The 144,179-nt window shown below is 39.4% G+C and overlaps 2 protein-coding genes across 5 annotated transcripts; one reads left to right on the top strand and one right to left on the bottom strand.

Annotated features, from left to right (window-relative positions):
- Positions 1–27,743: 27,743 nt before the first annotated feature.
- Positions 27,744–102,333, top strand: iffo1b (intermediate filament family orphan 1b). 4 transcript variants are annotated; one of them, XM_028809998.2, is made up of 9 exons: positions 27,744–28,717; positions 77,325–77,385; positions 77,830–77,925; positions 78,058–78,198; positions 78,856–79,052; positions 80,262–80,382; positions 80,654–80,746; positions 96,077–96,207; positions 96,522–102,333. In XM_028809998.2, exons 1-9 carry the CDS (start codon positions 27,900–27,902, stop codon positions 96,625–96,627), a joined length of 1,764 nt encoding a protein of 587 aa, XP_028665831.1. In that variant the 5' UTR covers positions 27,744–27,899; the 3' UTR covers positions 96,628–102,333. The 4 variants fall into 4 exon arrangements, with proteins under 4 accessions (XP_028665831.1, XP_028665829.1, XP_028665832.1 ...); XM_028809996.2 differs by having other exon boundaries at positions 78,832–79,052; XM_028809999.2 differs by lacking the exon at positions 96,522–102,333 and having other exon boundaries at positions 96,077–96,211.
- A 3,936-nt stretch (positions 102,334–106,269) lies between these two features.
- On the bottom strand, positions 106,270–117,245 carry opn9 (opsin 9). Its single transcript, XM_028809469.2, has 6 exons — positions 117,080–117,245; positions 111,778–111,928; positions 109,376–109,515; positions 109,138–109,276; positions 108,766–108,961; positions 106,270–106,701 (listed from the first exon to the last, which is right to left on the bottom strand). The coding sequence occupies exons 1-6, from the start codon at positions 117,234–117,236 to the stop codon at positions 106,270–106,272; spliced, it is 1,215 nt and encodes a 404-aa protein (XP_028665302.1). The 5' UTR covers positions 117,237–117,245.
- Positions 117,246–144,179: the final 26,934 nt, after the last annotated feature.

Raw genomic sequence — 144,179 nt, 5'->3', positions numbered from 1 at the left:
GTCTGGTGGAGGAACCGGTCAGAAAAATCTTTAACTGCCACCTCCGGCAGAACTTCAACCACATTCCGAGGGAGGCGAAGGACATTGAGTCTGAATGGGCCATGTTCTGAGCCTCCATCGTCGAAGCAGCAGAACGGAGCTGTGGCCGCAAGGTTGTTGGTGCCTCTCGTGGTGGCAATCCACGAACCCTGTGGTGGACACCTAAGGTTTGAGAGGCCGTCAAGCTGAAGAAAGAGTCCTATCAGGTCTGGTTGACCATTGGGACTCCAGAGGAAGCTGAGGGGTACCGGCGGGCCAAGCGTGTGGCGATATCGGCTGTTGCAGAGGCAAAAACTCGGGCATGGGAGGAGTTTGGGAAGCCATGGAAAATGACTTTCAGTCGGCACTGAGAAAGTTCTGGCAAACCGTCAGGCGCCTCAGGAGGGGAAAGCAGTGCTCCACCAACACTGTGTACAGTGGAGATGGGACCCTGCTGACTTCAACTGTAGATGTTATTGACCGGTGGAAGGAATACTTCGAGGATCTTCTCAATCCCACCAGCATGTCTTCCTTAGAGGAAGCAGAGCTGAAGGACTCCGGGGCTGAGGTCGCCGAGGTAGTTAAAAAGCTCCGAGGTGGCAGGGCCCCTGGAGAGGACGAGGTTCACCCTAGGTTCCTCAAGGCTCTGGATGTTGTGGGGCTGTCCTGGTTGAGACGTCTCTGCAACATCGCATGGACATTGGGGGCAGTGCCTCTGGATTGACAAACCGGGGTGGTGGTTCCCCTTTTTAAGAAGGGTGACCGGAGGATGTGCTCCAACTATAGGGGGATCACACTCCTCAGCCTCCCCGGTAAGGTCTATTCAGGGGTGCTGGAGAAGAGAGTTCGGTTGATGGTCGAATCTCGGATTCAAGAGGAACACTGGACCAGCTCTACACCCTGGCCAGGATCCTGGAGGGGGCATGGGAGTTTGCCCAACCAGTCCACATGTGTTTTGTGGATTTGGAGAAGGCATTCGACCATGTCCCTCAAAGCATCCTGTGGGGTGTGCTCCAAGAGTACGGGGTACAAGGCTCGTTGTTACGCGCCATCCAGTCCCTGTACAGGAGGAGCAGGAGCTTAGTCCGCATTGCCGGTAATAAGTCGGACTTGTTTCCTGTTGAGGTTGGACTCCGCCAGGGCTGCCCTTTGTCACCGATTCTGTTCATAAGTTATTTGGACAGAATTTCTAGGCGCAGCCAAGGAAGGGAGGGAGTCTTGTTCGGTGACCTCAGAATCTCGTCTCTGCTATTTGTGGATGACGTGGTTTTGTTGGCTTCATCGGACAGTGACCTCCAGCTCTCACTGGAGCAGTTCACAGCCGAGTGCGAAGCAGCGGGACGAGAGTCAGCACCTCTAAATCCGAGGCTATGGTTCTCAGCCGGAAAAGGGTGGAACTGCCTCAAGTGGAGGAGTTCAAGTATTTCGAGGTCTTGTTCACAAGTGAGGGAAGAGTGAGGGAAGAATGGAGCGGGAGGTTGACGGACGGATCGGTGTGGCATCCGCAGTAATGAGGGCTCTGCAACGGTCTGTCATGGTGAAGAGAAAGCTGAGCCAAAAGGAGAGGCTGTCGATTTACCAGTCAATTTACGTTCCTACCCTCACCTATGGCCACAAACTTTGAGTAGTGACCGAAAGAGCAAGATTGCGGATACAAGCGGCCGAAATGAGTTTTCTCCGCAGGGTGGCTGGACTTTCCCTTAGAGATAGGGTGAGGAGTTCAGTTATCCGGGAGAGACTTGGAGTAGAGTCGCTGCTCCTCCGCATTGAGAGGAGTCAGTTGAGGTGGTTCGGGCATCTAGTTAGGATGCTCCCTGGACGCCTCCCTGGGGGGGTGTTCCGGGCATGCCCCACTGGGAGAAGGCCACGGGGCAGACCCAGGACATGTTGGAGGGATTATATCTCCCGGCTGGCCCTGGAACGCCTCAGGGTCCTCCCAGAGGAGCTGGAGGAGGTGGCCGGGGAGAGGGAGGTCTGGGCTTCCCTTCTTAGGCTGCTGCCCCCGCGACCCGACCTCGGATAAGCAGTGGATAATGGATGGATGGATCACTGAACAACACCTGCCAGAAGTGACTATATCCCTTCTTTCTCCCATCTAAACTCATCCTGCTTCCCAATAGCAGAGGAATATTAACCCTTTAGTAGTGAGCATTTACCACACTGCCACCCCACCCACAATCAAATTCACCCCGAATTAATTTTAGTTTACCCAGTAACTATAAATCACACAATTTTAATTTCTACAGTGCAAAATAATGCTGAATCAGAATATGAAATTCTATATAGTTTCTGTAATTCTCTGGTGCACCGGGACAAATCATCCCGCCCCCTTTTCAACGTCTATCTTGTTCTAAACTGCAATTGTGCAATGGCTCCTTTCTTCGACTCTATATTGTACCACAAGCTCCTCATACAGACTTAAGGAATCACATTAATGCTGTTTAGGCACCAAGCAAAGCATGTCTGCTGCCTCTCCTCTCATAGACATTGCCAAGACAGCACCTTTCTCATTCACTGCCCAGTTATTGTTTTTTCCCACAATTTCAAAATGAGCAAGAAAGGTTTTCCAACTTGACTTATCCAACACCAGGAGCTTCACTTTAATCAGGCTTGTGAGCAAAGGCACTAACCTAGTATTAATCTCACACTGTGTATAGTAAAATGTCGTTTATCATCACTCAATTATCTGTCAGTCTCCATTAATTGTCAGGGCAAAAAAAAAAAACAAAAAAAAAACTGATGTCTGGTACGCTGCAAGCTGTTCACATTGAAACAGCTCTCCCCTGTGCTACAGCGTAGTGTTCTTTCCCAGCACCACGATTCATGCTGCATTTTGAAATCACAGTGTCAGTTATTTATCTTCAGTTTCAATAGCATTTTGTAGTTTTTCTCTTTTGTTATAATTAATCTACTATACATTGTTAGACCAATAAACATATGCGTGTTGTTTTGGAACTGTCACAAAAAATTGAAATTATTAAACATTTACAAAATGGTGAAACTTCTTCAAGTACTGCTTCAGTTTACAGAGTAGAAAGAATAATGGTGAACAATATAAAGCATAATCCCAACAAAATTTAAAAACATGTTGAAAATGGAAACCACTGATGGTAATGTTATTCTGTATTAATGTTAATGTTCTTCTGTATTGTAATTTTCTTTTTAAATTCTGTTATATGTTTTATTAATATATTGTGACATGCAGACAGCTTGTGATGCACTGCACAAGGGGGGGAATGAATGATGTAAGTGATGGGACTGTCAATAATATCCAACTGCAGAGCCAGAGCACCATATATCACCACAGGTCTATCCCAGCAGTTCTAGACCAGCAGTTATTGGATGGAAGTTAAGGTTAGGTGTTAGGTGTCAGTATGGTTAGTGTGTCGGATAAATGGGTAAGGTTAGGGGTAAGTTTTGTTAAGGTTAGGGTCTGGTGTGGTTAGCATGTCAATCAACTTAATTTGTGATTACCTGTAAATGTTTATTACCAAACTGTTGGTATAGACATGCGGTGATGTCACTTCTGCCCTGAAACTGTTGCCGTAGACCTGCGGTGATGTATGGTGCTGTGGCTCTGCAGGTCTGTTTTGTCTCTTTGGTAGAGTAATATGTTGCTCTACTTTCCCCTATTGTATTATTAATAAGTAGCCTTTTTCAAAATGCCTAATCTCACAGATTTACCACTGTTTATAAGGTATTATAGTATATAACTTATCCCCACCTTCCCTTCTATATCTATAACTTCAGGCAATTAGGTGTAGTAAAAAGACAAGCAGGAGTTAAGTTACACATAAAATAATGTATTATTGATAATAATCATAAATAATAACAACATGCAAAGTACATTTGAATATTGGCAGCCATACAACCTGATTAAATGGTGATGTGTAGCTTCAGGCAGCACGCAGACTTGTTAGTTACGTAAAAATGTCTCTAGTTAAAGCTTCATTCAGCTTTCTTCAGAACAGGCTGCATTGCCTGCCTCAATATGGCTGCCATGTTCATCCATCCATCCATTATCCAACCCGCTGAATCCGAACACAGGGTCACGGGGGTCCGCTGGAACCAATCCCAGCCAACACAGGGCACAAGGCAGGAACCAATCCCGGGCAGGGTGCCAACCCACCGCAGGACACACACAAACACACCCACACACCAAGCACACACTAGGTCCAATTTAGAATCGCCAATCACCTAACCTGCATGTCTTTGGACTGTGGGAGGAAACCGGAGCGCCCGGAGGAAACCGGAGCGCCCGAGGAAACCCACGCAGACACGAGGAGAACATGCAAACTCCACACAGGGAGGATCCGGGAAGCGAACCCAAGTCTCCCAACTGTGAGGCAGCAGCACTACCCACTGCGCCACCGTGCTGCGGCTGCCATGTTGTGCTCTCCATTGTGTTGTCTTCTTCAGTTCATGGTGTGTCATCAGTTTGGTAAGAGATATACTTCTTCATCATATGTTGGTTAGTAAGAGAGAGAGAATGTGGTTGAACAAGCAGATTTATAGATTCTTATAGGTACTTAAAAGCTTCTGATAGAAGCCAATTCCAAACAGCCATGCTTCAGACCAAAAGGGCAAAGACAATCTTAGCACCTGCCTTCCCCCAAAACCATATGTTAAGGTGCAGTTTGACTTCCTTGCGGGGGTTGAAAGACTTTAGCAGAGAAACACTCCCAAACTGGTTTAAGGCACATCCTCCCCCATCTCTGTTGTAAAATTCAAAGAGACCCATTCCTAAAGTGGTGGGGGGGGGGGGGAGGGGGGGGGGGACACTCACTAATGTAACACAAAATTACATTGCTTTGCCTAAATTACAAATAAAAACATACAAAATATTTATCAAGTTATATGCAAACTCTTACATCACAACAAGGTCTATGCATTTCTAGAACTGGGTGAAGGGCTTCTGTTCTGTAAGGGACAGACATGCCTCTTAGAAGATGAATGACAGGAGAATTTAGGAGAGAAAGGAAGGTGCGGAGGGAGCAAGTTTTGAGTAGTGAGTCAGGAGACAGTAAGCATGAGTGTCTGCAGTAAACAGAAAAAAGAACATAAGTGGCAGGAGATAAACTGATAAGTAGGGAAAGCTTTCTTTTATTCTTGGAGGTGTGCTTTGTAACCCAGATAATGGAGTATAAGTCAGGGCACCATTTGCTATGGAATGAACACTCCAAGCAAAACATATAAAAGTACCTCTGAGTTGTATTATGCTGGTCATTAAAATATCATGTGAATGAATTCATTTTGTTAGTATTATATCAAATTTTGTTAATGCAGTTTTGTAAATAAATATTGTAACAATTCGTCTCGAGCGCTAACATGAGACAATTGGTACCACTAATCTGTCCTAGGTGACGGCAGATGATAAAAAGATAGGCCAATATCACACCCCAATAAATTTCCCGTGTAAAAACATAAAATGATGTAATTGAACAAAATGTATGTGTGTAAGTACAGAAAATAGAACAGAATGATCAAACTTGTTTGTGTTTTGCGTACGTGACAAAAAGCATGTATACTTTCTGGAAGTTTTCTTTTAATGATGTGTGTGACAAGAAAATATACCTTTAGGGTAAGGACTTACAAATTGGAATAATACAAAATGAGTCAGGACGCTATTTTTTATTGCTTACGTGGTCAACGATCAGGAGACTAGAAAGGTATAAAAAGAGCAAGGATATCTGTGCTCGAGGCAGATGAAGTGCGGTGTCCTAGGACTGTGTTTCTCTGTCATTTTACCCTTGCCTGGTATGTATCAATAAAAGGTTTTTTACTAATTTTAATTTTCTTCTCTGTCTTCAGTCACAAAAAGTGTCCACAGTTTTTTGGCGCCCAACGTGGGCAAGAGACGGCCGGTCGACTCCTCCAGCGAGACCATTTCAGTGATCCGTCTTACCAGCGGACTGCCGTCACTTGAGCTCCGGCAGCAGAGCATGCAGCTCCGGCAAAAGTTAGGATTGCCCTGTCCTGAAACAGTTCTTGCATGAGGAGCCCCTGGTCTCCTCTTTGCTACATCCACGGTGACTGAACGGATTTCCAGACAGAGCTTGCACACTTCCAGGCTGGGGTAAGCACCGGGGGATTTCCGAACATTTTTTATTTTCTAAATAACGGGAGGGCGAGTTTCCTGTTGACCGTCTAGTCATACTCATATCTCAACGGGTTGCTTAAGGTGATGGAGACTTGACCCAAGCAGTTTGACGCATACGAAAGGTCTGACGAAAGGATACTGGCCTCACCCATATCCTAGACTCGGCTGGACGTATTGATGTAGTATTCTGCTGAACCGAATCGGACACGAAGTCACCTGAGCTGGAATCCGGGGATGTGAGCGGACAGGCTAACGGGACGAGTAACGGGGTGGTATATATATGTATGGAAATATAAAACCGAAAAAGAGCACAGATTGCAGGATTGCTGTTAGGACGGAATAAATAAATCTACATACGGAATAAGCAACAATACCGTGTTCTCCTGGGAACTGGGACAGGACCGATAGTTAGGTGTCTCCCCTTGGGAAAAAAGAAGGGAACAGTAAGGGAACAGTGAGTGGCACACTTAATACCTCGCTGATTCATACGGACAAGGGATTAGGCGAATCAGTATATAGTTGGAAAATTAAATACATAACCCGGGAGAGCAAGGGGACATAATGGGAACTTATAACAGTAAGCCTGTTAATCGCCGCACAGGGGGATCAAAATCATTAATGCTGGAAGAATTATTTTCGGAGGATCAACAGACGCCCCGTAAAAATGGGTCTCCTAGGAAATTTATAGAAAAGAAGACAGGTTTAGATTTCAAGAAGGCATGTAAGAAATGGAATAGACAGAGTGGTGGGCGTTGGCCGATCGAGGGGACAGGAGATGTAAGTGAAATACAGGAAGTCAGGAAGATCCTGTGTAGGAATAAGCAGGGGTTGTTATAATAGTGGACCGTATCGAATGGATATGTTCGATAGATGGGAAATAGTAATAAAAGACAGAAATTTAGAAGCAGTACAGAAACAGAATGAATTGTTGCGGGCAAATGAGGGAAAGGCTAAAAAGGAGAAAGAGGAATTACTAATTACATTACAGAAAGTTCAGATAGGCACTGAACCACAGGCAGATGGGAGGAAAAGGAAGAATAATCCAAATAAAGACCCCCTTTATCCTATTATTTTTTCCCCTCCTCAGTACCATTGGGATTAATAAAGTATCTATCTATCTATCTAATCTATCATCTATCTATCTATCTATCTATCTATCATATCTCTATCTATCTATCTATCTATCTATCTATCTATCTATCTATCTATCTATCTATCTATCTATCTACCAACCTCAGGCACCTCCATTATCCCCTCCTCTATCCCCCATTCCGACTGCCCCCCCTGCACTACAACCAGCAGAAGTTTCCCCTGATGATCCCCCAGGCACAGATCACTATGACCCCTCTACCCATCGTGATGACCCACCCTGTACTAGACAAACCCCCGTCTCCAAATGCACTCGAAGTCAAACCTCCACTCACAAACCAGCTCCAACTTTTTTCTCTTCTGATCCTTCACCTTTACTTACTTGCCCTTTAATAGAAGTTCCCAATCCCCATTATAACCCTGCCCATCCAGCTGGACCCCAAAATCCCACAACAGTTATGATAAATCGGAACTGGGACATCCAAGAACTAAAAGATGTCGTGAATGCACTTCCAGATCCAAAGGAAGTAGGAGGACTAAAATTTGTTGAACAACTTGATCAGTTAGATAGCATGTATAAGCCTAACGCTGCTGAATGGACCCAGGTACTTCGTCGAAAGCTTGGGACCACATGGGCCACTGTTAGCAGGGGTGTCCGCAATGACGTTCATGGGTATGGAACCCAGCTTTAACTCGAGGACAGGGATAGGTGGAAAAGGCGAATTTAACCCACAATGGGAGGCGTTGAGACAAAATATTGCAGAAAAATATAAAAAAGGAACGGACTGGTCCCTTATTATTGTTAACTAATGTTGTCTTATTTTAATTTCTTATTTGTCTTTTATTCTTCTTTTCTTCATTATGTAAAGCACTTTGAGCTACTTTTTGTATGAAAAATGTGCTATATAAATAAATGTTGTTGTTGTTGTTGTTATTTCTGCTGCAAAAACAAAAGGGAGACGAGACGGTTGATGAATGGGCACATAGGATTCAAGACCTTATGGCTAATCACTCGGGCTTGGAAAATGTTGATGACCGCACTCGAGCTGCAGTTCCACCTTTTGTTTCCGGTTTGCGCCTTGATATACAAAACAAGGTCCGCACTTCCTGTATTGAGTGGGAAAGTGCCACGTTTGATGAAGTCAAACGACATGCTGAACATGCCGAAAAACAAACTAAGCAGAAGGAATCGGACTCTCATGCCAAATTATTGGCAGCACAGATGAACTATTATACCAGGAATGCTCCTGACCAAGGTCGAGGATATGGCTTTAGAGGAAGGGGACGAGGACGAGGAAGAGGACGAGGTGGTTTTAGAGCTCCTCCTGTTGACCACAATAAGAATCCTTTTATTCCCTCTCCCTTAAATTCCAATGCTAATTCCTTCTCTTGCTACGCCTGTGGTGAAACTGGACATTTTCGTCGGGAGTGCCCTCACAGACAGCAACAGCCCCCACCTCCCCTTATTCCACCTGTTTTTTCTGACACCCCTGACCAACAATACTGGCCATAGGAAAACGCAGGGACCTCCAGCCACTCTTTTTCAACTACCTTTGCTCACCCATAATTCAGAGACTGATCCTTTACTGACATTGTTCGTTGATGGCACTGAGACTATTTTCTTAATCGACACTGGTGCCACTCGATCTACCCTCTCGCTGGCAAAGGTCCCTGCTTCGAACGAAACTGTTACTGTGCTTACTGCTTCTGGACAACCTCACCTTCTTCAAGTATCAAAACCTCTTCAAGTCCAGTCACGTCCTGGCGGACATACCTTACTGCATCGTTTTCTTTTGAATCAGCTTTGTCCAGTTAACCTTTTAGGAAGAGATCTCATGACAAAACTTTCTCTTTCTATTTCTATGACTGACAAAGGTTTTTTTCTGTTCAACCCCCAAGTTGTTGTGTCAAATTACCCCTTACCCCAAACCCTCTTTTGCAGCATGGACTTTAGATATTTCCCCACACACCATTCTCCTCAAAGCCCTACACTCTTTTTCCCCTTGTCTCTTTCCCAATTTACAGGCCCCTGACATTTTACACTGTACTGCCCAATACTTCCCTATAGAAGTAGACACCCCCTGGCTAGAATCTTTCCTTACTTCTGGTACTTGCCCCGAAACCCTTCACATCTCCTGTGTTTTTATTTCATCCACAAAGGCAGCTGCTTCTGTTCATCTTACATACTCACAGCATATATATTATCTTGGCGGCTCAGTGCCTCATATTTCCTTAGCTAAATCACGCACTGTTAAATGGGGGGAAATAGGACCATGGGTAGAAAAATGCCTTGAAAGAACAGACTGGTTACAAGTTACTCCGGGTATTTTTGATACTCCTGACCGTTTAATAACTAAAGTGGTGTTTCAAACTGATTTTTTAGTACATCGCGCTTTGTGCCGTCCTTCCTCTTTTGCTTGTTCATTGCAAACCACTTTCCCTTCTTGGCTCTCTATGCTCCCTGATTCACTATGGTCCCAGGGAAAGAATGATTATGGAAGGATAGCCCATTGTGAGCCTCTGGTGATCCACCCGAAATCCTCCTTCCGCCCGCACCGTGCCCAATATCCTCTGTCTCCCGAAGCAGAGGCTGGCATCTCCGCCGTACATTCCGATCTCGTCAAACGCGGTGCCATTATTCCAATCGAATACTCTCCAGTCAATTCCCCCATTCTACCTGTAAAAAAGGCTGACGGCTCATGGCGTTTCGTACAAGACTTGCGACAAGTAAATTCTGCCATCTTCCCTAGGGCCCCTATCGTCCCTAATCCTTCCACTATCCTCTCTACTATCCCTCCTTCCGCTCGGTACTTCTCCGTTATTGACCTAGCTAATGCTTTCTTTTCTATCCCTGTTCACCCTGATTCTCAATTTTGGTTTGCTTTTACATTCCAAAACCGCCGTTGGACATGGACCGTCATGCCTCAGGGATACACTGAAGCCCCTTGTGTTTATGGACAAGCTCTTGCCCAAAATTTAGAAGGCTTTTGGCCGGAAAGAGGTAGTACATTGATACAGTATGTAGATGACATAATGATATGTAGCGCTACGGAAGAAGATTGTACAAAAGATACCCAGAAATTGTTGCTGTTTCTGGGGGAAAATGGCCATAAAGTTTCTAAAGTTAAGCTGCAGCTAATCAAAACAACTGTAAAATATCTAGGTCATGACATTACGTATGGAACAAGAGCTCTCTCTAGCGATCGCATTACAGCCATCCAAAATCTTCCTAGACCCGGTCACAAAACAACAGGTTATGTCTGTTTTAGGTATTCTGGGCTACTGCAGACAGTGGGTTCTAAATTTTACTGAAAGAGCACAGCCGTTGCAACAATTGGCTAATACTCCTGGCATCCCCCTTTCTGGCCAGGTCCAATGGAATGAACAGGCTGAGAAGGCTCTCTGTAACCTCAAAACTGCTCTTCTATCTGCGGCCCGCGCTAGGTTTGCCTGATCATTCTCGTCCATTCACTTTGTTCGTGGACGAAAAGCAGGGATTTATGAATGCAGTAGTGACGCAACAACATGGAGATAAACAAAGACCGGTGGCTTATTTTTCTAAAAAACTGGATCCAGTGGCCGCAGCACTTCCACCGTGTCTTCGTGCTGTGGCTGCAACAACAGAAGCTGTATTAGCAAGCACGGATGTAGTTCTCATGAGCCCCCTAACAGTTAAAGTGCCTCACGCTGTACATTCTATCCTAGTACAAGCCAAAACTTCACATCTCACTACTGCTAGGGCAATACACTATCAGAATGTACTCTGTACTTTGTCAAATGTTACAATTGAAAGATGCTCCACTTTAAATCCAGCCACTCTTCTCCCAACTAACAACGAAGGAGAACCACATAATTGCCATGACGAAATAGCAAAGGTTGTAAAACCTAGAGTAGATCTACAGGAAACACCTTTAGAAACTGGAGAAATGATTTTTGTGGATGGATGTTCCTTGCGATTGAAAAAATGGAGCACCCTCAACCAGTTACGCAGTGGTCCAAGGGGACCGCCTGCTGGAAGCAAATCGAATTTCATCAAGCTTGAGTGCACAGGCAGCTGAACTCGTAGCACTCACTCGAGCATGTCAGCTGTCCGAAGGGAAGATCGTAACAATTTATACGGATTCCAGGTATGCTTTTGGAGTCTGCCATGATCATGGAGCACTATGGAAACTAAGGGATTTAAGACCAGTACTGGCAAACCCACCCAACATCAGAAATTGATCGAATCCCTTTTAGAAGCTATAACCAAACCATCGAAGCTAGCGATTGTTAAATGTCAAGCTCACACAGGAATACAGGATCCTGTTAGCAAAGGAAATGAATTAGCTGACCTCTTTGCTAAAGAGGCTGCATATAATAACACACCAATTTCTTTATTCCAACAGAGAAATGACCAGGACCCTGATAATCAAATTATTTCTTTACAGAGTGCAGCCACGGATATCGAAAGGAGAAAATGGTCCAAAGAAGGGTCCCTCTCTGATGGAGTCTGGACTCATAAACACACTAACAAACCTTTTCTCCAAAAGCCTCTTTCCCAGGAATGGCAAAATTCACCCATGGCCTCGATCACGCAGGTAGAGATGCCATGGTTCGAGATGTGAAAAACATTGGGAAGCTGTAGGTTTCTCTACATATGCAGAGCAATTTTGCAGACGCTGTACAATATGTCAAAAGTTTAATGTGGGAAAAGGTACCCAGGTAAGTCCCGCCGTTACCCCCTAATCCAATGGGTCCGTTTGAACACCTCCAAATGGATTTCATTGAACTAACCCCGTCTAAAGGGTACCGATATTGTCTTGTGATTGTCGATGTGTTCTCCCGATGGGTAGAGGCTTTCCCTTCAAAACACAATGATGCCAAAACAGTAGCTAAAGCACTAATTAAAGAGATTATTCCAAGATGGGGTATCCCTCAAAAGTTACAAACAGATAATGGTACTCATTTTGTGAACTCCGTTATAAATGAATTAACCACCTGGCTCCAAATTAATGTGCACCATTATTGTAAATACCATCCCCAAAGCGGAGGCATCGTAGAACGATGCAATGGCACTTTAAAAGCTAAACTCGCAAAAATTTGTGAACAAACTAATTTATCATGGCCGGATGCACTACCCTTAGCTTTAATGGGACTAAGGGGACGGACACACCGACAACTGGGACTTTCGCCGTTTTGAGATTCTGACCGGACGTCCCATTCCCATTGGCATGGTTGTAGGAAATGTGAATTTGCATACTGTGGACAATGATCTTCTCTCTAGTCTTGCAGGTTTGCGAACCTCGTTGAAGGAAATCCACCAGCAGGTTAATCAAGCCTGGAGGACCAGGCCCCCTTTCCAAGGATTTACCAATTCCCTTGGGCACCTGGATCCTGGTTCGAGATACTCGGAGGAAACACTGGCATCAGCCTAGGTGGAGAGGACCATTCCAAATTCTTCTATCCACACCACATGCCGTGAAAGTTGAAGGACTGCCTGCCTGGATCCACGCATCGCATTGCAAGAAATGGCTATCTTAAAAATACTTTTTCTGTTGACTGTTACCCGCACCCTCTCAGGCTACCCAAGGATGGGTGGTGATCTCTACCTAAGTACTTTACCGCCTCTATGGAAAGGGCATATATGCTACATGAGGAGCACATGTCTCGTATAGCTTCTTCCATTTTCTCCTCCCCATCCCCTTTTCCCCCCCCTTCCCCTCATCAACCATTTCAATTTAATTATATATTGCCCACATCATTTTGTTCAAAAAGGGAGGAGTGTAAAAACATAAAATGATGTAATTGAACAAAATGTATGTGTGTAAGTACAGAAAATAGAACAGAATGATCAAACTTGTTTGTGTTTTGCGTACGTGACAAAAAGCATGTATACTTTCTGGAAGTTTTCTTTTAATGATGTGTGTGACAAGAAAATATACCTTTAGGGTAAGGACTTTACAAATTGGAATAATACAAAATGAGTCAGGATGCTATTTTTATTGCTTACGTGGTCAACGATCAGGAGACTAGAAAGGTATAAAAGAGCAAGGATATCTGTGCTCGAGGCAGATGAAGTGCGGTGTCCTAGGACTGTGTTTCTCTGTCATTTTACCCTTGCCTGGTATGTATCAATAAAAGGTTTTTTACTAATTTTAATTTTCTTCTCTGTCTTCAGTCACAAAAAGTGTCCACACCCGTATACCATTTATTCTACACAAAACAGTCCCTTAATACCAATGCATTTATAGCCCACAAAAACTATAGTCAATATCTATCATCACATTACATAAAATAAACAACAAAAAAATTACAATCCCTTACACATGCACCCCCCCCCCCCCCCAAACCTAAGTAACCCTTATATTGCAGCGCCACACATTTATGCATACTGTATATATACACAATAACAATATTCATTCCCCTGTTCCCCTTCCAGAGATGATAAATAGATCCACAGTTGTCCACTGTTCTGCCCCCCCAAACGAGGAGTCCTGAAAATTGCGGACTACTAGCACAATCACCTCTTCGTCATAAAAGACATACAGTCAGTCTTGCGCCATGATACAACATAGTAAGTCCTTTGAAATAGCTCACCCGAGTCCATAGGAATTAGCGGAATGTTCGATTCCCAGATCAAAAGAAGACCTTCCACCTTCTGAGAGGACTGTAGGAGCTCCTAGACTTCTTACATGGCCAGTGCAGTAGCTGATCTGTTTTTTAATTATCCGATGCTCTTTTTTTTCTCCTCCTTCTCCTCTTCTGTCTTTAAAACGGCGCGCTTTATGCAAATCACTCCCCAAAAAAAAACAGTAAAACCGGAAGTTCCACCTCTGGGGCACCGCTGTCAATCTCTGGATGTAAGAATGTTCCCCACAACACCCGATCGACATCAGAAAACATATTATCTTTATGTGGCAGCGCTACAATATGACTATTCACTAAACTAATCTAATGTATATCATTTTTAAAGTAGCTGTTCTGTTAACCATCTTTTCTCTAATCCGACCCCTGATGGATAATCAAGGTTTTACTGCACTTGATGAATTATCGGAGCCCTGCTCCACCTTCATGGCATCCAGTTTAAATTCTCTGAAAAATGTTGAGTATCCCACTGCTAACACCATTTGCAATGTGTACAGATTCTCCAATGACTGACCACAATGCATATTTTTGGGTAAATTCTTCCTTTTTTATTTTTAGCTCAGTTTGGTCTCAATAAACACTTAGCAGCACAACTCCTGCCAGAACTGACTGTATGCCTCCTTCCCCCATCTGGTCTTCCTGCTTCACAATAACAGAGTACTCACTACTGTATTTACCTGCATTGAGGTTGCTGTTTTATTTTATTTTATTGTCGCTTTAGTATAGTGTCTTAGTAAAGGACTCTTATTATACTTTGTTTGATATACTTTTAGCAACATTCACTCTGAACTTTCAAAGATTAAGTTTTTATAAAAGTAGGTTTAAAGAGCTTGTGTAAATTTAGATATTCTGATTAATTTTGATATTCACTTATTCATTTGGCTGTGACATAATAATATTTGGACTTATTAGTACAGTATTAGTTTAAAGCAGCTATCTATATTTCAGTTAAAGGACGAAACTGTAAGTGAGTAAATTTAGTATGTGCACATGGTCAGATAAGTTGGGTAGTCCACAGTGAATATCATTCTTAATAAACTCCATGTTGAAATCTTCCAAAGCCAATTTGTTGTTACCTTGAAGTAAAATCCAACTCCCATGTCATTTTAACTTTGAATTGTATATTTTGTGTAAAGTGAAATATTAGGCTTTCTAAATTTCACTTCAAACCACACCACATTAAAAATTATTAATTAAAAAAAATCAATCCAATGAAAAATGAAAAGGCATACAAAAGGAAAACGATCTGTAATACCTTGTTAAAATACACCAAATAATATTTCTGAGGGGATAAAGAAATATCATCTTTAGATTTACTTTTAATTTTACTTACCAATTCAGTACTTAACCGTTTTAAGAGAAAAAAATGCACTGCTCGAAACATTTAAATTCCGATGGTTGATATGCCAAGGTAAAAGATTGAGAACCCCGGGCCTAAGCTAATTACTAAGGGATAATTCTATGAAGAAGAAAACATTCGCCATGCCGCCCGTCATTAATAGCACTGCAAAATTTACGCTAAAGTTCTATAAAGTAGAAGTAAAAAAGTGAAGTGCTGAGAATTAGAAATCTGTTAAGCGACACGGATCATCCGAATGATACGGTATAATCGGAATGGGCAAAATGTGCGTTTTAAGAATGAGATGACGTGCAAGCATGCAAACACTTAATAAATCATAAAACACAACAAGATTTTTTATCTACAACGACTGGCTTCCAATAAAGCAATTGAAGTTCACCAAAAGCGTGCAGTCACAAGGCCTTCCAGCGCTGGGGACACTTGAACAGGCTCGGTGTAAGAATTGCGTAATAACCTTCATAAAGTTTACGGACAAAATATCCTACTTTGATAACATAGATGAAGAAAAACAATGCCATGGAAAAATAAGCAGAAAACTGAAAAAGACCTCCCATAGCTGTGTGTCTGCTAATTGCTATACCTAGCGAATGGACAGGGTTTTTTTTTTTTTATTTGAATAAACGTTATTTAAAATACGCTTTAAAATAAAAGCGTGTAAACGATCACATTGTCTTATAATTTAATGCAAATCCACGTTGTAATGTTTTCCACCTTTTTTTCTCTTTCTCTCCTTAGATCTATCATCATCAGTTTGTCACGTTAGAGATGCACATGTTCCAGATTGGAAAAGATCTCACGGTTCCTCTGTGGATCCTTTGTAGGTCGATTGCACGACTTTAATATACAGAGGCTTTGTGACGCTAGGCTGGAACGTACAGTAGACTCGGAGGTGCGAGCTGCCACGTAGGGCACGTAGGCCTGCCACTTGGACGGATTGCATGGCATTTTCTGTCTATTAAATTACTTGATGACCAACATGTGCTCTTTACGCTACAATGTGTTATAAATAGGCCTACAAAGAAGCAAAGCATCTGTACCCACGCGTACCAGCATGTGAAGAAACGCATCATTTGGCTGATGCGCTCCGCCCTCGTGTTATTCATAACTGGGAGACCCACTGAACCCAGTGCACGGTCGCGAGGACCCCGAAAAATCATTAGCAGTTTACAGATACTATTATTATTAAACGGTACTCTAAATTAATCTTATTACTTTAGTATTGTTAGTTCTGCAGCCTCGCGAATTCAGCGATGTGGACTCGAATTCAGAGCTCCGTTAAATACACCATATGGGCTGTTTGCACATTTACCTCATGTAGATGTGAGCTTTTCTCTCACATCCCCAAAGACCACGGGTGGAGTTTAACATTAAGGCTTATGAGAGACGGACGAACCATAAGAACGTAATTGCAAGGTCTAAACCGTAGATATACGTACCGTAAATTTACATCATATCCCATGCCACATATGATAAATTGTTCATAACGTAAAATTGCAATTTAATGTAAATTTCACTTACAAAAATGTTTAACTGTAACATGAAAAACATGGGAGGCACGGTGGCGCAGTGGGTAGCGCTTTGGAGAGTGGGTAGTTAGGAGACCTGGGTTCGCTTGCCGGGTCCTCCCTGTGTGGAGTTTGCATGGGGTCTGCGTGCTTCGGTTTCCTCCCACAATTCAAAGACATGCAGGTAAACGATTTAACAGTTAACGTTGCCGATTTTACTGTGCGATTTCCTAAGGAAGAGCTTGCCCTTCTTTTAGACGGCAACACTCGGTGCGCAGCGTCCTTTTCAACCAAGTAAAAAGAATAAGTGAATGCTCTCACAATCTAATTTTATTCTCTTTGCAGGCACTCTACGAGTAAACACCACATTAACATCCTAGAGGCAATCAGTGAGTTTTTAAATTTATATAATGTTTACATTATTTATTAAACAATTCCCACACTCCTTCAGACTGTGCACAGTGTGTTTATTTCACAAATTACACTGAAAAAACTCTCATATGTACCAAAGGTTTTAATAGTGATCTTCTTAGCCATCCTAGCAGTCTAATATGCATCCTCTATCCAAGGCTAGGAATTAAGCATTTCCAGCATCCATTACTTCTTCAACATGTTCATTGGACGGGTATGCCTGCTCTCAAAGTAGTGAGCAGCATTGCATATTCAACTATGGCGTAGTATGGTGAGGTGGTGGTACCCAATGATTTATGTGGAGAGCAGAAGTGCAGTTTTCATATACATCTATTGATATCAAAGCTGCAAGTTTGCTAATGTTTTAAGATGTTGATTGTCCACTGTTTGGGAAGTTAGTTACAAATATTAATGGATATGCACAAAGGAGATACCTGCTTATCACTCACTAGCCATCCACTACTGACACATTGTCAAACTGGCCAAGATGAAGGCATCATATGTACTCCGAGGCCACTTCACCTTAACATCCATAAAAAGTGCATTGTGATTGCAAATTACCCTGTAGGTTTAATGGCAAGAAATTTTACAAAAGTGTCAACAGGTGAATGAATTGGTATCAACTACAATGATTTAACTTAAAAACAAAGTGCAAGTGTTAAGTTCATAAAGTTGTGGTCAGATACACAGACACAGAATTCAGTGGATAATCTTCTGAGTAGATTCTTTGTTGCAGCCATACTAGTTCATCCCAAACGTATTGTAACGGCATTGACAAGTAGCATCAGCTAGGGATGCGTCACCCATAGTAAGAGCTGACATTCCTTACCACCCATCCATCCATCCATTTTCCAACCCACTGAATCCGAACACAGGGTCATGGGGGTCTGCTGGAGCCAGTCCCAGCCAACACAGGGCACAAGGCAGGAACCAATCCCGGGCAGGGTGCCAACCCACCGCAGGACACACACAAACACAACAAGCACACACTAGGGCCAATTTACCATCACCAGTCCACCTAACCTGCATGTCTTTGGACTGTGGTAGGAAACCGGAGCGCCCAGAGGAAACCCATGCAGACACGGGGAGAACATGCAAACTCCACACAGGGAAGACCCGGGAAGCAAACCCAGGTCTCCAAACTGCAAGGCAGCAGCGCTACCACTGCGCCACCGTGCCGCCCCTCCCTTACCACCACCATGGGCAAATATAAAAATGGCAAGGCTGCAATGTTACAAACAGAACTGCATCCAGTCCTTTTAAGGATGGCAAGCCACCTGAAACAGCCATGTAAAAAGTAAAAGAATCCATATTGGCATGTGGCACCCATGCTACATTCGTGTCAAATGCAAGATAAGGATAAAACCCACTGTCCGTTTTAGCAAAGTGCCCAGTGCCACAGAGACTGCAATGGATGTTTGTGGCTCTTCTGTGGAGTTGCTGGCAAGTCTAAAAACTGAGATCTGGGATCTGGAGTTCCATTTGCAGTACCAGTACAAGAAGGAAGACATCTGAGAAACTGCTACCTCTGCAGCTCCAGTAACACTTTTCCATCGGCTAAGGTCCATTGATGTGGGTGTGTGGATGCCATTGGAGCTTAGAAAATTTAATATTATTGATATTATTAATTGTCATGATGTGGATTTAATGTGCTTCTTCTGGTGACTAATATCTCTTGCTAAAGCTGGAACAAGAGGCAGCCAGCTTAAGAAGCACAATGAATAATGAGTGGAGGTTTAAGCATGTATAGTATGATGGATTTAAGATGATACTTAAGTCATAGTGGGTTTTGTGAAACCCTTGTAAATTAACAATTGATCTTAAGTGGAGTTAACAAAGTTCATAGCCTTATGAGGCTTTTCAAAAATTTACTCCATGACAAAATCAGATTTCTGTGAGTTCTAATGTATTATAACAGGGAGAAGTACAATGAGTAATGCTAGTGTTCCATTCCATTTAATTCATGTGCTTTCTGATGGATGGGAAATTCAAGTAGCTCTAGGCACTGTCCTCATTTAGGATGAAGATGGACGGTGGAAAGTTTCTCTGATCTGGCCTTTAGATTGCAGTACCGCTTTCCTGATTGCAGTACAGAGAAGAGGTCAGTGTTGGGGCTGCTGCTGTCTCTGATAATTGTCTTTGCTCTGGTCTGATATCGCTTGTTATGGAAGTTAAAGTGTGCACATCCAGGGATGCATTCAGCTGACCACACCACTCTCTACAGAGCTTGCAGTCCTGCAAAGTGCTGTTTCCAAACCAGAAGGTAATACTCTGTCAGTATACTTGGTGGATATGTGTTTAGTAGTAATTTTGTAATTTTGAGGGCAGCCTAAAATCCCTGAGGCATCTGGGGTGGTAAAGATATTGTTGTGCCTTCACCTGTTTTCTGGCAAAGTCCACTATCAACTTCTTTGTCTTGCTGACATCCAGGAGTAGACTATTGTCTTGACATCAGTGTGACATTCTCTTCACTTCATCCAGGTAAGGCTGCTCTTTTTTATTAGTTATCAGGCCCACCACAACTGTGTCATCAGCAAACTCGACAACGATGTTACGTGCAGCCATGCAGTCATATGTGTAGAGGGAGTATAGCAGAGGACACAGAACACAGCCCTATGGAGCACCTCTGTTGTGAGCGAGGGACAATGAACAACTCAAAGCACCTGGGGTCTGCCTGTCAGGATGTTAAAAACACAGCTGGAGAGTGAAGTGGCCAGACGCAGATCCCTGAATTTGATGATAAGTTTAGAGGGGTTTATTGTGTTAATGCAGAACTATAGTCTATAAATAGTATTCTCACATAATTCCCGCTTACTGTCCAGATGTGACAGTACTGTATAAAGGATATTAACACTGTCTTTCATATTGTGTGCTTCATGGCTAAAATCATTGTCAAGCGGACTTACATTACAGTCACAATGAATGCCATAGGCCTGTTTTTATTAACTGAAGCACAGTAGTTAAAAAGGGGAGAAGTATTAAAGGAAGTCTGTCCATCTCAGTTGGGGCTTACCAACAGGGTATTTCAAACCATGAATTACAATGTCTTCCCTATAATCTCCAGACCTCTTTACCTCTAACACTCTTGCTCTAATTACCTTGTGTGTGAACAAAATACTAAATAATTGATCTCATGTTTTTCCTAATAATCCAAACAGAAATACATGTGAACGCAACCAGAGCCATACAAAGTACTCAGAAAATATACTTTACAACAATATTTATTTATATAGCACATTTTCATACAAATAATGTAGCTCAAAGTGCTTTACATGATGAAGAAAGAGACAAAATAAATAAGAATTAAAATAAGGGAACACTAACATTTAAAAAATCATACCTTTGATTAGTAAATCATTTGAAATCATACCTTTGATTAGTACATAACTGCCATCAGTGTCAAGGTGATGACCTGAAGTGTTATACTAGTGAGTGTGGATATGACTTACACTGTAACTCCCCGATTGGGATACCCAGCAGCAGTAGAAGAGGCACCACCTACTACTGAGAGAAGAAGAATACAATTAAATACAAAATTAAGAATAGAAAATTGAGTGAAAATCTCACAAACTTATCACTTGAATATATACACAATATTAAAAAACTGATTGAAAATTAGCAGAGATTGGGTTTATCATACAAGTTCTTCACTGAGGTGAAGACTGATTTAGAAGAGAAATTATTACATTAAATAGTAATGTACCAATTTCATAATTGAGATTTACCTTCAACAAGAATTATCTTAAGAAAGCTGCGGTTTCCTTTGCTCAATTTGTACCCAATTTTATCTTTAAATTACCCGCTCAAGCACTTGTGTAAACTATGGCATTAACCACATTTAAACTCATGCCATTTTACTAACTATCTAGCATAACTAGATGTATACCAGTTGTCCCATAATATATATTCAAATTTTAATGCATTCCATTAGACAATTAGATTCTACAGAATAACATTTTCCCACACATACAAGTGCATCCGGAAAGTATTCACAGCGCATCACTTTTTCCACATTTTGTTATGTTACAGCCTTATTCCAAAATGGATTAAATTCATTTTTTGTTCCTCAGAATTCTACACACAACACCCCATAATGACAACATGAAAAAAGTTTACTTGAGGTTTTTGCAAATTTATTAAAAATAAAAAAACTGAGAAATCACATGTACATAAGTATTCACAGCCTTTGCTCAATACTTCGTCGATGCACCTTTGGCAGCAATTACAGCCTCAAGTCTTTTTGAATATGATGCCACAAGCTTGGCACACCTATCCTTGGCCAGTTTTGCCCATTCCTCTTTGCAGCACCTCTCAAGCTCCATCAGGTTGGATGGGAAGCGTCGGTGCACAGCCATTTTAAGATCTCTCCAGAGATGTTCAACCGGATTCAAGTCTGGGCTCTGGCTGGACCACTCAAGGACATTCACAGAGTTGTCCTGAAGCCACTACTTTGATATCTTAGCTGTGTGCTTAGGGTCATTGTCCTGCTGAAAGATGAACTGTCGCCCCAGTCTGAGGTCAAGAGCGCTGTGGAGCAGGTTTTCATCCAGGATGTCTCTGTACATTGCTGCAGTCATCTTTCCCTTTATCCTGACTAGTCTCCCAGTTCCTGCCGCTGAAAACATCCCCACAGCATGATGCTGCCACCACTATGCTTCACTGTAGGGATGGTATTGGCCTGGTGATGAGCGGTGCCTGGTTTCCTCTAAATGTGACACCTGGCATTCACACCAAAGAGTTCAATCTTTGTCTCATCAGACCAGAGAATTTTCTTTCTCATGGTCTGAGAGTCCTTCAGGTGCCTTTTACTAAGGAGTGGCTTCCGTCTGGCCACTCTACCATACAGGCCTGATTGGTGGATTGCTGCAGAGATGGTTGTCCTTCTGGAAGGTTCTCCTCTCTCCACAGAGGACCTCTGGAGCTCTGACAGAGTGACCATCGGGTTTTTGGTCACCTCCCTGACTAAGGCCGTTCTCCCCCGATCGCTCAGTTTAGATGGTCAGCCAGCTCTAGGAAGAGTCCTGCTGGTTTCGAACTTCTTCCACTTAAGGATGATGGAGGCCACTGTGCTCATTGGGACCTTCAAAGCAGCAGAAATTTTTCTGTAACCTTCCTCAGATTTGTGCCTCGAGACAATCCTGTCTCGGAGGTCTACAGACAATTCCTTTGACTGTCAACTGTGGGACCTTATATAGACAGGTATGTGCCTTTCCAAATCATGTCCAATCAACTGAATTTACTACAGGTGGACTCCAATTAAGCTGCAGAAACATCTCAAGGATGATCAGGGGAAACAGGATGCACCTGAGCTCAATTTTGAGCTTCATGGCAAAGGCTGTGAATACTTATGTACATGTGCTTTCTCATTTTTTTTATTTTTAATAAATTTGCAAAAATCTCAAGTAAACTTTTTTCATGTTGTCATTATGGGGTGTTGTGTGTAGAATTCTGAGGAAAAAAAATGAATTTAATTCATTTTGGAATAAGGCTGTAACATAACAAAATGTAGAAAAAGTGATGCGCTGTGAATACTTTCCGGATGCACTGTATAAGCATTAATATTACATTATAATAATTTAACTTCAAAACAACATAATAAAATAGCAATTACAAATCTGAGAGTTAATGTTCTACTGAAGAATGTTCTGAACATGTATGTATTCTGTTCAACAAGGGGGCTCCGCCCCCTGCTGGCTTCGCTCGCCTACCCCCGGCATTTTGAACCCGTGCCCGCTGGGCAGCCACGTGTGAGGATGACGCACGTTTAATACGGAGTGTTCGCCCGTGTCACTCTGGGGCCCCCCACTGTTAATACGGAGCTGCGTTCGTACTATTATGCGGTGCATTGTGGACTACTGTGGACTCCGTAGTGTTTCCCGTTTCAGCTTGTATCTCGGTCAGTCGAGCTTTTGTTTTTGAAGCTTTTGAATTCCGGTCTTCATTATCTGTAGCCTGCTGTCCATGTGTTTGGCCCCTCGTTTAACCTGTTTATGACGTTTTACTTTGCTTTCTACTCTGTGTTTCATTTCTGATCTCGCTTTATTCTGCTTTTGTTTCAATGACACCTGGTCCGTGGTGAATATATTTTCCCTTTTTTGAGTAATAATTTTCATTTGTTTGTGATACTGTGATGTTTATCGTACTGTTAATAATGCATCACTGTAATGTGATTCATCTATGCTGTATAGTTTGGACGTGTGAGGATGACGTATGTTTAATACGGAGCGTTCGCCCATGTCACTCTGGGTCTTCCCACTGTTACTACGAAGCTCTTTCCGAACTATTATGCAGTGCATTGTGGAGCACTGCGGACTCTGTAATGTTTCCCGTTTCACTTCGTATCTCGTTTAGTTGAGCTCTTTCTTTTTGGAGCAGTGCCTGCCTGGTCTGCGGCATTTTAGACGCACGTTGTAGGCGCCTGCGGTCATTAATTATATCCAGGCAGGCGCGTGTTTGTATCTCGGTCACTCGAGCTGTGTCGTGTTGAATCTGTGCCTGCTTTGCCTACGCAGTTTGAGACGCGCGTTGTAGGCGTCCACGTTCATTAGATCTGTCCACGCGGGCTCGGTGTCGAAACTGTGTTAGTTGTTGAGCTGTTTGGTTTTGGAGCCAAGACAGTTTTGCTTCTGCGGTTTCAGACGCGTGTCCGTACCATCTCGGGTTTGATGTATGAACTTTTGTGAACTCCGTAGTGTGTCCCGTTTCACTCTGGGGCGGGGCGCTGACTCCTCTTGTTTTACTAAGTCTCCTCCTGCGCCTTCACCACGCATTAGTGCCACTCACAATATGGCGGCGACGCCTGCGCCTTCCGTATTATGTCGGTTTTTACCATGCTGTGTAGGTGCCTGTGTCTTTTGTACTTTACTGCGCCTTCCGACGCACGATGTAGGCGCCTGCACCTTCCGGGTCCGCCTCTGCTGTGTGGTGTGGATGTGTAACTGTCGTTGTTTCTGCCTTTATATTCTGTATCTCGGTGTGCATGTGTTTCGTGCCTAGGTTTTTTTGAAGCTGTTGCATTCCAGTTTTCATCATCTGTAACCCGCTCTCCATGTGTTTGTCCCCGTTCTTTAATCCCTTTATAAAGTTTTACTTTGTTTCCTACTCTGTGTTTTATTTCTGACCTCGCTTTATCCTGCTTGCGGCATGTCAGACGGTTCGTAGTCTCTCTCGTTTTACTCTGGGGAGGGGGGCTTTGTTCTGTAACCTGCTCTCCATGTGTTTGTCCCTGTTCTTTAACCTCTTTATGACATTTTACTTTGTTTCCTACTCTGACGGTTCGTAGTCTCTCCCGTTTTGCTCTGGTGCGGGGGGGGGGGGGGCTTTGTGTGGCACCTGCGCATGTGCGTAGTCTCTCCCGTTTCACCCTGGGGGGGGGGGGGGGCTTTGTGTGGCACTTGCGCACTATGTCTTTTGCGTCCACGGGCAGGTCCCTGCGTCCATATCCGGTTTACCATTCTCGTTTAGTAATATGGATATGGATGTGAATGCTCTGTCCTAAATTGCGTAAAGGATTAATAATAAGGACAGCTCAGAGAAAATATATGTCACACACTTTTCAGTTCAGTGGAAGATATAATAAAAGATGTGCAGTACCTCAACAATAATTTATCAAAACAATATATGTCACAGCTCAAAATTCAACATTAAACACAAAATTAGAATATTCACTTAATAAGTCCTTTCATTGTAGATTCTGGATGACAAAGTAGTGTTCCATTAGTTTTCTCAGAGGTCAGATTTCATAAGGTAGCAACAAAGGTAATCATCTCTGCTTGAAGGAAAGCTGACATCCCTTTTATTAGCACTCAAATAACAAGGGACAGGAAGACATTGGTGTCTTCGTTTAGCCCTCCAGTCATTTCCTTCACCCCTTGCAGACTACAAGATCTTGGCTGAACCCAAAGTTTCTCCTCTTCAGTTAACCAGTGACTTTTATGACCTAGCACACTCTAGCTTTCCAGTGAAAGAAATCTACCCGTACAACATACGGATATTATTCAGACGATATATAACTTGTGGTTTCAATGTATTAGTTGTGCCCATAAAATCTTGTTTGCACAAGATTAAAAAGACACTGCCTTTTGGGAACTTCAGGGGCTCCATATAAGATACCTTAAAAAGATGAAAAAATGCTTACCTCAACATGCTTCTTTTAATTTGAAGGTGATTTCTTTATAAGGTGTCAGGCAAAGAAGACACTTCATTATATATAAAGTCATCTAAGCATTGTACACATTTGAAAATAGCGGTCAAACAGTTTCTGTGTCTTAATAGTGAGTGGGAAGCATTGGAACAGCCAACCAAATGAGTTGTTGAAGGCATGATTTTATTTTTGGATGATAACACCGCATTCTGTTGGTTGTGTCTGAGCAACGCTGAAGCATAACCAAAGTTGACAACACATCTGATCAGTCTCTTTTATGAAATTATAATAGTTTGGTCTGCGCAACAACTAACAAAGGACTTGCTAGAAAACAAAGTAAAAAGAGTGCTATTTGACCTAAAAGTATAGTGGGGTAAAAGTAAAAGTAGCCCTAAATGAAATTTACTCAAGTAAAGTAGAAACAGCAGAAAAATGCATTAAAGTAAAGTAACCAAGAAGTTGTACTTTGATATTTTACACCTCTGAACACAACAAAGTGGAAAGGTGACACATTACAAGTGTGAACTCAAAAACTACTAAAGCAATTGATCATTTGGTTGATATGTTTTTAATTTTGTATATGATAGAACTGTGCCAAAATTAAATGCACCATGTGCATATGCATTACATTTCAATGTGGTTAATGTGGTGGATTGCATTTAATTTTAGATGTGCAGATAAGGCAGCATACATAAATGACACAGGTGTACATTGAAAAATTGTTTTGATGAGTTTGTGTGATTTTTATATACTTTTGTGCAATAAATTCAAACATTAAAAACATTTTTCTCCATTACATAAATTTCTTTTCACAAAACAAATTTTCTAATTGTGAATAATCATTTTTGTTGTTTTCACACTGTACTTAATTAGATATTAATATTTTACTTTAATGGTGACTTGTTAGAATTTAATATTTTCTAAAATGAAAATGTACGTTTAAATCAAAACAGTTATTTAATTTACTGTTAATGTCCAAATATAGCTAAAATTGAACATGGTGGTGAATCCTAGCAGCAGGTAGCGGCATGACTAGCCCTGCCCTTCCCACACCAATGGTACACTTCATTGAAAAGTAGCAAACACACCTCAGTGTTACTCAGTCAGGTGATCAGTGCACATGTAAATAATTCAGTTGTGATGTTAATTCATATTATACCTTCTAGAGGCTGTGTAAACAGTCCTGATATGTTTTGCTGTGTTTGTGGAAAGTTTATAATAAACACACAAAACATAACAAATTTTGTGAAAAAAAAACAACTTACTACACCTACTTTAGAATTAAATTTGATGACCAGAACAAACAGTGGACCAAACAGTGGACCCCTCACAGTATCTACTCTATTTGTGCTAAGGAACTAAGGCAATGGACAAAAGATAAAAAATGTGTTTGCTTTTGGTATTCCAGTGATATGGAAGGAACCCATCAATTACAGTGGCAGTTGTAAGGTCTGTCCCTGCAAAATTCAAGTATATCACTAAAAGAATCAGAAAGAAATTGTTTACCCTAATCTTCCATCAGCAATTAGATCTGTACCACATGGGCCTGATTTACCAATCCCTACTCCAACTGACAGTCTTGATTCTGTAGAAGATCGTTTGGAGGGATATAGTACTTCAGAAGATGATTAAGAATTTGTTCTTGCATGTTCAAGCAATGAGCCACAGCCATTCACTCAGGATGAACTTAATGATGTAGTAAGAGATCTAGGCCTTCCTAAAGAAAAGTTCTTAGAGTCCTGGTTAAAAGATAAAAACGTTTTACATCCAGACACAACTTTCTCTTGGTACCAAAATAGTGAAGAAGAGTTTGCATCATATTTCAAGAAAGATGGATCCCCACTTTGCTGCACTGGCATAAGTGACCTAATGCAAAAACTTGGCAGAGATTACAATGCAGCAGAATGGAAACTGATCTAAAAGAAGCCTTAAAGGAGTATTTCTTCATAGTGATAATACATTCTCATCAATACCTGTTCATTATGTGCATTCAAAAGAAACCTACATTAAATTTGTAAATCTTCTTGAGAAAAGTAATTACAATGAGCACTGTTGGTTCAAATGAGGCAACCTGAAATTTGTGTGTATCTTACTGGGTTAGTACATAGTCAGAGCATACAAAATACCCATTTTATTTCTCTGTCAGTGGAACTGCACAGTCAATAATTTACACTGAGTTCAGAAGGAATATCCAACTAGATAAAAGCTACAGTTTTTTTTTAATGTTGTACTTAAATCTAACGTGATTAAAATATGTTTATTGTGTCCATGAATGAAAATAAAAACAACAATTCACAATTAAACAGCTTTCTACAAGTTTAATTTTGTAGACCTGTGTAACTGTGTTGAAGAAGAAATACTAAAAGACCTCCACCTACTTTGATGCACCACCTTCCTCGGCGAGTCTGTGTGCACCGTTATCTTTCTCTTCTCTCCTCCTCATTTTGTCAGGCTGATGTACTCCATCCTCTTATGACGTCAGCGCGAGTCCAGTTCTGCAGGAAGGCAAAAGAAGGAAGACGCGAGCACGAGAAAGGCATCAGCGCAGCGGTTCAGAGAAAAGCAGAGCTCCGCATTCCAGGACACAAGGCTGCGGGTACTTGGCTCAGCCCCGGGGCGGCCGCTAGCATTACACTATAATTTTTTTTCATGCCAACGTCGGCGCACAGCCCTTTTCAGACGAAAATGAACCCACTGCTGGGTTCCAACGTCTTCTTACTGCATCAAGAGCTGCAGAGTCAGATTGTAGACGCCACGACAGCTGCTGCTACCACCGGAGAGGGGTTGCTGGCGGATCAAGACTTCTTCCCGGGAGTGGATTTGTCCTCTTTACAGCATACGATTAACGCTAACAACATCAACAACGCGCCGTTTCCCCCGGCCATGGCTCTGCGTAATGACTTGGGGTCCAACATTAGCGTCCTGAAGACCCTTAATTTGCGGTTCCGCTGCTTCTTGGCAAAAGTGCATGAACTGGAACGCCGCAACAAGATTTTGGAAAAGCAGCTACAGCAGGCTCTACAAGAAAACGGGGACGTACAGTTGGCAAAACCACCTACCAAGGATCAGGGCGTTCAGACGGGCTTCGTTGGGCCCATTTCAATGCGATCAGTGCCTTGCAACGCCGGGCCTGGCCCGGCTTACCGCAGCGGCCCCAGTGCCTTCACCCCGACGCTGACGTCAATTCTGACCCTGGAGCCTACCCACAACCATGCCAATGCTAGTAACACCAGCAGCGCCGGCACAGCCGCTGTCGGCAATACTCGCTTTCTACCCGGGACGATCTGGTCGTTTAACCACACTCGTAAACTGGGCACTGGCTTAGAGACTCGGGTGAGTGGACCGGGTGTATCGTGGGTCCATCCGGACGGCGTCGGAGTACAGATTGACACCATCACACCGGAGATCCGGGCCCTGTACAATGTGCTGGCCAAAGTGAAAAGAGAGCGGGACGAATATAAACGAAGGTGGGATCCTTTATTCTTTTACCCCTCCCGCTATTATTTTTCCTCATTAAACTTATCAAGTCCCATTTAGTGAGAATCATTAGAAATATCATCAAGTACCAGTCTTCCCGGGTATTTGTCAGCAGAACTGAAAGGGCCAGATAGAGAGATTGATCAGTTTCATGTCCACAGTGACTAACATGTAAGTTACAGGTCTGTATAATTTGGAGGCAGAGATTTAGGCTGTGAAAGAATGTTGGCAAATTGGAAACACCCCAGCTATGTAACCATAGGGGAAAAAGGAGGCATTTTCTCTTTTGAATTTTTATATCCCCTTTCAAAAAATCCCAATCAATATGCTATCAGAAAATTATTGGCAGCATCTTCTCATGGGTCAGAAAACTTGTCCATTTGTAATCATCTTGAAACCTTTAGTCCAATTTTGTATTTACATGAATTTGTAATGCATGCATTGGGTAATGGTTACAGGTACAAAACACATACTGTACCCACCTTTTATTGTGTTACAGTGTTTGAATGTATGTATTTCTTTAATTATGTTACCAATAGCATTACAGAGTGCACTTAACCCAAACCTAATAGTGGCAATAACCTTCATATGTTATTCTTGATAACACTGCTGCCTAAGTTAATTGTTCAAGCAACGCTCCTGCAGTTTATGTACAAATTACCAATATTTTATACATTCAGTATAACCTTCATATGTTATTCTTGATAACACTGCTGCCTAAGTGAAATGTTCAAGCAATGCTCCTGCAGTTTAAGTAAAAATTACCAATATTTTATACATTCAATTACAGCATAAACTGATTCTATTTTCTCTTTGATGCACTGATGGTATTTGAGGTTAAATGTTTATTATTATTATTATTGCTCTATTTTCAGAATAATCCCAAGAAAGAATTTAGTAAAAAAATCTGTTTTAGAGAGCTGATGGATGAAATAACCTTGTATAACAAAATCTATATAAAGTTTGTATGGATAGCTGTAGCCTTTCTATTTACAGAATAAAATTGGGGGTGCTCAACCATTCTCAGGTTTAAGGGCCAATTGTTTATTAAAACAAGTATTAAGGTGAAGCAGATAGCTACACTAGTAGATTAATATCTTTAAATGTTAAAATATTTTAATAAAATGTATTTGTGCAAAGTTTGAGTTTAAATTCCATACAGCTATTTATATCCTTTAAATTGGTGGAAGTGGGTTTAGTCTATCATTAATACTGTCTATCATATGTAACTTATATTTAATATGGCAAAATATTCCATAAATATGATTAAAAATTATTTTTTATGTATAATTACAATGTATGTACATGCTATATTACTTACTATCTACTTGACTATGTAACTACTGCCAAATAAACATCAAGTGTTTAGTGTGTAACTGTTTATGTAGAGAAGCGGTGAGACTTAAGTGCGTCTAATTACTCCTTTCATAACTTGAGGTGTTCAGTAGTGTAGTAGTGCATTGTTAAACAGGTACTTGGAAGGTAGATATAGTGTACAGTGTAATGTACAGGTAAGTATTCCAAACCATGACTTATTCTATATTCACATTTACTTAACTTAATAGTTTATTGAGTAACCAATTAATCAGATAGAAAAATTTTAAAAGGTTAAAAAGATAAAAGTCTGCCAAAAATGAGGAGAAAAAAAATCTGTTAAGATTGAAGTCTTCTGAGTTTGGAATTTTGTGGAGGTGCCTTTGGCATTAGTTATGACTGTGTGTTGCAGAGCAAGTGTACTACTAGCTTTGTACATTAAAACATTTGTCCTTATGTCTGGTCAGGTCTGCTCTTCAGCCTTACTGTGTAGCTTCATCCTTATGGTTCTCTTGGTAATGGGCATCTTGTAAAAGGCCAGCAGCAGAGTAAAGCATGGTGTGCTTAGGATTTTGATTTAACATTTTGCATTCCCTCAAATCCCTGAACTGTCCCATGTCATAATGCTACTCTTGCCAAACTGAGTGATGTGTTGTGCTCAATTTACATCAGATATGTTAAATTTGTGTTTAAACGAGAATTAGTTTTATTTTTGTTTGTGTAGTTCCATAATAATGTGTTTGTTTTTTGATATTATGGTTTACTGTCCATGCATTCATCCATTCATTTTGATCTCCCTTTACCCATTAGTTAGCCATAGGGATCTGAATCTCATCTCAATAGTATTAGACTGGAAAGGACATAAGTCCATCACAAAGCATTTCACACTTAGTCATACTGGGCTTATATCAATGGTGACCCTGCAGAGACTTGATTTCTGAAGCTGAGAGGTGCTGTCTACTGTGCCATGCCATATAGAATAAAAAAATACTGATGTGTTTGTTAAAAAGCTGGGGGAGAATTGTTTGGCTTGAGTAACTGAGTAGTAATTAGTCTTTCATTGTGAATATTTAATAGTCTGAATTAGTGTAACCTGCCCCAATTAGGAGTATCCATAAGAAATATAATGATTTACGTCTTGAGGTTGAAGAACATAATAAACAAGAATATTTAAAATAGCGTGTTTCAATTTCTATGTTTAAAGACTAAATATTCTAAATTTTAGTAGAAATGTGTAATTTTTCACTCATTGATAGAGGCCTATAGATCTCTAGTAAATGGTCAAAAAATGACACCATTTTCATAATCACTGACATTGAAATAGTCTAGAATGAGACTTCACAAGCTTTTGTTTGAAATTAATCATTTCTAACCTTCTGGGAGTGGCCCTTAGTGCTCTGGGACCGCCGGTAAAGAATCAAACACCTATATTTCTGATCCCCGTTTTTCAAAGTTTTGTGAAAAGGAGAAACTTTGACCCCACATATCCCATTAGGGGTTGAACCCCTGGGGTCAGTTGATGTGGCATGCACAACTTCAACTGCCTTCTGATCATTTTAACTGAGACATCTATTAGTTTTCTGTTTATCATAAAAGTGTAAGTTGCAGCACAAAAATGTTCTAAAATGTTGTTTTTCAGGTCAAGAGTAGGGATGAGCAATTTTTTTGATTAAATCCTTTAATTCAATTTAATGCTTTAAAGTGATATTGAAACTTGAAAATTCTGATTGTATCTTTTTTTTTTAAACCAAATGGTACAGTTAAACAGTCGAGGAAATGCCTTAGTTTAATACGTATGTATAGTCAAAACATATTGTAATGATCTGGCCAAAAATCTCCACAAAGCAGGATCACTCAAGAACTGATTCTTGTCAAAAGGCATACAAATAGAGTTGCTCAGAGCACCATGGGGGGAGATGGGCACTGAGGATTTCCATCAACCCGCTCTCAATGCACTTTCGATGCAAAGAACAGCTGAAATGCCAAGGGGCAGGGATTGATGATGAAAATGGCATTCCAAGGAAAGCTAATGATAATGCCACAAGATCAGTTTTGTGCAAGACAGTGAATTTGTCTGCTCTGCCAGAGCTGAATGGAGCCTGTGGGATAGTGACACATGATGCTCCCGCAGACTGGTGTGTCTTTAAAACACGGGGCTGAAAGTGCAAGTTGCTTAAATAAAAAATAATGAGTAAGAACCAAAGTGACAATGTAATAACAGCAATAATGGGAGGGTTGTAAGAAGTTACTGATCTCATTATTATTTCTTTGACTTGTTTGATTTCTGCACAGTAAACTGTCAATTCATTTTTGTTCCTTATACCCGTAAAGGGGCATACAATTTTAAACCAGAAGACAGGATTCTTGACCAATGAAAGAGAGGAGGGGGACGGATCTTCAATTCAACAGCACAGAATTATGGGGATGCATCTTTCCTTTTTTCTTTTACACTCTGTTTTTATAATATTTTAATAATATTTTAGCACAAAATACATATTATAAGCATATGGATGTATAGCAGGTATGTGGATTATGTAACACAAGTTATGTCAGAATTTTTTTTTTCATGGACGTTTTTCAGATCATTTGCCGCTGTCCAGCATTGGTCACTGTTGGGTACTGTTCAATTCATATCTTTGTCATATACTTTCACCACAAAAACATAAGGTTAAAATTTTTTATCCGCTACCACCACAAACTATTTGTGGTAAGTAACATATAAAAAATTTAATTTTTGGGTGGACTATAACAATAGTTCTGAGATAGTCATACAGGTTTTGCATCAGACTTGGAGTTTTTTATAGTGCAGCACTGCCACTGTTGGTCATGACATGCAGTTTGACATGAGCTGTATTTTAGATAAAATACTACTCCTTCGTGTATGCTAACACTTAACTGCTTATTTTTTGAACTTCCAAGATCTAATATAATTAATGGGAATCTTTCAGAAATGTATAGCTTAGGCTGATTGTCAATCTCTGCATTGGCCCTGTGTGTAAGTATGCTTTGTATTGAATTACAATGTAATCCAGTATTAGTCTTGCTTTGTGTGCAGAGCTGCTAGGATTGCCTCCAAGTCTGTCTTAAAATTAGCAGGTTCATAAAATAGGGTGAGTAAGAAATCACTATTGAAATGTTACATGTACTAGTTTTGGAAATCATTCTGAAACAATGCAAATATTTAAAATACTTTGTATTAAGCACCAACAAATGGGCTAATTTAAAGAACATCAATCATTTCAAATGAACATACATCCCTATCACTGTTAGTAATTTGTAAGAACTTGTACAGCAGTGATTAAATTGTTTGTATTGTTACAGTGCAACATGGATGCTTTGGGCCACTGAGTCATTCTTGAGCATGTCCCTGCATTGGCAGCAAAATTGTACATTTTGTTTCAACCCCCCCTCCCTTCAATGTGATTCATGAATGCATGCCTTATGAATTTTGAATACACATCCACTAAGTATCTACCCAGGTCTTAGTGTGTGGACTTTCCTGTTTAACCGGAAGAAATTTACTGGATATGCTTTGAGATTTCGAATATCTAAATAATATTTCTGAAAAGTTTTCTGTGCTGCAGATTAAAAGGCTTCAGAGTTTTCGGTAGTAAGACTTGACTCTTAGTCCAGTGATGCACTCTTTTCTCTGTACAGGTTCCAACATAGCATCCTACATTTACAGCCAATTTGTGATTCAGAATTGAATTTCCATTGTGCATCATGCAGTTTCTGAAGTTTAAGAAATGTTTTTAATTATGTTGGCATATAGTGCTGTGGATACAAACACTATACAGCATCTAAATGATTCTCTATATGCTTGTCAATACTTGCCTCTTGTATCTTAGTATCTGCTATCTTACAATTTACAATTAATATTATCATTCTTTGTGTACACCTCTTTGCAGATGCCTTAATTAAAATGCATGTCCAACATTTTGAACCTTTCTAGGTGCCAGCTCATTATTTGCACTTCCTGCCACTGTCAAATTATTCAAATTCCATATTTCCACACCATATTTGAATATGTAAGTGTAGAGCTGAGCAAGCTCAGATTTTTCTTCTTCTTATTTTGTCTTAGGAAAATTTAGTTTCAAACACAGCAGTATTGGGACTGTGCATTAGAAGTAGGACAGTGTTGCCTGAACAAGTCTACTCATGTATTGCCTGTAGAAACCATGTTATAGAATTTACTTTTCCTAGTAAATCAAGTATATCAGTTTTCCTGGCACATAACCAGACTTGTGAGAAAGTGAAAAATCAAACCAGATTGATTCCCAGGACCTCATTAAAATATCCACTTATATAGTGGAGACCCTCAGTTGATACTAAAGGCATTGGTTTGATTAAAAAGAGTTTATGAGTGACATCTATAGCAATATTTATGTGTACTTAAGAGAGCCTTTTGATGGGCCCACATTCCATCTAGCATGGCTTCCAGCCTGACCACACAATTCAGCCAGGATAGACGGTAGTTCTCAGTAAACATGTCGTGAACTGCATGTGTTCAGAAAATTAATAGATGGTTATGCAGGGGGAATGTGGACAAACACAGCAAAGAGTATTATACCCTTAATAAAAATAACTAAAAAACATTTAGTTAATCAAAATAAAAATGATATTAAATGCTGATGAAAAAGAAAAACTGAAGTCAAAATCACATGCTTAAAAAAATAATTGAAATATAATAAAAGAGGATGGAATCAAAAAGTTGTATTTCAATTAAAAAAAATAAAAAGCTGGTAGTCTACTGTTAACTGCCTCCTCTTTTACAGGAACTGGCTATGCACAATGTACTGAAGTAGCCTAATGAATGAAAAATGTCAGCTTTTGAACATAGATACAAAGGAAAAATGGTAATAAATGGGAAAGTACTGTTTGAGAATATGACATAGACAGTAACAAGAACAAGTGTATATTCATTGTAGGCAGTCAAGTTTGTGGAGATCAAATAAAGGGAAAGAGCAAGGGATTAAGTTAATCTTTAAGCTAAAAGGAAACTGAACTCTAGTGATTTTCTCAAAATAAAAAAACTAATTGACCAACTGTATGTCACCAATAATAAATACTAAAATAGAAATGTTCAAAACTTAATAAAACTAAACAATATCTAAAATAGAAAACAACTTGACAGGTAAAATAGTATAGAAGTAAAACCAATAAAAAAGTATCTAAAATAACCTTGGAGCAGACACAATGAAGGCTTCCAGTCTGAGTCTAAGCAATGTATTCATGTTAGGATGTAAAGATGTGATAATGAGGATTCATTTAAATGTGTTTTCTTGCAGCCTACATCTTCTCTTCTGGATCCTGCATCATGTGTCACTTGCTGAACTCTGTTAGTTTACCACAACCTGATCATGTGCCAGCATGTGTTCATATTGCAAATCATGTCTGAGCATTAAGCTTCCTTCTTATAGAAAAAAAAAATTGTAAAAAATTACAGGTGTATGTTTTACTTTTAAAAGTTATACACACATGCAAAAGTGTTGTTTATGTTTTATTCATCAAAATAAATTTGCTTGTATACATATATATATATATATATATATATATATACACTACTGTGCAAAAGTTTTAGGCAGGTGTGAAAAAATGCTGTAAACAAAGACTGCTTTCAGAAATATAAATAATGATTGTTTATTGTTATCAATTTACAAAATGCAAAGTGAGCGAACAAAAGAAAAATCTAAATCAAATCAATATTTGGTGTTACTACCTTTTGCCTTCAAACCAGCATCAATTCTTATAGGTACACTTGCACAAAGTCAGGGATTTTGTAGGATTATAGTCAGGTGTATGATCAACCAATTATACCAAACAGGTGCTAATGATCATCAATGTCACACGTAGGTTGAAACACAGGCATTAACTGAAAATGAAACAGCTGTGTAGGAGGCTTAAATCTGGGTGAGGAACAGCCAAACTCTGCTACCACACAGGTCCTCACAGGTGGTGCACTGGTAGTGCTGCTGCTTTGCAGTAAGGAGACTGTGGAAGATTGCGGGTTCGCTTCCCGGTTCCTCCCTGTGTGGATAGCGCTTTGAGTACTCAGAAAAGCGCTATATAAATGTAATGAATGAATGAATTAATTGCCAAGGTGAGGTTGTGGAAGACGGTTTCATGTCATGGCACGATTGAGCACAGCAACAAGACACAAGGTAGTTATACTGCATCAGCAAGGTCTCTCCCTGGCAAAGATTTCAAAGCAGACTGGGGTTTCAAGATGTGCTGGTCAAGCTCTTTTGAAGAAGCTCAAAGAAACAGGCAACATTGAGGATCGTAGACGCAGTGGTCGGCCAAGGAAACTTAGTGCAGCAGATGAAAGACACATCAAGCTTATTACCCTTCGAAATCAGAAGATGTCCAGCAGTGCCATCAGCTCAGAACTGGCAGAAACCAGTGGGACCCAGGTACACCCATCTACTGTCCGGAGACGTCTGGCCAGAAGTGGTCTTCATGGAAGAGTTGCAGCCAAAAAGCCATACCTCCGACGTGGAAACAAGGCCAAGCGACTCAAGTATGCACGAAAACATAGGAACTGGGGTACAGAAAAATGGCAAGAGGTGCTCTGGACTGATGAGTCAAAATTTGAAATATTTGGCTGTAGCAGAAGGCAGTTTGTTCGTCGAAGGGCTGGAGAGCGGTACAATAATGAGTGTCTGCAGGCAACAGTGAAGCATGGTGGAGGTTCCTTGAACGTTTGGGGCTGCATTTCTGCAAATGGAGTTGGAGATTTGGTCAGGATTAATGGTGTTCTCAATGCTGATACTTATCCATCATGCAATACCATCAGGGAGGCGTATGATTGGTCCCAAATTTATTCTGCAGCAGGACAACGACCCCAAACATACAGCCAAAGTCATTAAGAACTATCTTCAGCGTAAAGAAGAACAAGAAGTCCTGGAAGTGATGGTATGGCCCCCACAGAGCCTTGATCCTACATCCTGAGCCTACATCCACAGAAGATCTGTGGTTAGTTCTCCAAGATGTTTGGAACAACCTACCAGCCGAGTTCCTTCAAAAACTGTGTGCAAGTGTACCTAGAAGAATTGATGCTGTTTTGAAGGTAAAGGGTGGTCACATCAAATATTGATTTGATTTAGATTTCTCTTTTGTTCATTCACTGCATTTTGTTGATTGATGAAAATAAATGATTAACACTTCCATTTTTGAAAGCATTCTTTGTTTACAGCATTTTTTCACACCTGCCCAAAACTGTATGTGTATATATATATATATATAATATATATAATTCCAGAAGCTTTTTTCTTTTTTGCGTACTGTGAGAATTGACTCTAGGCCCCTGCAACCCCAAACTATGTTAAATCAGTTTACGAATGTTGTAATTTCAAGCTATGTAAAAAGTGTCATACAGTTTGCTCTGGTGCACATATGCGTGCTAAACTACAGTGTATGCTGTCTGGAAGCACTTTGTTCAGTCACAGGGCAATGTTGCATAACAGTTGGCAAGCAACTATTTTTTCAAAAGCTGTGCAGTCCACTACTTCCAATCCTTTCTTTTTGCATCTTTTATATTCTGCCCTTTTATTTTTAGATTGTTTTTGTGTGGTAAGATTACTGTCCAGCTGCTTGGGTATTGTTACTTGCTAGTCTCTGTTGAAGCTATTGTATGTTCTTTGTGTTAGAGCATTAGTCATCCATCTGTTGGTTTTCCGTCATGTACTGTACATTCCTCTTCTCTGGACAGTTTGCTGCCCATATGTTTTGATTTTCTTCTCCTAGTATTTACACATAGTTTTGATTTTTACCCTGCTGGCTGTTTGTAGTGTCTCATTTTCTGTACAAATACATTGACTTTTTGAAAATAAGTTATTCAAGATTAGTCGAGACATGTTAAATGTCTGTTTTCTTTTTATCTCCATTTTGTACTGAAGTTGTCTTGTTGGTTCACAGTTTTATATTTTCTAGTCACCTTTTTATCCCTTAAGGCATTGTGAAACGAGTTATTTTCCTTCATGTACATTTCATTTTGAGGGTCAGTCCTATTTTTTTTCTTTTGCTTGGACACTTTTTTAAATATCTTTTAATAATGTACAGTATGTATACATTTATGCATGCATATTCAAAACTGTAAATGGAATAGAGTGTCATTAGGAGACCAAGGCCTGTCCCAGCAGTCTTAAACACAGTGACTCTGGACAGGCATTACAGTGGCACATAGGTAAGTGGTGCTGTCTTATGGGTCCTAGAGACTAGGTTTGATTACAGTCTGTGATGGAGTTTGTGCTTTTACTGTTTGAATATTATTTCAAATCCCTTAATCACTATGGTTACTACCTTTTCATTCAATCATTTTGTTAGTCAGAGGTTATCTGTTTCATTTAATCAATCTTTTGAATTTTAGTGTAAGAATTTTTCTTCATGAGTGGATTATTTGACTGTTGTTGTTTTTTTGTCTTTTTTATACTGTAAAATACCCAGGTGGGTGGCCTGTTGGCCAAGGTCTCCAGAAGTAATGAGTGAACCTCATGAGTCTGGAGAAAATGTGGAAATGTTTCAGCAGCTTCACCAAACTTGGCAAAATTATTTAAATGAAATAATTCCAAAACTAGAGAGCAGGAAACATTTGTTGGTTCAGAACTACACTGTTCATGGATTTGTTTGTTTTTGTCAAATCCCTGTGGTTGGTGATATGTTTCTGTGCATTGCTGTCTGGAGTCGGTGGTAGTCATAGGTGTTAACATGTGCCATATAAAATGAAATATCTTGCATCTGTTTGTCAAGTGTGGCAGTGGTCCACCACAAGTGTGGAGCAGACTATAGATGGTGCCCTAGAAGGTCCTGCGTAAAGAAATGCAGTAGTAGTTTGACATGGTCCCTTTAGAAAATGGCACAAGGCAGGCCTGCCAAAAAATAGCTTTAGTAATGTAGGCAATGATAAACATTTATGCATGCACATATTAGATATTTACAGCTCCATCTTGTGAAGATCCATGAACATGCAAAGAATGATTTTAGTACTTAACCACAGATAGGTACAGGAAGCAAATACTAAAAGCAATAGTTTCTCACTGATGTTAATTAATCACCTTCATGAGGTTAATTAAAATAATGAAGTTAAAAAAGTGAACATTTATGAAAAAGGTAAAAAAAAATGCAACTTGTGTCTGTGGCCTGCGGCAGCAGTGACATATCAAGCATGACAAACCAGGACATACATTTACTTTAGAGCGATAGCTGAAAAGTAATTATTGGAAAACCCAACTACATTTTTGTATTACAAATAATTATTCCTGATATTGTACTTTATATACAGTTTCATATTGATAGCATATTGTAGTTTGTTGCTTTGAAAATGACTTGTGATATTGCATGCTATAAAATTTGCTATATAAAATAATGGCTGTTTGATACATTGATTTTTCTTAGCATTCTGAAGGACTTATGGCTTGCACTTAAACCTCATTTCATTACCTTGATTTAAAATTCATGTGCATCAAAGTACAGAAACAAACAGCATGACCATGTATCCAAATAAGCAGAATTGTTGCAATTTTTGCTAATTTGCCTTTTCTGTAATTAAGGAATGAAAACAGTGTCTTGTTTGTCAAGACAACATGGTGAACAATACAGAAAATAAGTACAACCAGCTCTTCGTAGCCTTGTAGCCTCAGCAGTTACAAATGATCAGACTGATTAATTTATTCCTGCAGTGTTCAAGATGTAAGGAATTTTTTTTTGTTGTTGTACAATTTGTACTGTTTTAATTAATGTCCATTTTTCTTATCCAGTGAGCTGCATAGAGCAGTAGAGAATCTTGTTTAACTGTTGAGTAAATTTCTTTTTTTAGAATAAGCAGATAAGGCTTTTACAGCATCTGGTAAGATATGTTGCTTAAAGATGATAAATCTCACCCTTTAAGATTTTGATTCATTTAATAGTGTCTGTGCTGAATGTTATTCCTAGATTCATATTTGGGTACCTTGGCAATGTGTTTTATTTATGTAGCACACAATAATTGCTCTAGTATAGCCTTAAATTCTGGGCTTGTTCATTTGTCCATTATCTAATCTATCTAGTGTAGGATAATGGGTAGCCAGTGCCTGTTTAAGCTGCATTTGGTAAATGGTAAGAATCAGTCCTGGACAGGACACCCAAGCCCAGCTAACCACTTTTGCTGGGGAAAGATTAAATCACTATCTTGTTATCTGTGCCAAGGAAGTTGATAGCTGGAGTGCATTCTCAACTGTTTTTGAAGGCCTTGGGAGAGAAGGGTTCTATTGTTGCTGCCAGGCACAGTTTTATGATGTTCAGAAGGCCCAAAACACCCTATCATCCCAGGTTACATCATTTATGATGTGTCGTAGCACATTACAAGATGTTTCAACAATGTACAACATTTCCATAGACAATCCCAACTTTCAAAATCAGGGGCTGAAGTTCAGTAAAAGAGGCAGAAATTGTGCCTTTTATTTGAAAATCTTTCACAGTTTAACTTGGTAGAGCAGGAAAATGTGCTGCTCATTTAAGTCAACAAAAAATAGATATATTGCTTTCATCATTGCTAGTTTTATTAGGAAATACAAATGCGTTGTGCGTGCTTTGAAAATGTAATGATATAACCAGTTGTCTGTTAGCTGCAGCCATTTTAACAAATAGAATAGTACGGCTGAATAAGGGAACTTGAACTAATATTGAGAAGATGTGCTGTAATGGCTGTAACTACAGTTGTCAGTGTATCCATTTTGTAACAGGCATGTTCAGATTCATGGGGAGCCATTGCCAGCACTGAGTGCAAGTTGGGAAACAGCCTCAGAAGGGTCATCACTCTTCCACATATCCAAATTTACTTATACAACGGCAACTTAGAGTCATCAGATTATCTAACCTACATGTTTATTGAGATGTGGAAGGAAAACGCACTAAGACAGGAGGTAAATTGTAGCAAGTGGAAATCAACACGACTTTCAAAACAAGCAAACTACCTGTGGCTAGTCTACAATGTTGATTATATGTGCTGTGCTTTATATTCATTCTAAAATAAATTTATGTTCCAGTATTTTAAAATGTTTATGTTGACCAGATTTTGTGTGGCTTAGCGCACAATGCTGCACTGTTCCAATGATAAATATCTCTTGTCTTAACAAAAGAACAAAATAACAGACATATGCAGTGATGGCATGTGTTTTTTGCTGATAATCATTACATTTTGTGTGCTTGTGGAGTTTCTGAAACCAAATTAGTATTCTAGCTAAAATGTGCACAATGAAAGCACATAGTGTACTTATTTGAATGGTTGCAGTTGGGATGCCATACCTTACTGCAGCAAGGGCCAATCCAGTCAAGTTCAGTGATTAAATCTAGATGAGTCCACAGGCATACACAAGATCTAATTCCTTGATCACTTACATGAGACACCTTGAAAACAACTCAACAAAGACTGTTTTAGAGGAATCCTCAAAAAATCAGTAATCTTCAGTTGAGAAAGTTAGATTTCACAAAAGGTAGGCTTAAAATTTGCAATGAATGTAAAAATGGAGAGAATGACTGGGAATATGAAAGTATCAGGAAAACTATCCATCCATCCGTCCATTTTCCAACCCGCTGAATCCGAACACAGGGTCACGGGGGTCTGCTGGAGCCAATCCCAGCCAACACAGGGCACAAGGCAGGAAACAATCCTGAACAGGGTGCCAACCCACCGCAGGACACACACAAACACACCCACACACCAAGCACACACTAGGGCCAATTTAGAATCGCCAATCCACCTAACCTGCATGTCTTTGGACTGTGGGAGGAAACCGGAGCACCCGGAGGAAACCCACGCAGACACGGGGAGAACATGCAAACTCCACGCAGGGAGAACCCGGGAAGCGAACCCAGGTCCCCAGATCACCCAACTGCGAGGCAGCAGCGCTACCCACTGCGCCACCGTGCCGCCCTCAGGAAAACTATAGGATTTGAAATTTTAATTATTGTAACTTATTCATTAAATACTACTTTTTTTAGAAGGTACTATTAACTTTGGTTTCTTGTATGATACAATAGTACTAACTATCATTTCCTAAATGTATTGATGAAAATCTAGCAACAGCATGTGTAACAAATCAAAATATCCTGAGTAGTCTTAGTAATTACCAATTCAAGCTGCACAGATATACAGTAATAAGGTTTGGATATAAATGTTTTATTTTCGATTTTAAGCAGTGTTTATATTTAATTTACAAAACATAAAATATCAGCTAATATACTTTGCGCACATGGTAAGATAAATCAAGATAGTCATGTCAGTCTTTTTAAACAGCCAAAGTTTAGGCCATGGAAATATATGTGCCTTTCTTCTTCTTCTTTTTCTTCTTTCGGCTGCTCCCGTTAAGGGTCGCCACAGCAGATCATCTTCTTCCATATCTTTCTTCCTCTGCATCTTGTTCTGTTACACCCATCACCTGCATGTCCTCTCTCACCACATTTATTTAAAAAAAAAATCTTTAACATGTGTTTTAAGCTGATGTCACATTATGCGACTTTTTGTCATGGGGCATGTCAGATTTGCTGATCACAGTCGCTGATGTCATCACTGCACCATGTCCAATTACATGATTGAAAATCACAGCCCATGTCACAGTTACCGCCTGAGTGCCAGACTTCCAGCACAATCATGCTTGGTCCCCTTTCTGACAGACAATAACATGTTGCCTGACAGGGTGACACTTTACAAAAAGTTAACAGCTGCTGTGAGTTTAGCAGCAATCTCTGCCCTTTAATTCTTTTTTTCCATTCTGTTATGTTATGTAAAATACAAGACATCAGGCAATTGAGCTTTTCTTCTTTTTGTGAGGTTCAGAATATATGTGTTCTTCATCTCAATGCATTCTATGGATTGTACAGTACATTGTGCTCTCTTGTGTATACAGCCCGCTCCTCCGACTTAACAAGAAAATCAAAATGTTTGTTTTTATCCTAACCAGGATATAATTGGTCTCAGACATCAAGTATGTCAAATGAGGCGATTGTCTTCACTGGAGCACCACCGGCTGCCTCTGACTGGCCAAGGTTATGTACAGTAAATGAAGGCTACTACTTAAAATAGCTGGAAAAGTCATGTAATGTGACATGGGCCATAAGCATGATTAATTTCTTTGCCACACAGTTTAATTAGCAATTGCATTATCATTTCAAGCCAGATGCCCTGTGAATGTGAAGCTGGCAAACTGGGAACCGTAAAGATGCTGTGCCAGTGTGCTGGAAATGTAGATAGCTTGATTTAGCCACATATGCATTCATTGCTATATTTTAAAAAATATTGCCCTCACACAAAACATCCAGCTAAGAATCACCAGTTAAGAATTCTGTTTCTGCAAATTATAGTATAGTATAACAGTGTGAGTAACAGTTCTGACTGCCATAACATTCTTGAACCCACTTATTTCTATTCGGGGTCACAGGAGGGCCAGAACCTATCCCAACAGGACTGGACATGAGGCAGAAAATGATCCTGGACATGATGCTAGTCTACTGCAGGTCAGATTCATGTTCACATCCACTGGTTGACTTGCACTATACAAATTTATGGTAACAACTTATCAGAGATTTTCAATAAATAAAAAATGTAGAGTTCAAGGTTTGTGTCCTATCAGGTAGTCTGCTTTTTTTGTTTTCATTGTTGGTTTGATGTTTGTATTGCATTGTTTACAGTTCGCTAATAAAGTAGTCTTTATTAATTTAGAGACTGTACAAGTTCTTGTTCTACTTCTGTGGCATTGGCATTTGTGTGAGCAGGGTTAGTGTGGGTAAATTATAAGCGTGTATTCTATTATAGGAGACAATATTAAAATTTGACAAAAAAATCTAATCACACATATGAATCATTGTAAGCCCTGCAATTAACCTGATGGGCATGTTTTTAAGATTTGAGAGAAAAACCCACACTGTCCCGCCCAAGATTCGAACTTTGGCTTCTTGTAATTAAGTTAAATTTGTTAACTGCTGAGTTGGCATTTTTGTAATTCTTGTAATTAACAGTGCTTTGTTCCAATTTAAGCACATTATTCATTAATTTAATTAGCTAAATTCTAGGGATTGAGTTGCAAGCAGCTGTTAGATGTTTAGCTGGAGTAAGGAATATTTAGATATTCTCATTACTTCTAGCTTGTTTAGCATTATTTTAGTGTGTTTACTCATTTCTCTGGCTTAAGGTAATGTGTGGCTTAGTGGGTAAGAAGCTAGATTGTAAAGCTCTTGGTCACAGGTTCTAATTCAACTACTGACTCCCTTTCAACTACAGTGCAGCATTACTTAGTGGGTAAGGTAGTGGACTTTAAAAGTCAAGGTCTCAAATTTAATCGTTTTCTCAGACTGACTGTTGTGACCCTGAGCAAATTGCCTCATATACATGTGCTGAAATACAATACATAATACTGCATAAAGAAATGTACCTGTAAAGCTTCTTTCCATGACTTTTGCCATTTTTCTTCATTTATTCCTTCAGAATATTATTCTAAGGTATAAGTCAGGATGTCCTAGAGTTCGGTCTTGGAGGGTGGCAGTCTGCTGTCTTTTGTTCTAACCCAGTTGCTTAGCTAAAAGGCAAAGCTCAGTGAATACAGAACTTGTCATTTAATTTCATGGCTTCATTCTGCCATGTCAAGTTATTCTTATAATGTAGATTTTTCTTTTTTGAGAATACCATCCAAATGATTTTTGGCCTGAATCAAATTATTTATTCTCAGTCTTTCTTTTTTTTCTTCTTTCTTTTCTTTCCAAATATTTTATTTAAATCGATTATGAACACACTCAAGGGTAAATGAGACCGGGTTAGATGGTGAGATGCATCTCAGTGTTAATTAGCAGTTGGTTAAGAAAATAAGAAAATACTAAAACAGTGAATGGAGCAGTTTAAGACAAAACTAAACACTTAAAAAAAGGGAATCTTAATAAGTTAGTTAACTAAAATGAAGCACAAAAAGGTTGGGTAACAATTACTTCAGTACTGTTTATTAGTTAAAAAACTGGATTGAAGCAAAAAGCCTATACCAGCTAAAGCCCTCTTTGGCTGAACCTGTGGCCCACTACTGTTGAGAATGTCATTTATAGTAAGAGATGTCTGAAATCATTTTAAATACTTAAACTAATCTTGAGAGCTCCTGTGCAGTACTGAAGGGGTTAACTCCTAGTTACACAGCTAATGCAGGATGCGGCTAGAAAAGCATGCTGGGAGTTTTTGAAAGGGGTGTGTGTGTGTGGGGGGTAGTCACTGAGCAGCCTTCTGTAGGTTAACATTGAATGTCAGTTACTGCATTGCAGAGAAGATGTGGAGTGAGGGTTGTAATATTTTAGTCATGCTAATAAGGATTAATGAAAGTGCAGTTTAGGAAACTACACCTTAAAAACGAAGCTGGGGAGAGTTCTGTTAGTGACTCATACTGACTGGATGGGATAAAAAGAGATGAATGCTATGTAATTGTAACGCATTCTAATAGCTATTTTGCTTAAAAGCAATGCAGCATTCTGAATAAGGAGAGAGGGGAAGGCGGGTAAAAGGCATAGTTAACCAAATGTGAAGGTATTTTACCTTTGGCTAAATATGGAAAGTGTCAGCCCATAACATGTCTTTTCTTGCATCAACTCACATTATTGATGTCCATGGGCGAAAACCGCATAGCACACCCCACCCTTCCTTGTTTTACCCTGTCCTGCAGGCTGCATCTGTCCAGCCATGTTTTACAGTAACTTTTTGATTTACATCTTGGCTCAAGAAACAGTGCCACCCCCAGATTTAACCACCCATTCTTATTAGACTTCTCTTTCTAGATGTCACTTTTGTTTTGATTTCAAATTTTAAAACTTGTGCTCTGTCAAGTCACTCAGTCCAATTTTTCTGTTGCTTCCTTGCACAGTATTTCCATGCAGGTAGTTTTAGCTAAATTACAAAAAAGAACATAGCTGGTCTCCTTGACTAGTTAATAATAGGCTTGCCAATCAACAAAAAAGTTTTAACTACTTGTACATTTTCAGAACCAGCGATCAGATTACAGAAAGCTGAAGCCACTTGTTGCGGCAAGAGAAATGTTACACAATTCAGTTTTAATTTATTCAAATAAAACTTTTACATTCATCCATTTACAAATCAGCAGATTTACTCAGGCTCTAGACTTCTGTAATTTTTGTGAGGGCTTTTTTAATTGTTCCACTGGAGTTATTCATTATTACGAAAGCTTTGAGTTAATTTGGTGTATTATATATACAGTTAATCAATTTTTAAACTTGCTGATCCTGTGGTGGTTTGTCGTGTGGTGTGTGCAGCAACGTGCTATCAGTGCAAACTCCCAACTTCTCCCCTCTCCTCCTGACTTAAAGGGAACATGATATTATACATAAAGAGTGATTACTGCCTGTATTTAGCAAGCATCTCAGAATTACTCCTAGGAATTGCACTAGTCTGCCCAGGATAGGATTTTGTCCTGTCTCAGAGTAGGACATGTAAAGTAGTTATGAAGCATCCTGCACTGATTCCCAGCAAGGAGTAGGAGTTCATATTTAAGAATATGTACCATGACGATTTTACAGCACCCTGAGCAACAAAATGGCACTCATGAAGGCATTTTATAGTTTCCTTGGAAATCATTATGACTGTTTGCAGTTTTCAGGTATTAACTCTAAGGCTTCACCACAAAGATTATAATAAAAACAATAATATTCAAGTGGGCGTGATTGCTGTTATGGCCTTGGAAAAGGCATCATTCTGTTTCTAAAATTGTCTTCGTTGTCTTCCAGAGTTGAGTGCCATGTCTCTCAAAGAGGTTATCTACAGTGAGGTTCTAGTTATCTCATGCACTGGGTATCTCTGCTCTCTCGACCCACCCCAGGCTTGTAAAGTGTAATGCAAATATTTCAGGGGTTCATGGAATGCAAAGTTCAACATACCTGTATGACATTTTGTTGTCAGTCACCCATCCTGCCATGCTAATCTTAATATGCTGGCTACTACAATACAGATTGTGTCCATAACCACCTGCGTGTTGATACTGTGATATTGCTTGCAGTTCACATATACTGTACATGCTTATTCACACTTTGGGCAATGATCATGATGTGTGTGTCATCAATCACACCAACAGTTCCAGGAAAACCAACGATTTGCATGAATGTACAGTAGGTTTCTTTTACATTACCTAATCGGAAGTATAACCCTGTTTTTTTACCTCACTTGTTGTAAGGGCATTCAAAGTTTGTTTTCAAAATTAAAGGTATAGTTGGTTGTGCCAGAGCAAAGCCATCGCTATTGCAAAGGTGCAATTTTCCTGTGGCCAAAAAATATAATGTTACCAACACTTTCATTTAAGTTGATAGCTCTTGGCTTCCTTATGTAGATGGAGCAATCATGTAACATACAAGATTTGTTACAAATATTGCTCAATCTCTGTCAAATCAATCTCTTTTGATGAGTTCATTGTTGTCCAGCATTTACAAAACATTCTGCCTTTCCTGGGATGTGTGTGCCAATGTCTGCCTGATTGCCATGTTCTGGCAGCACCTAGCAAGTTACCACAGCTCACACGTTGTCCTAAATCCTGGTGAAGTTTAAGAGAAGTTTCCTAAATTACTAAAATTTATGAAATATACTATTACTTATATATATATATATATATATATATATATATATATATATATATATATATATATATATATATATATATATATATATATAAGAGTAGTACCAAATTTGGCAAAATTGGGCCAGTAAGGATCATTTTCCTACTCTGAGATGCCTGATGTTGCAGATGAACCCAGGTTTTAAACAGTGTCTCCCTTCAGCTATATTATAGGTTAAAATCTTCTTCAGAGGAAGAGGATAAAAATGTCTTTAAACCATTCCAAATAGGCAAATTATTTCCATTTTTTGTTTTTACTGGCTTTTGATGAAGTAGTTAGTTCAAAGTGTTCAAACATATATCTCTATGGGCCAATCATTTCAAATTACATGCAGCTGCACTATCACACGTGTTTACCTTTGTCTATGTCATAGATGCAGTATATCTTCAGATCCTACTACTTTCATGGCAGCATTATGGGAGGTGCAGCTTCTGTCCAGCAGCATCAAAAACAAGAGGAACTCAGGAAGGGACAAAACGAGGAGAGCTGTAAGAGGGACAACAGTCCATTACTGTATGGTTTTATTTATATCAGGCCGACTTTAAGACTCTAAACAATTTAAAGTTCTTATCTTCAGAATTTCAGAGGAAAGTCATAGCATCAGAAAAATTATAGCCCAACACACAATGATCTGGCTTGGTATCAAACCCGTGGGGATACAGCAAGTCAACCACCATTAGGCCAGTTATTAGTGTTAGTTCTTAATTGTGTTCACTATAAAAAATTACAGCTGTTCCATAAGAGGTTGCTGCGCAGAATTGCTTTTCCTGTTTATTTTTATATATTCAAAGCTGTATTTATAATGCCAAGTGGACAGACTCATTCATACACTCACCCATCAAAAAACACTATTTACTAATACTATAAATATTACTATAAAGTATTACTACAGTAATATCCATCCATCCATCTATTATCCAACCCGCTATATCCTAACTACAGGGTCACGGGGGTCTGCTGGAGCCAATCCCAGCCAACACAGGGTGCAAGGCAGGAAACAAACCCTGAGCAGGGTGCCAGCCCACCGCAGGGCATGCACACACACACACACCAAGCACGCAATAGGGACAATTTAGAATCGCCAATGCACCTAACCTGCATGTCTTTGGACTGTGGGAGGAAACTGGAGTACCCAGAAGAACCCCACGCAGACACAGGGAGAACATGCAAACTCCATGCAGGGAGGACCTGGGAAGCGAACCCGGGTCTCCTAACTGCAAGGCAGCAGCACTACCCAATGCGCCACTGTGTATTATAGAATAAGAAATTTCTCTTTTTATTTTGTCTATGTTTTTTTATTTATCTATATTTATTGATATTATGCTAAGTTATGCTCTTGGCAGCTGTGAAAGCATGATTTATGCAAATGAAGGATGCTGCAGATGTGATGGATGAGCTATGCAAATAACACCAATAACAATGTGATGGAAGGATGACTGAAGATGGAGTGATGTCCTAGATACGGGAAAAGAGACATGATCACATTATAAAATGGAAAGAGAAAGTTCAGTGATACCTCAAGAAGGAAGCAAAAGTCAGCTGTTAGCAGGCATTATTTTTTGCTGTTGACTACAAGCACTTTTAGATGCATACCAGCTGTCATCTTGGTTATCCATTCAGTGCAGTTTATATCCAGCCCCCAGTTGTGACATTGAAAGCAGACCACAACCAACCTCCACCTACACCCACCTGGCTTTTTGATGATGGTACTGCAAACTCCGTTGGAGAAATTGCTGTTCTATGCTAGGCATATGCTGTATGATTTTTAGAAGTCATAGTCAAGTGGCCACTCACACAGCAGACTTGTCAGTCGTATATCTGCTCAAACTGTACTTGCACATTTGGTCCAATTGACATGCCACGACGTTGGTGCTGAGACTATACATGTGCATGGACCTGACGGATGATTTAACCCATTCAAAAAATATGATGACCACAGGCTTTTTTAAAATGACAACAAAGAAAAGAGCTGCATTCCCAAGTCTTTCTGTACTGTTCTTTGAAAGTAAAAAGAAAAAGGCATAACTGGACATGCAAATGTTTGGGGTGCAAACACTACGGTCTGTCTATTTTACACAGAGTTAGAAGTAATAGTCTATATAATTTACTGTTGTGTATATTTATTTTAGATTCTTCCAGCATAGGTTTCCTAAGATGTTTTTGTCATTGGCAGTTTAGTTGTGTATGTGTCGCTTTATAATATTTAGAGTTTTGGAATCAAAAATGTGGAAATGACCTATCCAATGTACAATAGTACTGCAGTCAATACACAATAAAACTTAAACATCACGAAATTGGGTCATACTCACACTACAAGACAGCGGGGGGATATTTCAGACATGACAGAAACTCTTCTGATCGTACGACAGCCTAATTGTAAAATGCAATCGGGCATCACAGTCCCTCTCATACTGCAGGTAAAATGATGGCCGGTGAAACTTAAATTTGGGCCAACTCAGAAAACAGGTCTGCAACTGCAAATCAGGCTTAAAATCATGTCAAAATCACATAGTGTATGCCTAGTATTACATAGTGCCGCTTGAATTTCAAATGGGGAAATGCTCAACGCATCTCGCTCTTCACGTTAATACGTCAGTATAACACACAGGGTACTGGCAATTACGTATAACCGACTTCAAGCACTGCTTTGCATATACATTAACATCTGCAGACTTTAAAGGAAGACTGATAAAACTGATGAAAGACACAAAAAGTAATACTAAACTTGAATTAACGGTGTAAACAAATTAATTCAAATTAATTTCAAATTTCACATTATTCTTACTGATTTCCAATTTCAATTCAAAAGAATCAATTTTCTTGTAAAATTGCATTTTGTAATGACCATCAACAAAAAAAAATAATCTACAAGTACTGTATACAGAAAAGCCGTACATACAATACATAGTATTTCTGATACACTTGATTAACTGATGGCATGAAAACTGATACCCATTGTATTATGAGATTTTTTTGGGCAAAGCTGGGTAACACAGCTAGTTTTTAATATTTATAATTTATTCTTTTCTCTTCTGTTTGTGAGTTAGAAAGCCTTTTTTTGCTTTAAACAGCAAATTTTGATCTTAACAGACTCCATAACATTATTAAAACAAGCACTTTTGGTCATACAGTCAGTGCTAAATTCTTGAAAGGAAATTTACAGAGTAAAAATAATATAAACCAGTGTATCGATGATGACTTGAATTTCCCATTGGGATTAATAAAGTATCTATCTATCTATCTATCTATCTATCTATCTATCTATCTATCTATCTATCTATCTACAAACATGCAATACAAACTCATTTCTGCAAGGGTCAATAAACTAATGTTGCACACAGTTGGTACACATTTGAAAAATATGTTAATCTTCATTTCTAGGTCCCTCTGGGGTCAGTCTGTAGTACAGTACATTGTTATGTTTATTGTGTTTTCTGCTTTTTAATTTTATTGCACTCGTACATTTATATATATGTTGTATATATTATTTTGTGATGTACTTGTGATGAGATGGTATGTGCTGTTAGAAGCATTGTACTAGATAATGTAAAGACTGACTAGGAATTATTGCACTTGTTCACTTGTCCATTGGGTGAGAATAAGTACATTTTAGCATATGGTACAGTTTTGTGAAGGGACATGTTGCCAGTTACTGTTCTGGTCGTATTGCACCAGATTATCTTTGTACTGTATACCCTTAACATGTCCACTCCAGAATATTGTAAAGCACACACACACAAGCTGTGCCTTGAGATTATAAGCCACCTATATGTAGCAAAACCTGGGCACAGCCATCAGCAGTGTGTCTGTCTGTGGAGAGAATGTCGACCACATTGAGAGGTTTACTTACAGCAGCATTCATGTCTCTGGTGACTCTTGCTATGAAGTCAGTAGATGGAGCATAGGGGGGTCATGAGGTCACTGGAAACGGGTGTGTGGCACACCTAATATCTTTGCAAAAGGACGAAGGTCCAAGTCTTTAGAGTACTGGTGCCTCTGGTTTTGCTATGCGGTTGCGAGACATGGACATTATCCAGTGACCTGAGACGAAGTGTGGACTCCTTTGGTACTAATTTGACTTAGTGTCAAATGAGTGGTTGCTCTTGGAGTCCCGAATGAGGCACAATACCTGCATTGTGTGAATTTCCCCCTGGGATTAATAAAATCTATCTATCTATCTATCTATCTATCTATCTATCTATCTATCTATCTATCTATCTATCTATCTATCTATCTATCTATCTATCTATCTATCTATCTATCTATCTATCTATCTATCTATCTATCTATCTATCTATCTATCTATCTATCTATCTATCTATCTATCTATCTATCTTGTGATTAAGCATTAGTTATGGCGCATAGGATTGTTGAGGACCTAAGCAGCTGGACTAGGCTAAGTAACACCTGGCTGTGGCTGACAGATGGCAGTTTCTGGAGGGTTCTACTGGAACACTTTATTTGTCTGCCCAGGGCATTGCCAACTGGGATGCCAAGCTGTTTCTTTGTGTGGTGGGTGCAGCAATATGTTGTACCAGTACATGCCCCCCAACCTGAGCTGACCTGACCTAAATTATGAGTATCTGGATGGTGATAAAGATGTCTGTGTCATTGTCATATTGACACTTTCATGTAAGGTTGTATTGATTTTGGATTGAACATTTTTCATAGTATTGTACTGATGTGCGTAATCATTTTGAGTATGTACAGTTTGGATGAGGGATAGGCACTGGTTACTTTGAGCAGTTATCTGTTCTACTTGTGCCAATATCATTGATGAAAGTGGGCCATTGCTGTTTGGTGTACTGATAACTATAAAGATGAAAGGCAAAAATGTGTTAACCCAGTGTGCCACAGTAACCTAAGTCACAATGCCTAGGGTTATATTTTGATTAATTTAAAAAGAAATGTGGCCTACTGTCTAACACATCTATATTACTAAACCGCAGTTTAATTTATGCACGGCGGACGCACTGAGGCACATGCGCACAGCGCCTCGGTGCCCCACAGTCAAACCCAGCGGCTTCCCAGAGTTTACACAACCTGTAAACTAAACTTGCTCTAATCCACTGTGCCAGCAGTCAGTGTGGCATATTTGGATCACATGATGGTAATTCAGTATTAAAAGTAAGTTCAATTATGATTCATAACAGTAAACGACGTCTACCTAACGACACAGCCACAGAACAACAAAGACGAGACCGCATAGATAAAAACAATAAACGGAGGCTCCTACAACGCGCTTCAAAAACACCAGAAGCACACATGACGGTAATTCAGTATTAAAAGTAAGTTCAATTATGATTCCTAACAGTAAACGACGTCTACCTAACGACACAGCCACAGAACAACAAAGACGAGACTGCATAGATAAAAACAATAAACGGAGGCTCCTACAATGCGCTTCAAAAACACCACACGCAAAGAAGTCACGGCTCCAGACAACAAAGACGACACTGCATGGATAAAAACAATACACAGAGGCTCCTACAACGCGCTTCAGACACACCAGAAGCAAAGACGTCACGGCTCCACAATGAAAGAGCTCAACTAACGGAAATAGAGGAGCTCAACGATTAGTAATACAAACACGAGCCTGTATGGCTACGACCTGTAAACAAGCCCATATGGATAAAAACAATGAACTAAGGCACCCACACAAAGAAACCACTTTAGTACAAATAGATTTATTTAATTAAATGAAAACTTACCATGGCTACGACCTGTGAACTAAACTTGAGGTAAAGCGTGCACGCCAGGTTGTACAGCCGCTCGAACACGACCACCCTCACCAACGCATATACCACATTCGTTTAGTAATGTAGCCCTCCATGCCCGGATCCGCCGCCGTCAGCAAACGTCTTCTCGCTGACGACACAGCCATAGAAAAACAAAAAAGAGACTGCATGGATAAAAACAATAAACAAAGGCGCCTACAACGCGCTTCTGAAACACCAGAACCAGATGAACGCACCCACCCTCCATAATATTTCATCCCTCCAAATATCAGAGGGAACAGAAAGTGATTGCCATTCTTGGATTTGCGATTCTTTCGAGAATTGCGGGCTTGCTAGTTGAGCTATAAATTACAGGTTTGTTGCTTCACTTTCCCTGTGTGACCCTGAGAGAATAGTGTTCACCCTATGGTGGGCTGTTATCATATTCCAACTTTGAGAAAACTCTGTTGTGTTTTAATTCAAAAGTGAACTGAACAGTTTAAAAATCACAATCAGCAATACATTATTCTGATGTAGCTTTGTAAGACTGATGAATGTTTACTTTCATATGTATACATCACCTCACAAAAAGCAGCCTGTTACTATATTGGTTGGATAGGTGGTGTTGTCGTTAGTTTCGTTTAAGTTATTGATTGAACTGAAGCTGAAGCACAACTGATTCAGGCAGCAGGACAATGATATAAAACACACAAGTCTACATCAGAGTGTTTGAAGAATGAGGTTTTCGTAGTCCAGACCTTTATCCCACTGAGATGAAGCAACAAGACCTGGTGTTCATTTTCTGAAAAGAGCTGAAATGGGTTAAAACTCTTCCCTGCTGCTGTCAAAGACTGATCATGACATCATGAATGGTGAATGGCAGCCTCTCCAGCAGCTTAGTGTATGACTTTATCTTTCTACCTTTTTCTCTATTTTTCTCTATTTCACTGATCACTTCTACCCCTTTCTTTTATGTGGACTCATTCCCTGGACATTTTGTACTACTTTTTACTACTTGGACATGGATTTGTACACACCGAGACTCGTCTATTCAGGTAGTCAACTTCAAGTGTGAACTCACTGCGCTGGTGAAAAATGTCAGAACCTACAGAGAATGCAGTTTGTTGTGTTTTTGTGAAATGTGGCTAACAACTGACATCCCTGATGCTAACGTGGAACGACCCGGGTTTAGCACAGTTAGAGCAGACAGAGATGCAAACACCTGTGGGAAGCAGAAAGGAGGACTCGCTCTCTATGTGAATACAAGGTGGTGCAACTCTGGACATGTAAACGTCAAAATCTCCACTTGCTAGAGGGACATCGAACTGTTGGCCATAAGTATGCGTCCCAATTACTTGCCCAGAGAGTTTGGACATGTCATTGTTGTTATTGTTTACATCCCTTCTTGGGAGGACGTGGAGATAGCAGGTGACATCATCCATTCCGCTGTTGCTAAACTGCAAACAAAGCACCCTGAGGCGCTTGTGCTAATCGCTGGAGACTTTAACCATGTGACGCTGGACAAAACATTACCTGCCTTCTCCCAGTATGTGGATTGTAACACCCGGGGAAATAGGACTATTGACCTACTGTATGCAATCGTTAAAGACCTGGGGCCTCATGTATAACGCCGTGCATAGAACTCACACTATAACATGGCGTAAGCACCAAAGCAGGAATGTGCGTACGAACAGAAAAATCCAGATGCAGGAATCTGTGCATACGCAAACGTCCACGTTCTTCCGCTACATAAATCCCGATCAGCGTGAAAAGTAACGCATGTGCATGCGCCTGCTGTCCCGCCCCAACTCCTCCCAGAATTACACCTCTTTGAATATGCAAATCAATATAAATAGCCCTTAAGCTCAGGCTTCTGTAAAAAGACAATGGGAAAAGCATGGGGGAAAATATAAGAATTTCAGCGAGTACCAAGTGGAGGCAAGGAATAACATATTATTTGTTGGTTTAAACAGTGGTATAAACAAGAAAAGGAATTTGATCGAGTGACATAGCGTGTCAGAGAAACTCGAAAGCTCAAGTTCACAAAGTCGTAAAGTGCCTAAAATAAAAAAGAAGTTGTCAGATATCAAATTCGCCGTGAAAAGCCGAGTCGTAGCCCACCGTCTTGAGTTTAATATGAAAGCTTATTAGGGTACAGAGAAAAAAAAATAGGCACACAGTGGAGAAAAAGCACGAAATGTCAACTTTACTCTCAAAATTTCCACTTTGATCATGTAGTTTATTTTGTCATTAAAGTAGAACATCATAAACTTCATCTTAAAATCATTTAATTTACTAGTTTCTCAAATCCCATCGTAACTAAAGTAGCACGTTAAATGCTTTGTTTTGTATTTGATCTTCTATGTGCTTTATGTGTGTGAATCACTACGTGCTTAACGGCTTTCTCTTCCTTCAACAGGACACAAAATCCATTACATTCGTAATATTACAGCTCTCTGAATAATTAAAATACTGAGATGTATACTTGGTATCATTTTAATGATGATAGGAGTTAAAGCATGTTTTTAAACATGGGAACACGGTGGCGCAGTGATTGTGTGCGACCTTCGATGAAGTAATTTATTACAGCAGTGCTGTCTCTTTCAAACATACTAACCTCCAATTCCTGTCCTTCCTTTTCTTTCTCCAAATACCCAATCGCCACACAATCATCTCTATAATAGACGTTAAGCCATCTCTAAGCTTATAATGCCGATTCTTCAAAACTTTTAAGGAACATTGAAATATCTTCGTAATACATGTTTAATTATTCTGTCCTTCACGCCAGTCCCAGTGAAGCATACAGTGCAAGGCAGGAACAATCTGTGCTACCGTAGAGACACTGTGTCCTTTAATTATTAACAATATAGATTATTTAAATGAAGTTAGTTTTATCTGTATAATATAATAAACATATTTTGCTGCATTTCATCTTAAAAATGATATCGTCATCATATGTAAATATGCGCTTTATAAAGTGGCTCAGGTTGTGCAATATTATAACTGTAGTGCAAGTTTACAGTGAGATGATTGTACTTATAAGTACAAACAGTTCTACAAGGAGCACTTGATGAAGTGATTGATTGCATGTAGAGCTCTTGGGATGAAACTCTTTCTGAACCGCGAGGTCCGTACAGGAAAGGTTTTGAAGCGTTTGCCGTGTGAGAAGCAGTTCAAATAGGAAGCATGGCTGAGGCAGCGTGTGCTTGATGCTGTATACCGATAGTCCTTTTTCCGATCAACTGCTCCGAGTGGTGCAGTGAGAGTAATATGGAAAAAGATGATCCGCTGTGGCAACCCCTAACGGGAGCAGCTGAAAGAAGTAAAAGAAGGTGCAGTGAGAGTAACAATGCTAAAGCAGTTATGGTATTTGGAATAGTTTGACCATTCCATGGACCATTATATTGTTACTGGTTAATTACAATCAGATGCATTAAACTAATAAACAATATGCGGTTAATTTCAGTGTATTTATAAGTACGCGTCAGGGATGTGGATCTGAAAAAGAAAGGGTAACCACACAGGAACAGTAGCACTGCTTTGACGCTGGGTGCCGCCAGTCTGCAAAACCGAGCGGAGAACTTGCGTACGCCAGGATATGAGGTACCATGGAAATGTGCGTGGCTTTACGCCAAGTTTAGGTTTTATACATCGCAATTTGAACGTGGAAATGTTCTTATCCAACATTTCTGTGCATACGCACCGTTTATACATGAGGCCTGTGCTGCCTGCTCTTGGGAAAGCAGATCATAACCTGATTCTGCTTCAGCCTCACTACAAACCAAGAGTGAGGGAGCTACCTACAACCACACGCTCATTCAGGAGTGGTGTCCTGAGGCAGAGCAGGCTCTGAGAGACTGCTTTGGAACTACCGACTGGGATATCCTGCAGGGATCATATAGTGAGAACATTGTTGACTGCACTACTGACTACATCAACTTCTGTATGGACATTGTAGTTCCAGTAAGAACAGTACGCTGCTATGCTAACAACAGGCCATGGATTACAAGTGACATCAAGGGCATTTTGAACCAGAAGAAAAGGGCTTTTAAAGGCGGTGATCAGCATGAGCTCAAGCGCGTTCAGAAGGAACTCTGAGTCCAGCTCAGGGCAGCGAAGGAGCAGTACAGGAGAAAACTGGAGCAAAGTTGCAGAATAACAGCATGAAGGAAGTGTGGGATGGGATGAAGGTCATCACTGGCTGCAGCTTGAAGTGAGGTGCCTCCATCGAGAGAGACAGGGAGAAAGCAAATCTGATGAACAACTTTTTTTAGCAGGTTTGACCACCCTAACCCACTCTCACCTCAGAGTACTGCACCCTCCACCCACCCTTGTACTGATACCAGCATAGGAGAGAGTTTCCCCCCACCCACAATTACAGCAGCCCAGGTAAGCAGAGAGCTGAGCAGACTTCGTGCCAGCAAAGCAGTTGGTCCAGATGGAGTATCGCCACGACTGTTGAAAGCCTGTGCGTTGGAGCTATGGAGTCCTCTACAGCGCATCTTCAACCTGAGCCTTGGACAGGGGAGAGTCCCAAGACTTTGGAAACATCTTGCATCACCCCAGACCCAAAGGTATCACGATCTAGTGAGCTGAATGACTTCAGGCCTGTTGCCCTGACGTCACATGTGATGAAGACCATGGAGCGGCTGCTGCTTCACCACCTGAGGCCACAGGTCCACCACGCCCTCGACCCTCTGCAGTTCGCATGCCAGGAGAAGGTGGGAGCGGAGGATGCCATCATCTATATGCTACACCGATCCCCCTCCCACTTGGACAGAGGCAGTGGTGCTGTAAGAATTATGTTTCTGGACTTCTATAGTGCCTTCAACACCATCCAACCTCTGCTCCTTAGGGACAAGCTGACAGAGATGGGAGTAGATTCATACCTGTTGGCATGGATTGTGGACTATCTTACAGACAGACCTCAGTATGTGCATCTCAGGAACTGCAGGCCTAGCACCGCAGGGGACTGTACTTTCTCCGGTCCTGTTCAGCCTATATACATCGGACTTCCAATACAACTCGGAGTCCTGCCACGTGCAAAAGTTCACTGACGACACTGCTGTCATGGGCTGCATCAGGAGTGGGCAGGAGGAGGAGTATAGGAACCTAATCAAGGACTTTGTTAAATGGTGCGACTCAGACCACCTACAACTGAACACCAGCAAAACCAAGGACCTGGTGGTGGATTTTAGGAGGACCAGGCCCCTCATGGACCCCATGATCATCAGAGGTGACTGTGTGCAGAGGGTGCAGACTTATAAATACCTGGGAGTGCAGCTGGATGATAAACTGGACTGGACTGCCAATACTGATGCTCTGTGCAAGAGAGGACAGAGCCAACTATACTTCCTTAGAAGGCTGGCGTCTTTCAACATCTGCAATAATATGCTGCAAATGTTCTATCAGACGGTTGTGGCGAGCGCCCTCTTCTACATGGTGGTGTGCTGGGGAGGCAGCATAAAGAAGAGGGACGCCTCACGCCTGGACAAACTGGTGAGGAAGGCAGGCTCTATTGTAGGCACTGAGCTGGACAGTTTGACATCCGAAGCAGAGCGACGGGCGCTTAGCAGGTTCCTGTCAATCATGGAGAATCCACTGCATCCACTAAACAGTATTATCTCCAGACATAGAAGCAGCTTCAGCGACAGACTGCTGTCACTGTACTGCTCCACTGACAGACTGAGGAGATCGTTCCTCCCCCACACTATGCGACTCTTCAGTTCCACTCTTTGGGGTAAAGATTAACATTATACAAAGTTATTATCTGTTATACCTGCATTTTTATCACTCTTTAATATTGTTTTTTATCAATATGCTGCTGTTGGAGTATGTGAATTTCCCCTTGGGATTAATAAAGTATCTATCTATCTATCTATCTATCTATCTATCTATCTATCTATCTATCTATCTATCTATCTATCTATCTATCTATCTATCTATCTATCTATCTATCTATCTATCTGATCAGTAACTACAGTTTTCAGTGAAAGGTATCAAATGCTCTTCAGTAAGGAACAATTGATTTTGTTTACCATTTTTTAATAAATTAATGAAAAAAGAAAAATATTAAATATTTTTTTGTTTATTCAGGTTTCCTTTATTCCTTTGACTTGATTATGTGATAATATATACTGACAGAATTATGCAGAAAGTAAAAGTAGCAAGTAAAGTTGAGAGTTAATTCATTACAATCATGAGAAAATAAGCATTGACATGAAGATTCTAGTTTTAATATCCTGTGCAATCAGTTACCCAGCCTTGGATGTGGGATGGGTCTCTATTTATTCATTCATTCATCCATGCATTTTCCAAGTCTTATTTCAACTGACCTATTAACCTACCATGCAATTCTTTGAGATGTGGGAGGAAAATGTGAGTGAATAGCAAATATTTCTCTGAGCAGCGTTTGCTTAATTAAAATGATATATTCCATTTGTTTGTTTTTGTTGTTTTTTTTTTTTTTTACAATTGCCTATTGCGGACCAGCTCAAACTATTTTTAGACAATCAAAGCTAAATTGCAGTTAGTAGAAGAAGCTCAGCTCAGCTTGTATGCTTGTTAATAAACCAAACAGTTTAAGCTTCAGGGAACGCTGGCGTAAGTTTTCTTGCTAGTAAAAGCGTGGATGAGCCCTGCCAAACAGTCTTGCTATCCTAAAGCATGATTGCTCTATTTTGGACAGTTTGCGTTCATTGACCATCCATCTCAATGTGAGTCTAGTTCAGACTAAGGAATTGAAATTAATTTCAAGTCATATACAAAACACAACTGTTAATTTAAACTGATCTTTTTCATTTACTTTTGATGGTGGTAATTATCTCGTTCTTTTTGCTTTGATTTATCATTCTATGCACTGGGGAATTGGTTGCTAGTTTCAGGGCCATTCTTAGCAGTTTGGGGGCCCTACGCAGTTCAGAAATGTGCAGGCCCTGGATGGGAGGGGCAGGAGCTCAGGAAGGTGTTCTAATAAAATGTCCGGAAAAGGCCTTAGATGACCAGTAGGCCTACATGTATGCTTGTGTGTATGCAGAATGGTAAAATATTGATTTTGTTCTGGATCTGATAAAGGCCGGTAATATAGGGATATTTCATGATTTTATGAGGATCTCTCTGAATGAATCCGAAACGAATCTCTAAAATTAACGTAGTGCATTTGGCAAAGTTACGACGGCGTGATAATATTATTAGGGATTTAGGTGAAGATTGCAATTTGGATAATAAATTACCATTGTTAATAAGACTAAGAGATGCACTGAACTAAATTTCCTGGGACTGGCACAGACGGCTGGAGTGCCAGGGGCATGACAGGGGCCCCAGGCCCACAGCCAGACAACAAAAAAAAAAATTGTAAGTTGGGGCCGGGTCGGGGCCCTATGCAGATGTGTAGTTTGCATATGCCTAAGAACGTCCCTGCTAGTTTATTTGACACTTCAGGCTTACTGTGTGAACCGGAGTATTTGAAGTTCAATTTACACCTGAAATGTTTTTGATGATCAGATGACAATATAATAGAATTTGACCACAATAAAAGCCACTTTTAAATACACTCTTATTCATGTCACTCTCATCCCATTAGGCTATAGTCACAGAAATGATAGTGGTAACATTTAACACAAGTAAAGTTGCAGGTGTGTTTTCCATCTGCAATTACAACCACATAAGCAAAAGCTGATTTGAATTTTGCATGAAGAAGCTTACTTCAGATCTATGTCTGGACATAATATAGACACTAGAGGCTCATTTTAATGCTAGGTGTTAATATAATTAAACTAAATTATCTCTGGATACAAGTGGATGCAAAATATATGTTAATGCCAGCTGTAAAGAGGATGTAAATTGTTCGACTTGTACATGCTAAAATTTAAGAATAAAACAAGAAATGATCTGTATATTATTACAGAATACAAGTGTTTACATCCAGTGAAATTATTTATTATTCCCAAGGATAAAGCAAAACTTAATGTTTATCCTAAATATCATCAGCATATCACCTACCAGGCGGCTCGGTGGCACAGTGGTAGCGCTTCTGCCTCGCAATAAGGAGACCTGGGTTTGCTTCCCGGGTCCTCCCTGCGTGGAGTTTGCATGTTCTCCGCGTGTCTGCGTGGGTTTCCTTCGGGTGCTCCGGTTTTCTCCCACAGTCCAAAGACATGCAAGTTAGGTGTATTGGCGGTTCTAAATTGTCCCTGGTGTATGTGTGTGTGTGTGTGTGTGTGTGTGTGTGTTTGTGCCCTGCGGTGGGCTGGCGCCCTGCCCAGGGCTTGTTCCCTGCCTTGCGCCCTGTGTTGGCTGGGATTGGCTCCAGCAGACCCCCGTGACCCTGTGTTAGGATATAGCGGGTTGGATAATGGATGGATGGATGGATATCACCTACCCCATAAAGGGTGCTAATTCTCTCAATCGCTGCTCAATAAACAATGCTTATTGTCTGCAATTGTGGCCCCGATCTCGAACAGTCTTGAGTACCTGCCACTACTCCTTCTACTATCTTACAAGCAGACACAAATGTGAGGACAGTGTTTTTCTAGTTTTATGATTTTTTTTTTTTAGTTTTTAGTTTCATTTTTTTGTTTTCATTTAGTTTTACTTTTTCATTTTCTAGTTTTAAATTTCTGTATTTGTCAGTGTAGGTTTATAATTAGTCTTTCTGGCTCTTGATAGTGTGATAAAGGTGCTATATATCCGCCCGACCCGAAACAGACTGACAACGGACTCACGTTAAAATCATCAAAAATGAAGGGATTGTGTTAAAAAAAATGCTTTTGTTGCCTCATTTTTATGCAATCGTTTTGTTCACCCCACTGAATTAAAGCTGAAAGTCTGCACTTCAACTGCATCTGAGTTGTTTCATTTAAAATTCATTGTGGTAATGTACAGAACCAAAATTAGAAAAAAGTTGTCTCTGTCCAAATATTTATGAACCTAACTGTATATACACACTGTATATATCAGTGTTTGGATAGAGGAGCAGTTCTCAAAAGCTTGATGTCATTTGATCACACTTCACAGTTGTGCATGAGAGGCTAGTCCAGCAGTGTTTTTCTAACATTACTGAAAGAAAAATCACGTAGGTGTTTAAGATGTTTTTAGTTTATGATTGGATACCTGGCACTTGTGACATGAGTAAGTTGAGATTTTTTTCATGGACGTTTTGATATTGTGACATTCTTTCTGCTGCGTGGAGAACTGTGCAGAGTGGGAAACAGGGCTGCGGAGTTGGTACAGAAAACCTTTGATCCTGACTCCTCAATTTATTGTACATCCGACTCTTCAATTTATCTTCTCTCTGATGAAGGCTGTTCTATTTCTCATACCACCAACTCTCATTCAGACTCCTCAATTTGTAATTAGATTCATATGTTTAATATGTTGATAGAAAGTGCATAACATATGAAATACAAGACATTTCATCGCTGCCAACATGAATCATCAAGCTAATTTTTAGCACTCTAACCTATTAAAGTTTAGGTTTAAAGGCTATAGCGATGTTGTTGTGGCTTTTTTATATTATTTGTAAAAGTTGTAAAAATTGAGTATGAAACATATGACAAAACTTGGAAAATTCAAAAAATGGCTATATTTTATCAAATGGCTAGAAGAAAAAAACTGTTTAATAGAATTAGTATATGTGAAATTGAAAATGTTTACACATTATATTACCATTTGCATTGAGCCCGAGTCGGTACATTTTTGCCAACTCCAACTTCGACTGTGTTAAGCCCATGGTAAAGCATTTTCTTGAGGGCACTGGGCACCTAAGTAGGGAATGCTGAATGACAGTGGTGAGAGATAAATACTAGCGTATACTAGTGCATTGGCTCCAAAAGGGTGGCGTAGTTTAGAGGAAAGAGCTTTGTGCCAGAAAAGCGGTGCCAGGTGGTGGTGCCCCCATGACCCAGATTAAAGGCAGCGTTAGGGTACCATTTATAATGTAGCATTCAAAATAAACACTAGTCATCACTTGCAAACTTACAAAGAGGAGTCGGTTCTGTGTAGTTAATCAGTTACATTGTCACAGTATTATTAGCTATTGTTCAATGTGTTCCCCTTCCAGCCTGTTGAATTACCAAGAATTATGTTATCTTCATTTTCCATAAGAGCATGAGATTAAAAAAAATTCCTAGCTATTAATAAAAACAACACAGTATGAGTAACAGATACAAAAATTTTATTTACATTTTTACCTTTTTGTTTTTATTACCAAAGCCATACCTTGCACATGTGATTTATTTTTCTTCTTTTGATCTAAATTCATATGCAACTGTATAATTTTTGTAAAAAAAATAATGAACATTTTAGGTTTTCTAATTTTTATTCCATTTCAAACCACACTGTTGTTCGTACTTTAAAAATAATTTACCAAGTATTACACATACATAGGAAAAATAAAAAGTTACAAATGCATAAAAACTATCCATATTATATAGCTAAAATCCCCAAATACAGTATTTGGGTGGGGGAGTAGTAACAGTTCAGTACTTGGTGGCATTTTGAAACACTTCACTTCCTGGGTGTGGTATGCTAAGAAACAAGGTTGAGAAACCCTGGAATAGAAAATTATATACAGTGCATCCAGAAAGCATTCACAGCCCATCACTTTTTCCACCTTTTGTTATGTTACAGCCTTATTCCAAAATGGATTAAATTAATTTTTTTCCTCAGAATTCTGCACACAACACCCCATAATGACAACATGAAAAAAGTTTACTTGAGCTTTTTGCAAATTTATTAAAAACTAGCAAAATACCCGCGCTTCGCAGTGGAGAAGTACTGTGTTAAAGAGGTTATGTAAACATATATATACATATACAGTATATACATATCTACATATACACATCTACATATACATATATATACATACATATACACATCCACATATACATATATATACATATACAAATTTACACATCTACATATATATATACATATGTACATATATATACATATAAATATACTAGGGGGCTCCGCCCCCTGCTCGCTTCGCTCGCCAACCCCTGGTGTTGGGAAATGACAAAGAGCGTGATGTATGAATGAGATATAGAATAGTGTGAAGGTATAGATGATGCAAATAGAAAGCAAACAATAAAGTGTGTGGCACAGTGTAAAGGGTTATTGGAAAATTTCTTTGTACATGCCTTTTAAGTGTAAAAGGTAATTTCAGGTCAGAACTTGTAAGGTCAATGAAGATGGTCATTGTCGTGATCAGAGTCAACTTTGTCAGAGCTTAGAAAGAGTTGTGTCTCTCCAGGAAGTAATGCAATGACTTGGGTATTTATGTTATCTACATTAATATTGTTTGGACATAATATAGTGCATTGTGTTAAAAGGGGCATTTGGTCTAATGAGATTGCTGTTCCAAATATCTCTGTAACTAAGTCGTCACAGATAAAGGCTTGAGGAATTGTACTAATATCTGGGTGAAGTCTATCTGTATTGGTGAGTGTACCATCTCCTAGATGTAATAACCAATTGTTATGATCTGGATCTGGACATCGCATGTTTTGTACTAACTGTATCTTTTGAAAGCAATGTCAATTGTCTGCGTATTTTAAGGTGCATTGAACAATAGCTGAGCGCATGGCATGTGGAACAATAGCTAAGCACTGTTTAAAATCTCCTCCTCATAAAAGTACCTTTCCTCCAAAGGGAATATTATTATTCATCAACGTTTGTAGAAGTTTATGAATGGTGTTGAGTAAGTGACTGGATGCCATTGTACATTCATCTATAATTAACAGTTTTGTAAGATGGATGTCATGTGCAGTGCCACTGTTCATGTTCATATTCATAGTGGATACCGATTTGTAGGATGTAATGCAGTTCATAAAGTTTTCACTTTCAGGTACATCGTTAGTTAGAAGGTTCTGTAGATATTCAGGATATGAATGTAAAGGAGGCAGTCTAATTTGACCCTTTTGACAACAACGTGTAAATTCATTACTTGTATTGTAAGTTGTTTCTTCAGGGAAGTTAAGTGAATGACAATGATTGCAAATGACATTCATTAATCCCAATGAATTTTCCTGAATAGTGGACTCATTATTGAACGCGTTGTCAGCTAACTGGCGCAAGTGTTTAGCAGGTGTCTGTCGTTGATGTCCGTGATGTGTATCTTTTGCTTGTGCCGTTTGAGAGGCGCGTTGTTGTATGTGTAGTATTTGGGACGTGTTGTTTTGGAGCTGTAATCGATTTGCCTGTGCTGTGTGAGAAGCCCGTTGTAGTCTACTGCGTGCATTGTTTGTATTGAGCCTTGCTCGTTTTTGTATGTCGGTCAGTTGAGCTTTCTCTTTTTGGAGCCTTGCCTGCTTGTTTTTCGGCATTCCAGATGCGCGGTGTAGACGTTTGCGTTTATTTATTTTGTCCCTTCGCTGCCGTTTCTGTATGTCTGAGACGGGAGGTGTTTCGTTTTGAATCCGTGCCTGTTTCGATGCAGCACTTTGAGACGTGTGCTGTATGCGTGTACGTTCATTGTGTCTGTCCATATGCGCTCGTTTCTGTTAATGTGTTAGTTGAGCTTTGCGTTTTTGGAGCCGAGACATTTTTTCTTCCGGAGGTTCAGAAGCGCGTTGTATGCGCCGCCGTGTATTTTGTTTTTTCATGCGGGTTCGTGTGTTTGGTCCCGTTATCCGAGCCGTATCGTTTTGTACCTGTGATCGTGTATTCATGACTTGTTTGTTCTTCAGCGTGAGAAATATGGATAAGTAATAAGGAGGATCACACTCACTGTTAATATGGAGCCTTTTCTGCAGTTGAACGGTTAATAGTGCTTCAGTGTAAGGAGATCCACCTATGCTGCATAGTGTGAAGGTGTTGAGATGACGTATGTTTAATACGGACGGTTCCTTCAGAAATGGGGCTTTGGGTGTCACTTCTTATTGATGTTAGTGTGTTTGTGGGTCTGAATCGTTGTATTTGTGAACGTTTCGTGTGCCATGTCCATAGTCTGTCCCGTTTCGTGTCTAATGGGCTTTGTGTGGCGGTCACGGCTTCTTTTTTTTGGTGTGCTAGGAGCTTGTTGAATCGTCCTCTTTGTGTGCGTCCCGTTTTGTGTGCAATGGGATTCGTGCGGCGCTGTGTGCTTTGCTGGCGTCTGAGGAGGGGGGGGGATGTTGCTTGGAGGGGGTGGTGGGATTGGTGGGGCGCGAGCGGCTTCTTTTTTTTTGTGTGCCAGGGGCTTGTTGAATCCTCCTCTTTGTGTGTGTCCCGTCCGTTGCTTGTGGGGGGAGGGGGGGGATGGGGGGGTGCGGCTTCTTTTTTTTTTTTGTGTGCCAGGGGCTTGTTGAATCCTCCTCTTTGTGTGTGTCCCGTCCGTTGATTGTAGGGGGGGGGTGCTTGGAGGTGGGTGTGGGATTTGTGGGGCGCGAGCGGCTTCTTTTTTTTTGTGTGCTAGTTTCGTGTGCAATGGGTTTCGTGCGCCGCTGTGTGCGTCGCCGACGTTTGACTCCTTTTTTCTATGCTGACTCCTTTTTTCTGTGGTCGCGCGCCTCATTTCTTTGACTCCTTTTTTCTGTGCTGACTCCTTTTTTCTGTGGTCGCGGCGCCTCATTTCTTGGGGCGCCTGCGCAGTACGTATTTCTTGGGGCGCCTGCGCAGTACGTCTTTTGCGTCCACGGCCCATGGCCGGATGTCCCTGCGTCCATCCGGTTTAACATTCTCGGTTAGTAATGTGGATACATATCTACATATATATACACATATATATACATATATATACATATTCACATGTATATATAGACATACATATATACATACATACATACATACATTCACACATATATATATATATATTCACGGCATTCGAAGTCTGTGTCACAATCTGTTAGTGTGGGTGGTTACCTACCAGGTAACGCTTTGTGGTTGGCCAGCAATCTGCTAACATCCGCCACGGTGCCCTCAGTTTGTGAAGAGCAGATCATAGAATGGTTGCAATAGTTTACTGTCAAATAAATGCAAAGAGTACACGACACGTGTTTCGCCCTCATTCTGGGCTCATCAGGTGTACACACTCCACTGCACTCCCTCTCGGGAATCGAACCTCGGACGTCAGCATCAGAGGCGATGCCCCTAACGTTGCGCCACGGCGTGTGGTTCGTTTATTTGACAGCATGTAGATCGGGGTAATTACATTCACGGCATTCGAAGTCTGTGTCACAATCTGTTAGTGTGGGTGGTTACCTACCAGGTAACGCTTTGTGGTTGGCCAGCAATCTGCTAACATCCGCCACGGTGCCCTCAGTTTGTGAAGAGCAGATCATAGAATGGTTGCAATTCGATTCCCGAGAGGGAGTGCAGTGGAGTGTGTACACCTGATGAGCCCAGAATGAGGGCGAAACACGTGTCGTGTACTCTTTACATTTATTTGACAGTAAACTATTGCAACCATTCTATGATCTGCTCTTCACAAACTGAGGGCACCGTGGCGGATGTTAGCAGATTGCTGGCCAACCACAAAGCGTTACCTGGTAGGTAACCACCCACACTAACAGATTGTGACACAGACTTCGAATGCCGTGAATGTAATTACCCCGATCTACATGCTGTCAAATAAACGAACCACACGCCGTGGCGCAACGTTAGGGGCATCGCCTCTGACGCTGATGTCCGAGGTTCAATTCCCGAGAGGGAGTGCAGTGGAGTGTGTACACCTGATGAGCCCGGAATGAGGGCGAAACACGTGTCGTGTACTCTTTGCATTTATTTGACAGTAAACTATTGCAACCATATATATATATATATATATATATATATATATATATATATATATAGCAAAATACCCGCGCTTCGCAGCGGAGAAGTAGTGTGTTAAAGAGGTTATGTAAACATATATATATACATATATACATTTATACACATATCTACATATACATATATATATATACAGATATCAACATATATATACATATATATATACACATATCAACATATATATACACATACATATACACATATACATAAACACACATATACATACATCCATCCATCCTCTTCATATATACATATATACATACATACATAGTGCGGTGTAACACGGGCTGTGATTGTTACATGGGAGGGAGACAACAAATCACAGCTTCCCGCTTTCTAAATGGGCCTGTGATTGGTGTTTTGACTGATGCCCAGATCCCACAGTATGTCCCCTTAGGAGAGGCGTTAGGCAAGTGTAATTGAATAGCGGTGCTGCAAGTTTAGCTTTACATCTGTTTTTAAGGCTTATTGACTGAAAAGGGCTTTCATGAAAAAACTTAGGGCTTTGCTACAGGATACACCCTCCACAAGTTAAGGAAGTAAAAATAAAGGTATATATTTCTGTTTTATTTAAACCTTTTAAGTTTGTATGCGGGCGGCATGGTGGCGCAGTGAAAGGTGCCAGTTAGGAGACCTGGGTTCGCTTCCCTGCGTGGAGTTTAAATGTTCTCCCCGTGTCTGTCTGGGTTTCCTCCGGGTACTCCGGTTTCCTCCTACAGTCCAAAGACATGCAGGTTAGGTGCATTGGCGATTCTAAATTGTCCCTGGTGTGTGGGTGTGTGCGCCCTGCGGTGGGCTGGCACCTTGCCCGGGGTTTGTTTCCTGCCTTGTGCCCTGTGTTGGCAGGGATTGGCTCCTGTATTTAGGATATAGCGGGTTGAATAATGGATGGATGGACATTTGTATGCATAGCCCTATTTGCCCGTTTTCGTTTTTTTTCTTTCTTCAGTAATATTTCAGCAAACCCGGTGCTTGTTAGTTCAAATCCTGGTACTGACACCACTGTGTGACCCTGAGGAAGTCACTTCACCTGCCTGTGCTGCAAAAAACAAAAGTAATGTAACAAATTGTACCTCAGATGTTGCAAGTTGCTGGAATAAAGGCATAAGTCAAATAGATAAATATGTATTATACACATAGGAACTATTCATTTATTTTCAGTTAAGTCATCTGCAGCAAACCTTTATAAATGAGGGTTTCTCCTTTTTAGATAGTGCAAACTGTTTCTTCTTCATTGATGTTTTGTCTTGAAGAGCTTTTTTCATTTCATTGAAAATTAAATTAGCAGCTGCCAAAATATGTAGCTTTCTTATTAATTTTTCAACATTGTGTAAAATAAATTTATAAAGTAACATAAAAGGTTTAAATACTGGTTATCCTTTTACACTAAAATATTACTAAAGAGATACAAAAAAAGTAAAATGCATATGTTCTTTTTCTTTAAGGAGATTAAATATTACTGAAGAAAGAAAAAAAAACTAAAACAGCCAAATGGGGCTATGCATACGAACTTAAAAGGTTTAAATAAAACAGAAATATATACCTTTTATTTTTACTTCCTTAACTTGTGGAGGGTGTATCCTGTAGCAAAGCCCTAACTTTTTTCGTGAAAGCCCGTTTCAGTCAATAAGTCTTAAAAACAGGTGTAAAGATATTGACAATAAGCTACGCAAACCCACCAAGACATGCAATCGTTTAAATCAAGTATCATTACATCTTCCTTTCTTAAAGAGAAGTAAGGCAGTACTTATAAGCTTACATATATATATATATAGACATACATACATATATATCTATATCTATATATCTATATCTATATATATATATATATATATCTATATCTCTATATACATCTATATATATATATATCTATATCTGTCTATATATAGATAGATAGATAGATACTTTATTAATCCCGATGGGAAATTCACATTCTTCAGCAGCAGCATACTGATACAATAAATAATATTAAATTAAAGAATGATAATAATACAGGTGAAAAAAACAGACAATAACTATGTATAATGTTAAATATTAACGTTTACCCCCCCTGGTGGAATTAAAGAGTCGCATAGTTTGGGGGAGGAACGATCTCCTCAATCTGTCTGTGGAGCAGGACAGTGACAGCAGTCTGTCGCTGAAGCTGCTCTTCTGTCTGGAGATGACATTATTTAGTGGATGCATTGGATTCTCCATAATTGATAGGAGCCTGCTGAGCGCCCTTCGCTCTGCCACAGATGTTAAACTGTCCAGCTCCATGCCAACAATAGAGCCTGCCTTCCTCACCAGTTTGTCCAGGCGTGAGGCGTCTTTCCTCTTAATGCTGCCTCCCCAGCACACCACTGCGTAGAAGAGGGCGCTCGCCACAACTGTTTGATAGAACATCTGCAGCATCTTATTGCAGATGTTGAAGGAAGCCAGCCTTCTAAGGAAGTATAACCGGCTTTGTCCTTTCTTGCACAGCGCATCAGTATTGGCAGTCCAGTCTAATTTATCATCCAGCTGCACTCCCAGATATTTATAGGTCTGCACCATCTGCACACAGTCACCTTTGATGATCACTGGGTCTATGAGGGGTCTGGGCCTCCTAAAATCCACCACCAGCTCCTTGGTTTTGCTGGTGTTCAGGTGTAGGTGGTTTGAGTCGGACCATTTAACAAAGTCATTGATTAGGTCCCTATACTCCTCCTCCAGCCCATTCCTGATACAGCCCACGATAGCAGTGTCATCAGCGAACTTTTGCACATGGCAGGACTCCGAGTTGTATTGGAAGTCCGATGTATATAGGCTGAACAGGACCGGAGAAAGTACAGTCCCTTGTGGCGCTCCTGTGTTGCTGACCACAATGTCAGACGTGCAGTTCCCAAGACGCACATACTGAGGTCTGTCTTTAAGATAGTCCACGATCCATGCCACTAGGTATGAATCTAATCCCATCTCTGTCAGCTTGTCCCTAAGGAGCAGAGGTTGGATTGTGTTGAAGGCGCTAGAGAAGTCTAGAAACATAATTCTTACAGCACCACTGCCTCTGTCCACGTGAGAGAGGGATCGGTGTAGCATATAGATGATGGCATCTTCCGCTCCCACCTTCTCCTGATATGCAAACTGCAGAGGGTCAAGGGCGTGTTGAACCTGTGGCCTAAGGTGGTGAAGCAGCAGCCTCTCCATGGTCTTCATCACATGTGATGTCAGAGCAACAGGCCGAAAGTCATTCAGCTCACTAGGACGTGATACCTTTGGGACTGGGGTGATACAAGATGTTTTCCAAAGCCTCGGGACTCTCCCCTGTTCCAGGCTCAGGTTGAAGATGCGCTGTAGAGGACCCCCCAGCTCCGATGCACAGACCTTCAGCAGTCGTGGCGATACTCCATCTGGACCCGCTGCTTTGCTGGCACGAAGTCTCCTCAGCTCTCTGCTCACTTGCGCTGTTGTTATTATGGGTGGGGATGTTTTTCCTATGCTGGTATCAGCAGAAGGATGTGTGGAGGGTGCAGTACTCCGAGGTGAGAGTGAGAGTGGGTTAGGGTGGTCAAACCTGTTAAAAAAGTTGTTCATTTGGTTTGCTCTCTTCACGTCTCTCTCAATGGTGGTACCCCGCTTCGAGCTGCAGCCAGTGATGATCTTCATCCCATCCCACACTTCCTTCATGCTGTTATTCTGCAACTTTTGCTCCAGCTTTCTCCTGTACTGCTCCTTCGCCGCCCTGAGTTGGACTCGGAGTTCCTTCTGCACGCGCTTGAGCTCATGCTGATCACCGTCTTTAAAAGCCCTTTTCTTCTGATTCAAAAGGCCCTTGATGTCACTTGTAATCCATGGCTTGTTGTTAGCATAGCAGCGTACTGTTCTTACTGGAACTACAATGTCCATACAGAAGTTGATGTAGTCAGTAGTGCAGTCAACAACTTCCTCAATGTTCTCATTATGAGATCCCTGCAGGATATCCCAGTCTGTAGTTCCAAAAAGTTCTCTCAGAGTATTCTCAGCCTCCAGGGTCCACTTCCTGAATGATCGTGTGGTTACAGGTAGGACTCTAACTTTTGGTTTATAGTGAGGCTGAAGCTGAACCAGGTTATGATCTCCTTTCCCAAGCGCAGGCAGCGGGGTGGCGCTGTATGCGTCTTTAACGTTTGCATACAGTAAATCAATAGTCTTATTTCCCCGGGTGTTACAGTCCACATACTGGGAGAATGCAGGCAATGTTTTGTCCAGCGTCACATGGTTAAAGTCTCCAGCGATTAGCACAAGCACCTCAGGGTGCTGCGTTTGTAACTTAGCAACAGCGGAATGGATGATGTCACTCGCTGACTCCACGTCTGCCCGAGGAGGAATGTATACAATAACAACAATGACATGTCCAAACTCTCTGGGCAAATAGTAGGGACGTAAACTTACGGCCAACAGTTCGATATCCCTGCAGCAAGTGGAGATTTTGACGTTAACATGTCCAGAGTGACACCACCGTGTATTAACATAGAGAGCGAGTCCTCCTCCTTTGTGCTTACCACAGGTACTTGCATCTCTGTCCGCTCTAACTGTGCTAAACCCGGATAGCTCCACGTTGGCATCTGGGATGGTGTTATTTAGCCACGTTTCGCAGAAACACAACAAACTGCATTCTCTGTAGGTCCTTACATTTTTCACCAGCGCAGCCAGTTCGTCGATCTTATTTGAGATTGAGTTTACATTCCCCAGAATCACAGAAGGCACCGAAGGCTTGAAACGCCACTTTCTCGCAAGCCGCTTCTTTTTTAGCTTAGTGCCGGCTCTGCTGCCACGATACCGCCTTCTTACCTCGTCGGGTAAATATGGAACCACCGGCACCGGCACTGGCATTTGTTCTCAGCGCCCGAAGTTGAGTACTTGAATAGGCGAGTCTCGGCGTGTTAAAATCCATGCCCACGTTGTAAAAGTAAGTGTGTCCAGGGAAGGAATCCACATAAAATAAAGTGGTAGGAGTGATCAATAAATAAAAATAGAAAAATAAAAGTAGAAAAGTACACATACATATACAGTCATACACGGAGCTGCTGAAAAAGGCTGCCACTCACGGCGGCGCCGGATGCAATATATATATCTAAATCCCCACGAAGTACTGCTTTTAAATTTTTATTAAGAAGAAAACCTTTTTAAATTGAGGGAAAATATCCCAATAACAATTTGTTAAGGATCTGTTTTTTTGTGAAGCTGACTTCACACAGCTTTTCGGCTGTTTTATAAACGAACGCCATATAAAGTCTTCCTTTTTCGTTGCTTCGCCAAGGAAGGAGCCTTTTTATTAAATCCAAGGGTTCTTCGCTTTTTTTTTCTTTCTTTTTTTACGATTGTTATAGTTCTGTTTGTATACCATGTTGTCAGTTCAGCACTCCGGTTGTAATATGACCAAGCCATGCAAGCTTACTGTTAAGAATGCAACGTATAGTTGTACAGGAGAAAAGCAATCTTGCCTCAAATCAATGGCAACCTTTTGTAGGTCTATGAACTTAATTTAAACTTTAGGTTTACACGGTGCTTTCTTTCCGAAGTACTTGCACTCATGAATATGTCTGTATGCGTCAGTCGCTCAAATCCACGCGCTTCGCACCGGCGAAGTACTGCTTTTAAATTTTTATTAAGAAGAAAAGAAAACCTTTTTAAATTGAGGGAAAATATACCACTAACAGTTTGTTAAGGATCTGTTTTTTTGTGAAGCTGCCTTCACTCGAGTGATCACTTCGAGCTGACTTGCTGGCTAACCATAAGCGTTACCTGGTAGGTAACCACCCATACAATCAGATTGTGAATCAGACTACGAATGCCGTGAATGTAATTACCCCAATCTACATGCTGTCAAATAAACGAACCACACCCCGTGGCGCAATTTTAGGGGCTTCGCCTCTAGCGCTGACGTCCGAGGTTCAATTACCGTAAGCGAGTGCAGTGAGTGTGTACGCCTGATGAGCCAAGAATAAGGGGGAAACACGTGTCGCGTACTCTTTGCATTATTTGACAGTAAACTATTTTCAACCACTTTATGATCTGCTTCTCACAACTGAAGGCACCGTGGCTGATGTTACCTGACTTGCTGGCCAACCATAAGCGTTACCTATGTCCGAGGTTCGATTCCCGTAAGGGAGTGAAGTGAGTGGGTGGTTACCTACTAGGTAACGCTTATGGTTGGCCAGCAAGTCAGGTAACATCAGCCACGGTGCCTTCAGTTGAAGCAGATCATAGAGTGGTTGAAAATAGTTTACTGTCAAATAATGCAAAGAGTATGCGACACATGTTTCCCCCTTATTCTTGGCTCATCAGGCGTACACACTCACTGCACTCGCTTACGGTAATCGAACCTCGGACGTCAGCGCTCGAGGGGCTTCGCAGCGGTGAAGTATTGCTTTTAAATTTTAATTAAGAAGAAAAGAAAACCTTTTTAAATTAAGTCTTAAAAAGAGGTGTAAAGATATTGACAATAAGCTACGCAAACCCACCAAGACATGCAATCATTTAAATCAAGGCGCGAGTCGAAAAACACCATCCCATAATATTAGTTAACGATTAACACATTTCTATATGTATTGTAATCATACAATACAACTGATAATATGTTGCGCTTATTTATCTGGTGTACCGACATTTTTGCGCGTTTAATGGCTGAAATCTAACGTGGTTTGTGCCCTTCAGAATGAAAACAGTTAGCATTTACCTTTTTAATAAAAGGCGAGCTTTTAAGCCTGAGAAATCATCCCGTAAATGCACACGTTTAATTGCACATGTGTTAATATGTATGCTTATACAGTATTAAAAGACAGTCAAAAATTAATGTCATTTACCTTCATTCCCGCGTTTGACTCGTGCTGTAAATCTCTTCCTTGTTTTTAGTTCACGTGATTACGTAGGAGGCGTGATGATGCGATACATGACTCCGCCTCCTCCATTAGAGTATATGGACAAAAAACAGGTTCCAGTTATGACCATTACGTGTAGAATTTAGAAATGAAACCTGCCTAACTTTTGTAAGAAAGCTGTAAGGAATGAGCCTGCCAAATTTCAGCCTTCTACCTACACGGGAAGTTGGAGAATTAGTGATGAGTGAGTCAGTCAGTGAGAGCTTTGCCTTTTATTAGTATATATATATATATATATATATATATATATATATATATATATATATATATATATATATATATATATTAACCAAAGTACTTGATGTTGCTCAGGTGTATTGTATCATGGGTTAAGGCAAGAACAGAAATATTTGTGTTTTTAAATATTGACCATTTTGCCAGTGCTGGCTGAAATGTTAATGTCTCATCTTTCATCTACACTGCTTCTCTGAAAATTATCAATTTGTCTGGTCTCGTGAGTTGAGAATTAGTGCTTTCACTTTTTTTATTGTCATTTCATAATTGCATTGACTCATTGCTGGGTTGGATCTATGAACGCTACTTTTTTGTATATTCAAGTGAAATGTGATCAATACATAGATGGCTTGTTGAATTATTGAATCCATAGACCATGGAAAGCATCAATGGTAGAAGGGACCAGGAAGTATTGGACTTAACAGACATCGGTGTAGGACTCTGTATGATTACTGAAGACAGCACCAGTGGCATTATTCAGTAATATTATAAAGATATTTCAGAATTGAGTCCATCAATGTTGATGTAAAATTGCTATAAATTATGACACTGTATTGGTATCAAAGATTAAAATTATAAGTAGCTCAAATGTCTTCCATCCGGAAACAGTAAAGTTACTAATGCTGTCCTCGGTTTTTCCCTTTCTACTATATTCTAAACAGCAACAGCACGTGTTAAAAAAAAATCGTGTTTTATTTTGTCTCATAGTAGCTTATCTCTATTACACTTAGTAACGATATTCAGGTGTACAAAAACACTGCCTTTTTCAAAAATGTAATGCAAGACTTTGATAAAAAATGTAACATAATTCATTGCAGAGTAATTGTTATGTACATACCGTGCAATTAAACTCCTATCTGTATGTTTGAGCAACAGGGGGCAGGCCATCACTGTCCTTGTCTGATGACTTGAATCTTGCTTCTTAATGTTTAATATTCATCTCTCCATCCATCCATCCATCCATGCTCTAAACCAGCTTATAATATGACATCACAAAAAATAGGCAGCGATAAGTGAATAGCCAAAGTTTCCTTTCGCTTGCAGTTTTGTGAAATTGACACTAAACTTCATTTCACATGCTATTTCACAACTACAAAACTCACTATAAAAGGTGTTTTACAAATTTAGTTTTTTTGTGAGTGTGAAAGAAGGAACATTGCTCTTTAATGGATTGGCAACACCATACTCCATTTCTGAATCCATATTGTATGGATTGATATATTTATACGAATATATGTGTAATTTAAATGGATGGACGCTTGGGGGCACTATTGCCCCTTTTAAACTCAACAGATAGACTCTCTGGACACAAGTTACAAGCACCAAGAAGTATTTTAATAATTTCTTCTTCTGTAGCCGTGCCTCCAAAGCACCACAGCCACAATAAACTCAATAAATAATCACAATAATCTTATCCTCCACACCTCACAGCAAGTGTTGTCCACCTCCTCCTGACTCAGGCTCGCTTGCTGGGTCTCCAACAGTCCTTTATATAGTCCTTGACCCGGAAGTGGTTCCTTCCTTCCATCCTTGTGACTTACCAGCACTTCCGGGTCAGATGGAGAACTTCAGTTTTCTTGTCAGCCCGGAAGTACTTCTGGGCTTCTGCCCACGTGATCCGCTAGTACTTCCAGGCAAGATGAGTACTTAGACTTCCACTATCTTCCCACAGTGTCCCCTCGTGGCACCCACTGTACCCAGCAGGGCTGTGTTACTGAATTCCCTGTCCCATAGTGCCCTGCGGGAACCTGAGACACTGCTGCAGTCCAGGGGAGCTGCCATCTAGCTTCTTGGGGGAGGCAGTGTCCTAGAAAAGCTGCCTTCCCCCATCCTTCCATCTTAGGGGCATCCCAGCCGGGTTGAGCTGCCGGCCATCTCTTAAAGAAAGCATTAAAGCAATACTTTTTTTTCTTAATTGGTGCATGTTCCTTGTATATTCATGTACAGTATGTATTAATACTGACTGTTATTAAACCCTTGAAAATGTACTTTTTTGCCTTAAGACAAAAGTAGAACTCTTCTGCATGTAATTGTGGCAAGTTGGTTCAAGAGTATTTATTATGCATATCTTTAACTTTCAGGTGGGAAGAAGAATACACTTTAAGGGTTCAAATGCAGAACAAAGTTGAAGAACTTCAAGAGGTACCTCTTCCTGTATTTCTTACCTTCCTCTTAAGAGCATGCAAGAGCTCTTCTTGATATTTTTTATAGCTTTCCAATTTATTTACTGAGAGACTTGCTCCTATACTGGTCTTTGAGCTGTATGCGTAACTACAGAAAGCTGCACCAGTGTTAACAGAATATATTTTTAACCAGGAGGTATCTTAATTTCCCTGCTAGTTAAATGATATGTCTCCCTTTTTCTGTTTTGACTGCCAACCTTTTTGGTTGAATAATTGAAATATTCTTTAGTTACATTTATTGTTTGATCAAACATCTGCATTTTCCCTATAATGGGTGGCTGTCTTGCCCTTTTGTGTCATCCATTTATTGTTCGGCATATTAAGTATATGTATGTGTGCACTCTCTGTCATCATTGTGTCCATTAGTCTGTCTGTTTGACAGCCTTCATTCACTCTTCCTTAGGAGGCACAGGAATCTGCAGCGTGCCAAGAAGAACTTGCCCTGAAGGTACAACAGCTCAAAGCCGAGCTGGTGGTCTTCAAAGGGTTAATGAGCAATGTGAGTTATATCTGTACCCAACAGATAAACCAGATATTCACCATCTAGTGAAAACACTTTTTTTTCCATTTGTCTTTTGTTTATTCTCCTCAAGCACTTCTGTCTCTATTTTGTTTCATGTTACTCACCCAGAACCTCACTGAATTGGACACAAAGATTCAGGAGAAAGCAATGAAAGTTGATATGGACATTTGTCGACGGATTGACATCACAGCCAAACTGTGTGATGTGGCACAGCAACGAAACTGTGAGGACATGATTAAAATGTTCCAGGTGAGGCTGCTGTTATATATCTTTGATGATCAAGACATTGCCCTTATATTAAACAATGAGCAGGTCTTGACATTTCAAACTGAAATCAATTATGAAGTCAGCATGGCTGAGCAGCTTGAATGTGTGTTATGCTCAAGAACCAAACAGGTCACACGCTCTCAAATGATATAATCCTAATGAAGCTTGCAACCTTTAGAATTTTTTTCTTCTTCCCGCATGTCCCAAGAAAGGTCTGCATGCCTCACTGTCAATATTGCATTCTTTCTCAAAGCTAATCGCCATTTTGTGTCAGTCCTCTGTCTGTCTTTCCATCTTTCCACCTCTACTTTGTCACTCCTATGGCACAAGCATAGTTTGTTTCACGTTGATCTCATATTTGGTACCCTTTATGTTTTGTACCCTACAACCCTCCCACTTTAATTCAAGAAAAATTTTACATGTTGTCATAATGGCGTCCATTTCTCTCTCTCTCTCTCTCTCGTTTTAATTCTATCTGCTTTTATTCTATCCTCTTACCCATTCTTCATCTTCATATTTTTTCTTCCATTTCCTTCCTTATACCTGATTCCACACCCACTCCCCCTTTCTTTTCTCTACCCTCTTGTTCTTTTCTTTCTCTTTCATTCTTTCCAGTCACTGCACTTGTCTCCCCTCAAGGTGGCCCCTAACAGCTCAGGGTCTATGGGCCGTAGATCCCGGGAAAGGAAGCAGACTCAACCAGCTCAGCCTGTTAGTGATGATGAGCCTCTCAGTATGTCGGAGAGTGAAGGCATTGGTGGTGGTGGACACAAAGAGGAGGATAGCGTGGCTACCAATCAAATTAATGAAGAGATGCAAAGGATGCTTAATCAGCTGTAAGTTATTCTCTGGACTTGAGGGGGGGAAAGTTGGTTAGCTTTGTGTCAGTGCCTAATTAAGATTGTTTTCTAATGCCTTGTTTGCTAGCAGGGAAAACTATGACCCATGAATCTAAATGTTAAATTTATAACACACTAAAATATAAGGTTTTCTGCTGTATTGAATTGCTTCTAAGGCAGAAAATATCAAATCAGACTAGTCATTACTGTCACAGTGATTGTCAATGCTTCTTGAAAATTGTATGTAACTTGGGTTCAATTTATGGCAGTCACTAACCATGCAGCATTTACATTTTTCCTCAAGGTACTCTGGTTTCCTTTCACATTGCAAACTTGTGTAGAGTATGTGAGTTTAGTTGCTATTTGTGAACTGGCCCAATTAAAGTGAGTTAAAATACTGCAAGTCCTTTGTTTATATAGTGCCCTATATAGAGTATTCCATCAAAACGCACTTTGCAAATCACAAGTGTCTATCTGTGAGTGTATTTTCAACCAGGTTTGGTTTCCTGCTTTACAGCCGGATGTTGATTTGACAAACTTTAGCTCCCCCTCAACCCAGTAATAAAAAAATAACTTCAAGGCATGGATGAATGTGTAAAATGAAATAATTATTCAAATTTGCTCTATTATACTCAAAGTGATAACTTGAATGAAAATTTAAAGAAGCATAGATTCATTTTACTCATTAAACCGAAAATTGGTTTAAAAAGGTAAAAACCTGTGCATTCATGGAACACCGGTGTCTTTGTTTTCGTGACTTTTGTATCATTGGTTAGATTCATTAAATCTAATTTAACAATTTTCAGCTTCATTTGTCACCAGTGAACGTATATGAATGCCACCAAAACGGCCTTTCCAAAGCTTTTGTTTAGAAACCCACAAAATTATGGTGATAACATAGCCAACATCTTTTATATTGTCTCATTGCTTGTTTTTTTTTGTTTTCATTGTCCCAGTTCCACCTCTGCTTCAGGTCTACCTCATTGCACCCCATACCGTTGGTTCTCTTACCTTCTTCCAGTCTACCCATTCTTAACATGCGTTACATTTTTTTTACATGGAGAAAATTGTAAACATGGATGCAAAAAATTAGCAATAGGAGTTAATTTTGCAATCATAAAACTTTAAGTCAAGTGTAACATATACTGCACATCATATTGTTTTGCATAAAAGCATAGTGCTCATTCTCTTGCATTTCATTTCCAGTCGTGACTATGACTTTGAAGATGACTGTGACAGCCTAGCCTGGGAGGAAACAGAAGAAACACTCCTTCTGTGGGAGGACTTTCCTGGATATGCATTGGCAGCTGTGGAGGCACAGGGAGAGGTAAGAAAAAGATTGTAAACATAAATTGAGCTACATACTCAGTTGAAAAAACAGTGAAGAACAAGTTAGTATCTATCATTGAATATCCACCGGGTGAAGCAACATTGATGCGGGATCATTCAAAAAATAATCTTCACTGCATATTCATTGGCAATTGAGGAATCCAGGAATAATATCTGTCATACTAATAATAAGGAGTTTATGTGTAGCTGGCTATAGTATGTACCATTTGGATCGTTCATTCAGCTTTAATTACTTGTTATATCCACAGCAAGAGGAGAACCTTGAAAAGGTAATCAAAGACACTGAATCTCTGTTCAAATCAAGAGAACGCGAGTACCAGGAGACCATTGATCAAATAGAGGTAGGTTTCTCTTTATTGTTAATTGTAGTTTAATTATGTCTGTTTAAATCAGTAATTCTTGTTCTAAGCTTTCAGCATGATGTGCTTCCTGTCAGGCTGCCAGAATAAACAACGCAGGCTCACAGAGTCATAATCTCCCTCCCAAAAGTGTTCCTGCTTCCTTTTTATATATACCCCAAAGTTAGTTCCATTTTATTTCATAAAAACCCTGCAGATGGCAGGGACTCTTGGACTACAGGTGAAAAGAGTATAGTTTAAATTTTATAGTCCTCTTTGACTCTGGTGGGCTATTCCAAGTGTGTCTAATAATGGTTACTTATTCCTAAAAAGATAACCAGTAACAAGACCCACTTTGAGATTTTAAGGGGTATGTGCAGTGTTGTTTCTTCATTAAGGGTCAATCCCTACCAAATGTTGTGCAGAAAATATAAACTTCCTCAGTAACTTAGATTATTACTAAAATTTTTATAACAATCATCACCTTTTTCTTCTTAAGCAGTTGTTTTTCAATCAGATCATATGCTTATTTAGAAGAATATTGCTTTTTGTAGTAAATAAAATTGTCTTCATGGTGTGTGCTAGCCTGTTTTCAGCTATTGGGATGGTTCAAAGTGGCCCAGTGGTGTTCTTGATTTAAACCTGCGTGTGCTTCTGTAACCCAGCCTCTTATTCTCAGCAGCAAAATAAAGACCTCTTTTATTTATTGATTTTTTTTTTATTTAGTTGTCCATTTGCTCTTCTGGTTTGTACTTTTCTTAGGTAAGTTAAGTATATGCAGTGCAAGCCAGAAAAAGAGGTACAGAAAGAACAGTACCATTTGCTCTCTTAAAGGTAGCAACAGTAATTGGAAAATAAAAAGACATCTGTTCAATATCAGGAATAAATCCACTGCAAAATATTATAGTGATGTGGCTGACATACATTTTAATCTTCACCTACTGCTTAATTTGAAATAGCCACAAGGGAAGCCTTACATTTGCTCCTTCCACTATGTGGAAATTAGCCAGCAGTATGATGCCTCTGTTTTAAAGAAGTACTGAGTCCTGGCCTAACGATGGTTATCATTGTTACTGGAGAGCCCTAGTGCAATGTGTGTAGTCTGCATATTCTTTCCATGTTAACATGGCTTGTCCTCTTTTATCTCAAAGTCATTCAATTCTAAATTTGAGTTGTTGCTGTATCAATTTAGACATTTCATAGCCAATATATTATTTCCTTGGCAGTAGGTGGGTTGTTAGGATGTCAGTTTACTTGATGTTTAAATTTGTATTCTGGGTTTTGTCAGATGATGACAATGTCTCTGGGTTTCACAATGATCTTGTGCTAAACAAGTCAGACCAGGCACCAACATTCTATTGTTTAATTATTTGTTTTGTGACACAAATGATGTATGAACATTTTATGTTTCATTATTCATTTGCAAAGGAGGGATGTGTATGATTTGTTAAGTAAGTTAATATTTACATTACAGAAGTCTGCACTGCAGACATAAAGTGAGTAAAAACACAACAAGGTATGTGTAATAGAAGTTTATTTCCACAATTCTTCCCAATGATTGGCAGGCAGTACATCCAAAATCAACTTACTTGATGCATGTTCTGGTAAAGTACGTGTACAGTGTTGCAATTCAGATGAGAGGGACCCTAACTGATCATAATGATAACTTTTAACTTTAGGAGCCTAATTTTAAACAACTAATGTTAACCCACAAGCTGCAAGACGATGCCATTTGTCAGAGGTTTAACCAAAGCCCAAACATAATCTATGGTTTTTATAGACGTTGTGACTACTTTAAATACAGATCATCTATAAGTGACTACTGTAGCTGGAACACAATGAATACCAGAAACACTATGACTCTTACTTTGCCAGCTAACTCAGAAAGCCAGAATGTGTATTTCAACACCGGATTTATTTAAAAGCCATGAATCTTGTTAATAAAGCAGTGCATCTGTCTGCTCTAGTATTAATATTAATAAAATGAGGTGCTTGTGGCAATAAGATTAGTCCACCAATATATACTTACTGGTGTATTTTATGCTCTTATTTGTATATTTTTTCCAGATTGAAAAAGTTATTAAAAATTGCAGAAATTTACTTTTATTTGCTAAATTTATAGCTGTCTGTGTGAAAGAACATATATATTGGAACATCTGCCAAACTCATTCCCAAGCATAAACCAGCACATAAAATTATCCCTTACCTACTCAGTCCTTTACTTAATTAAAATCCTGTCAAGTTTGACCAGAAATCAATAGTTTTTAAAATACAGTGTATTAAGTAAAAACTGGATGCAATTACAGTAATTCATGTCAACCTCAAACACCTCCCAGTCCCCAAGCTTTAGGCCCTTTTCACTGGCTTTTATCAACAACATAAAAGTAAAGAAAGACTTTTATCCACAACACAGAGGGAGAGGAAGACCAAGTTTTTGGCACTGTATGTCCCATTCATATAGTGGAAGTCCAAGATAATATTCTTACCATAGATTGATTACATTTGTGGTCATCAGTGGATTCCATGCACACATCAATCTTGACCTAGATCTTTTCACCCTCTGGTTATTCTCTGGCACTCCCTATAATGGTTAGACTTACAGTTAGCAAAATAGTTTATACTCTTCTCCTCCACTTACATAGTTAAAGGCAAAAGGAAACAGTGTGAGTAGCAGGGCCATCATTGGCAAAAAGCATGTATGATTGACAATCTTAGAGTAGTAGTTGTTGTTTTCTTTTTGCCATTGAACCAGTCCTTTAACTGAAGCCTCCATGATCTTTCTTTCCAATCAAGAGTGTTAATTCAATCTGTGCTTCTACATTTGCAATTAACCAACATAGTTTCTGCCTTAAATTAAGAACACCAATTAAAACTTGAAACAATCCAGGCAAATGGTTTGTGATAATGGAGTGACTTGATTGATTTCTTTAATTGTCAGGCTCTTCAGGTCTAGTAGTGGTCACTCATTTTGTTTTATGAGGTTTAAATGCATTTAACTGACTTCTGTGTGGTTGTTTTTTTATCAAAGTACAGATTGGCCCTTGCGATTCACGGGTCTGCTATTCCACAGATTCGCCTTTTTGTGGGTTTGTCATGAAGAGTGATGTAGCTAGAGTTTTTGTTGCCCAGGGCGGTCTTTGAGTTTGCCCCCCTCTTTACAAGATGAAACATAATATTTATTATAAAATGAAAACGACAAAAATTTAATTACACTTTAAATTGTTAATTATTAATTATGATTGAGGTATATGAGATATTTTGACATCAAACACACATTAGCTTGACAAAGCCCTATCAAACAAAATTGTCACAGAAGTCTTAAAAAGTATAGTACTAAAATTTATTAAAAGGTGCCGCCTGCGGCAGACCACCCCCTCCTCCCCTCCCAGCTGCACCAGTGATCGTCAATAATTAAATTAAAATTATTTTGTGACTTTTGCAACATATTGAGAAAAACTGTAGACAAAGCTTTAGCAGCACTACTTAAATGGACTACAAATCCCAGCAACCCTGGAAGTACTGCATCATTGGGCTGCTTCGTCAATTGCCACAAGGGCTGCTGGGTGAAAGATGAGACCATTAGCTTTAAAAGTGAGCCATAAGAAGTTGTCAGGGTCGCATTTGGTGACATCTTTTAGTTTCAGAGCTTCACTGCACAATTGGATTACAATTACACCCCTTAGATTACTCTCTGGATTCATGTTCTTGTTCTGTACCCACTTGTTTGTGTAATTTCGTCTGGGATTTAAAACATTATCTTCTGGGAGCCTTCCCAACTTCTACAGATTTTCACATACATAGGCATCATATTAGGACTAAACTTTACATAATTGTCCGCAGGCTGTTCATAGGGGATTTCATTTCATAACTACACCACCATCATTTATTTGTAAAACTGAACTGTGTTGTGTTTATTGTTTTGTGCTTAGTGTTTTCTTAGATTTCTTTTGTATCTGCAATTTTAATCATTTTTAACATGTACCAAAATAAATATCAAATTTATTTAAAAGTAAATTTTGTAGAAAGTTATAGTTAACTGAAGAACTGCTGGACTGCACACTTTGTCTGAGGGAAGCCATGTGTCTTCATCTTGGCATCCAGTCTCACACATGTGATATGTTTTCTCAGTGATCATTCTATCTTGGGGTTTTCACAACTTTTTGCATCTTGTTTAGTGCAGTAAACTTAGAATATACAGTAACCATGGGCCCAAAATGTATTTGCAGATTTTCACAATTGTGCAGATCCTGCACCCCTAACCCCTGTGAATCGCAAGGGATAACTGTATATTACAATTAACCAGTTACTCATCTATAGAAACTGTGTGCATTGGTTTGTGTGTTTATAAGTAATTTCAATATACAAATTCCTTGCATTAACAACCTAAATTAAACCTAATTAAAAATGCTGTGCTTCGGAGTTTCCATCCATCCATCCATCCATTTTCCAACCCGCTGAATCTGAACACAGGGTCACGGGTTTCCATCTGTTTTAATTACTGAGTTGTAATAAGGCCAGCGTTTCATAAACATCATTTGTCCTTTGCATTAGTAGGCCAGGCTACCTCCAACACAGAATTACCTAGCAGTTGTTCACAAGCAGCTGTTCTGGGCTGAGCTTACACAGATAATTATTTTCTTGAAATAAAGGTTCCAAAATGACTTATATCTCAAGAGGAACTGCCTGTAAAGAAATGTGGTGCATTGTATTACAGTAAAGTACTGATACTAAGAGAGTCCATTTTAACAAGAATTCTGGGATATCTGGAAATTAGACAAGGCATTGCACATCGTCTCTAATGTGTGAAGTCGAAGAATTGTTCAATCAATGTTCATGGCCTTTTCTCTCTTGTGTTATTGAACAGCTTGTATTATACTTTGATAATATCTGCATTTCCTGAACCCGTGGGTTCATCCCTTGTCATTGGGTATAAGGCAGGTTCCCCAACATTATCGGTCAACTGTTTATCAGAGGGCACATTCACTCACTTAGCCAGTTTATATTCTCGGATCAACCTAACTAATGTATCTGGAGAACATCCATCTGCACCGGCAATGCCTAAGCTGAGAATGATATCCAAGCCTCTAGATAGATACTGTAGATAGATACTGTAGATAGATACTTTATTAATCCCAAGGGGAAATTCACATACTCCACCAGCAGCATAGTGATACAAAAAACAATATTAAATTAAAGATTGATAATAATGCAGGTAAAAACAGACAATAACTATGTATAATGTTAATGTTTACCCCCCCCCCGGGTGGAATTGAAGAGTCGCATAGTTTGGGGGAGGAACGATCTTCTCAGTCTGTCAATGGAGCAGGACAGTAACAGTAGTCTGTCGCTGAAGCTGCTCTTCTGTCTGGAGATGACACTGTTTAGTGGATGCAGTGGATTCTCCATAATTGATAGGAGCCTGCTTAGAGAGCCTTCTAGGCCTCTGCACCTCTCGTCTGCACTAACTTTCATAATTTGCCATGAAGTAAGACTGGTGTTCAGAACATGCTATTGTGTGGTGATAATATTACTGTATGTTCTCACACTACTAAAGTTTGCACAAAAAACGTTTAACATTTCACTATCTGGGCCTACGTCTTTCAATCAGGATGTAGTAGTATGTATAATCAGTCATTACTGTATGCAGCTTAGTTTCCTAAAATAATTTTTTAACCCTGCTTTTTAACTGCAATCCTCTTTTGTATTTGTACTATTGGAGAAAAAAGGAGTACTTTTGCACACTGTCTCACATTGTACTATATATTTTCGGTTTCTTGCTGTACCTCTGTTATGTTAAATATTAAAATCAGAATGTGTTGCCTAACATCTTACTAGAGAAGTTAAACCTGTTATACTCTTCATGCATAGTACACTAACCTTGTGAGTTTTCCAATTAGTGCTTCATATTCAGCTTCCCCCTGCCTACAATTGTTCTTTGGCACACACCATTTGAAAATCTCCTTATGCACCATTGGAAAAGTAGATGTAAATGAGAGAAAACTTTTGTGCTCCAGGGTCTCCTGATATACAAGATTATATGGTCAAAAATACGCAGCGGTTTCTTAAACAATAAAGAATAAAAGTGCAACATTGTATTTACAGTTATTCAACAAATATTTCTAAAAAGAAATCATGTCTATAAAACAGTGTCTGTGGGTGCAAAAGTTACAATAAATAAAAATATTCAAGGAAGTAGATACAAACATTTTAAATCCAAACAGTCCTTCTTGAGATTTTTCCTTTTTTACTTATATATCAGGACAACGTCATAAAACTCAATTGCACAGCCCATCACATCTTGATTGGTCACCACAGACCCAATGTGCCACCTTGGTTGGTGTTGCCCAGCTCCTTCAGCTTTTTGCCCTCAACACTTATGCCACTATGTTGTGGAACGTCCTGTCTGCTTATTATTCCTGTGGCTTCTCTCCACTGTCATCTGAAACATTCTGTTTTAATTTGGATAGTCATAATGCAGGAGTGTCATTGCCTGATTTAGAATTGTATCACTGGGTTTATGTGTTACGTCTAGTTTGGCACTGGATAAACTTTCCCTGGCTTTCCCTTACTATTCAATTGTAAGTGCCAATTTAAAACTCAGGACTACCAAACTCCTTATACCTTATACTATACAGATTTTGTGTAAAGCTGAAAAGAAGCTGGAAAACATCTCCAAATGACATTTCCTGCCTGCTTGTAGGCATCATGGCATTAGTGCATTGGGTGATTTGTTTGTGGATTCTGGCCATGATTCATTTGAAAATCTTCAGTTCCACTTTGACATTCCTTCTTTCACCTTGTTCTACTACATGCAGCTTCGTTCAGGGCTTAGGGCATGTGACAACTCCCTTACATCTATTTAATGTTTCATTCTGTTTTCTCTCTCGCTAATTCTTTTTCTCCTCTCTGAAAGTCTGCCTCAGTTCTTTACTCTCTGCTATGTAAAGCTATACACCTCTACCCCTCATCTCTCAGTGGTCCCAGGACCTCATATTGTCTTCTCCTGTTGGGATACACTTTTTAAAAATGTCAAATTCTCATCAGGAGACCCTAATCATCAGTTTACTCAATTTAAGTTTCTAAGCTGAATTTGATGGAACTTGACCAAGGTCTTTGAGTTCTTATCCTCTGTGTCTTATACCCCTGTTATGTCCCAGGGACATTCATGCATATGTATTGGTTTTGTCCCCTAATCTAATCACACTGAAGAACTGGCTCTCCTCCTTTTACAACCTTAATTTAACCTCCTGGAGTTGTCTGTATCACAGATTAATGAACCTTCCATTCGTAACAGGGAATTGGCTGCCTCCACAATTAAATTTTTTATGTTGAAGAACTCCTGATGCAGGCACTTCCTAGATAGTGTGTGGTGGTGTGATTGCGGCTACATTTCCTTGTGACATGGCACGAGACTATGGGAGGGGTGGGTGCGGGTATCGCCCTGCAGGTCAAGTTCATATGTTGATTATTACACTTTTTGAAATATTTACTTATTTCTGACATAAACAATCAATTGATCACAAAAATAAATAGCCAATGCTGCCCATATTGTTCTGTATGTCCACAATGAAAACTCTCTAGCTAATCTGATGAGTAATCACTTTCCAGCTCTTTTTGTCAAACTCCCCACTAGCACTAACCCACTCTCTTTTATCCTCTTTAACTCTAGCTGGTGCCCACTAAATACCGTGCTGCTTACCTGGTAATTACATTGATTAAGTGAGAACACATACTCATGTATGCAAATCTCACCAGTGCAAGTTAGGCTATCTGAAAGTGCTTAAAACCCATTAATAAATTAAACCTCAAAAACACCCATTGACTCGAATTACAACACCATCCTGCTGTCTAAACAGCAATTACAAAAATTTACAGATATATGCATTTTTTAAGGGTTTTTTTTAAATTAAGCTTTGCAATTGAGGCAGTTAGTTATGTTGTTAGGAGAAGCAATTTTTAAGAAGTTATTTTGTGTCTTGACTAAATTTGCACAAATTGGGGTTCTTCTGGCTGCTTCTGATTGCTGTTTCTTTTTAATTTAATGAAATCTGATTGCTGGCTGTAAACATACCCATTCCTTGTGTCACGTAGTCTGTTCAAATGTAACCCGTGAGGACTGGAGCAGTATAATGCAGTTTATTGAGTCATTATTGAAACACGTTTTGACAGCTGTGAGTACCCCTTAATTAACAGCTGAACTTTAAAGTGTAAGATTGTTATTTATGAAAGACTTGCGGCAAATAGCTAGAGATAAAAAATTTTTTATTAATGTGTGCTAAATATTATTCCATTCAGTACTCCGTTTTTCAATCCTGTTTTTATGTAGTACTGTGCAAAATCAAATGAATTTAAACTACTTACTGTAAGTAAGACTTAGTTACCAGATAGTTTACATGTTACTTCAATATTAAAGGTGAAATTTTTAAAAGCTTAATAATTAATTCAGTCCTCCTTTGGTCTTTGCCACCACCATCCACACAAAAGAAGCTCTTTAAAATCAATTATTTATATTATTCTACATAATATCAACTGTGGCACAGTAGGTAAGACATTTTCTTACATCTTTAGGTATCTTCAAACCCCTGGCTGGATCAGTGTGCGGGGTTCCCACATTCTCGTTATGTTTGTATGGGATAAAACTCTGCATTTTGATTGTTTTTATCGTGGTAAAATGCTATCTGATCAGACACCCATGAAGCCATTTTTGCAGATTGTGTTGCACCAGCAGAAAAAAAACACCACCATTTTCTTTTTATTTATGAATTTAATTAACTCTGGACTCATTCATGCCATATTTACCACCTGCAGGTGCAAAGTAATGTCCTTCTTTTATCGTATCCAGAAGTGACAATACTGTTCTTTTCCTTGACGGACTCACTTGCACTACATCTTTGATCATGTCTATAATGAAAAACTGTATGTTGTAGATGTGATGCTGTAGTCACTTTACCAAACAGTCCAATGTACGCGTTTTATTGTGCTGCATGACACTTTAAAATATTTCATCAAATTAATGGTGATCAAACATCTTCACTTTAGTTCCACCCCAGTTGACTTTTTCCCGGCATACTTTGCAGCACACAAATGTTTCATCTTCAGACACTGTAAAGTACGTTCACACTGCATTGTTTAATTTTCTTTATTAGCAGAAGATTAGACCAAGAAATGCAGTGTTTTTTTTCCCCAAAAATCATAAAACTGATTGGTAAGTTTTATGCTAATTTGCTGATCGCATATTTTGAACAAAAAAACACCCGGTTCCAATAAACTGGTACATTTCTAGTCCTGACCTGATAACATGTAGGGAAATTCAAGAGCCTATCAGGGTTAGTAGTTAGCTATCGATTTTCTTTTCTGTCATATATGTCTATATTGTTTGTTGATCTGTTCACACTTGGCACACCACCACTGGGAAGACTAGCATCACATTTTGTGTAAGTACAAAAGCATCATTGAAAACATCTCCACAATTTAAAATATTGTAATCCTTCTAACATAAACAAAACTTTGTAATTTGTATTTGAACTGTGAAAAATGTTAATGTAATAGCTTGATAGTTCTTGATGTGAGTACTTATTTGATGCTTTCTAAAAAATGGTATTGCTTAAATTATTGCTGTGACTGCCTGTTCATCCTGGAACAGTGACATTGGGGTGCTGTTGGGCTCTACTTTTTTCACAGGGAAAGTTTGTATATTTTATTTAAATACATTACTTTAATGCACTTTTTTTTCCTTTCAGGTCTTTAAGCAGTCTTGTTGAGTTAATAATTGTAGTAATGTGATATAGAGTAAAGTAAGGCAAGCTAACACAAGACTATTTGTCAAGAAAGCCAGTTTGTAGTTAGTCTCACTGAAGACAGGCATATAATATGTACGTGTAGAGACAACCATAAGTGAATTTTGCTTAAATCTGGGTATGAACAATTAGACGACTCACTGCGTACCTACCACTTTACTAAACCATTTCAACACCACATGAAGGCACTCAAAGTAGGGACGGTGATATTGAAATACAAAGATTAGAGGTACTTTCTTTAACTTGTTTCGACAGAGAGCAAGCTTCTGTTTATGATGAGCCGTCTAGAGTCAAAAAGTCTTCTAAAAAATACTATTAGACATATAAACGTGTGTCACGTATGCAGAGAGCACATTGCATGTTTTGAAAATAAACATAACGTGATGCAAGGGATAAACCTCTCTGTAACATCAGATAATACATTAGCATTCAACAGCATCAATGGATTTATGATAAACATGAATGATATGTCATAGGTACGGTGTGTGCTCTCTGTTGTTCAGTGTTATGACAATAGTGTTGGAAGATGATGTACTTTGAAAGAATTGGCAGCTATATTCATGAAAACATGAACTGCAAAATTAGCATTTGAAGTCACCAGTCTGTCACACTCTGTCAAAAGGACTACCATTAAGAGAATTGATAACAAAGAGCCAAAGGATATGCAGATTTCAGATTTCAGTACTCAAAATGCTTGAATCAACAAATCTGCCTAACACCACCGGTAGATGCACAGAAAAAGCTGCACAACATCCACCATCTTACTGCAGGTCTAAATGAATAACTAAAGAAATAAAATATTACTGACTAACTAGAAATGCAAACATGCTGTGACAAAATAGCTGCAGCATTTTAACTCATTGTATACCCATAGACCACAATTCTTATCTAAACTCTATTTGCTGTTGTTATGTCATATAGTAATTTAGTAAGTTAAAATGACAGAAAGATATCATAGCAGTCAGAGATACCTGATAATGTTTGGAACCCAGTAGCTGTAGTGGTCTACGTGTCTGTGTTTCTGTCTGTTTACATTGTTGCTGTTCTTATTACAACATGCAAATTAATTATTAAGCTTCAGTTACCTTGTGCTACTGAGCTACAGAATGGATAAAATCAATTTTAACTTTTTATTTTCTCTCAGCGTCAAGTCTGTTGTTCAGTATCTTTTGTTCTGTCCCTGATTCCCCGGTGGCAGTTTAAAACACACAGACCTGAGAAGCTGGGAGCAGGTGTTTTAGGAAGAAGCCCTATGGGTTTAGCCTTTGCAGCACAGGATTTTGCCACTATTCACTGCACTCTTTTTAATGGGTTGTCCCCAAACATATTTTCTCATTTAAGAATCACATATGGCCCTGCGAAACTAGTTTAAACTAAACTACTGAAGCCCTGGGGCCTCATGCATAATGCTGTGTGTAAAATTCACACTAAAACATGGCGTAAGGAAAAAAGCGGAAATGTGCGTACGCACAAAAAAATCCAGATGCATAAATCTGTGTGTTCGCCAACTTCCACATTCTTCCACTCCATAAATCCCGATCAGCGTGAAAAGTAACGCATGTGCATGCGCCTGCTGCCCCACCCATACTCCTCCCAGAATTACGCCTCTTTGAATATGCAAATCAATATAAATAGCCCTTAAGCTCAGCGTTCTGTGAAAAGGCAGTGGCAAAAGCACGGGGGAAAATAGAAGAAGTTCAGCGAATACCAAGTGAAGGCAAGGAAAAGCTTACTATTTGTTGGTTTAAACCGTGGTATAAACAACAAAAGGAAGTTGAACGAGTGACATAGATTGTCAGAGAAACTCGAAAGCTCAAGTTCATAAAGTCACACAGTGCCCGAAATAAAAAAGTTGTCAGATATCAAAGTCACCATGAAAAGGCGAGTCGTAGCCCACCGTCTGAGTGTCATATGAAAGCTTATTAGGGTACAGAGGAAAGAAAAGAAAAATAGGGACACAGTGAGAAAAAAGCTCGAAATGTCAACTTTAATCTCGAAATTTCCACTTTAATCACGTAGTATGTTTTGTCATTAAAGTAGATCATAAACTTCAACTTTAAATCATTTAATTTACTAGTTTCTCAAATACCATCGTAACTAATGTAGCACATTAAATGCTTTGTTTTATATGTGTTCTTCTATGTGCTCTACAGTATGTGTGAATCACTGTGTGCTTCTTCCTCAGACAGGACATAGAATCCATTACATTAGTGATTTTACAGCTATCTGAATAATTTAAATACTGAGATGTATACTTGATATCATTTTCATGATGATAGGAGTTAAAGCATGTTATTAAACATGGGAACACGGTGGTGCAGTGATAGTGACAAGCTGGCGGCTTGTCCAGAGATTTTTCCTGCCTTCCACAAGATGCTTGCTGTGCTGTGTGCGACCTTCGATGAAGTAATTTATTGCAGCAGTACTGTCTCTTTCAAACGTACTAACCTCCAATTCCTGTCCTTCCTTTTAAGCCATCAGTAAGCTTAGAACGCCAATTCTTCAGAACTTATAAGGAACATTGAAATATCTTTGTAGTACATGTTTAATTATTCCATCCATTTATCCTTCCAGAGTCACGCCAGCCCCAGCAAGAATAGAGTGCGAGGCAGGAACAATCCCTAAACTAGATAGCACAGCTACATCGTGTCCTTACATGTTTAATTATTAACAATATAGATTATTTAAATTAAGTTAAAGTCTGTATAATTTAATATCTGTATAATGTAATAAACATATTTTGCTGCATTTCATCTTAAAAATGATATTGTCATCATATGTAAATACACGCTTTATAAAGTGGCTCAGGTTGTGCAATATTATAACTGTATCACAAGTTTACAGTGAGGTAATTGTAACAAGAAGTGCAAACAGTTCTACAAGGAGCACTTGATGGACTGATTGAGTGCATTTATAGTTCTTGGGATGAAACTTTCTGAACCGCGATGTCCCTACAGGAAAGGCTCTGAAGCGTTTGCCGTATGAGAGCAGTTCAATAGACAGCATGGCTGAGGCAGCATGTGCTTGATGCTGTATACCGATAATTCTCTTTCCAATTAGCTGCTGTAGAGCTGTGATTCCACACTCGGATACAGTGATATAAATATTCCGAGCGGTGCAGTGAGAGTAATATGGAAAAAGATGATCCGCTGTGACAACCCCTAATGGGAGCTGCTGAAAGAAGAAGAAGGTGCAGTGAGAGGAACAACGCTAAAGCAGCTACGGTATTTGGAATAGTTTGGCCATTCTGTGGACCATTATATTGTTACATGTTAATTACAATCAGGTGCCTTAAACTAATAAACAATATTTGGTTAATTTCATTGTATTTATAAAGCTGTGTCAGGGATGTGCATCTAAAAAAGAAACGGAAACCACACTGGAACAGAAGCACTGCTTTGACGCTGGGTGCCACCAGTTTGAAAAACCGAGCAGAGAACTTGCGTACACCAGGGTTTGAGCTAGCGTGAAAATGTGCGTGGCTTTACGCCAAGTTTAGGTTTTATACATCGCAATTTGAGAATGGAAATGGGCTTACGCAACATTTTCGTGCGTACACACTGTTTATACATGAGGCCCCTGGTCTTTGGGAAAAGTCAGAGTATAAATGACTCATGCCAAACAGACACCCAATTGCTATCTCAATTTATAATGGTAAACGTCTGCAGTCTAAATATTAATCTAGTCACTAAGGAAAATTGGATGAATAATTTTATTTGAACAGATTGACATGCATGTTCTTCTGTCATTAAGACTGTCACATGGGTGGAACTCTTCCATAATTTAAGGTATTATATCTGCCTAGGTCCTGTTTAATTTGTTGGAGTCAACTATGGAGTTTAGCTCAGACATTAGAGCCATTCACAATTGTGAAAATTCACACCAAGCTGCAGCCTTTTATCATTATGTGATAAAAGCCAAGGAATGCCCAGAAGTAACATGTATCCATTCATCTGTTGTGCCACCCATGTTGAAAGTGGCTATATAAAATAAAGAGTGACTGACTGATTGAGGATATATGTATTTTAGATGATGAGGAAGGTCATTGTTCCTGAGCTCTGTGTGTATTCTGTTAGGGTGCACAGGTACTCAAGGGCATTATTTAGTCTGTTGTCTTACATATTTTCTTCTCTTCTTTAGTATATTAGTTAAGCTACTTTTGCAACCTAACAGTAAAGTTTTGGCTTTTTCTGTTAAACAGAAAAGCACATGTTGGGGATTTTGGCATTCTGCAAAACCTTTAGATCACAGTCAAACCGTCACATCCTGTGGGCTTTTTAGATAATAAAGTATTGACGCAATGTTAGTTTCTCATCCTTTTGCTAACTCATCCAGCTCATGGCTACAGAATTTTAAGAAGCAGACCTGAAATGTTTCCTTTTTTTATTCTTTTGATCTACAATTCTTGAGTTCCCATTTTTCTAAATTGCTTTTGTTATTATTTATAAACCGTCTAGTATATGCTTGATATTTTTCAGATTTTAAAAATAATTTGAAGCATTAAAAGCAAGTATTTTGTTTAAATAGTTAATTTGCTTAAAATTGTGCCTTTATGCCACAGTTAGACAATATTCAGTCTGGCATAAAATCACAGAGTTTCCCAGGAATATTTAGCAGGCTTAGGAAATATAAATGTTTGCAACCTATTTAGCTTGCCAAAAATTGCTGTTCCCAATCTCTTGGAATTCAGTTTCTTATCTATTCTTATAGTGCTCACACACAGCTGATTATTTCCTCCAAAAAGCAAACAGCATCTGAATCCTCTGGACATATCTGGGGGTCTGCTGGTAATTTATAGGTGGCCTTGTTTGTCCAATTCAGTTTTGTTGTTATTGTGGCCCTCAACAGAAGTATCTATCTATCTATCTAAGATGTTGGTGAAGAGTGAGGTGATGAAATAGACAACCTTTGTTTTATGTAGCTCTTTTGTTTAGTGAATGCCATCCTGGGCTTCTTTGCTAGTACAGGAATAAACTCCAATAATTTTGTATATATATATATTTTTTTTGCAACTGGAGCACAGTCAGTTAAAGTAACTTGCTCAGGATCATACAAGCAGTTAGAAGTGGGAATCAAACCAGCAACCTTCTGTGCAAAATCCCAATGCTTAAGTCACTAGGTTTCACTCTCTAATTGTCACTGAAAGCCTGCCTAATATCTTCCTGACTTACTTACAATCTGGGTCATAATGGTGGCAAAGTGGTGAGTGCTGCTGCTGTACAGGTCCAAGGACTCCGGTTTAGACCACAGCACTGTCACAGCCTTCTCTCAGTATGTCTGCATGTGTCCACTTGGGTTCAGTGTGCTTTAGGTTATTCATCTCGGTATGAATATGTGTGCCATGTGATGACTTGTCTTCCAGTCCAGGTTTGGTTCTTGCCTTGTACCCATTACATCCAGGATAGATTTTGACAGTCTTTCATAGTACTGGCTTTCAATTTAATTACTCCAGTTAAAAGTTAAAGGCCATTCTTCCATTTACTTTTTTGTCTTTGAGTGATTTTTATTTCAATCTCTGATGTCTTACTTCCTACAGCTAGAGTTGGCCACTGCAAAAAATGATATGAATCGACACTTACATGAATATATGGAGATGTGCAGCATGAAGAGGGGACTGGATGTGCAGATGGAGACATGCAGGAGGCTGATCACACAGTCTGGAGACAGGTAAGAGTCATCTTTAGTTTTGCCTATGATGTGAAAGACAGAGGAGTGAATTAGATGAATGTACTTCAGCCTGGATGTTCTACAGCTCAATGAAATAATAAATGATTAAACCCTGCCTGATCAGAACAACCCTTCAGCCTGCCGCTAGTAAATAGATTGTCAGGGTCTGAAGGTAGAGCTTTATGCAATAACCAAGAAAATTAAGTATGGAGAATTGTGTCATCTCCTGGGAAGCCTTTCAGCAGTTCATGCAGTTTACAGTTCATCCGTTTTGTCTAACCACTTTGCCTTTTGTTATCGTTACCCCTCTACAGAAGATCTCACACTGTGGGCCCATTTTCTGGTGGAGACAATGGTGCTAGTGAAGAGAGTGAGGACTCGGAAAGAGAAAGGACATCTCCTCCTGCGGATGGGAGATGAAACTAAGTGATGTGAAAGAAAGACTGGATGTATCTTTTGAAATGAAGAATGTCCATCATGACTCCATCCTTAGCTCAACACTCCTGTAGTTTTATACCACAGTTGCTTCTGAGAGTCCATGTGAAGCATTGGCCTCCATATATGGAATATCTGATTTAGTGACATAATGCACATTTTAAAAAGAATGAGTTAAGTATTACATATCTGTCTAAATCATGTAGCATTGGCCAGATCATCCTAAAACTCAGGGGACTCTATCGGTAGAGCCTCTGTCTGTTTATATGCCATTTCTTTGTTTATGTATTTACATATATGCACTTTGAAGGGTGTGGGTGTGGATATAAATTCTACAAGCTGTATATGTATATAAAATATGTACATAAACATGTTATATGTATTACGCTTTACATGAGGCTTAAAAGAGAATGTCAAAGAACCGGTAAATTCCTCAGAAACAATTTCTTACTCTGTTCTACCTGGGGAGAGGCCTGCTTTGACAATGCTCTCTTTGTGTCCCACTCACATGTTTAACTGTTATGCCTTTAAAAAAAAACATTCATGCATATTTTTTTGTCCATTGTCCATTTGCTTAGTCCTTTGTTTTCACAAAAGTCAGCAGGTGTGGTAATTCTGTTTTCCAGAGGTAGACATGCAATAAGCCAGCTTTTTGCCATCATGCTTGCCAAAGCATCCTCCATTGTTGAAAATAAGATAATGCTATGAAACAGGGGAACCAGAGTGTGCTATATAAAATATGGCACATTTAGTTTTTTAAATGTTTCTGTAATTGGAATAAAAGTTTTCTTGCATTCAAACAATGAAAATATAACATTAAAAATGTTAATGGGATGGAAAAATCCTTTGATTCTCTTTTTCTCTTCTCTGAGTTGTATTCACATTAACTCTCTGAGAGTCAGTTCAACTCTTGACAGAGTTGTTAATTTGCTAGAATCATTTTGTGTCCTTTTTTATGGCACCTTCTGGTCACACTGCAATCATGGCATCCATCTTTAGCACTTCTGTCTCAGTGAATGCAAGTGCTGGTTGTGGGGTGTGGGACTTCTGTAGATGCAAGGGTCAGAAGGAGGAAACAAAGCCAAAATGATTTTACACTGCTTGCTGAATTTCCAATGTTTAGTGTGTATGACTACAAGTTAACTTACAGAATGTTAATATAATCTATTGTTTAAATATGTATAAACTATTTCCAGTAAGTACCACAAGAGTCCAGATCTATTTCTTGCTGAATGTGCTGTATGGGGATTTGCCAGTATAAGAAAGAAGAATCCCAAATTCAACTGGTGCTTGAAGGTTTTGTTTTGTCACTCCACAGGATTCCCAAGCTAATTAACTGCTAACCTGCAGGGCCTAACCTCAGTTATTCTACTAGCACGGCAGGCACCAGTGCTGGATCACTGGTACCAGTAATGTTTACATTGTATATTACCTGTAAATACCAGTGCAAAGCAGGGGGAACAGCCTTACTATTTCAGAAGTGCAGTCTTGGCATGTAGCCACATTGACGAGCTTAACAAATGAGGCTCTATTGAATGTTTTCAGGGGCAAGTTGGTACTTCTCATTTTTAAGTTTAATGCTCTGAATGTCAGACATTCAGCTGTGGAATGTGTACATATCCTGCAAGCACCAGTTTAAAATGGCGCTAGTAATTAAATTTGCCTGTTAGACTGGATTTTATTATTTAAGCCTGTATTCTCAAAATATGTGTAAATATTGAAAGTTTCAGTATGCTATACTTGAATTGGGACATGTCTCAGCTTGAGACGTTGTAGATTATGGCACTGGTTCAGTGCTGTGCTAGCTAGCTTTTTAAATACCTATTGGTGCATTCACCAGTATGGTAAATTGGTGACTGGACATGCGTCTCTTTAAGCAATTAAATGCCAGAGTTGAAAATGTTGATTTTAGTGTCTGCATACTCAGTATGCTGGTAGGTGGTCTTTTGAAGAGCTCAGGGCTGTTTGGTTAAATACAATCACTAGCAAGATTCATACAACAGTGTTTAAAATGAGTTCAGGTAAGATAGTTAATGAGGGACCTCATAGGATACTAGGTTTATCCTTGTACAGTATGTAAATATGTAACTGAAACAGAGAAAGAGTAACATGGAAGAAAGTCAATATCTGGTGCATTTAGCCAATACTACACATTTAGATTACGTAAATGGTGCTGGCAAAACTCAAGTGATGTAAAAATACTTTGGTATCCTATAGTCTTATGACTGAAGAGTTGGATTTCAGATCCAAAGTTTTCAAGTCATAAAGGATGAGAAACTCTGCATTTGTACAGTAGTTGCAATTGTGTGATTTACCATGCAATGGCAGGGATGTTTATACTTACTTCTCTATGGGCACCCATTCAAAGCCCAGGACATGTGGATTCTTTATGACAACTACCATATATTTTGTCGATATTAAAGGCCATATTTATCTGTTGCTTGTTTTTTTTTTCCTTTTAAATTATAATTTCTAACTCAAGCTAAAACAGGTCAAAAATCAAATACATTTTTCTGCTATTAAGAGTGTAGAAAATATCAACATCCATCCATCCAGCTTCTAAACATTCAGAAGAGAGTCTCGGGAAACCTGAGACAGTTTCTATAAGCATTATGCGCAAGGCAGCAACAATGACTGGCCAGGCCATCACAGGGTGAACACACACACACCCATCGGGACAAATTTAGCATCATCAATCCACTTAACCTGCTTGTCTTTGGACTGTGGGAGGAAACACAGCAGAGACCATGCAAACTCCACACAGGGATCACCCAGGACCAGTCACCTTGTTGTGAGGTAGCAGTGCTACATCTGTCTCCCAAATGTCACCATTACATTTCCAATGTTTATGTTAATTAAATATCAACATAACTTTCTCAATCCTGTGTAATTAGTATTGCAGGGGGACAGAGCCAATCGTGCAAGCACACAATACAAGGTAGGAAAGAGCAGTGGATTTAACCAGTCCAGGGCCTGTATTTATCAAGCATCTCAGAGTTGGAAAATGGTACCAACCCTGTCAGGAATCTCAGAGTGATGGATGTTTGATCCTACTATTAGGCAGAGTTGAAAAGCATTTTATCAAGTTATTTTAATTTAGGGAACTATTCCTAACTTCACCAGGATTTAGGAGAGCTCACAAGTTGACCTAACTCACTAGGAGCTGCCAGAAGATTGTTTTTAGGCAGAGACTGTCACACAGATCCTAGGAAAGGCAAAACGTTTTGGAATGCTGGGCAACAATGAACTTGTAAAAATATATTTGACAGAGATGGAGTAACATTGGTAACAAATGTATGTTACACAATTGGTCCATCTACATAGAGAAGCCATGTGTAGTCAGCCGAAATGAAAGTGTAACGTGTAAAATACAGCTTTGAAGTAGCAATGACAATGTCACAATCAGCCATTTTTCAAATTTTGTACCAAACTTTGAATGCCCTTACAATTCATCACAAGCTGTATTCTTTCAAATCCACGTGCACATAACTATCGTTGCCTCAAGTGTGGATGAGCACACATATGTCAGTCGCAAGTGATACCATAGTATCAACACGCTGTCATCATGGATGCATACTATCCTGAAGACAGTATGGGTGGTTGACAGCGAAATGTCACACAGGTATGCTGAGAACCCCTGGAACATTCGCTTAACAGTTTACAAGCCCAGGAAAGTTCAAGAAGGTAGGCAGAGACTCCCAGGGCATTGGGAGAACCTTGCACAAAATAAATAAGTGATCATGGAGAGTGGCACAGTAGGGCATTGGAAGAGTGAACATGACTTCAGAAACAGTACAAGAATAGTTGTTGGCTAGCTAGTTTCAGTAATTGTTACTTTTATGTGGTTCTTCCCATTGCCATACCAGTGGGAAAAGAATCCTTCTGAAAGTATGGTTGTGGATTATCCATTCATCCATCCACTTTGTGAGCCCGCTTTATACTGAGCAGGGTCGCGAGCAAGCGTATGGCACAATTCCTGGATCATTCAAATCTAAACTGGCACAATTTTGGGCTTTACTCTCATTTGGTGTGTGTGTCTCGGTCTTTCCTTCTCAGTGCTCGTTACAGCATTGTTCTTTATGTTGTTACAAAGTCTAACAATTACGTGCAGCTTAGAGCAATAGCCTACCACTAATCGCCGAGACTAGGACTAGGATGCTTCATAAATATCTCTTATTCTGCAACGTTTAGTGTAATTCTGAGATGCTTGATAAATATGTGCGCAGATTTCATTACTTTCTACATTTTAAAATAGTACTAGGGTGTTGTACCGTGTTAGCTATTATGAATGTAGTGAAAAGTCAAGCAAAATGACACCTTTTATTGGCATATTGTAATCTTTTTAGTTAGCCAATAACTGACTTTTCACTACATACATTTTAAAATGAAAATAACAAAATATGCCTACATTGCAAGCTACTGAAATAGCATACAAAACAACATAGTTCCATATACTCAATAGATACTCAATTTATTTATCACTTATGAAGCCACAGACTTCCATCAGAAGTACATTATGGAAGAATCTTAAGATAATTAAGGTATATCAACTAAAATAAAAACAGTCTGGGATTTTGAAGTGGTGTCAGGAGAGTTTTATAATGAGTCCATATGTCAGAATTGGTGAACCTTATATGTAAAAAGGTGAGTCGTTGATGATTCTGCGTGTAGAGTAAACATATGCCTCAGTCATTATGGAAGACGTGTTTCTCAGTAGGCCCAGATCTCAGATTTAGGCTTGAGGACCCCAGGTGTTCCAGTTTCATTAAGTCAAGGTATTCCCAACAGTTAATACAAACTTTAATATGAGCTGTTTCCCTGCTTGCACATTTATTATGTCAAACCCAAAATATCAAATCTGATTTACTTTACTTTTAAAAGGGATTATATATAATGTATTTTTTTAAATCAACCTGTTTTTCAGAATTTTCTTAAGTATACGTGCTTTATATTTCTTTAGAAAGTATACATTTTCTTAAAGCTACAACCCCTATTTAAGTATATGCTTTTAAAAGAAACTATTTAGAAACAATTAAGAAGCTAGGATTTCATTTAAAATCTGCTTAATAAAATAAATACAGCAAAAAGATATCAAGCATAAATAACCCTAACCCTTACTCCAGGTCAAGTGCAGCATGCACCAAGCCTAAATGGAGTGCCATTGGATCAGAGGGCACTCTTAATAATTTCCAAGAGAGCTACCCAACCTGAATGTCTTGGCTGAAGAGAGCTGCAGGGGTGTAGGCCTAGCAAGTGTAAGTGCAAAATTCAATGTTTACATTGCTGCTGCTCTTTAGAAATGTTATCTAATGCCTGCTAGTCATCATTTGTTCTGTTCTAGTGTCACTTAAGCTACACCTTGGCTTTAATAATATATTAGCCTTTATGACCCAAAAATGTTTTGTTCCATTCCATCATCGCCAAATGTGACTTGAAAGAATTGTACTAATAATCAGTTTTTCACCAGGGATTGAAATGCTGCTATAGTACCATATGATAGCAAATCTTTTCCTCTCAGCTTGTAAAAGGAACATATTTGATCTGATATTAAATGGTGGGTGGCAATGGAGGTTCATCAAGAAGTGGTACAAGCCAGGGTGACACAAATGTATTGGTTCAAATGTTACTGTTCAGTTGGATAAAGTAGATGAATACAATCACAGTAAATAAAAGCTGTGTCTTCAAGCAAAACCTAGCAGTGCTGTCTGTTTATTTTTTCATATTTCTATTAAACACAACATTTAACCTTGGTTCTGCACGAAGAAAATCTGGTTACCTTTGCACACAGAGTAAGAAATTGCTAAACAGACATCAATCCTTTTTTAGACTCTGCTAATGCCAATTCAGAGTCACAAAGAGCCATTGGGCACACTGGTCCACCATCTGTTCACATGGGGTCAATTCGGAGTCACCAGTCCACCTACCACACACCTTTGTAATCTGGAGGAAAATGTATTTTATTATCGGAGAGATCTGCACCGCCCTTTTTGTTTGCCTGTATGCGTGCAATATAATAACAGTTTAAAAACATTTTTATCACACTTGTCTAAACTCTGTTGCTTAAGACTTGGTATCATTATCTGGGCCGTTTTCATTTAATTTCATTTACTTTATTCAGTCCTCTTTTTAGTTCTGACACCAATATTTACTTTGATTTTGAGTTCACTGACTTGTCACTAGCACATTTTTCTCATATTCTTTCATTTTTCGTACAAACGTTCATTATCTGATTGTTAGTCTTCTTGTTTCCATAATCTTGGTTTAATTTTTACCATTTCAGCACCTTATCCTTTTTCATGCAATCCTTTATTTCTTTTATCAGTTTTTTTCCATATTATTACTCTTGAAATGTAGCTTTCATATCTTAGCCATCTATCCTCATCTATCTCTTTTCTTTGTGTCCATTTTATTCTTGTTTTTTTGTTTTTCTCCCATTTCCTCCATTGCAATCTCTCTTCTTATGTCTTTTTTTTCATAAATCTCCCTTCTACGTGTTTTACCTTTCTCTGTATTTACTGTTCCCCTTGTCATCTCATGTGCTAGAGCCATTGTTATCATGTGCAGAGGGTACGGTGAAATTCTTATCTGCAAGTGCAGCACATCACCACTCTTTAGTGCCATAACTGAGTAGATCCACCTTTGCTCATAACATTTGTCTTTCTTGTCTGTAAGACCCCAGAACACACATTTGCTCTTGGTATTCCTTGATCAGTAAGCTTTAAGACTCTTTCATACATTTCCAGTGCGTGTTTTTTATTTAATATTATTTTATTGTCAGAAACCAAAGCATTACAATGCCATGCTGTTCAATCAAACAGATAACAATAACTTAACAGATGCAGCCATTTACTTCAGAATGAACAAAAACTAGGAAACAAAGCAAAAAAAAAAACCCCACAGAATTCAAGCCCACTTAAGAGATAGAGAAGAAGAAGTGATGTAAATAAAAAGCCAAACAAATCCATGTCTAAGTTTTTCAAATATGATAAAATAATTAAACATTTTCAGGCTTTTAACCAATATTTATAGTGGCCTGGGGACTGAAAGACAATCCGCGTATTCTTCAGAGAATTATTAATGTTCACTGCTCTTGGCTCCCTTCATGCTGGGCCATACGTGCAAATGTACCTTTTTTTATTTAAACTTACATCTCTAACACTTCTATAACACTGATACATTTGTTAATGCAGTTCTTTTTGCAAAGCTTTGACTTTATGTGTAATTTTGAATTTTCTGTTTATATTTTCATATGTCATCTGCAATAAAATATTAGAGAACTTTTCAATATTTTACTTACAATCTCCTTTGTTGGCAAATGAACCACAGTGACATACACCAATATTAGAATAACATTTGTGTACAGGATCAGGTTTTTTTCCATCCACCAGACTCCCATTTTCCTTTTTTTCTGTTAGTTTTTGTTTTTCCAGTTCCCAGCTTCAGCATCTCGATCACTGAACATGATGTCTGATACGGTTATTCTTTTAATGTTCATGTTACTTTGAGACTTTTGCCTCTGTTCCCTACAAACCCACTCTTTTTTTTCCTGTATTTAACTTTGTTCTTTATGCCTTTGAAAATCGTTTTGTGTGATTAACAATTTTGCCTATCCCCTTTTTCCCTTCACCGCTCAAGAAGGTAGCACTGTCTATGTACATCATATGCCACCCATTACTGCATGACATTCAGTTGTCTGAAGAGCGTGTCCTGCTCTGACAAGCTAAAGGAATTACACAACTTTAGTGCTTAGCAATGGGCTCTAATCCAGAGGTTCAGAATTCTTAGAAAAATCAATATTGTTGATCTAAGTAATTCTTTCATTGAAATGATGAATCACATACTCGAGCATGCTGGCAGTAATTAAAGGGAAGTGTATTTAAGACTGAAGCCAGAAAGTGCTTCTTCACACCAACTATCAAATAATGTAGTTAAAGCAAAAACCTTGACATCTTTTTAAAGGTATCTTGGATAAGGTTCAGCTATAATAAAACAAGCTTAATGGACTGGATGATCTCCTCTAATTTGTCAAATTTCTTATGTTCTCTGCATCTGCTGTTCGTTCAAAAAACGTTCTTCCCTATGCTTATCTTGTTTTCATACCCACTCAAGGTGATGTCTTGGCAGCACTGGACAAGGAGGCAGTTCATCGCCAAACAACACTCCTGAATAAACCTAACTCATGCAATTTTGGGAAAAACTGCATGGATAAGGTGCGAATGTGTTAATTCCACACTGACAGTATTTGAATGTAGATATCAAGTGCAGGACATTGGATAAATGACGTAGCAGAATCTGCTGCTACGCCACCCTTCTCCACACTCTTTTTACATTCTCTGTTTCAAGCTGCCAGTCTCTTCTTCCATCCATTTATGTTATTCTGCATGAACAACCATCATTCTCTTCTTTAGCTGTGAACACTTCAACAAAAGAAAAACGCCATATCCAATTATCTGTTAGAATTTGTCCCCTTGGCTATAACTGACGGTCGTCTCGACAAACCAGTTGGCTCCACCAGAAAGGCAGAGAAGCCAACAGACAGCTCAAAAATGCAGATGTGTCTTTACTTCCTGTCAAAATGGGAAGAAGCTTTAAGTTACATTATTGATTTCAGTCACCGCAGTTGATTTGTCATAACACCCTTATTCAGTGCTGATGCCTGTGTAAGCCATTTTTATATTGCTGTGACACATAATAACAAATTGTATACTTTTTAAGTCAATTTCTTTGGCCATTTCTTTACTTCATGGTTCCCCCCATAATAAGTATGGTCGTGGCCAAAAGTTTTGAGAATGACACAAGTATTGGTTTTCACAAAGTTTGCTGCTTCAAAGAGCAACTTCTCCCATCCATCCGAGAACAATTTGGTGACAAACAATGCCTTTTCCAGCATGATGGAGCACCATGCTGTAAGGCAAAAGTGATAACTAAGTGGCTCAGGAAACAAAACAACAAAATTTTGGGTCCATGGCCAAGAAACTCCCCAGACCTTAATCCCATTGAGAACTTGTGGTCAATCCTCAAGAGGCGGGTGGACAAACAAAAACCCACAAATTCTGACAAACCCCAAGCATTAATTATGCAAGAATGGGCTGCCATCAGTCAGGATTTGGCCCAGAAGTTAATTGACAGCATGCCAGGGTGAATTGCAGAGGTCTTGAAAAAAGAAGGGCCAACACTGCAAATACTGACTCTTTGTATAAACTTAATGTAATTGTCAATAAAAGCCTTTGAAACTTATGAAATGCTTGTAATTATACTTCAGTATACCATAGAAACATCTGACAAAATGATCTAAAAACAGTGAAGCAGCAAACTTTGTGAAAACCAATACTTGTGTCATTCTCAAAACTTTTGGCCACGACTGTACAGCGTTGGAGAATTTCAGAACAATGTGTTTTGCCTAAAATAAATCAAGTCAGTAGATCTTAACTGCAGGTTTCAGTAGCATGATCAATTGTCACAGTTATTCAAACAATGTTGAAACAAAAGATACATTAAGATACAAGTCACTTGTTTTCAGTGGAAGATTAACAACAGAAAAATCAAAACAGAACATTCCCAGGTTTACAGTTATTAATTATACTACAAAGTGATTGTTTTAGTATTGTCTAGCTGCTAGAGTCCACTTCAACAGGCTTGGCCTCTGACACTGGCCAGTGCTCGGTCATCTTCTGTCCCTAGCTCAGCAATCTCCAGGCTCACACAACGCCCAAGGGAGTATTGCCTGCTGATTGTACTTTGCCTCAGAGAGGAGAACTTGGTGCTCCCTCCAGCTGAATGGCTACGAATAGATCCTCTGGAGAACAAACTCCTCACATGAGAATGAAAATCTTGGTTCATAATGTGATAGATGAGAGGATTAACCATACAGTGGGACTTGGCAAACAGTGCAGGAACCGCACTCAACTCTGGTGGCAACCTAGGTAGACTGTTCTCTCCTGGTGACATTGCGTTTGCATTTAAATTAGGAACACTTGTACTTTGGAGGGCAGAGTAAAAAGAAACCACCACATATGGGCTCCAAGCAAGGAAGAACGTGGAACAGATAACTGCAGCAATCTGTTCAAGGAAAAGAGAGATGTTATGCTACTATTAATACAAACCCAGAGGAATGAAAAATCTAAAAAGTGATCTCCTTAAATATCTTTTTAGTTTCTACTAGACAACAATGAGATCATGAAGAAATGTAATGGAAACATTTTCTTTTGTCTTATGCTTCTCAGATTTTTCTCTTGAGAAAAAAATACCTTGGTATTCTCACAACCGTCTCCTCTTAAGTTTCAGCCAAGATCTCTGCAGAGTCACACAATGGGCTTAGATTTTCCAAGTAGTGTCCTGAGATATTTTTTGCAATTTGAAACTATTTGTATTGTGTGTTCAGTAATATATGGTGAAATCTATGGACAATTGTTTGAGGTAATAAAACACTATGATTTACTAGGCTCTGTGCACCTTATATTTGGAATGGCCTGCCATTATGTGTAAGAGAAGCGCACTCAATTGAGACTTTTAAATCAAGACTAAAACCTACTTATATTCCCTTCATTAAAATGTATCTTAGAATTCAGTCAGGTCTACCATCCTTGAAATATTATTCCTTTGTTGACATACCTAAACTTTTAATGTCATTTTATTTCAGTTTTATTAGTTACTAGCTGTACCCTGTGGTTTTGCCCACATAGTTATGAAGCAGGACAAACTTTAAAAATCAACAGACGTTAGCACTATATCTGATCGTGTTCAGCTCTGACGGGAGAGCGTTCCGCGCGTGGGGAGAAAAGCACATGGCCATGATATCTCTGGCAATCATCAGCTACCCTCTAAAACACATGGAGCTGCATCTCTCTCTCTCAAACGTCAAATGTTACGCTTTAACAATCTGTAGATGATAATGTCTGTTGAACAAACAGGTATCGCTAGCTAAGCAGAGGCCGGTATGCTGCAACACGCGGCAAGACGTAGACTAACTCGAACAGAGGCTGGCGAGTGAATGAGGAAGGCCCCGCCCCCCTGAACTCGGCCCACAGCCACTCTGTTGGATTTGCATAAATACATCGGTATCTCAAGCAGGCTATGGTACTTAGCGTGATAAGAGAAGTTGCAAAATCAGCCAATAAGTTCAAGGAAATTATAGAAAACAACCAGATCTAAATCCGTTAAGTAATTCCCCTCGTGAAAAGTGGACAGACATACAGACTGAACGCGCTTGGACCACGAAATTTTTAAAACCGTTTATTAGCGAGCACCTATGGGCCAAGGGTAACCTACATTCCAAATTTAAGTCCCAAGTCCTCATGGTTTGGGAGATTTCGTGATGAGTTAGTCTGGTATTTGGCTTTTATATATATAGATTATTCCTTCGACATTGATGTTGTTTTATTTTCTGTATTATTTACTTATTTTATATCTTGTACCATGTATTCTTCTAATTTGTACAGTGTATTGGGACCATGCTGCATGGTGATTTTGCACTTTAAATAAAGTTGATTGATAGATTGATAGGATCTACAAAACTGTAGTCTTTACTTCTGAATAATATTATGAGTTTTCTAGTAGATGTATAACTTATATTGTCATGCTCCAATTAGGTCATACTCTTTCTGGAAGAAAACGGTGGCATAGTGGTTAAAACTTTGGACTTCAAACCCTAAGGCTGTGGGTGAAAATCCCACTCCTGACAATATGTGACCACAAGAAATTCACTTCATCTGCCTGTGTTGTAATTGCAAAAAACAAAAGACATATAACCAAACATATTTCAAATGTTGTAAGTCTCCTTGGATAAAGGCATCTGTTCAATAATAAGTGAAAATCTGAAGAGATCTCACAAATATAACATGCTTCCCAAATCAAATTCTCAGTTTTGACTCCTTTTACCTTAGTTGTGTTTCATGTTTCCTTTTTGTCTAAAACTATCTGTCCTAAGGAAATGTAGGAGAAACATCTGTGATGAAGCTGATTTTTTAAAATGAGAATCTCTTAACTCTCATGAGCCATCAGAGATTAAACTTTGAGCAGTAAAATTTTCCTATGGGAACTTTCAACAGTGTAGTTTCTATTCCCAGATCATCAGCTGGGCCCCAGTTCAACCTCCAACTCAGCACCTCTTTGAAAACAACCTACCTTAGTCAGCTTCATCTCATTGGCGTTGCCTGTGACTGTGCTTGCTGAGATGGAAGCCACAAATCGAGAAGAAGCACGTGCAGTAAAGATGATTTTAACATAGCAAAACACAATGATGCAGGTTGGAATTCCAAAACAGAAAGCCATGATGAGAATGACATAAAGTCTGTCATTGGCTGAGTAGGTCACCTTCCACCTGTCAAAGAGAAAAACATGGTGGACAAAGGTTCATCGAACCAGAGACAGGCTGATTCTTAAGGCTCAAATATAACTGCCTGGGTCCTAAAGCACAAGTCAGCAGATGGTTGTTTCTGACTAAAAAAAAAGCATGACTTGATATCAGTTCTACTTAGGACAACCAAACAATCTCACCAGTCTATAGTGCAACTCGTCCCAAAAGGCTCAGGTCCGTAGCTTCCAAACCCAAACACAGGCAGGATAGCCCAGGTCAGGGTGTACAACCAAACTGAAAGGATGAGTCCAGTAATGTGGTGACACTCCACCCACTGACCTGAGGGAGACACAAATAGCTGTCAGCAAGTAATTCCAGGAGCACAGAAAAGAGACTTTACATTGAGGCAAAATAACTTAGCTTCAATCTTAGACCCACCATATTTGATGCTGCAGATTTTTAAACATCGATCAATGCTAATCAGCATGGTAGTTAACAGACTTCCAATCCCGAACACAAATCCTTGGATTCCATACCAGGTGCAGCCGACTGAGCCAAAGGCCCACTTGTGCACAAAGCTGAAATGACAAATAATGTGTCGCTTTAGATGAGTAGATTGTGTAGTACTGTACTGCCCCCTGCTGGCATAATGGTCCTAAAGTTTAAGCTGTTTAGTCGTTTGTGAAATTTGCAAGTGCAAACAATGTTAATGAAGCTTATCAATTATTTTTGCATTACTTATGTACTTACTTTAATTACACTGATAATATCATATTACAAACATTTTTTAAAAGATTTTGAAAGGTCAAATGGAAGTTAAATAAGTGGTGCTTTTGGACATTATTGAATGAAATTTTCTGACCTTTAATGAGCACCACATATAATACAAAATTCCAGAGACTTGTCCAGTTTGTTTTTAAATGAGAGAAAACACCAAGAACATATCATCCTAAACCTCACACTAAAAAAAAAAAACCACAAGCCATGGGGAGTTCTCACTGCCTTTTAAAAAGAAATCTGTAGAATAATTGTAAATGCTCGTCCACTAATTAAACCTGCCTAATCTGCTTTAGTATCTAAGAGAACTGGAGTCTGCCCTACCATCTTTGTATGTAAGGCAGGAATCAGCACCTCTCAACAAAGAGAGCACTCGCCCAGACGAGGCCAATTTAGTGTCACAGCGTAACGTAGCGTGTTTTTGGAATAACTGAAACACTGGAGGGAAAAAAATAAACATGCAGGCAAGGGAGGATCCACCAATAAACTGGATGCCAGTCAATCTAGGAGCACACTTACAGACAATCACACTTGGCAGAGGAAGGAGTCCCACAGAGTCATAGGGGGAACAGGCTAATGTCAGTCAGAGAGCAACTACTGGGACTTGAAAGAAGAGAAGCCATTTCTTTCTGGTTATTGGACTTCTTTTTCTCTTTTTGGAAGTGTGTTTCTTTACTCATCACTATCTTCACAGCTTTTAACTTCAGGAATATTAAAGTCCATCTGCAGTCCAGCTGGTAAGTACAGTAATCATTTATTGGCTTATTCAGTGTTTATTAATTAGGAAAAAGATATTGTTTTACTCCTCTCATACCTTGCTGAGGTATTGAACAAGAAATTATTTTTTGGAGGATTTGTTTGGAGATTGGAATATGTAAAGGAAGGTATTACTATTTTGTTTCCAACTAAAATAACAGGAAATACAATCCTGTTATCCAGCTAATAGCAAATGTTGTTACCCCTTTGTTTTTTGCAAAGTTTAATTTTTCTACTTCTTGTACGTTAAGGCCAATGTACATCAACCTCTGATAGTGACCACTCTACTAACCTAATATGAAAACAAGATAAGGTGGCGCCATGTTCTTGCTTGCATCATTGTAAAGGTAAAAACTGAAGGACATCCATCCGTGCATCCATCACCCTGATTTGCTTATCCAGGGCAGGGACATGGGGCAACTGGAACCTACCCCAGCAATCACTGGGTGCAAGACAGGAATAATTTTTGCACAGAGTACAAGTAGCTGAAGAATGTGGACAGATTTGTCTTGACAGAGGAGAAACATCTGACAATAACAGGTAATGAAACAAACACTAATAAAGTCCACAGTCAATGCTCAGAAAAACAAACAAGTGAAGAAGAAGTTGAAGAGCTGCTTTGCTGTCATTGAACTTGAAGGTCATCCCTTCTGTTAGTTGAAGCATAAACTATATATTTTTAATGAAATAGTTTGGGGGTTGGTTTTCCATCCAACCCACTAAATCCTAACTACAGGGTCACGGGGGTCTGCTGGAGCCAATCCCAGCCAACACAGGGCACAAGGCAGGAAACAAACCCTGGGCAGGGTGCCAGCCCACCGCAGGGTGCGCACACACACCAAGCACAATCTAGAATCGCCAATGCGTCTAACCTGCATGCCTTTGGACTGTGGGAGGAAACCCACGCAGACACGGGGAGAACATGCAAACTCCACACAGGGAGGACCCGGGAAGTGAACCCAGGTCTCCTAACTGCGAGGCAGCAGCGCTACCCACTGCGCCACCGTGCCACCAGGGATTGGTTTTGTTCTTTCTAATTATGAAAAGCTATTGCAGAATTAATTTAATGGGTGCTCTTCTTCAATGATGTGTTTTGAGATCAAAGGTTTAATCTAAAAAAATTATTAAATACATATTGATATTGTTACCAAATTCTGTTTTATTTGTAAGCAAATATTCAGTGTCCTTTTCAAGGAATCACACTGATTTCTTGTTTCGCAGACCACTTTGACTACTAGAATTGCAGTCCACAATAAAAAAGATTGAGAACCACTGGCACAGCCTCTACTTGACCAAAATTTTCTGACCTGGAATACATGAGAAATGGAGCTCCAAGTAGCGCATATCCAAAATCACACACAGCAAGATTCATGACCATGAACTCCGGAGCTTTCAGGCGTCTGTTTTTATGGCTAAAGACGGCAATGACAAGGCCATTTCCTGTAATAGATAGGAGTCCTGCAAGACAAACAGAGATCAAGGTCAAAGACCTGCCACCATGCAGTAGCATGTAATAATGTCTGGAACAACAATGGGTCATGTACACATTGACATTATAACAAAGCAAAGGAGAAAAGGGAGATTGCTAATTTTCACATGCTTTAAAATGCAACAAGAAGGGTTAATAACTGGGATTTGGGCTTTGAGGTTTTCGTGGTGCTGATTTTCCTACTGAGAACAGAAAACAGAGGCAGTCTGAATCTTGACAAAGGTCAAAAAGCAGCTTGGAATGCGGAGAAAAAATATTCAATGTGGAAATTCTCAAACTGGACCCTTTCTCTCTCATTTGGGTTATTTTTAAAACCTCGTCAAGGGGAGCTATACAACCTTCTGTCTATCACAGTGGTGTCAAACTCATATTCTGGAAGGCTGCAGTCGCTGCAGGTTTTCGTTCAGCCATTTTGCTTATCAGTAGCCAATTACTCCTGCTAACAGAATGGATGTTTTTCACTTTTCTTTTAATTGTCCTGCTTTTTAAGATCCAAAACAATTAAATGTTTTTTTTTCCTTAGCCAGCTATAAATAACAATGAGTTGCAAAGTGTGCCAACAAATAAGCAGTTAAAACAAGGCTCTCAAACTCACTTTCTGGCCACTATTTTCCCTCTGCTTTCTTAATTAGAAACCAATTCTGGCTGTTAATATCGGGCATATTTTTATTCTATGGCTTCTTTATGTTCTCATTTTATCAGCCCAGACTTTTTGAAAACTGTTGATATTCTTGTTCTTGAGAACAATATTAAAATGTTTTAAGGACTATAGAAGATCAGAATTTCTCAGACTTTCTTTTTTTTTTTCCTTTAAACAAAGAAGCAATTAACACTTCTGAATTCTAAACGCAAGTCAATTAAAATGAAAGCAAAATAAGTATATTCCACTGGCAGCAGGAATGGCTACTAATTAAGAAAGAGGCTGGAATGAAAACCTGCCCCGACTGCAGTCCTCCAGGATCGAACTTTGACACCCCGATCTATAATGTACGCTTTATGTCTCATTGGTAGCACATCTTGACTTCATAGACCAAATGTGATAAATAGTAAAATATCGTTTGTTTCTCTTAAGCAGAATTCTATTAAGTGTAGGAGGCTTGAGTATCTTCAAGTAATCATTATGATTTCTTCAACTAATTCAGAATTTCAGAAATTGTCACTGCATTTTTATTCTCAGTTTCATTTCAATTATTGTTTCAAACCACAAGGCTGCAGTACTGTAGTAGGCAAAACCTTTTCCACAGGTAAACAAAAAAGGCTGACAGATTTTAACCACAAGAAACATTAAAAAATGCTTGTAACAAAATCGCTAGACCTTTTAATATTCATTCTCTAAAATGATATTTTACAATGTTTTAGGTAAATAAACCAGAAGTCTAATACCAGTAAACTAATGTTTGGGCTCAGCCTAATCATATGAACATGGATCAAACTACTTTATACCAGTCCAGATGCCTTCATTTGTATTAACAACATTATTTCAGAATATTTCAAACTAGAATATGATACTCGACAAGGATGCCCCCTATCAGCATTGTTCTTTGCAATCGCCAATGAGCCATTGGCTGTTTACTTTTGAAATGCATCAGAGATAAAGGGAATTACCAGAGAAGGACATTAACAGAAAATACTAGCATATGCAGATAATATGGTACTGTACTGTATATATCAGACCCACAAAATTCTGTGGCAGCAGTTCTAAAGCCACTAGCAGATTTTCAAAAGATATCTGCACTCAAAATTAACTTGAATAAAAGTGTGCTTTTTCCAGTGAACTTTCTAGCACACAATATTACACTGGACACTTTCCCATTCATCTTAGCAGATTAGGTTAAACACCTAGGGGTAAATATCACAGCTTTTTTTCAACAAAATGTTGCTGTTTGCATGGAAAAAATTAAACAAGACGTGTATAGATGGTCTGCCCTCCATCTCACATTAGCTGGGAGAATCAACACTGTCAAGAAGACCATCCTTCCCAAGCTTCATTTTCTATTTCAAAGCATCCCCATATACATTAACAAATCATTTTTTAAGAAATTAGATTCAATCATAACTGCATTTATTCATATTATATTATGAAATATCCACACATCCAAAGGGTAATTCTACAATTACCTAAAGCAGAAGGTGGCATGGCACTACCCAACTTTCCACTTTATTTGTGGGTGGCAGATATACAAGGCATAAAGACCTGGACATCGACACAAATCAATGAATATGCACAAGCCTGGTCTGCAATAGAATTAAAATCTTGCAGTACTTATTTATATTCCCTGCTTTGTGCCCCAGTAAATACAATAAGTTTATCGCACTGGCTTTTGAAATGTGTGTGTAGCTTTTTATGAGTTTTGGGCTGTTTTCACCATGAAAAGTTAGGAAGCTATACTGAGATACAGTAAAAACAGCAATTGCTATGCCAATGTGTAAAAAGGGGGTAGCACATTTAAAGAGGTGTGACCTAGGTGCAACTATTAGATACTTACTGAAGTGTAACGAGATCTTAACTAAAGCTTTGTTTGGTCTTAGTAAGATGTATAAACCACCAATGACCACCACCTATAGTGTTTCTAGTAGTTGCTTAGTTCTGTATAGCAAGACTTTAAAAGGGTGTTGTTTGTATATTACAGTAATAACTAAAAGATGTTGTAGAGCAAGCACAATAATGCCCTTATTCTGAAGTGTTTCCAAAAAATGAAGGTTAGAAGGAAATATAATTGAAAATGGATAGACAAGTAAGCTAAACAATAATATGTTAGAATATACAGTAATATAGTGCATCATACGGAACTCCAATCATCCAAACTTAATGACTGCAAAATATTTTCATCCTTACTTTATAATGCATAGATTTACATCAGCAAGAAAGGGGAGGTGTTATTTAGTAAAACAAGATAAATTAACAGAATAATTATTCATTTGACAGAAGCTCTTCTGAACACTAGGTGTTTTCTGGTTCCAATGAGACTAAACTGCTTAGCTTTTAAAAGCAGAACTATTGTGCTTTATTATTCATTACAATACTGTCTATTATTAACCATCTGCAGCAACTAATCGAGGTCTGTCCACAAATTTGAAACCTGAACATAAGGAGCGTTCATGTCAGAGTCACCACTTTTATACATGTACAGTATATGGGTTCTTAAAGATGGATGGATGCCACTAACATAAAAATCCTACATTATAGCAGAAAATAAATTTATAAAGAACAAGTCATGGAGATTTAAAAAATGTAAAGCTCAGCAATATGGAAGGATCTAAATATGGAATATCTGCTTCCCCAGAACAAAGGAAACCTATTGAACTGGTTTGGACATGCAGTAGGATATTGACATTTGCCATGGGAGAAAAAAATTAAGTATGGCACCCTATGGAAAGACTGAAGGGTTTGTCCAAAGATGAAGTAGTGGGATTACATCTCTTGACCTTCCTTGGAAGAGTCAGATTAAGTTGCTGGAAATAACATGGCCTGGTTAGCCCATGTTGCTTTTACAACCTTCAGCAGTAAAAAAGGAACAAAAATGATGATGATGATGATGAATTTATTTATTTATTTATAAAGCACTTTAAAAACAACCTCAAGGCTGACCAAAGTGCTGTACAAAGAAAAACAACACATAAACACATAAGAGCTGAAGACATTCTTAATAGAAAGTATAAAAAGTATACAAATAGCCACCATATTATACAGGGTTAAAAGCCAGACAGTAAAAATGTGTTTTTAAAAAGGATTTAAAGGCAGCTAGCGAAGGAGCCTGCCTAACATGCAATGGCAAATCATTCCAGAGTTTTGGTGCTGCAATTGAAAAAGCTCGCTCACCTCGGAGTTTGCATCGTGCCCTGGGAACGCGTAAAAGCATCTGGTCTGCTGACCTGAGGGAGCGAGATGGTATGTAAGGGTGCAGCAGTTCCGACAAATAAAGAGGGGCACACCCATTAAAAGATTTAAAAACAAATACAAGGATCTTAAAATGGATTCGAAAACGAATTGGAAGCCAGTGGAGGGAAGCCAAAATCGGGGTAACATGCTCATGCTTTCTTGTGCCAGTTAAAAATCGAGCAGCAGCGTTTTGCACCAGCTGTAGGCGAGCCATGGAGGCCTGGCTAATTCCAAAAAGAAGCGCATTACAGTAATCTAGACGAAATGTTATAAAAGCATGTATCACTGTTTCAAGGTTGCGCTTAGACAACATAGGCTTGATTTTTGACAGCCGCCTCAACTGGAAAAAGGCAAGATTTTACCACTGCATTCACATGGCTATCAAGTTTAAAAGTGGAGTCCATTTTACCACCTAAATTTGTGATCATTGATTTCTCAAATTGAGCCACAGTGGAAAGGTCAATGCAAGGGGTCCCCGCTGGTGCTATTGGGCCTAAATAGCATGACTTCTGTTTTGTTCTCATTAAAATTTAGAAAATTTAGTGCCATCCAACAATTTATAAATGTGCTTCCATTCTACTGTATGTACTGTAGCTCATGAGCACTCTTTGGCCTCTTGTATTCATTCTAGTATTGTCCATCCATCCATCCATCTATCCTCTTCCACTTATCCAAGATCGGGTCGCAGGGGCAGCAGCTTGAGCAGAAATTCCCAGACTTCCCTCTCCCCAGCCACTTCTTCTCGCTCTTCCTGGGGAATCCCAAGGCGTTCCCAGGCCAGCCAAGAGACATAGTCTCATACAATAGTATGGTATATTTTAAAACACTAATTCAAGGTAGTGCTATTTTGATGGAATATATATAAATCAAAAGAATAGTTAATCCATGTGTCTTTTTCATTTGCTGTGCATGAGTGCATAGTTATTTCTAATACAGTATTAGTTTTATTCAATAGAGTAAAATGTCCAGAAAAAAAAGCACTATCACCAGATAGTGAGAGGGCAGCAGAAAATTAGACAATCTTCATTAAAGCTTAGTGCAAGCTGTGTAAAGCACAGCATCCACAATAATATCGATCTGTGATGCTAGTAAAAACGCTTTATAAGACAATGTAAAACACATCTTTAATTGTATTTTGTTGTTTTAAATGGTAACAAATCATGCTCTTATTTGTTCAGCAAAGCAATGCACTTCAGAACACCAGATAACAGCTCAAAAAAGACAAACAAGTAAATCTGACCTGTTACAGCAATAAATACACCGATGACCAGGTCAGCTGCAGGTGTCAGTGCAGATTTGAATTTGCTCTCCGACAGAGTCCCGTTATGATCCTGGGCTGCACATTGCTGTCCGCATGTCCAGTTCGACAAGGCAGAGGCACTGCTGTTGAATGACATGACTCCCCGCTCTGTAAAAACAACAGGTTATCTATCTATCTATCTATCTATCTATCTATCTATCTATCTATCTATCTATCTATCTATCTATCTATCTATCTATCTATCTATCTATCTATCTATCTATCTATCTATCTATCTAAATGTACATATATTTAATGAATTTCATTGATTCTACAATAAAATAAAATAAAAATAAAAGAGGAATAACCGTAGAGGTCAATCATCACCCCAAAAGCGGATAGTAGACATCACATAGTATATGTGTGCCAAATTTCAGGTCAATAGTTCAAACGGTTTGCGAGCTACAGGTGATTTAAAATCCTCGACAGACAAACGAACAGCCACTGTAACGTATTATATATAAAGATGTATTATTGATGTCAGTTTATTTTTAGCATTATTACAGTGATATTAGCACACTGCTATTTTGTGAGTGCTTTTTCATGTGGGTGCTACTGTTTTGTTCCCATTCATGTGGCTTGGGGTGCATGATGTCACATGCTGGAATGCTTAAGTCATCATGTTGCCACTGTTTAAGAGAGGATGGTCACCTCAGTGTCCTTTTAGAGTCCTTATCTTTCTACTAACCCTGTCTTTTTTACTTGTGTTAGCTGTAGCTAAAAATCACTTCTGAGAAGATATTACTGTTAAGATCATTGCCTGTTCTGCTTTTGACTTTTGTTATTGCAATGTAAAAACTTTTTTTGCCTTCTCTCGAAGTTTTCTGACCTGTAGCTTATCTCTAAATCATGTCTCTCCCTAATCCTTTTTGAGTTACCTCATTTACTGGTAATTTATTTCTTCTCCTATTTCCTCTCTTCCTGCTGAAACATCCATGTCGCTAATATCTTACTAACAGCTGGACTAACTCTCCAGTATAGGGTAAAGAGCCCTGCAGTACAGAAGGAGTAGAAATGTGGTATCCAAGTTTATGAGAGTCAGCTGAGGTGGTTTGGGCATTAAATCAGGATGATGATCCCTAGTGTCTCTCACAGAAAATGTACCAGGCACTTATTACATACTTATATTTACTGTGCACATGGTGAAGGACAGGAAGTGGTTAGTTAAACAAAAAAGGAAGCAAATGTGCAAATGAAATTGATGCAATGATGATGAAATGACCATTGCAAAAGAACAAAAAGAAGCCTAGTAAAACATATTCAAAATGTTTATGTCCACTTAAATCTTTGTCATGAAACACCAGTCTGCCTTCACTAGGTAAATGTTTCTAATGGAGAAATAACCTGAGGGAGGGGGTGTGTGAAACTGAATGAATGAATAATAAACTCTTTCAAAGAGTTTTGGTTCACCTTCTGGTTTATGATGATGAAGAGTTCACATTTTATCTCACCTTATTTTGTATTAATTAATGAAAACCACCCATGGTGTTCAGTTGTTGGTAGGCATTTTCAGATAAAACAAGTTCACTGTGCATTGTGGAAAATATGAAAAAAGTCACCACTCCTTTGGATTGAGTGGATCAAAATGAAGTACAGTTGGTGCTATTACAGACCTGGTTCTTGGGGCTTCCATCTGGACCTTAGACATGCCAGCACTTTGGACATACTTAGAAATTAACCTCACGAAACTCAATTGTGCTACTTTGTTCACATATCCTTCATCAAATATCATGGAGAACAAATCACATTGAACTTTTTTCTGTGCAATGAATTTGTCAATATTTTTTTTATACAGACGAGTGCCATATTATTGTTTGTTTTTATGCAGCCTGTATCTCATAGATAACCAATTTATTTACATTTCCTGAGTTTTGGTGTGTCTGATCTGATTAGTAAGTGGCAATGACATTTGTGACATACCACCATCAGTGGCACGGCAAGTAGACAGTTTGAATCTATGCTGGAGGGGTGTTGACTGAGAAGACTTTTGTTTAACATTTATTTTTAAGAGAAGGCCTTTAAGATGTATTGAAATATTACTAGACTAATTAGCAATGTATTTCTAGGAATCTCAAGGCAACATTCTGTCAGTTTAGCAGAATTTTTATGTCTATCTATCTATCTATCTATCTATTCTATCTATCTATCTATCCTATCTATCTATCTATCTATCTAAATGTACATATATTTAATGAATTTCATGCTTATCTGTATATCTACAATGTATATATTTTTTTTTTCATGTTTGTACAGTTCCTTCGTATCTATAGTTTCTATTGTGCCTTTCTGTTAGTTTTCTTTCTTTCATTACTTATCGGTATCCTCGCATTTACAGTACTAATGTTACGAAATCGTTGTTAATTTATTTTCTTTTCTTCACCTATGCATACAGATCTTTCAATAACAGGTTAAAATTGTTCTTTCTAGCAGTCTTTGCATTTTACAGCCATAAAAATGTGTTTTTCTGCGCCGTGCCATCCGCCACCGTTCGCGCACAAATCTAAACTTGAACCGGCAAACTCAGAGCTCTCGGTGTATTATATGTCAGAAATAATATCGTGATAAATAAAAATTATCCTTTAGACCTCTTTCTTCTTTTTTATGTTTTTGGAAACCTCATAATTTCACCTTACAGTGCAATTTACTTCGTTCAAGTTGAAAAGGATGATCGTTCTTTAAAGGAAAAATCGATTTGCTCTTAAAATTCATTGCACCCATGAAACCGGAGGGAGCGTTTTGTGAATTCTGTACGGAAAGACTTCAAGAAAATGTCAATTCAAAGGATTTCAACCTCTCGCTTCGTTTAGGGCTGGGTGACCGTTTAGGTTGTGCGGCCCTCCATAAAGATTGGTGTCACGTCGCTCTCAAAACAATAAGTGTCTAAATGAGTGGTGGGTTGTAGTGACGGATATTACGTTCTTTCAAAAAAAGTCATTCACGTACTAATTTTACTCATATCTGATTTCATTACGATGATTAAGGGAAGAGTTATAACGCTTGAACCATTAGCAGAAAATTAAGAATGGCAGTCCTTGGAAGAGCACACACACAGTATAGCATCAGCCCAACCTATCTGATTGTGTAGTTCAAAAAACATTAGCTTGACCTCCTGACGGTAATAGCTACCAAAACTGTTTACCTGTGCTTGGCTCTACGATCGATTATCGATCGTTCATACGCCCAGTCCATCCGCAGTTGCAGAATGACTGTTGGACGCACCACCTAAGATTTCTCTTTTCATCATTTAGTCACGATTAATGGTACGTGGCGATCTGCACAGCTAGTCGGTGTGCTTTTAGAAATATTTAAACTTTTCAATTGTTAAGATAACAACGTGACGACTCACCTGTCCTCGTGCCGCCTTCAGCCCAACCTGTCAGCGCTCGAGTGTCTCTTGCCGAGCAGTGAGTGCCAATGTGATGGGTACCAGCTCGCCTGATGACCCCCCACCCCCACCTCTCTCTCTCTCTCTCTCTCTCTCTCTATCTCTCTCTCTCTCTCTCTTATCTCTCTGTATATCTGTGTCACTTCAAATCTCAATTCATAACTCTGAGTCGGAGTGTTAATGCATCTTAACAGAAAAAAGGGAGGGGGCAGTTATGGAGGGTGAGTGAAAGAGAGAAAGGTCGCAATGAAAGCGCCTATAATTCTTTAATTCAAAACAAAAATTTCAAATATAACGAAATCATGAGATATTGAATATGTAAATGGTAATATTCTGGAACACTGCAGGAGAAAAAAAAGGTTAAAAACAGGTCAAGAAAAGCAACATATGTGCATTACCTGACCAGTTCAGTTTAAAACCACTCATCAATGCATTCTCTGCCCACTCATAACAAGTCAATCACAACTCTGTTCTGTACCTGCAACAACACTAAATTCTGGGCAAAATCAAAATAGAAACACTGCTGTTTGTATCTCAGTGGTAAAGTGTGTCAGCAGCCAGTAATGCAGATGATCCTGAAATGTAATGCATTAGAAAGCAATGCCATCCAGCCCATTGAAAGATTATGTGATCCTTACTCTGCCAAAGCAGAAATCTGTTAAAGACACTTCAAACTAATTTTTATAAACATTATTAATCCAGTTAAATATAGTGAGAAGTCAAGCAAAATGACACCTTCTATTGGCTAACTAAAACGATGTTGCCTGAAGAAGGGGCCTGAGTTGCCTCAAAAGCTTGCATATTGTAATCTTTCTAGTTAGCCAATAAAAGGTGTCATTTTGCTTGACTTCGCATTATATTCTTAATGGCTAACACGGTACAACACCCTAGTAGTCCAGTTAAATATGAATCTTTACATCACACACACACACACACACCCACACACACACACACACAAAGGAAAGACATTTGTATAATTGCAGTGACAGATATGTGTGCCACTAACATTCCAAATCAAAAAACCTGCTTACCTTAGTAACATAGTCATTTACAGAAGAAAAGACCTTAGGAATCTCAACAATAAATGCAGCACAGCCTGTCAATGACAAGCTGTTCAATGAGAAGATAAAATTTATACCCTACCATTTTCCAATCCTGCTTAATCCTGAACAGGGTCACTGGGGGCTGGGGCCTGTCCTAGCAAGCATACAGCACAAGGCAGGAACAGTCCATGGGCAGGGCAGTCCATCACAGGGTGAACACACACACAAATTTAGCATTGTCAATCCACCTAACCTCCATGTCTTTGTACTGTTGGAGGAAACCAAAAAAAACCTGGAGGAAAATTACAAAGACATGGGGAGAACTTGCAAACTCCACACAGGGAGAAGTCAAGCAAAGAACCCTCATCTCCTTACCGCATGGCAGGAGCACAACCTTTGCACCACTGTGCTGTCATAAACATTTAATTACTTATTTTACATACTTACTTTCTTCTGGTATCAAAATGCAAACTGATGTAGAAAACAAGACATAATATTTTTCTTTTCTAATGTACATAATAGTAAAAATAATAAAAAATAAAGTATTTTTTTCCAGAAATTGGTAATTGAACTGTTTTGGTAAATGCAGAAGAACTATCTTGTATGAATGTGTAGGTCATATCAGTCAAGCATTAATATTACTCTCCAAAATAACATTGTATAGAGTGTATAAAGAGTTATGACCACTAAAGACACCACCCTGTATGTTACCTATGTGACGGATAAAGATTTACAGATCAGAGAAGCATTTTATGGTCTGTTACTGTTTGTTAAATTAAAAAAAAAATAAACCTTAGACAAACACATTTGCTTAGAAAATGTAATTGAAGAAAAAACATTAAAGTCTTATAATGTACATCTTGGTACAGGAATGTTATTTTTAAAGTTTGCATTTATTGGCATGTGTAACAAAATTATAATTTTTTTTCTAAGGCAGGTAGATTTACATTAATTTATATATAGAAAAAACATTCATTCAAACTTAAAGTGAACTTGACTGAAAGAAAGAAAGAAAGAAAGAAAGAAAGAAAGAAAGAAAGAAAGAAAGAAAGAAAGAAAGAAAGAAAGAAAGAAAGAAAGAACACTTAATTTTCATAAATACTTTGCGGACAGGATGACATGGCGGTGCAGTGATTGACGTCCCATGCCCAGTCACTGTCTGTGTGGTTTTGCCGTGTCCTCCCTGTGTCTGACTTGGGTTCTCTCCAGTTTTCCTTCCAGATCCCAAAGATGTGTGTTGTGCGTTGATGCAATGGACTGGCACCTCTTGTAGGTTTGGTTCCTCCTTTGCACACAAGAGTTGATCCTTTGTCTTAGGTGGTTTTGAGAATTTTACATTCTGTTGTGCTAATCTGTGAGCCACACAGTAGTACTGCAGGTACTTTTTTTAATCCATTCAACTTCTGATTTCTCTCCTGTGTGGAGTTTGTTTTCTGTGTGTTTGTGTGTCTCTCCTCACACAGTCAAAAACATGCATGTTTGGTTTGTTGATAATGTTCAATGGACTGGTAGAATTAAGTATGACTCTGTCCCAAATTTCATCCATGGCTAGTTCCAATTTTCTGACTTTCCCTTAGATTTTTAATCTTTATTACACTGAACTGGAAGAAGCTGTTGAGAAATTGGATGAATTATTTCATGAATGATGTTCATCTAGAACTGGTATGGTCTGACGGGAGAAGGTAACCTTTTTCATACTTTATAGGACATACATACTTTTAATATAGTTTAAAAGTCTGTAGGTCCCATAAATTAAAAAGAAATCATGAGTATTTTTGACAAAATCACCTCTGTAAATAAAATATTTAAAGTAACATAAAGTGTGACCGGTGGGCATAATAATTAAGGCTACTACCTTACAGCTCCAGAGGCCTGGGTTTATAACTCAGCCTAGGAAGTATCTGTGTTGAGTTTTTGTGTTTTCTGCATGTTAGTATGGATTTACTCCAAGTACTCCAGTTTCCTGCCACATTTTCAAGACTAAAACTCCATTAGCCCAACGAGTGACATGTATACATACCTTCTGATGGACAGGTATTTCTTTCATGGTTGGTTTCTGTCTTGAACGCTATGCTGTTTTCACTGGCTTCAGCTTTCGGCACTCCCATTATGGAATATATAGGTTTGCAAAATTAATGTATGAATGGATTGATGAAGATAAGGCAAGAATAGGAAAAGATGGCCTGTTAGGACTGAATGCTGAAACTACTGGGTTACATGATGTGCATTATGGAAACCAACATAAATACCTCAGTATGAGCTTAACAGCTGCCTGGATGTATTCTCATACTAATGCCTGACTGCTTTGCAAAATCCTTACAAGTGATTTTAAAACAGAAGCATTTGTTTAAGCTTCCCACAAAGGCCAGTAGCATTGCTGCAGATCCTGATTATCTCATGCTCAAACTTAAGGCAGTTTATATCAAGTCAAGCAAAGCTTTCCGGACAATGCCCACTCTCTAAATGATTAATTATTGTATACTGCATGACTGTGCTGCAGTTCAATACTGACCCTAATGAAAAAAAACTCTTATTTTAGACTTATCTAGCCTTAGTCTTCATCACAAAAGCACTCTATTCAAAAAAGTGTATTTTGGAATATATATATATATATATATATATATATATATATATATATATATACATGCAGTATGTATATATTGTAATATGGCACTATATTGCACCCAACTCGGCACAGACTCACACGGAGGCACATGTAAAAATAACACAAAGACTTTTATTTTCTTCACCTGTGGGGCACATCTTCCCCTTGAACCCCACAGGCACAACACAGTCCAAAACAACACAAGCACAAAACACACTCCCTTCTGGCACCACCACTCCTCCTGTCAAGGTTCATCCTCCTCCTCCCGACTCTGGCCCCTGAGTGTTGGTTGCTGGCCCCTTTTATAGCCCACCCATATCTTGATCACCTGTTTCCGGTAGCACTTCCGGGTGGGCCTGAAGACTTGTCCAGCTGGGCTCAGGGACCCATGCAGCACCCCCTGGTGGCCACCCCAGATCCCAACAGGGCTGTGGAGAACTCCTTCTCCCATGGAGCTGTGCGGTAAGCTGAGGCACCACCGCCAGCCATGGAGGCTGCCACCAAGCATCTCTGGGGAAGTACTGAGCAGCCCATGGTTGCTCCCCTGGAACATATTTGGCATGGGACCTGGCCATCCACCCCAATATATATACATCTATTATAATAAAATCTTTGGGAGGGAGACAAGGGAGACGAGACGTGATCTTCTCGGAAGACAATTTGAAATCCCGCAAGAGACACTTTAACTTGCTCCCAGCTCTTAAAACAATGACAATCGACAAGCAAAACACGCAGCTCGCCAGCAGCAGAAAGCCAGCAGATGATCCAACCACTTCTCCTTGTGTGCGTTCAGCCACCCTAACATATTCACAACACGAGTGGCAAAGACACGAAGTGGCAAAAGGACAGCTGCTGTACAGGCTTTGAAATGATCGGGCAGCGCGACAAGCAGAACAGGTAGATCGCCAGCAGCAACAAGCCAGCAGATGATATGACCCCTTCTCCTTAGCATGTGTTCAGCATACTGCACCTCCCCAGAATTGGCAAAAGGACAGCTGCTGTACACACTTTAAAATGATCAACAAGCGCGACAGCAGCAGCAGAAAGACAGCAGATGATCCAACGGCATCTCCTTAGTGTGCGTTCAGCTGCCCCCCCCTTCACAACGCAAGCAGCATTATACATCCTGCAAGAAAGAGATTTAACTACGCCCAGGGTCGGAAATAAATGACAAGTATTGTTTTTACAACATCACGCAAAACAAGGCAGTGAAATATCATTTAAAACAAGTCCACGGACATCTAACCTAGCAGTTGTTGGATTGCGTTTGACAGACACGCTTTGTGTGCTCCCAGCTCTTAAAACAATGACAAGCGATAAGCAAAAACACGCAGCTCGCCAGCAGCAGAAAGCCAGCAGATGATCTGACTGCTTCTCCTTAGCGTGCGTTCAGCCACCCTAATCCTCCACCCCTTCACAACGTGAGTGGCAGAGACACGAAGTGGCAAAAGGACAGCTGCTGTAGAGGCTTTGAAATGATTGGGCAGTGAGACAAGCAGAAAGACAGCAGATGATCTGACGGTATCTCCTTAGCGTGCGTTCAGCCGCATCCCCTTCACAACGCGAGCAGCGTCCTGCGAGAAAGAGATGTAACCATTGTTTGTTTTTACAAAAGTTGTAAAGTAAAAGTGGAAATAATGCATATGTAACAATCTCTTTAAATTGTATCCGGTAAACCAAACCCGCTGGGGGGGGGGGGGGGGGGGAGGCTGGGGTGTGAGCAAAGCAAGCAGGAGGCGGGGCCCCCTAGTATATATATATATTATATATATATATATATATATATATATATATGTAGTAATAAGGCTCTATATTGTGCCCGACCCGGCACAGACTGATGCAGAGGCACGTGTAAAAACCAACAGACTTTTTATTATTCTTCAGCTGGAGGGCACGTCTTCCCCGTAATCCCTCCAGCCACAACACAGTCCCAAGCAAAGCACTTCGCCAACACACAAACACTTTTCTCTCCACCTTGGCACCACCACTCCTCCCAGGCAACCTCGTCCTCTTCTTCCCGATTCTGGCTCCCGAGTGGTGGATGCTGACCCTTTTTATAGCCCATCTGGAAATGCTCCAGGTGCTTGATCACCTGTTGCTAATTGCACTTCGGGCGGGGCTGTACAGGTGTCCAGGCTGGCTCCGGGATCCATGTAGCACCCCCTGGCGGCGACCCCAGATCCCCACAGGGTTGTGGAGAATTCCATCTCACATGGAACCCTACGGGAAACTGAGGCACCATCGTCACCCATGGAGGCTGCCACCAAGCGTTCCGGGGGAGGTAGTGAGGAGCCCATGGCTGCTCCCCCGGAACATATACAACAGGGCTGTCATGGGCATGGGACCCAGCCGCCCATTACAATATATATATATATATATATATATATATATATATATATATATATATATATATATATATATATATATATATATATATATGTATGTATGTATATGTATATGTTAAGTATAGTTAAGATGTTACAATTTTTCTCAGTCACTTAGGAACATTTCTTGAATTATCCTTAACATTCACAAAACTTCTTCTTCTTTCGGCTGCTCCTGTTAGGAGTTGCCACAGCAGATCATTTTTCCCATATCTTTCTGTCCTCTGCATCTCGTTCTGTTACATCATCACCTGCATGTCCTCTCTCACCACATTCATAAACCTTCGCTTAGGCCTTCCTCTTTTCATCTTGCCTGACATTATTATGCTTAACATCCTTCTCCCAATATAGATAGATAGATACTTTATTAATCCCAAGGGGAAAGTCACATACTCCAGCAGCAGCATACTGATACAAAAAACAATATTAAATTAAAGATTGATAATAATGCAGGTAAAAACAGACAATAACTTTGTATAATGTTAATGTTTACCCCCCCGGGTGGAATTGAAGAGTCGCATAGTTTGGGGGAGGAACAATCTTCTCAGTCTGTCAGTGGAGCAGGACAGTGACAGTAGTCTGTCGCTGAAGCTGCTCTTCTGTCTGGAGATGACACTGTTTGGTGGATGCAGTGGATTCTCCATAATTGATAGGAGCCTGCTTAGCTCCCGTCGCTCTACCACAGATGTCAAACTGTCCAGCTCCATGCCAACAATAAAGCCTGCTCAGCATCTCTCCTCTGTACATGTCCAAACCAATGCAATCTCGCCTCTCTGACTTTGTCTCCCAACCGTCCAACCTGAGCTGATCCTCTAATGTACTCATTTCTAATCCTATCCATCCTCGTCACACCCAATGCAAATCTTAGCATCTTTAACTCTGCTACCTCCAGCTCTGTCTCCTGCTTTCTGGTCCATGCCACCGTCTTCAACCCATATAACATAGCTGGTCTCACTACCGTCCAGTAGACCTTCCCTTGCTAATACTATCTGTTACAAATCACTCTGACACTCTTCTGCACCCATTCACCCTGCCGGCACTCTCTTTTTCACCTCTCTTCCACAATCCCTGTTACTCTGTACATTCACAAAACAGTAAGTGCATTTCTCAAAACAATTTGTGCAAACACCACCAAAAAATGTATTACTTGCGAAAGCTTGTAACATGCTCAGAATCCTTAGATTATCTCTTAAAAGTAAATGTTTATGTCAATTAACATGTCACTACCATCAGAATGACAAGTCCCTGTGACATTGTTTACGAACAAGATAGTCAAAATGCTTAGATATGGTGTACTCTGTAAGTATTTTTTGATCTGAACTATGGCTAAGGTTTGGGTGACAATGATTGAAAATGCACAAGGCTGCACTTTTTTGTATTTACAGCAGATATCAATTTCAAGAGTACAAAAAGTTGCACATGACTGTATGTCAGAGATTGATTGAAAAAGATTGGACGGGATTCACATTTTTGCTTTTACTGTTTGTACTGTAATTTGTGATGGACCATGTCATTGGGATACAGAAAAGAAAAAGACAAGACTGTTAAACAGCACTATATATCACAAAGGAAAAAAATACAAAATTAGCAATCTAAACACAGGAAACACACGTTAGGCAGAACTGTACATGCAGCACTGTATGAAGAATTACAGTGCACTCTTTCTACACCTCCTGATGTTCTTGTCTGTTGGGCCACAGATTCTCATCCACATCACAATAGATATCTTCATTTGCAACACAGCATCAAAGGAATTTTTGGGAATATCTCATCCAGCCTCTGCAGGTGTCTGTTGTGATGTCCTCACTTGCTGCATCCATAGGATCCAACAGGTCCATGTGAGTATGTGGCTTGCGATCATAAACCTTCCACCTCCATGCTGAGTAGAACTCCTCAATTGCCTTAAGGAGTGGGGAAATGGGTGGAAGGAATTTCATCAGCATCCTGTAGTGGGTTGCAAACCATTGCCTGATGGTGCTTGAGTGATATAAACTCAGATTAATCCACATTACCACATACTTTGGTAGATCATCTCGAATTAGACCCCTCTCATCATCAGGGATGAGATCCCTGTAGAATGTGTCTAAGAAGGTGTTCTGAAATAGTAGCGTGAACACAGTCATGTTACCTTGTTCCCTTGCTGGCCAGGCCAGGCAAATCAACAGTAGCTCTGTGGCTGATAACATTTTGCCCACACCTTCTGCCTTTGGTCAAGTTGAATCCAGCTTCATCCAGGTATATAAAGATGTTAGGTGGTTTACTTGATTCCAGTTCCAGTATATGCTATATCTCAGGAGAAATTAGGAAAATTATAAATTACATGTATTTTCTTTTTGGACAAGATACAGTTACAGTACATCAAATGTATACATATTGCATGTTCGTTCCTACAGGCAAAACAAATGTGTACAGGTCACACTTACTGTACTGTATATCACTATACAATGTTGTACTGTTTACTGTAAAGCACATTTAACTGGATGCACACAGATAGTTTACCTGTAGCATACTGGTACCATAGCTCCTTCACTGTGTCACCATTCCTTTCAAATGGTACGTGGTACAGCTATTTTATGTTCATCTGGAGTCTTTTCAGCACCCTTTCGACAGATAAGATGCTAACAGATTGGATGTTTTCAAAGACAGTGTTGCCTTCTATAATGGCACTTGGTAACCCTTCTTAATTTAATGGCATTATTTGTTATGACCATGGCACAAATAGCCTCCACCTGTTGATGTGTGTAAAGGGGCCTTCTGCCACCCCTGTGAGGTAGTCTTGCAGTCCCATGTGGGAAAAATACAGCAATGCAAAACAGAGTTAGACTTAAAAAAAAAAGTCACTGTGCATATACACTATATACAGTATGTATATTAGTAGCTTTTTTATGCTCATTTCAACCATTTACAGTTAGTACAATACACAGTGAAGTGATACAATGTTCCTCCAGGATCACAGTGCTACATAGAACGCATGACTACAGAAAAACTACATATTTTAACATTAAGTGCATTTGTGTAAGCATGTGCAGGCATTGCAGGACAGTGCAAAGACAGATAGTGGTACAATGACATGATCTAAATATAAAGACATATTGTAGTTGAGTGGGAAGGTATGTATGTCTTATCAGTTTAGTCACTGAATCTTTAGGAGTCTTATGGCTTGAGGGAAGAAACTGTCACACATTCTGGTAGGGAAGGCCTGAATGCTTCTGTACCTTTTTCCAGATGGCAGGAGAGTGAAGAGTTTATGTGAGGGGTGTTTTGGATCTTCCAAAATGCTGGTGGCTTTGCGGATGCAGCATGCAGTGTACATATACGTGATGGAGAGAAGAGAGATTTAGATGATCTTCTCAGCTGTACTCATTATCCTCTACAGAGTCTTGTGATCCATGACAGTGCAATTCCCAAACCAGATAGTGATGCAGCTGCACAAGAAGCTCTCTCATAGACCAGTGGTGTTATCCTGTAGATGATGAAACCCTGGATGCCCTGCTAAATGTGCCATGTGTCACCACTCTCTTGGAAGTGGCTGCGAATTCTCTGGGTGTAGGCAAGCTTTGCTACTCTGATGGTCCAGGAGAGTTTGGCCTTCGCTGTTCTCAGGGCCACATTATCACCTGCTCTAGAAGCTCAGTCTCGGGCCCTCAGTAGTGCTTGCACCTCTGCAGTAATCCACAGCTTCTGCTTAGGGCATGTGGTGATGAACTTGCACTTGCTAATGTACCTAGTCACTGATGCCATATAGTCTTCTAAGTTAGTGCAGTGGTTGCAGCCTCCCTGAACATGTCCCTGTCAGTGTGTTCAAAACAGTCTTGAAGAACTGAGATGGCTCCTGCTGGTCAGGTTTTCACCTGCCTCAGAACTGGTTTGAATAACTTAACAAGTGATTGTAGAGTATTTGGATTGAAGAGTATGCTGGAGTTAGCATAACATAGCAATAACCTGAATAGTCCAGGTGGGGATGGTGCTCTGCCCAATACATGTCAGAAATGTTTGTGTAAACAAGATCCAGCGTGTTTGTACCTCTCATTGCAAAGTCCACATACCAATGGAATTTAGGAAGTACTGACTTGAGATTCACATGGATGAAATCTCCAGTGACAATTAAACAGTCCCCCTGGATGAGTATTTTGTAATTCATTGACAGGACTATATAGCTCACAGTGAACTTCCTTATATTTGCTCTGGGGAGAATGTAAACTCCAATTACAAACACAGTAGTAAACTCCTGTGGTAAATAAAATGGTCTTTTTCTAACAGTCACAAACTCCACTAGCAATGAGCAGTAGCTAGACACTAACACAGAGTTCCTGCACCATTCTGTGTTGCCCTACTGCACTGAGCAGCATTTCTGTTGGCACGAAACACAGCTCATCTCTCCAGCTGAACCAGCTGCTGCAAAGCCACATCTCTGTGAAAATGAAGATGCAACAGCCTCTAAATTCACGCTGGGCAGTCTGCTGAAATTGGATGTAATCCAATTTATTGTCCAGTTAGCAAACATTTGAGATTAGAAAGGATGGGAGAACTGGCTGGCTAAGGCTTGCTATTAGCTTCACACGGACACCCGCCCGCTTTCTTCACACACCGCTTTCATGTGTCCCTTCTCCAGCCATCGGAATCAAGCAATGCTGAAGCTTGAAGGCCTTGTCCTCGCAACAGTCCAAGATCATGTAGCTTCTTCAACAGATCGTACTTTGGGCTGAATTTTGGACGAGTTCTGTACAACAAAACAGTCTGGTGATAGTAGAATCAAACAAAAGTTGTTCCGATGTTCATTTACTGCAGAAGGTCAAGCTAAGAGACAAAATAGTACAAGATTGCACCATTTTAGGTCCAGAGAGGCCGCTGCGAGCTACTGCTGCGCCTCCATCATCCAGGCAGTACACTGTATATATCTATGCCTATACGTATGCGTGTGTTTGTGTGATACAGTACGTACACAGTATGTATCTGTAAGTAGTATTTACTGTATACTGTAAAATGCAAGTGGAATACTGTAATATGAAGCATTACAGTAAGTATTGTCACACACGTGCGCATGGGAGGCAGCTAAACGGCTTGAGTAAGAGCATTTCTGAGACATACTGGGATGTGGCAGAGTGCAGTGACTCTTTTTCTCCCTTGCCTGCAGACCATTCACGGGAGATCCCACCTGGTCCTCTTGACGTCACTTCTGGGACCGAGCCAATGGAAGGAGACCTTGCCGGCTCCGGCCCCTGTGATGTCACGTCCGGGCTCGCACCAATGACAGAAGACCTTCATGAGCCCGACCCCTTTGACTTCACTTCCTGTCTTCCCCTTTAAAAGTCTCCACCTTTTCCCTGTTCCCTCAGTTCTGTTTTGGACTCGGTTTTGTGCACATCAGTGCTATATCTATTGAACGCAACTTTGCAGCCAGGAAACCAAATTATAAGGATGGCTGCCCTTTTCACGACTCTTATGTCTGGTTATTGTGACAGTATACAGTATTACAGTACAGTTCCCATTGTTGGATTACATACCCGTTGGCTCTAAGAAACATTTGAATGATTGAAGAAACAGTTGTTCTATGTCTAAATCTTCCTCCCTGCAACCTTTGACCAGCCTCGGCCATTGTAAGGCCATGATTGAAATCATGGTCCACAACTGAGGCCATTATTTCATGTCTTTGGCCTCTTCTACCCCTCTCTCTGTTTTGCCTCTCAACCTTTCCACCACATTTCAAACTGAAACTTCCATTTCAAAAACTGAAACACTGTGTTGTGCTCTGTCAACATATGCTTGCCAATTGATGGTTCATGAGAGGCACCTGTGAGCTATTTAGAGGACTGGCTCATCACTGGTTGATGTAACGCCTCAAACATTCCCCTTCACTGGAGAAATTCAAGATTCACCTGAGACCAATTCACCAATTCAATGTTATCTTTTCCCTAATGCACCCCTCATCAAAGGTAATTTATGTATTAACTCATCTAGAAACTAGTGCTATAGAGGAATATTGTGATGTGTGAGTCCCTGTCTTGCACCCCAAAACATGAGGCTGAGTCTCAGTACTTCAGCAAATCAGCTCTACTCACCTTGAAACAGTAACAGCACAGTTATTTATTGTAGCGAAATCTACCACTCTCCTATACACAGAAACAGCAATCGGGCAGGGTTTTGACCAGGTTAGTGGCCAAGTAATACTGTTCCCTGCATTTATAATGCTCCTTGAATCACCCAGCGATGAGTCAGTACAGCGCTGGAAGCCTGTGGTTGCCCTGGTGATGGATAAGTTGTCTTCCACAGATGCGGCAACCACGCTTTGGGGCACTTTTCGGCATGTCGTCCTGTTGGGGGGAGTCCCAAAAGAGTTTAGAAACCTTACAATATATACAAGAAAACTTACAGAATGAATTTATTGCTCCATCTTGTAGTCTAGTAAGGGTGTGCCTCTTCTTTGTTGAGAAAAAGGATGAAGGGTTAAAACCATGAATTGACTATGAAGAGTTAAATTAAATTACAGTAAAAAACTCTTATTCATTCCACTCATCTCTTCACTTCTTAATCAAGTGAAAGGCTCCACCATATTTAAGTTACATTTAAGAAGTGCTTATAATCCATATTACTAAACGAGAATGGTAAACCGGATATGGACGCAGGGACCTGCCCGTGGACGCAAAAGACATAGTGCGCAAGTGCCACACAAATCCCCCCCCCCCCCCCCGAGTGAAACAGGAGAGACTACAAACCGTCAGAGTAGGAAACAAAGTAAAATGTCATAAAGAGGTTAAAGAACAGGGACAAACACATGGAGAGCAGGTTACAGAATAAAGCCCCCTCCCCAGAGTAAAACGAGAGAGACTACGAACCGTCTGACATGCCGCAAGCAGGATAAAGCGAGGTCAGAAATAAAACACAGAGTAGGAAACAAAGTAAAACTTTATAAAGGGATTAAAGAACGGGGACGAACACATGGAGAGCGGGTTACAGATGATGAAAACTGGAATGCAACAGCTTCAAAAAAACCTAGGCACGAAACACATGCACACCGAGATACAGAATATAAAGGCAGAAACAACGACAGTTACATGTCCACACCACACAGCGGAGGCGGACCCGGAAGGTGCAGGCGCCTACATCGTGCGTTGGAAGGCGCGGTAAAGTACAAAAGACAAAGGCGCCTACACAGCATGGTAAAAACCGATATAATACGGAAGGCGCAGGGGTCGCCGCCATATTGTGAGTGGCACTAATGCGTGGTGAAGGCGCAGGAGGAGACATAGTAAAACAAGAGGAGTCAACGCCCCGCCCCAGAGTGAAACGGGACACACTACGGAGTCCACAAAAGTTCATACATCAAACCCGAGATGGTACGGACATGCGTCTGAAACCACGGAAGCAAAACTGTCTCGGCTCCAAAACCAAACAGCTCAACAACTAACACAGCTTCGACACCGAGCCCGCGTGGACAGATCTAATGAACGTGGACACCTACAACGCGCGTCTCAAACTGCGTAGGCAAAGCAGGCACGGATTCAACACGACACAGCTCGAGTGACCAAGATACAAACACGCGCCTGCCTGGATATAATTAATGACCGCAGGCGCCTACAACGTGCGTCTGAAATGCCGCAGTCCAGGCAGGCACTGCTCCAAAAAGAAAGAGCTCGACTAAACGAGATATGAAGTGAAACGGGAAACATTACAGAGTCCGCAGTGCCCCACAATGCACCGCATAATAGTTCGGAAAGAGCTTCGTAGTAACAGTGGGGAGACCCAGAGTGACACGGGCGAACGCTCCGTATTAAACATACGTCATCCTCACACGTCCAAACTATTCAGCATAGATGAATCACATTACAGTGATGCATTATTAACAGTACGATAAACATCACAGTATCGCAAACAAATGAAAATTATTACTCGAAAAAGGGAAAATATATTCACCACGGACCAGGTGTCATTGAAACAAAAGCAGAATAAAGCGAGATCAGAAATGAAACACAGAGTAGAAAGCAAAGTAAAACGTCATAAACAGGTTAAACAAGGGGGCCAAACACATGGACAGCAGGTTACAGATAATGAAGACCGGAATTCAAAAGCTTCAAAAACAAAAGCTCGACTGACCGAGATACAAGCTGAAACGGGAAACACTACGGAGTCCACAGTAGTCCACAATGCACCGCATAATAGTACGAATGGAGCTCCGTATTAACAGTGGGGGGCCCCAGAGTGACACGGGCGAACGCTCCGTATTAAACGTGCGTCATCCTCACATGTGGCTGCCCAGCGGGCACGGGTTCAAAATGCCGGGGGTAGGCGAGCGAAGCGAGCAGGGGGCTCTGCCCCCTTGTTTAATTAGGATAAGGAAAGGAGATGAATAGAAAACTGTGTTTAACACCACCAATGAACGTACAAATAAAGGATAATGTCCTATGGAATTGCCAACACACCAGCACTATTTTAATCATTTGTCAACAACACATTCATAGATATTCTTGGTCTCTATGTATTTTTTAATATTGATGACATTTTGATTCTCTCTAAAGATTTTGACACACATATTCAACACGTTCACAAGGTATTTAAATGTTTAAGAGTTGATCACCTGTTTGTGAAATTAGATAAATGTGAATTTCATACTGATCGAATTCAATTTCTGGGTTATGAAATCACACAAAAAATGGTCAGCAAATGAATCAAATAAAAGTCTTTATAATTTTAAATTGGTAAGCACCAGAGATTGTAAACCAGGTTTAACACTTCGTAAGGCCCACAAACTATTACAGGAGATTTACAAGTAATTTCAGTTCTGTTATTTCTCTTATCTCTCCTTTAACAAAGAAATCCAAGAAAAAGTTTGATTGGACCCACCAATCACAAGATGCTTTTGATAAAATAAGCCTTTATTTACCATAACTTAATTTTGACACAACCTAACCTCAATACCAGCTTGGAAGTCTATGCACCAGGTGCTGGGGTTGGAGCTTTTCTATCACAGAAGTATTTTGATAAAGATAAGGTACATCCGTGTGAATTCTTTTCTAGAAATCTGTCTTCTGCAGGGGCGGCACGGTGGCGCAGTGGGTAGCACTGCTGCCTCGCAGTTGGGAGATCTGGGGACCTGGGTTCGCTTCCCGGGTCCTCCCTGCGTGGAGTTTGCATGTTCTCCCCGTGTCTGCGTGGGTTTCCTCCGGGCGCTCCGGTTTCCTCCCACAGTCCAAAGACATGCAGGTTAGGTGGATTGGTGATTCTAAATTGGCCCTAGTGTATGCTTGGTGTATGGGTGTGTTTGTGTGTGTCCTGCGGTGGGTTGGCACCCTGCCCGGGATTGGTTCCTGCCTTGTGCCCTGTGTTGCTTGGGATTGGCTCCAGCAGACCCCCGTGACCCTGTATTCGGATTCAGCAGGTTGGAAAATGGATGGATGGATGGATGTCTTCTGCAGAACGAAATTAAGACATAAGGAACTGTGAGCTTTTGGCCATTAAGTTAGGTTTAGGACACTGGAAACACTGGCTAGAGGGAGACAAAATCCATTCATCATTTACATAGATCACAAGAATTTAATATATTCAAAGTCAGCAAGCCAGCTTGGCATTATACTTCAGTTGCTTTATTTTTTTAATTTACAGTCTATCAGGTATGAGATATGACACAGCTGATGCTTTATCTTGCACGTATGAACCTAAAGAAATTCTGGCAGCCAGAGAATATTACTTCTCCTGAAATGTTTCTGGGAATGGCTGTCACATCCTCCCTGAACAACTTAGAAAATCTAATTCAGGAAGGCCAATTCATGAAACCTTCTATGACTGTATTATCTCTGGGTATTTACTATATTCCATATAATCTTTGCAGCAAAATACTGTATTAGACTAGACTCATGGCTCCAATACATTTGTCCATCCAGGACAGTCACAAACGTTTGACATCCTTAAGTATTATTTTCAATGGGCCGGCCAGAAAAAGGACAGGGAATATATTGCAGCATGTGAGGTTTGTAGAGCTAGGTCCTCTCAGGGTCTCCCCATAGGATTATTACAATTCTTTTGTTTACTGCCACATTTCATCTCTCTTCTTCTAAAGGGTATTCAACAATTTATGTGATTGTCAATCATTTTTCTAAGTATGCATGTAACAACAAAGCTGCAGGTCTTTCAAACTGCATGGACAGAGAGTGTTAAAAATATAAAAAAGCTCTCTTTAAAGCTCGCTCAGAATACTATTCTACAATAATAGATAGCAATAATAAAAATCCTTGGGTACTGTTTAGAACAGTGGCTAAATTAACAAATGGGAATTCAGATCTACAGAGCAAAATACCAATAGATATTAGCAGTACAGACTTTATCAACTTCTTTAATGAGAAAATTAAAAATATAAGATCCCAGATATCAGCATCTCAGTTCAAACCACATACTAGCTTGCATTGCATTCAGCACTTTAGAAATTCTAATTCTGTAACTGAGCAGGAAGTCTTGACTTTAATTTTCTAAAATGAAACCCATTACTTGTTCCCTAGATCCAGTGCCAACAAAACAAGTGCAATGGATGTTATTGCAGCGCCTATTCTTTGAATTATCTTCTTCTTTCGGCTGCTCCCGTCAATAGTTCATTATTGCATGGCACAGTACCTGATGCACTAAAAGTGTCAGTCATTAAAACATTACTTAAAAAGTCAGACCTAGACCCACACATTCTTAATAACTATAGACCCATTTCAAATTTACCCTTTCTCTCCAAAATACTAGAAAAAGTACTCGCCAATCAGCTTCAGTCACACCTTACACATTGGTTATAGTACAGAAACGCGTGTTGTAAACGATGTTCTGATATCCTCTGATGAAGGAAACTCCACTGTAAATATGTTATTAGACTTAAGCGCATCATCTGACAGCATTGACCATTCTATTTTACTGTATAGGCTAGAAAATGATGTTGGGCTTACAGGCACTGTGCTCGCTTGGTTTAGTTCATATTTATCAAATCGATTCCAATATGTAAAGAAATGTGCTGACAGTATTCCATTATTATACACAGAAATGAGATATGGTGTCCCGCAGGGCTCAGTACTTGGACTTTTACTGTTTTCACTTTACATGCTTCCACTAGGATCTATCATTAGAAAACTTCATGTTAATTTTCACTCGTATGCAGCTGACACCCAGTTATACCTTTCTTTTTGATCAGATGAAGTTTTGCCGATGTTGTCTTTAATTAGTTGTGTTAATGAATTAAAGGAGTGGATGGATGAGAACTACCTATCTTTAAACACCGATAAAACAGAGATGTTAATTATTGGAGGAAATGACGCTAATCGCAACAATATTTTGTCATCATTTAACTTAATTAATTTTAATGAATCAGCCCGCAGTCTAGAAGTTATCTTTGACTCTGGCATATAATTTAAGGCGCACAATATAAGGTTGTCCAAATCATGTCTCTTCCATATTAAAAATGTTGGGAAATTAAAGCGCTTCTTAAATAAACAGGATTCTGATGTTCAAATTGTTCTTTTTACAGCCTCCAGTTAATTCAAAATGCTGCTGCAAGAATTATTACAAGAACAAGAAAATACGAACATATAACTCTAGTTCTTAAATCCTTACACTGGCTCCCAGTTAAGTTTAGGTCAGATTTTGAAATTCTACTTTTAACATATAGATCCTTAAATGCCCATTGTCCAGCTTACATATTTGAACTTATCATGTCATGCAAACCAGAACGTACATTAAGATCTCACGATGCTGGTCTGCTTATGATTCCAAGGATTAATAAAATAACAGTGGGAGGTCGAGCTTTTAGTTACAGGGCCCCTAAACTGTGGAATGGTCTGCCTGCTAGTATAAGAGATGCCCTTTCGGTCTCAGCTTTCAAATCCTGGCTGAAGACACTACTTCAGCTTAGCATATCCTGACTAGATCTGCTGATTAAGTGTACAGACTACATCTCTGTTGTTGGTCATTAGCACTAAAACATAAGTAATAAGTTATAATTTATTACTAACCTTTACCTATTCTGTTTCTCTTCTCTGTACTCAAATGTGGCACTTGGTGCCAAGTTCCACCTGCCAAGTGGTTTTGCATGACTAAGGTAAAGTCATCTCTGAATTGTTGGGTAGAGGGTTCCTTTCATTGGATTGGCTGGCACAGCGCTATCCCAGCTGTGGAATGGAATTGGGGGAGGCAGCTTGATGTCTGAGGTCTCCAGGACTCAACACAAATCCAAAACAAATCCAAATCATATTATGTGATATCATCTACTGTTAAATTCTGCTCTTTACTTGTAATATTTTTATTTTACTGTTATACTGTATTGAGAATTACTTGTGTTTTGTTCTGTGTATTGTATTCTATTGACCCCATTCTATTTGACACTCACTGCACGCCCAACCTACCTGGAAAGGGGTCTCTCTTTGAACTGCCTTTCCAAACTGGGTTTCTTCCATCTTTTTTCCCTACTAGGGTTTTCTTTGGGAGTTTTTCCTTGTCTTCTTAGAGAGTCAAGGCTGGAGGGCTGTCAAGAGGCAGGGCCTGTTAAAGCCCATTGCAGCATCTCTTGTGTGATTTTGGGCTATACAGAAATAAATTGTATTGTATTGTATTGTATCCCGCTTAAAAATTTCCATCAGCTAAAAAATTTGCAAACTCTTTTGGAACATCAAGCCATTGGGCAAACAGAGAGAGATAATCAAAACTTGGGGAAATTTCAAATAAGTTTAAGCAATTCCAATCAAGATTATTGGATCTATTTACCTGTCGATGACAGAATATGCTAAGAACATTCTCTGTCATTGATCCCTTAAAATGTCCCCATTTTAATGAATATATGACTTCAATCATGGCCTTCTGGAATACCAGTGTTACTAAATATCTTAACTCTTTGAAGCATAAGTGGCAGTTGGTTAGAGGGAATTGGAAGATGGCAGGTTTAATTGCATTTTGTATTCTTGGCATCAGGTTATAGAGGTCTAGTAAATAGAACATTTGAAAGGATATGGCCATGAGGCCCATTCTTAGGTCCATTTCAGTGACTCTAGCAAGCTTGATGGTCATGTTCAGACACCAGACCATAGACAGAGATCTGTTATGATTTTAGCTTCTTTTTAAATTTTATTTGGTTTCCCAGAAGCTGGAAACTCACCTTGGTGTCATTTTGGAGTAGTAGCATCCGAGGAATCCAATTATGCAACCAGAATCTTGTTTAGAGCTTTGGATTAGAAGTTTAATATTTTTTTATCATCTTCGTTGATGTAATATTATTTTAGCAATGGTGCTGCTATTTTGTGGGTTTTGTGTTTTCCGTTTCCATGGACATTTCCCATGATGCACCATGATCGCACCATGTCATTGGCATGTTGGTATAGTCATCCTAAAATACTTCCAAATACCTGAGATTGAACCAGACTTTGCATACTACTGGATTAAGTAAGTTTGCGAATATTATTTTGTAACTTAGTTTCCATTTATTGGAGATTAGGCCAGAGAATGGAAAAAAGAATGAAATGTCGATCATAACATGATCGGCTGAGGTCTGTTTCTGCCTGATCGTTTTTAAACTGTGTCTTTCTTTTCTATCTCCTTGGATCATCAGACTGCTGTGTGATGTTCAAGATAGGATGATATACTGTAGTTTGCTCTTCTGTTGGGAGAGAAACATTATACAAACATATACATTTACTTCACTTTGGATGATAGATAGATAGATAGATAGATAGATAGATAGATAGATAGATAGATAGATAGATAGATAGATAGATAGATAGATAGATAGATAGATAGATAGATAGATAGATAGATAGATAGATAGATAGATAGATAGATAGATAGATAGATAGACATAAAAATTCTGCTAAACTGACAGAATGTTGCCTTGAGATTCCTAGAAATACATTGCTAATTAGTCTAGTAATATTTCAATACATCTTAAAGGCCTTCTCTTAAAAATAAATGTTAAACAAAAGTCTTCTCAGTCAACACCCCTCCAGCATAGATTCAAACTGTCTACTTGCCGTGCCACTGATGATGGTATGTCACAAATGTCATTGCCACTTACTAATCAGATCAGACACACCAAAACTCAGGAAATGTAAATAAATTGGTTATCTATGAGATACAGGCTGCATAAAAACAAACAATAATATGCACTCGTCTGTATAAAAAAAATATTGACAAATTCATTGCACAGAAAAAAAGTTCAATGTGATTTGTTCTCCATTGATATTTGATGAAGGATATGTGAACAAAGTAGCACATTGAGTTTCGTGAGGTTAATTTTCTAAGTATGTCCAAAGTGCTGCATGTCTTAAGGTCCAGATGGAAGCCCCAAGAACCAGGTCTGTAATAGCACCAACTGTACTTCATTTTGATCCACTCAATCCAAAGGAGTGGTGACTTTTTTCATATTTTCCACAATGCACAGTGAACTTGTTTTATCTGAAAATGCCTACCAACAACTGAACACCATGGGTGGTTTTCATTAATTAATACAAAATAAGGTGAGATAAAATGTGAACTCTTCATCATCATAAACCAGAAGGTGAACCAAAACTCTTTGAAAGAGTTTATTATTCATTCATTCAGTTTCACACACCCCCTACCTCAGGTTATTTCTACATTAGAAACATTTACCTAGTGAAGGCTGACGGGTGTTTCATGACAAAGATTTAAGTGGACATAAACATTTTGAATATGTTTTACTAGGCTTCTTTTTGTTCTTTTGCAATGGTCATTTCATCATCATTGCATCAATTTCATTTGCACATTTGCTTCCTTTTTTGTTTAACTAACCACTTCCTGTCCTTCACCATGTGCACAGTAAATATAAGTATGTAATAAGTGCCTGGTACATTTTCTGTGAGAGACACTAGGGATCATCATCCTGATTTAATGCCCAAACCACCTCAGCTGACTCCTCATAAACTTGGATACCAACATTTCTACTCCTTCTGTACTGCAGGGCTCATTACCCTATACTGGAGATTTAGTCCAGCTGTTAGTAAGATATTAGCGACATGGATGTTTCAGCAGGAAGAGAGGAAATAGGAGAAGAAATAAATTACCAGTAAATGAGGTAACTCAAAAAGGATTAGGGAGAGACATGGTTTAGAGATAAGCTACAGGTCAGAAAACTTCGAGAGAAGGCAAAAAAAGTTTTTACATTGCAATAACAAAAGTCAAAAGCAGAACAGGCAATGGTCTTAACTGTAATATCTTCTCAGAAGTGATTTTTAGCTACAGCTAACACAAGTAAAAAAGACAGGGTTAGTAGAAAGATAGGAATCCAAAAGGACACTGAGGTGACCATCTCTCTTAAACAGTGGCAACATGATGACTTAAGCATTCCAGCCATGTGACATCATGCACCCCAGCCACATGAATGGGAACAAAACGGTAGCACCCACATGAAAAAGCACTCACAAAATAGCAGTGTGCTAATATCACTGTAATAATGCTAAAAATAAACTGACATCAATAATACATCTTTATATATAATACGTTACCGTGGCTTTTAGTTTGTCTGTCGAGGATTTTAAATCACCTGTAGCTCGCAAACCGTTTGAACTATTGACCTGAAATTTGGCACACATATACTATGTGATGTCTACTATCTGCTTTTGGGGTGATGATTGACCTCTACGGTTATTCCTCTTTTATTTTTATTTTATTTTATTGTAGAATCAACTCTCTGCATCAACCAGCAGGGCAGCCATGCGGCGCATGCGTAGGGCGCCGTTCTCATCCCTACCACCACCTCTTCATATCTTAAATCATTCTTGAGGCAGATTGAAGATTTAAGTGCCAGCTTAAGTGAAAAATTAAAGAAAATATACTAAGTGTACAAACACTGACTTAATCAGTTTTAACGCGAGAAGATGCCCACGAAAGAAGAGAAGATGCGGGCCGCTAGGGTGGAGAAAAGAAGAGCTGCTCAGGAAGCAGCAAGCAAATCAACCTCTGAACAAAATGAAGGCTAAACGTACAGAGGAAGAGTATGAAAACTATGAATGCTCAAGTCAAGTGTTCACTTCATGTTATCATGCAGTGTGCTGTTACTGGTCATTAATAATTGTGGTCTCTAACAACATTCCTCAGACTGAAGAAGCTGCTTGGATGAGCAGTGAAACATATATACCTAACAAGAAAGAAGTCCAGTTGCCATGACTCAACTACCAGATACTGTAATTTCACCTGGATGACTGAGAATCTTCAGAGACATTATCTAGTATACCAAACTTTATTCTTCTGATGCACCACATTACGTAGTAAATAAGTGCAATAAGTGATATTACCAATATATGCTGTGTTTTATAAAGACATAATTTATGAACAATATAATATAGGGTCATTATTGCATTGTAGAATTTAAGGGTTACTATTGTGAAGTGTACAGAGTACAATGAAATACTTACAGTATCTGTGCTAATTAATATTTACTAATCTAAACCCAGAGGGGACTGGGCGGTCTCGTGGCCTGGAACCCCTACAGATTTTATTTTTTTCTCCAGCCTTCTGGAGTTTTTTTTTGTTTTTTCTGTCCACCCTGGCCATCGGACCTTACTCCTTTCTATGTTAACTAATGTTGTCTTATTTTAATTTCTTATTTTGTCTTTTATTTTTTCTTCTCTTCATTATGTAAAGCACTTTGAGCTACTTTTTGTATGAAAATGTGCTATATAAATAAATGTTGTTGTTGTAAACATTTAGAAATTTTTAGAAATCGTCGGTATAAAAAGTATGTGCAGATAAATTCTAATCAAGTGATTTTGACATTTTTCAAAATATATTTTATCAGGTTCTCTTTATGTCATAACCACAGATGGACTTCTGCAGGGTTAACTTGTGCTACAGTCCAGGGCCCAGTAGGCTACAGGGCCAACAAAATTAATAAGATAATATATTAAAAATATTACATTTTTGTTTTTCAAAGAAATGTTCCTGCTTCTAGACTAATGGATCAAGTCCTCCTTAACCTCTTTGTTGTTATCCCTGAGACAATTCATCCAATGTGAGTCACAAGCTCAACATCCTTCTCGAGTTTATTCGTCTCCAGTGAGCTGCAGGTAGTGATGGATGGAAAAGCATTTCCATCAGCAGTGCAATTTGAATACAGGATTAAAGTGTGTTAAAAGAAAAGTGTGAAAAGAAAAGTGATTTGTCCTGTTATAATAGTGACAGTTCTTCAGAAGAGGTCAGTGACAGTATTATAGATTCTAGTTCTAATGAAAGTGAAGTATAAAAAGGTGATGACTTTGCTCAAGAGGTAAACTATGACAGCACTTCAGAATAGGAATGGTGTAACAAGAATACTGGGTAGCTTTCAAAGATGCTGTTTACTGGATCTCTAAGATGAAAGACGACGAATCTGATACAGACGATCCTTTAAAGCATTTCATTTTTTCACAGATGACAGAATGCTAGCTGTAATTGTGCCTGAGCTCAACAGAAGTGTGCAGCAACTGATTCAGCAGCACACATTGAAAATAAACTACAGGATGCACATGTTGTCGGTTGTCAGTTATGATGAACTGCTGGCTTTGTTTGCATCTCTTGAATATAACACTTCAGAGACCTGAAATTAAAATGTATTGGTCAATACAACCTTTGGATCTTTGCATTTTGTTTACAACAACTTGCCTGTAATTTAGTACAGCAGTAA

This window comes from Erpetoichthys calabaricus, chromosome 9, assembly GCF_900747795.2.
Source record: "Erpetoichthys calabaricus chromosome 9, fErpCal1.3, whole genome shotgun sequence".
In the NCBI taxonomy this organism is placed as follows: Eukaryota; Metazoa; Chordata; class Cladistia; order Polypteriformes; family Polypteridae; genus Erpetoichthys; species Erpetoichthys calabaricus.
This window is presented reverse-complemented; position numbering and strand designations above follow the sequence as displayed.

What these genes read in the sequence shown, in the direction of transcription:
- opn9 (XM_028809469.2), bottom strand. Translation starts at nt 117,236, where the DNA reads ATGTCATTCAACAGCAGTGCCTCTGCCTTGTCGAACTGGACATGCGGA. An exon ending in CCATTTCTCATGTATTCCAG is followed by an intron (nt 109,516 to 111,777) that starts GTCAGAAAATTT and finishes TTGTCATTTCAG; the next exon opens with CTTTGTGCACAAGTGGGCCT. An exon ending in AATCTGCAGCATCAAATATG is followed by an intron (nt 109,277 to 109,375) that starts GTGGGTCTAAGA and finishes TGTCTCCCTCAG; the next exon opens with GTCAGTGGGTGGAGTGTCAC.
- iffo1b (XM_028809996.2), top strand. Translation starts at nt 27,900, where the DNA reads ATGCCAACGTCGGCGCACAGCCCTTTTCAGACGAAAATGAACCCACTG. An exon ending in AGACCATTGATCAAATAGAG is followed by an intron (nt 80,747 to 96,076) that starts GTAGGTTTCTCT and finishes TACTTCCTACAG; the next exon opens with CTAGAGTTGGCCACTGCAAA. An exon ending in ATCACACAGTCTGGAGACAG is followed by an intron (nt 96,208 to 96,521) that starts GTAAGAGTCATC and finishes ACCCCTCTACAG; the next exon opens with AAGATCTCACACTGTGGGCC.